At 36.0% G+C, this 144,179-nt stretch overlaps 2 protein-coding genes across 3 annotated transcripts; one reads left to right on the top strand and one right to left on the bottom strand.

Annotated features, from left to right (window-relative positions):
* Positions 41,995–134,024, bottom strand: PTEN (phosphatase and tensin homolog). Of its 2 annotated transcripts, NM_001143696.1 has the most exon segments (9): positions 41,995–42,469; positions 45,839–46,063; positions 48,517–48,683; positions 54,064–54,205; positions 68,985–69,223; positions 71,223–71,266; positions 80,865–80,909; positions 108,344–108,428; positions 133,242–133,558. In NM_001143696.1, coding segments are annotated over 9 exon segments (1,212 nt in total). In that variant the 5' UTR covers positions 133,321–133,558; the 3' UTR covers positions 41,995–42,283.
* Positions 134,727–139,618, top strand: KLLN (killin, p53-regulated DNA replication inhibitor). Its single transcript, XM_021073704.1, is given in 3 exon segments — positions 134,727–134,810; positions 135,180–135,368; positions 135,371–139,618. Coding segments are annotated over 3 exon segments (846 nt in total). The 3' UTR covers positions 135,944–139,618.

Here is a 144,179-nt window from a genome sequence, read left to right as displayed (position 1 = left end):
GTAGGCTGGCGGCTACAGCTCCAATTAGACCCCTAGCCTAGGAACCTCCATATGCCGTGGGAGCAGCCCTAGAAAAGGCCAAAAAAAAAAAAAAAAAAAAAAAAGAGGGAAGTTTTATGATTTCCCAGAGGAAGTATTACAACATTCATTTTTCTATACCTTTAAACAGTCCATTTGCAGCTTGGCCCTTAATCAGACAGTGAGTCTTCCTGATAAAGAGCAGATTATAACCTTCCCTTTATGGTATGGCTGTAATGCAGTGCACAAGAGCTAAACTAAACAAACAAAAAAAGTTATGGGTAAAGGGAGTAAAAAGGAGCCTAGATGTGGTTAGAAGGTTGGCCTTGGCCTTCAACTGACATGGGTTTGAATCCCAGATCTGCTCTTATTTATTTTATTATAAGTCACTTAACCTCTGCGTGGCAGAGATATTAGCTAGATAATTCACTGAAATCATTACTTCTTCCTCCTGGGCATATAACAAGATAGTACAGCCCAGCCCCCTTGTATTTATTTATTTATTTATTTAGTCTTTTTAGGGCCGAACCCATGGCATATGGCACTTCCAGCCTACACCAGATCCGAGCCATGTCTGAAAACTATACCAAAGCTCATGGCAACACCAGATCCTTTAACCCACTGAGTGAGGCCAGGGATTGAACCCTCGTCCTCATGGACGCTGAGCCACAATGGGAACCACCCTCCCCCCTTGCATTTAGATGGAAACATGTAATTGATTTCTGGCCAATGGATTTTGAGCACAAGAGATAAACCATTTCTAGGCCTGGTATCAAAGCCCTTCTATTTGATCCTTCATATGCTCGCTCCTTTCTCTTATCCATTGCCACCAGCTTCAAAGGATGTAAGAGAGGATTCTGACACCTCAGAGGATGGTGGCACCTCCATATGCAAGCAGCCTGAATTCCTGAATGACTGTGTGGAGTAGACACTCTTGGCCACCAAACTACATGAACAGTCACCTGAACAAAACATCAGGCTTTGCATGTGTCAGCAGCTTTCCCACTGGGTTTAATACATGCAGTGTTCACCTATGGCAGAGATTAAATTAGTTACTTCAAAGGAATTAGCACAATGCCTGCCACATAGTAAATACTAAGTAAGTAGTGACTATGTTATTATTGTTGTTGATATTGTCGCTGTTCTTGCTGAGACCAAGAATGCAGATATAGAATTCTAACACACAAGAGGTTTTTTGCAGGGTATGGTATAGAGAAGTAAAACCTCTATAAATATCAATTGGTACAGAATGTATTTAAAATGAAATTTGAACAATCACATATTTAGAGACTGAGAATAATCTGCAAATAGTAATAAAGATCCTGAAACAGAGAAGTAAAGGATTCTGAGCAGGCACAGTAGGTCAAGGACAGAGTCAGACCCCAGAGGTCAGCAGGAGCTGGGAGAAGAGGAATCTGGATCAGGCCAGAACAGAAACTGCTCCCCTGAGCTACACAGGGTGAAGTCATTCAGCAGTTCCTCAGGGAAGAAGAAGTGGCCATCATCATTAAAATTCTACCCCCGGAATAATAATGGTCAGGTTAATATAGAATAATAGTTCTTTTAATAGCATGATTCTTGTCATCCTCATTTGATTCCTGCATTATTTCCATGACATCCTCAAGTAGCAGACCCTTCCAGGCACTGCTGGGTAGGCACACCCCCATGTGCAGTTTGGAATCAGTTCTGATAAGGAAAGCAGCTCCTCCTGGACAAACACAGCTTTGATGAGCTTTATTTCTAGCTGTGTGCACAACTCATTCTACCGGCGTTTGAGACTTCCCCCAATCTTGTCCTTTGCTCATTCACTCATTCATTCTGGGAACATTGATTGAGCACCTACTATGTGGCAGGCTCTGTGTCAGCTACAAGCAATTGCAAAACAAATACATGCCTAATTACATACGTAGAAAAAGTGCTCTGAATGTGAAAAACGGAGGAAAAAGGAAATCATGATATTCCAAGGGGAAAAAAATGAGAGGGACTCCATGTAGAGAGATGACCTAGGAAAACCTGCCTGAGGAGATGATAATTAAATCCTTTTGGTACATGTGCCCTGTCTCCTCCGTAGACTGTAAACACCCTCAAGAGAGGGATTCCCACAGCACTTGGTCATGTCCCTGTACACAGTAGGTGCTCATTAACTGTATAAAGGAGCCTTTTCCTCTTCCAGAGAACATCAGCCCAAATCCGAGTCCTGACCTTCTCTCCACTCCTCTCTTCTGCCCATCTGTTCATCAGCAGAGCCAGCTTCAAGGAGACACCCATATTTGTCCAAGGTCTTCTGCTTTCGTAAAGATTTGCCCCTAGGGCCTCTCAGGCAAGCATCATCTTTGTGGCCTCCATAAAGCTGGGGATGCTGGGTATAGTCTTGATAATTGCCATTTCTCAGACACCAGTCTTGTACAAAGGCTCAGACACCCCAGGGTGGTTTTTCAGTGTTGTCTTCTCCTTAGGGGCACTGTCTATGCTCAGTCTCTTCTTATCCACTCACTTAAAACAGAAATACAACTGTCAGAGTCCTGATTAAAGGGAAAAATCAAGCCTAATAAATGCTCCAGGGATACCAAGAGTATTACGAAAAGGAAGTGTTTAAGTGGAAAATACTCAGCTTTGGAAATAAAACGGCAGGCATTTGAACTTTAAGTATGAAACCCTGTTAAAGGATGTAAGAAGTGGCAAGAGGCTCTTGTGCCATGGAGTCAAGTCTCTGGCAAGTGATCTTTGATGAATCCAAATTTGCACTGGGATTTGGAACTTTCCATGCTCTTGTATTTCATCAGCTGCTTTGAGTTACTTTTAAAGAAACACGTTTTTAATGAGAAATTTTTGACAGAGAATGCGGTGCAGATGTAATTCTTTGGAACAATTATATCCTTTGTTGATGTTTTTTCTCCTACAGTACCCTCTTGCAATTAAATGAAACAGTCATTAAAACTCTAAATGCACTCAGAATTACTCTCCGGTCAGTCATCTTCAGAGATCCTTCAAATGTCATTGTGGGAAATGTCTTATCAGAAATGCCGTGTGTCAATACAGAAGGCCTTTTTCTAATTTGGACTCGTAAATTGATAATATACAGGAAACTTTTAAGTGACTTGAAAATTATCACAAAGAAATAAAAATCTAAGGCTATAGAATATCAGATAGCTTAACTCTCTTGGGGAAAAAAAATGTTTTTTAATTACAAACACATTGAGGAATTTAGTGACATATATTTTATAGACATAGACCAACACCAATGCAGCAATGAAACATTCAGTCTAATTTAGCCACAACAGACATGTATCTTTCAGAGTCTTTTCCTAAGACCATGTGTGTGGTTTAAAACTGATATTAACTCATTGATTCAGTCTTTGAAGCTTCTTAGGGTGATTTAAGAATGGCCTTTGCTCCCCATTATTTCCTCCTCTTCCCCATCTCCTGCCCCTCCTCTAGCATTCCCCACTTTCCTAAAAGGCACCATCATCCTTTCAACAAAACACACAAGCAACTTCCAAGAGCATCTCAAACTGCTTCTTTTCATGGCCCATTTAAGCGATTGGTCTATAATTTTTCTCTCATCTGCTTCCCTCTGGTTCTCTTTTTATTAAATGCACATTATTCTCTTATTATCATTCAGCAGGTCTCCTAACTTCCCCTTCTTCCTCATTCCAATTTTTACCACACTTTGCTTCTGTCAATATTCCTATGGGCAGCTGACAAATGACTCTCCTGTTAATAAAACTCGGATGCCTGTCCAGGACATAATGCACGATTTAATGTCCATTTACCTTTCCGATGTAACGTGCATCTTCCCCTTTTATGTACTCTTAGCACCCCAGGTGAATTGTGTTGTCCTTAATTTCCTATGTACATAGCATACTTGACCCTTTCCATATCTTCAATCACTCTATTTTCTCCAAAAAATGGCATTTGTCCACATGTTCAAATCCTACCCACCTTTCAAGTCCCAATTTAAGAAAAACTGCTCCATGAATTGGGTCTTGAAGGATAACTGCAGTCTCCATAAGAACTAGGTGTTCAGAAAATTCCTGGCACTGACTTCTTTCACATTCAAGCCTTCTCTTTCTCCACTAAGCTAAAATTACAATTATGTTCCTAATATACCCACTGCATACAATTAGTTCTCATCTTTCAGTTCAGCCTGCACCAAGAAATTCATTCCTCAATCCTTCAGGTTTCCTGGGGGTGGGCAAATTAGGAGCAATTATTTAAGTATAGAGTTTTAAAGGTTCTACTGCCTGGCTAAATGTTGGCTTCCCATCTCATCAGTGTTTCAGGCCAGGTCTTTTGATTGCAAGAATCCTGTAGCTAATGCCTTTAAAGGATATATATTATGAGAATACATAGGGATCTCACAGAAACAGGAAACTATATAGCAAGACCTGGTGCCTCATGAGAAGTAGAGCTGGAAAACATCAGGAACCAAAGTCACTTTATTTCTTGGGATTTACCTGCTTTCTTAGCACATCTGTTCTTTGCTTTTCTTTTTGTCATCCATTGCCCTCTGTTTCCTGAGTTTTTCCTCCCTCTTAATTTTAACTTGTACTTGACTTCTTAAGATCTCTCTTGCCCCAACTTGATCGTCCTATCTCTTCCTTACTTGGCTCATTTTCTCAGTGCCCCAATTCCACCTTACTTAGAGGGCAAGGTGACTCATCCAAAACCACTTTGAGCAAGGTCATTGCCTGGCTTAAGTCACGTGCCACCAGCCTGAAATGTTGTGTGATGGGGCAGTGGTAATAATAGAAAGCTGGTACCACTTCCTGTGAGAAACTTCTCCTCTTAGAAAGGAGCTATGACTAAAGCAAGCAGTGAGACCCTGCCATTGGTAAAGGGGCTGCAGTCTAAGGATCATATTAAAGTTTCTGTGATCTCCCTTCATTAAGCATATTTTTTGGGAGAGAGAATATCCTGAATATGCTTCCACAATTTGGGAACCTAGTCCATAGGCTTAGCACTAGGGTCTTAAGATAATTTAGCCTGTTGTTTTACCTTATAGTTAAATACTAAGAAAGCCCTTTACAATCACACACTCATGGAAAGATGGGTCACTTTCCATGACTCTGTGGAATATTTTTTAAAAACCTCCCACATGCATAATTCATTAGCCTTGTATTTAGTTAGAAATTTCCAGGATGTGCCTTGTGGAAATAATTGTGAGCATAGGTGATAATTGGGTACATTTGCCAAATGGTGTTCACAAGAAAAGCATTTACCCATACACATGGTAAATCCTGAGATTTAGGTCTAAAAGTTTAGCATTAACAAAAATTGTCAAATATGAAGTATTTCAGAATCAAATCCCCTACTCAGAAAACAAACAAGATGGGTATGGGGAACAGAAGCTACAATGGAGCGAATCCTAATGAATTCGGCCCCTGCATCCCCTTTTGACATGCTGACCAACAAGGAGAAAACCTGTGACGTCTGTGTCTGGCTATTTAGTTGGTAAAGAGCCAGGGTCATGATTTCTATCCTGTTCCCCAATTGGCTTCATCCTGTTCAATGGCTACAGCAGGTTCCTGGCACCTTGGCCAGGAAGCTGACTCTGCAGGCCCATGTTCTTTGGGGGGAGGGGGTTGAAATAGTGATTAGAATTTATTGCCATGACTGAAAAAAAAAAAAAAAAAAAAAAAAAACATGAAAAGCACTCTTCAATCCATCCATCTTGCCATCATCACGGGCTGGAGACCCCCCTTCACTTGTTAGGGTCTTACTCTTCATCTTGTTCTGCAATGACAGCAGGAGAACAATGAAAGAAAATTAAGGACAAAACAATGACAGTGGCCTCCCTCAGTTATGAAAGGTACTTTTTTCATCAAGTCAAAAGGGAAATAATTGACCTTCTGAATAGGTCAAAAGGAATCTGATAAAAATTCAACATTGATACCTAATTTTTTCCAATTGCTTAGTTAATCTGGAAATAGAAGAAAGAAAAAGATAAAACCCAAAGAGAGTAATGAATATCGATGTACAACCAACAGCAAATAAATTCACAATGAGAGATTGAGTCCCGTTAACACCACAGATAAGATAACGATGTCCTCTCTCACCGTGAGTATTGAACATGGTCTGGAATTTCTAGTTGGTGAAAGAAAACAATGAAAAGTAACATGCAGCTTCTGGTAAGGAGATAAAATTGCTATTTGCATATAATATTATTGTTTGAAAAATTCAAAACGATAAACAAAACCACTATCAACCTGGAAAAGAGAATGTAATGGGGTCAAAAGTTACAAAATAAACATACTTTTCTTCCTTAAATACAGCAGCAACTATATTAGAATTGGATCAAGAACACAGAAGAGGAGTTCCCGTCATGGCGCAGTGGTTAACGAATCCGACTAGGAACCATGAGGTGGCGGGTTCGGTCCCTGCCTTTGCTCAGTGAGTTAACGATCCGGCATTTCCGTGAGCTGTGGTGTAGGTTGCAGACGCGGCTTGGATCGCGCGTTGCTGTGGCTCTGGCGTAGGCTGGTGGCTACAGCTCCGATTCGACTCCTAGCCTGGGAATCTCCATATGCCACGAGAGCGGCCGAAGAAATAAGAAAAAGACAAAAAAAAAAAAACAAAACACGGAAGACTATTGATCCTCCCACCTGCTTTTTTTTTTTTTTTTTTTTTTGTCTTTTTGCCATTTCTTGGGCCGCTCCCGCGGCATATGGAGGTTCCCAGGCTAGGGGTCGAATTGGAGCTGTAGCCACCAGCCTACGCCAGAGCCACAGCAACGCAGGATCCGAGCCGCGTCTGCAACCTACACCACAGCTCCCGGCAACGCCGGATCGTTAACCCACTGAGCAAGGGCAGGGATCGAACCCGCCACCTCATGGTTCCTAGTCGGATTCGTTAACCACTGCGCCAAGACGGGAACTCCTGCATTTTTTTTTTAATATAACAAGGATAAACCCTATGACCACTGAAAAAATAGGGGCAACTAATCAGTGACTAGAGAAACTAATTCTTTGTAACTAGGGACAAAATACTAATAGGATAAAATACTATTAATATAGAGTAGAACAGAACACATGGACCTCAACTCAGATTGAATAAACACAAATTGCAGAGGGGGCCTTGGAGCAACCAATAAGTGATTAACAATTGATAGACAAATTTCACTTGTGAGCTGATACAAAGAAAGTATCTGAAAATTGAATCCAGCAGAATATTAATAGAATAATTTGTTATGACCAAGTAGAACTGATTCTATATTCTATATAGAATATATTCATGAAATTCTCTATAGATCTCAGGGAAAAACTACATGTGTTTTAAAAGACTTTAAAAAGCATTTGGTAAATTTCAATACATATTCCAATTTAAAAAGGAAAAAACACCTTAGAAAAAGAATAAAATGAAATTCATTTGACTTAAAGTTTAGAAGAATATATAGCAGAAGCCTGTAGAAAGCACCACGTTGATGCAGAAACATTGAAATAATTCCCATCAAATCAAAAAGTCCAGAAAATATGCTATCACTGCAATTTTTAAAATATTTTTTATTGTTTAAATATTTTAAATATTTAAAATATTCACTATTTTATTAGCAGTATTAAAAATTAAGTAAGATAGAAGAAATTTTAAAAAGAAATATAATATGGAAAAAGAAAAGAAATATAATCATCATTTGCAAATAATTGTCCACACAAAACCCAAGGGAATAAACTAAGAAATTTCCAGAACATATATGAGAGTAGATGTGGCTATCACAAGATAAGCACACAAAATTTAGCAGAATCTCTCCAATAATCTGTAATAATCAGTTAGTTAAAAGAAAAAACACACTGTTCCTAACAGCAACACACACTGGAAAGCCCAACGAGAAATATTCAAGAACCCTATAAGATAAAAGAAAACCTAAATAGAGACATACCATTGTTTTAAATGCAAATACACAATTATTTTAATTAAAACTCCAATGAAAACTTCCAAAAATTAAAAAAAAGAATGAGATAAGCCAAGATATTTTTTAAATAAAAGTAAGGGATAAAGTGGCAAATACTAGAAAGCTGAGGTAAGATATGCTAGTATTAGCTAAAGAATAGAGGGGTGGATCACTGAAGCAAAATATTCAAAAATGCCATGCATGTAGTAATTTAAAATAATAGCATAAAAATGCCAAAAGACATTCAACAAGCTGAGAGACCATATAAACAACAATGAATTACTACTCAAAATTCAGAAAAAGCAATTACAAATGAAGAAGAGACAACTTACTTAAAAATAAGCAAAAGATTAGAAAAAGCAGTTATATAAGAAGAAATACAAAGGGCAATAAAAATATGCAATCTGCTCAACCACACTAACTGTCGCAATGATGAAACTTAAATAATTATTTTCCCTCAGATAGAATCTAAAAGATTAATAACATCCAATATCAGCAAAACTATAAAGAAACATTATTATTTAAAGTAAATTTTGGAGTTCCCGTCATGGCTCAGCAGTTATTGGGGAACACAACTAGTATCCCTGAGGACGCGGGTCCAATCCCTGGCCTTGCTCAGTGGGTTAACGATCCAGCGTTGCCATGAGCTGTGGTGTAGGTCGAAGACTCGGCTCAGATTCCGAGTTGCTGTGGCTGTGGTGTAGGCCGGCAGCTATAGCTCCTATTCGACCCCTAGCCTGGAAACCTCCATATGCCGTGAGTATAGCCCTTAAAAAAAAAAAAAAAGGCCCCCTAAAAAATTAAATAAATAAGCAAAATTTAAAAACCATGACAAATGAATAAATAAACAAATAAATACTGTGACAAAATCCTTTTGCAGAGCAATTTGGAAACATGTGATTAGCATTTCCACAACTGGTAAAAACACAAAGAAGCTTGAATAAAGACATTAATTGAAGTACTTTTTTAATTGTAGTATATCAGTTCAGTAGACTCAAGCCTGCTGACTTCAGAGGCACTGTTCTTGTCTGTTCTTCACTGCTAAAAATGGATGGAGTTCATCCCAGGCCAGAAAGTTGATTTTTCAGCTTCTGTTTCAGAGTCCAGGGTCTAAGAGGCACAAAAAACAGGAAGGAGCAGAATTCACCACCTGCCCCATTGCCCAGACTCAATAGCAATTTAAATATTCCAAGGGTCAGATCCGAGAGCCTGTGCCAACCAGAGAGCCTCAACATAAACTCTGCTATGACCAGGTGGTTCTGTCAATCCTACTTGCAGGGGATGGAAAGAAACTGGAGAGTGAAAATCTGCACTGTCTGATGAAAGTCCTGGTTACAGGTCAACTCAGTTTGACAAGCATTTACCTAGACCCTAAATGGGGTTAGGTGCTGGGGACACATGGATAAAACATCATTTGTGACCTCTTGGAATTTATATCTTTGTTTTCTACTCCAGATTTTTTTTTCTTTTTGTTTTTAGGGACGCGCCCATGGCATGTGAAAGTTTCCAGGCTAGGGGTCCAATCGGAGTTACAGCTACCGGCCTACAACATAGCCACAGCAATGCCGGATCCAAGACACATCTGCAACCTACACCACAGCTTGTGGCAACATCAGATCCTTAACCCGCTACTCCAGATTTTTAGTTATAATTATGATTCCCTGGGCAAAAGCTAGTGACTCTAAACCAGTAGCATCAGCATCTCCTAGCAACTTGTTAGAAATGCAGATTCTCATGCCCCACTCCAAACCTAACAAATCAAAATTTCTGGGGGTGGATGTCCTTCTAATGATTCATGTGTACGCTAAAGTTTGAGAACCATTGCTCAACATTAAGAGCTAAACGATGCTCAGATTCTTTTCATTGTAAAAATTTTGCTTAAGATCACTAGTGAATATAAAAGCAACCACTCTATAATTTGTATATGATATTTGATTATAAAATGGTGGTACATATTTTGCACATATGACTCCTAGAAACATCCCCTTATCATAGAATTATCCTATGCAGAATGTCCCTGTAATGGAAACATACATTCATTTACCACTAGATTAACACATGATTATTTCTTGAGCTCCTGTTATTTATCTGATGCTACAAATAATGTTGCAATGGACAACCATGCATATAGCTTTTTTTCCTCATTAATGCCAGGGGATAATTTTCCAGCATGGGATAAGTGTGTGGGGAAAAAAGAATAGGAACATCTTTATAGTTCTGGGTGCATGTTGCCATGCTGCTTTCCAAATGGGTTTGTCCTCAAATGATGCCAGCTGTCCTATGAACATATTTCATCACCAACTTCCCCACACAGGGTATAATCATTCCATTTTTATGTGTTTGAAACATTGCCTCAAGGCTGCTCTCTTCTACTTTCTTTATTTTCTAATGAGATCGTAGATTTTTCCCATGTGTTGCTTTAATATTCACATTGCCTCCTGTGTGACTCATCTGTGGATGATTTCTTGGTTATCAGACATATCATTTTAATAAACACTCGCTTAAGAAATTCCTACTAGACTTAGGAAACAGACTTGTGTTTCAGGTACATTCCAGTTGTATGAGGGTGTGGAATTAAATATCTAAAGGGAAGGACCCCCTCCTTATTCTATCCCTCATCTGAGCCATGGGTAGAGCTTCTATAGAAATATCTTTTTGAGCTTTTTCAGGGCTGTTATTACCATATGGCGTCTGTGTACATTAGAAGAAAAAAGATGTCTCTTCTTGGGGTTGCAGTCTACCCCCTGCCCCGGGCATGAGGTTTAATGAACTGAGAGTTTCAGTCTCTGCTGACTCCCTTGCTCAGGCACACTTGAACAGTGAGCCATCTTTTGACCTTATCCAGCCGCCCTGAGCCTGTCACTTTGAGTTCCTGTGTGAAACCCTTCTTTTTCTGAAAACCAGAATAAAACAAGAAGGATCCTGCCATTTCCTCATTTCCATGGCTTAAGCTTCTTCTTAGTGGCTTCAGGTTTGAGAAGTGGCCTGACCACTGCTAGTTGTCTTTTCTGTGGTTTGGAAGGAAGCTCTTTGTTCAAGTAGGTTGAACTTGTGCATAGAGTTTCCATTGCAGCTCTTATTTATTTATTTATTTATTTATGTCTTTTTTTTAGGGCCACACCCATGGCATATGGAAATTCCCAGGCTAGGGGTTGAATCGGAGCTACAGCTGTTGGCCTATGCCACAGCCACAGCAATGCAGGATCCAAGCCTTATCTGCCTACATCACAGCTCATGGCAATGCCGGATCCCTGACCCACTGAGTAAGGCCAGGAATCAAATCTGTATCCTCATGGATACCAGTCAGATTCATTACCACTGAGCCATGAAGGGAACTCCAAACACCTCTTTTTTAAAAACCAAAATCTCTTCTCCAAAACCTGCTCCTCTCCCGGTGTGTTCTATCATCATAAATGTCACCATTGTCACAAGTCCAGGAATCATGTTGGGCCTTTTCTCCATCTCACTCACTAAGCCCACGACTTTCCAGGTCCTGTTTGCTCCATATCCTAAATACCTATTTATTATCACCCCATCCCCCTTCCCTATCCCCTGTTCTAGGTTGTGACTTTCATTTTCTCATGACAGATTTTTATCTTACTCTGTATTATTAGCATAGGCTAAACTATGATCATAGACACAAATACACAATGATTCAACATCATAGTGTTTATTTCTGGTTCCTAGGACCATCCAAGGTGTGTTTCAAGATAGTAGGAAGGCTTACGAGATGGCAGCACCAGTATCTACATGACTTGGTTTCCAAGGTCTCAACCCAGTCAGCCAGTACGAAGAAAATCATAAAATCCAGCATATGTGAGGTTTTAATGGGCCTGACCAAGATGTAGCATAATTCATTTTTGCACACATTCCACAGACTGGAATAAGGACACACAGCCACACCTAACCACAAGAGCAACTGAGAAATGTGGCCAGCCTCTGTATCCAGGCAGAAGAAGTACATTTGGGAAAACAGCTCTTCTTCTTTGCCAAATATCTTTTATTTTTTCATCCTTCACATTGCAACCAGAGTGCTCCAGCACAGAACTTGGATATTTGTTGAGTGAGTGAGTAGGGCATGAGTGAACAAGAAGCAATTAAGAAGCTATGAAGATTCTCCTCAAAATTCTCCAATGGTTTCCCATGCATTACAGGGTAAAAAAGGTACTTTATCATTGCATCAAGGCCCCTACGGCTCTGCCTCTCATTACTTTCCCAGCCTTATTTCAAGTCATTCACTCCTTCTCACACTAGTATTCATCCAGATTGGACCATTTGCCACTGCCCAAATTAGCCATGTTCTCACATATGTCATGTGCACGTTTCTTCTCTCTTTTCCACCCACAAAATTCCCACTCATCCCTCAAGCCTCAGTTGAAGAGCTATTTCCACTTGGACGCTTTCACTAACATCCCACCTCCACTTCCACATCAAGCATATTTTGAAGCTAGCTCCCCCTTCAGCTCTTTAGCACCTGACAGTGACCTCTATTCAGTCATCGCTTTACATTGCTATTCTGTGCCTGCATAACCTGTCTCTTCTCTAGGGCATGAGCTGGCTACGGGGTAAGCAGTGGGTCTACCTACTCTTTCCCTGTCACTGATCAACCAGCACATGTTTTTAACTTTCTCCATTTCAAATTCCACCACCTTGTAGAAGTTCATCCCCAAATTGGCATCAACATATAGAGACAATATCAGAAAGATAAATGCAGTTGCCTCACCCTGTTGGGTAAATGGCCCCATCACCATCACCCAAAGTTACCCATGCCAAATGTGTCTGTAATGTATATATGTACATATATATACACAGTCCAATGGGGGTTGCCTTATCTCCTCTCATCATTTATATTTAAATCACTAAATCCTATACATTCTATATCCTCAACATCCCCGGTTTCCCTTTGTCTCTGTGTGCTCCACCCTGGCAAGTTCAGCCCTTCTCCTCACTCTCTCGGTCTCCTAAAGGACCTCCATCTCTTCAACCTCTTTCTATACCACATTTTCACACTGGCATGGATCTGGACAGGAACTGCCAATGAACTTCTCACCAGTCCTAGCTAATGTTAACTCTTGAGGGGATATATACATCACCTCTAAATCAGGATCCTCCAAGCAGCATCCATGTATGCAACCACTGCTTAATAAATGTTCCTTTAAAGAATGAGTAGAGCTCTATTAAAATGTGTCTTAGTGATAGTCTTATTGCTTAGCCATATTGCAATAGCCATAGACCTATAATTCTATATATTAGAGAAAAAGGAATTTGATCCTAGATATTCCAATCAGACAGGCCAAGAAAGAAGGCTCCTATGTAGGAACCTCTACAGGAACAGGCAGAAAATTCTTCCAAACTGATGCTGACCCCTGGCCTTTTTCACTAAGTTCAACCAGTATTCCATTAAAAAGTTTTAGCCACAAAATGGGGCATTCCTTCCTTGTGATTCACATTACCCAGAAGCCTCTGGTTTCCCAGAATTTGTGTTAAGTAGTAGCTTCCAAAGATGATAATATTTGCCCACCATCCCTGGGGGCACTCACTTTATATTTTCCTCAAACAAAAAGGGGATTATTTTGATCATATTTCTCATTTCTACAGGTTTTGCATATATTATTTCTTCCTCCTCTGGTATTAAATAGCAATCTGTTCCCATTAAATCATGAAAATTACTTTATTGTCTTTTAAACATCAGTTGTCAATTAAGGTTGACAAACAAACTCCCTGACATTCTCAGGAACATCTTACTCAGCATGTGGGTACTAATTTCTCACTCATTTGGAGAAACACTGGTCACAGGCAGGCAGAAATAAATACTTGAGAACTTCATTTTTACCAGCTTCCCATAATCACCTATTCAATTCTATATGCCTGCATTGTCATCCCAAACAATAATTTTTGAAATTACATAGGGAAAAATGATGCTGTAATTATTGTGGATCTAATCAAATCAAATTACTCGCTGTTGACTTATCTTTCCTCTCTGGCCTTTTTTCATCCTTTTTTTTTTTCTATCCTAGAGTATGCTTTATCATACTTCCTTCTGACCACAGATTAGTATACTTAGATTCCAGCTTTCCTGTATCATTTCCAAATGCCAGCATCTCCTCGATGAAATTTCTGTAACGCTATCCTGCCCAACATAATCTTTCTGTCCTCAAAGTACTCCCTTCTCTAGTAACTGATACTGCATTTGTAGACATTACCATATATGTCTTAACTCTCCTTCTGTGCTGCAAGGTCCTTAAGAAGAAAAAAATACACATGTTCTTACTATGTTGTCTTTACAGGGCCTATCAGAGAATTGGGTTTATAAAAGACTTCATTAAGCATTTGATGAATGAATACATTTTTCCTGGATATAAATTGCTATTCTAGGTCAACTGTGGTTTAAACTTTTAATGAATAATCAGGACAGCTTTGGAACAAGGTTCTTAGAATTATTTGTACAGTATTTGATGTATGTAATGTGATCCAAGTTCATCTGTTGTTTGGCTCAGGGATTCACCTTCTTTGCTTAGAAAAACTCTTAGTTGTGATTTGAATGCAAGCTTCTTAAGGACAAAGATGACATCTCTATTGTTTCCCTTTATGTCCCCGGGCTGGGCATTGTAGTAAGTACTTAGTACCTAAATACCAAATTAATCCTTTGAGACTGATTCAGCTCAATTTTTTTCAAAAGCCTTTCCACCCAACTGTGGATTCATTTATGCTTGATGCTACACATATATGTGAATGTGTACGTTTATTCATAAGACAGACAGATACATGTATATGTGTATACATACATGTATATATGGCTTTTTCATAATTCAATATATGAATCATCCAAAGAAAGCATATTACCCCTTTTTATAGATGAGAAAATTCAGAGTCAGAGACCTTTAAATAACCAGGTAACAAAATTCAAAAAGACTTTGAAGTCCAATCTAAATCTGCCTATTTCCACATGGTTCTTTTTACTACACCACAGTGTCTCTTATCATTTCATGAGGCTTGAAATTTCCTTCACTTTCCAAAATCAATAGCAGAGTAATATAATCCTTCCAGGGTTAGCATTAATTTTAATATCTATATTACTTTGAGATCTATTTCTCTTTCTGTTCTTTACTTTGTGGTACACACTGCTTGGGAAAGAGTTCTATGATAAGAGCTTCCATTCAAGTTTTGTACTTCAAATTCTGTGGCTTCCTTTTCCATATATGAACAGTAATGCCTTTTTCTTAGATTTCTCTCAATTCTTGTAGTTTAATAAAGCTTCCCAAAATACACTAAAGTTTTTCTTTTTTTTTCCCCTCTCCCCTAGTCACACTTTCCCCCTCCTATGGATCACCTCCTTGTTATGGTCCATCTCTTTTCTAATAATATATATTTCATTTTATCATAAATTGACTAGCTCTCCCCCTCACTTTTTTTTTTTTTTTTTTTTTTTGTCTTTTTGCCTTTGCTAGGGCCGCTCCCGCAGCATATGGAGGTTCCCGGGCTAGGGGTCTAATCGGAGCTGTAGCCGCCAGACTACGCCAGAGCCACAGCAACGCGGGATCCGAGCCACGTCTGCAACCTACACCACAGCTCACGGCCACACTTGATCCTTAATCCACTGAGCAAGGCTAGGGATTGAACCCCCAACTTCATGGTTTCTAGTCGGATTAGTTAACCACTGCGCCACGATGGGAACTCCGTCCTTCACTTTTTTAATCATGCAAGAAATACATCCTTATTGCAGAAATGCTAGAAAATACATACAAATAAAAGAAATAATATTAATAATTAGAAATCCCACCACCCAGAGAAAAATACAATTACTACTGTCGTCTTCATCATGCTCTATTTTTATCTATATAAATAAATATATTTGTGTAAATATCTTTATACATATTTTAAAATTTAAATTATATATACATATTTACATCTTTTTAGAGCCACACCCAGGGCATATGGAAGTTCCCAGGCTAGGGGTCGAATAGGAGCTGCAGCTGCCAGCCTACACCACAGCCACAACAATGCCAGATCTGAGTTGTGTCTGCAAACGACACCACAGTTCACGGCAATGCCATATACTTAACCCACTGAGCAAGGCCAGGGATTGAACCCATGTCCTCATGGATACTAGTTGGTTTGTTACTGCTGAGCCTCAACGGGAATGCCAACATGAGTATTGTTAATTAAAAATTCATCACAGTGTTCCATGGACAATAAAAATAAGGGACTTTTTGGGCAAAGAATAAGTTTTGTATATTATTTATATAAGTATTATTAATATATATTATTCAATTTTTTTTTTTTTTTTTTTTTTTTTTTTTTTTTTGGTCTTTTCTAGGGCCGGAGCTGCGGCATATGGAGGTTCCCAGGCTAGGAGTCAAATCAGAGCTGTAGCTGCCGGCCTATGCTACGGCCACAGCAACATGGGATCCGAGGCACATCTGCGACCTACACCACAGTTCACGGTAATGCCGGATCCTTAACCCACTGAGCAAAGGCAGGGATCCAACCCGCAGCCTCATGGTTCCTAGTCGGATTCGTTAACCACTGCGCCACGACGAGAACTCCTATTATTCAATTTTTATTTGTTTTTTTATGATCATATATACTTGTTTCTTTCATTAGATGAAGACTCAAAGGAATATGCTAATATTTCCCTGCATTATTTTTTTGATCCTTTTCTTCAAACATTACAAATAGATTTAACATTAGGTATTTTGTTGTTATGTTGTTCAACGCACATAATTTTACCACAGTTAAGTATTTATTGATGTTTTGTATGTGTCAACAGTATAACAATAATCTCTTTTGTCCTATTTGTTGATTTTTTATAAGAATATAAAAACCAGGAGTTCCCGTCGTGACGCAGTGGTTAATGAATCCGACTAGGAACCATGAGGTTGCGAGTTCAGTCCCTGCCCTTGCTCAGTGGGTTAACGATCCGGCGTTGCCGTGAGCTGTGGTGTAGGTTGCAGACGTGGCTCGGATCCTGCGTTGCTGTGGCTCTGGCGTAGGCTGGTGGCTACAGCTCCAATTCGACCCCTAGCCTGGGAACCTCCATATGCCGCGGGAGCGGCCCAAGAAATAGCAAAAAGACAAAAAAAAAAAAAAAAAAGAATATAAAAACTTTCTATGTTAAAATTGGGAATCCTGCTTTTTGTGTGTGTATGGTATTTGTACGACGTATTTTTGCTAATTCTTACATTTTGAATCCAGTATTCAGAGTAGTTCCTGGCACATGGTAGGCAATCAATAATTTGATCTGATGATTGGCTGAATCAGTAAAGGCTGATTAACCTCTGATACCTCATCTTAGATGTCTCATCTAGATAGAACTTTTTTCATTTTGTTTTTTGACCCAACTTAATATCTTTTACTTTAATTTGTAACTTTATCCCATTTATATTTATGTTTAAATTATATGTATTTGGATTTGTTTATATCATTTTGTATGTTTTTAAATGTTTCATTACAGTTTTCTAACTTTTATCTGATGTTCCAATATTTATCCCTCTAAAAGAAATTTGGAATATTTTAGTTCTACCAGTGGTTATATATTTTTTTTAAATCTACTTAAATCTATGTTTCTTTTCTACATTTTCAAATGTCTTTGTTCACAAATGAATGGTATCCATGATGACTCCTATAAAACATATGGAAAATGGTTTATATAAACCCTCTTATCACCTCCCTTCTAACCCTCATTTAGCCAGTTTGAAGGGGTGGTAAGATTTGGGATTTTTGTCCCAGTATGTTATTTTTTGTGTTTTTTATCTCCCATATCTATTATATTTCTTCTAATTTCTATTCACTTTGTCCTTTTCCTCTGTGTTCTTAAAGAGTTTCTTACACTCATCTTTCATTTAACTGATTTGATCCTCAGCAGTATTGATTCTGCTCTTCATTGCTTCTAATGCCATCATAATTTCTATTATACCCTTACTTGTTCCCTTACATTGTAGTCTCACATTTCCCTTATATTCTCATCTTGTTGTCTCACCATAACATCTTTTATAGCTTATTCAAAGAATTCGCAATTCTTTTAAGTACCCAGAAAATGTTAAGCAAATACTCCTTAAAATTTAATTGTCCTTCCTAAAGTATGCTCATCCAGTGGTTTTGAAATACTATGGTAATAATCCTCTAATTTATGTGAATAATAATCCTCTAATTTATGTGACAGAATTTTTTCATATTTCTCACCTCTGTTTTATTTCATTGCCATTTAATTATTTTTGAAACCATTCATTTAATTGAAAATGTATTAATTGAAGATCACCACAGGCCTGGCACTGGAAGGATAATGGTGAAAATAAAAATTTAAAAAAAAAATCCTAGCACTAACTAGCTTATAGTTTCATCCTCCAGGGTGAAAGACAGACTTTAAGCAAGTAAGATAATAAATATCCAGTATGAATTGGGGCAAGTTATCAAAGAAAAAGAAGGCAATTCTATGAGAGAAAACCCTGGGGGAACCTACCATAGATTAGGTGACTCCGTAGACTTCTTGAGAAGCAACATTTAAGATGAGATTTGGAGGATGGAAATGAGTGATCTGTATGAAGAAAGTGTGTGAGAGTGAACAAGGTAAAAGGAAAAGCACATGCAGAAGTCCTGAGGTCAGACACATCTCACTCTTCTCTACCCTAATGACTCTGCAGGAGATAAGGTAAAAGAGGTTGGTGAAAACCAGGTCATCCCCTGTCTTGTACAAGCTTGGATATTCTTGGAAATGCTATGAGAAGTTACTATGATCTTTAAGGAAAAGTAGTGCATGACCTGATAGATATTTCGAATTCACTATGGATGATGTCTGAAGCATGGGGCGGAAAGACAAGATTAGAAGCAGAGGACCAGTAGGAGACTAGGTCACTAATCCAAATGAGAAATTACAGTAGTTTGGATTGTGGCAGAAGGATTAAAATATATTTTGGAATTAGAAATTTGGATTAAATGGACTGGATTAAAAGTGGTGAGGAGGGGGTTTAACAACAAGGGAAGAAATGACAAGGCTTTAGGCTTGAGCAACCGGCTGGGCAATGCTGCTATTTACTGAGACATGAAAGACTAGTGGAAGAACAGGTTTGAGGCTGAAAATAAGGAGTTTGGAACATGTTGAGCTTGTGATGCATCTGGAAAATAGACAAGATTGAAACTCTAAAGAGAGATCTGGGATGGAAATGTAAATTTGGGAGTTAGGATGCTGGGGTATTTTATATCATATAAGGAGATTCGAGGGAACTGGGTAATATACCCTCTTGTTTCTCACTGATCTTGAGCAGCCCTTACACCTCCTCTTGAATCCAACTGGAAGGCTGATGATGTGTGTTCTCATAACCATTTCAAAAGAAGTTTATAGAAGCCTGGAGAGAACTGAGGCCAGAGCCTGCCCCCATCAGATTCGGGTAGGGGAATTTGTCTTTGTGGCTTGACTTCCATATTTCATTCTCTTGTCACAGGAAGGCAGTTTTCCAAGCCTACTGTATTGTTTAGCTTGGTAGCCACTCTTGGTAGATCCACTCATTTGGAACAGTGTCCCATACTCTTGATGAGAAAGTAGACATTGCCATCACACATGATCAGGAAAGTCCTAATCTGCCTGTTTGTGAAGCCCTACATTACTGAGAAGATGGGTGGAAGAAAATTCCCAACTTGCTCTTGTATCATGTTCTTATTTTAGCCACATCTCCCACCCACACTATTAACCTTGTACGTTTTAAATTTAGGAGTGACAGTAGGGTTTCCTTCCAGTCCCACTGCATCATACCTAATATAAATTCTTTGAGTTTTGTGGAATGTGATTGGCACTATGCCTTGGTTTCAAAACAAATTAGTTGGGGGTATTTGGTTTTGTTTCTTTAATGTTTCTTAGCCATTTCTAATTCCAAGAAAATCTTCAGAATTTTATGTATAAGCTACCATCTTTCCCAGAAGTCTGTGGCAACTGGCAAGGTTTCTTGATTCTTCTAAATGAGTTTAACTCATATCTAAATATTTTTGTAAAATATATTAAAAGTAGACCTTTATAAATTCACACCCTAAAAAGGAGTTATGTTTCAATGTATACTACATCCCATCACTAGTCTTATATTGATTCAATTATTCATTGTTAACAAGGATGTTTAAAATTCTAATGCATTCCTACACTCTTGGTAAGAATGTAAATTTGTACAACCATTATGGAGAACAGTATGAAGCTGCCTTAAAAGAAAAACTAAAAATGCAACTACCATATGATCGAGTAATCCTACTCCTGAAAAAATAATACTAATAATAATTTGAAAAGATACCCGCACCCCAATGTTGGGTTTTTGTTTAGTTGTTATTGTTGTTGTTGTTGTTTATCACCTGTGGCATATGGAAGTTCCCAAGCCAGGGACTGAATCCAAGCGCCAGAGCTGTGACCTACACCACAGCTGTGGCAATGCCAGATGCTTAGACTACTGCGCCAGGCCAGGGATTGAACCCGTACCTCAGCAGCCACCTGAGCTGCCAGAGACAACATCAGATCCTTAACCAGCTGCACCACAGCAGGAACTCCAACCCCAATGTTCAATGCAGCACTATTTACAATAGCCAAAACATGGAAGCAACTGAAATGTCCATTGACAGAAGAATGAATAAAGAAGATGTGGTACATATACACAATGGAATATTGCTCAGCCATGAAAAAAGAATGAAATAATGTCATTTACAACAACATGGATGGACCTAGAAGTTATCATACTAAGTGAAGTAAGTCAGACAATGATAAATATAATATCACTTATATGTGTAATGTTAAAAAATGATAATAAAGTTATTTACAAAACAGAAACAGACTCACAGACTTCAAAGACAGACCAAAAGGGAAAGGTTGTGGGGGAGGGATAAATTGGGAAATTGGTATTAACTTATATAATTACTACATATAAAATAGTCAACAAAGACCTACTGTATAGCACAGGGAATACTACTCAATATTCTGTAATAACCCATATATGGAAAAGAATCTGAAAAAGAATGGATATATGTATATAACGGAATCACTTTGCTGTACACCTGACATTAACACCACATGGTAAGTCAAGTGTACTCCAATATAAAATAAAATTAAAATTAAAACAAAATTCTAATGCAAATGGAAGGTGCTATATATCCATGCAATGGAATATTATGCAATCATAAAAGTAATGAGGTACAACATGGATAAAACTTGAAAGAAGCCAGCTATAAAAGGCCATATATTGTGTGATTTAATTTACATGAAATATCCAAACTAGACAAATTTATAGAGACCTAAAGTAATTTATTGTTTGCCAAGAGATGTAGAAAAAGGAAATGGGAATGATGCTAATAGATGTAAGTGATGAAAATATTTTGGAATTAAAAACTGGTGATGTTTGCACAACTTTCTGAATATACTAAAACTACTGAAGTATACATTTTAAAAGTGCGAATTTTATGGTATGTGAATTATATCTCAATAAAAAACTTTTTCTTGCAATCTCCCTGGGGGCTTGAGACCTGTTGAAAAATTTCAAGCTATAGCATTCACAATTGAATACACACACACAAAAAAATAAAATAAAACACAGAACTATGGAGAAAATGGCAAACCCTAAATTACTTAAGGTAGAGTTTTATGTACCAATAACATAATCAAAAATATTACTAAATGTTAAATCAAAATGGAATTTCTGAAATATATATGAAGTGCTACTATTTCTATAAAAAAGAAAATAAAGGATATATAAATGTTTTTATATATGCATAAAACACCTTTTGGCCACATGTAAAAATTGGTTACAGTGACTGCCTCCAAAAAGAACTGGCTAAGGAATGTATAATAAAGTGGTGAGACTTTTCACTATATACTTTATACTACATACACTATATACTTTTTAAACCATGTGAATAGAATAATAATTCAAAGTAAATTAAAATTATTTTGCTGAATCATGGTTTACCTTATGTTTATAAATGTAGTTTCCAACTATAATTGCGGATTTGTCTGCTTCTCCCATCATTTGTATTAGCTTTTGTTTCATATATTTGAAGCTCTGTTATTAGATGTAAACACATTTAAAGGAGTTATGGCTTCTTGGTGAGCTGACCCCTTTTACATTAAGAAATGTCCTCTCTAACATTTGTAATATTCCTTATTCTTAAGTTTACATTGTCTGATATTAATATAGCCACTCCAGCTTACTTTTTATTAGTATTTGCACAGTATATATTTCCCTATTCTTTCATTTTTTAACCTGTCTTTATATTAAAAATAAGTTATCCAATTTGACAATCATGTTTTCTTTTACATCCTTTAATATAACATTTATAATAACTTTTTCTTTTGGTCCTTTTAGGGCCACACCTGCCGCATATGGAGGTTCCCAGGCTAGGGGTCAAATAGGAGCTAGAGCTGCAGGAGTTTTACAGCTTTACAATCTTCCTTTAGATGTCTGATCTACTTTGAGTTAATTTTTATGAAGGGTGTAAGATCTGCTATGCTAAGGATTTGGGCTTTTACATGGTAGAAGTACCCAAACTTGTTTGTATGGTGATGAGAACGATCAAGTACAAAAGAATCACCGATGAAAAGAGATGAGATGATTACAGAAAAAAAGTTTTGAAGTGACTAAAAGAGATAGAAATCAGGCCAATATGAAGAGCTTGGTCTTTGAAATGAGCAAAAATTTCCCTTTTGTTGTAATAAGAAGAAAGTTGCAAAGCATGGAGGCTGATTCTAACAGGTTTTAGATTCTGTTAGGAGATCTGAGTGTTGGTATGTGGTTATTTAAATGATTAGAAAATATAAATTTAGGTCACTGATCAAGGTTTTAGAGGTTTTAAGAGTGAGAACGTGTGAAACAGTCATCTTAGAGAGTGAGAAAGTAAATTTACCAGGGGAAAAGAAAAGGACTGCAGGGGGAATTAATGCAAAATGAAACTAGTAAGCACAGGTGTGTGTTTTATTCTTCAATATTTAGCTGCTGAGGTGCAAGTATAAAGTACATGAATAACTTGGGATTTGCCAGATAAATGACAAGAAGTTGTCAAAGACCTTAAGAATGTGCTATAAGAGAATGATTATAATGATAAACAATAAAATAGGTATAAATATATGTAAGGATATGGGAGGGGGAATGAATGATTTTAAAGGGGTAGGGCCAATAGTCCGGAAATCTTATGAGATTGAAAATATAGCAAAGGTACAAGAATACATGAATGAAAGTAAGGGAGTAATAGAGTAGGATGGTCAAAACTAGAGATTTGGAGGCATTTGATAATTGCAAATGACAATATCAAGCCTATGACAATAAGAGCTGATAGTTGAGGCGGAGGGAAAGAAAAGATGCATGGAAGCGATCAGGGCAGGAAACTGTAGGTCCAAAGTATTTGAGTTACAATCTACCAGGAATCATAAGATTAAGGGGTAGGTAGGAAAACAGAAAGCAAGATAACTAGAGTCATCAGTGAAGAAGAGCAGGTGACCAGGAAATTGCAACATGGAGGAGAATTGAATTGTAAAATCAAATAGTATAAACCTCAAGGCACTGTGTTTTGGGGTTTTTTTTGTTTGTTTGGCTATGCTTGCAGCATGTGGAAGTTCCTGGGTCAGGGATTAAACCCGTGCCACAGCAGGGACCCAAGCCACTGCCATGACAACATCAGATCCTTAACCTACTGCACCACAAGGGAACTCCCTTGTAACTTTTTTTTTTAGGATAAGAGAGGTGACAATGAGGAGCAAGGACCATGCCCGTTCTAACACCCCACCCCTGGCAAATCTTGAGCGATCTGAAATGTAAAGGTAAAATCAGCTTCCCCTTGAGGGGGGCACAGGGGAATCAGTGCCTTTAGAGGGAGGTCAGATATGAGTTGTGGATGACTAATGACAGTTACTGTCATGAAATAGAAGAAATTATCCAAGCAACCTGATGGTGTAGAAGAAGGAAAGATGGAGAGGGTCAGAACCCTGGAAAACATAGGCATCAAAATCTTATGCTTATTTTTAATTATTCTGTATCAAAATAACCTGTGTACATAATTTTAAACTTCAACTAATGCTAAAAAGTTTATCATGAAAAGGAGCAGATTCCTATCTCTACTTCTCTCCGTGCCCTGACACTACTCTCCAGAGGAAAGTCTAATTCCATTCTCAACTATTCTTATATTCCTTGGTATTTGCCCCCATTTATTTATTTATTTATTTAGTCTTTTTTTAGGGCCACACCCACGGCATATGGAGGTTCCCGGGCTAGGAGTCAAAACAGAGGTCTAGCTGCTGGCGTACACCACAGCCACAGCGATGCTGGGTCTAAACCGCATGTGCGACCTACACGACCGCTCACGGCCACGCGGGATCCTTCATGCACTGAGCAAGGCCAGGGATTGAACCTGCATCCTCGTGGATGCTAGTCAGATTCGTTTCCACTGAGCCATGATGGGAACTCCTGCCTCCATATATTTAACTAAACATTATGCTTTTGTCTCTTCATTCATCACTTTTAGGTTTTAGGCATTAACTATTGACTTTTCATTGTAGTGGATAGGGACTTAGCACTTTCATAACATCATCCTTCTCCCCATGCCACCACCCCACCCCAACCAACATCTGAGGAATTTTTGGTAAAGTCATTAATCAGTGTTTATATTATAATAAGGTAGAGTAATATGTCTGAGGAACCAAATAATATCTTCTGAGGAAACTTTGTAACCATACATTGTGTCCCGTTCAACCCTTCATTTTTCCAGAGATGATAGTTATCCCATCTTTTCATTTGTTTGATCTTCAATGTACCTCCAACACTTTTTTCCCAAAATGTTCCAATATTTCTGTCATCCACCTGTAATAATTTTTGCATACACTCAAACACATCACGTCCGTTTTTTCCGCTGGAGATCCTTCTCCCTGTAGTCTCCATGTTTCTGCTTCAATCCAGACTGGTTTTTCTCTAGGCTTGCTACACAGCTCTTATTTGTAGGACTTCTCTTTCCTGTTCTCCCTCCCCTTTTCCAGATCCCATCTCTTCCTCTTTCTTAGCTAACTTCTGCATTTCGGTGGAACATATTCTCCCATACCTTCCTAAGGAAAGTTGCATGGGGGATAAAGTTTCTGAATCCCCAAATACCTGAAAATTTGCAAATTCTACCTTTATACTTGATTGATAATTTGATGAGTCTATAATATTTCTAAATTGATATATTATTTCACATATACGATACTTAATGTGCATTTGTAACTAAATGAATACATTAAATGTTATAAACAGAGAAATGAGTGAATGAGATGTGAAGAAGTAGAGACGGGGTGGGTGTTTTTGAGCTTGCTTTTAAAAAGTGAGAGGAGAATGATAATGAAATAGAATGCAAGGTGCAAGAGAGAAAAGGCCTTTTTTTTCCCTCTCTGCACTAAAAAAGAATAGATTGAGGAATTTAAGAATTTTTACAGATTCCCCAAGAGTCTAAAATGTTGAAAATAAGAAGAGAAAGAGACAATCTGATAGATATATGATATATATCCACACGATATATATATATGATTTTTGTCCTGGGAAAGAGAGGAATAAGAGCACAGTAGAAAAGTTAGCCTTAAATAAGAGGGAAATATTTTTTACTCTAAAAGTAGAGGAAGGCAGATTGAGGGAGATACAGAGTTAGTTGACGATGGAGATAAGAAGGACAGGAAGTTGAAGCAGTCCTTGCAATACAATAGCCTTAAATTTCTCTGCTCAGTAGAAGGCATCATGGGTTCTGAGAGAAAAAAGTAGAACCCTTCTGCTCGGTAGAAGGCATCATGGGTTCTGAGAGAAAAAAGAAGAGACAGAAGGGATAGACTGAGCAGGGTGGAAAAGGTCTGGGGCTGAAAGCTGGACAGCAGAATATCATAGGATTGCCAAGTCATTCTGGGTTACAAAAGCAATTGCTACTCACCACCCTGCCCTAAACTTTAGAATCCTAAGGCCCAGATGGCATTTGTATGCGGTACACACTTTAAGTTCCCTCTCCATGCTGCCAGGACGGTCAGAATCAGCTATGGATGGGAAAAGCAGCAATAGAGAAGTCCTGGGATTTTTTTTGCACTGAACAGGTCTTTACCGAATGTGAAGTTCTCACTTTCCATAAATGACTCTCCTACAGCAAGATCAAGCTGCTAAGGGTGCCCAGGCAGTGGACAAATTTGCTTCAAAAACATGCTGCACAGGTGGTGACAGAGGCAAGGAAGTGAGAACATGTTTAACAACTTGTTTACAGGGTTTTTTGTTGTTATGTGTCGTTTCTCTTGCAAGAAGAGATTTATGCAATAGTATTGCCAAATATGTTTAGTCGCATGCCCTGTTTCCAGGGAGATCTATTGTACTCTTTTCAAAATTGTACATGCAAATGCTGCATCTTGTGAATGAAGAAACTGAGGCACAAAGTGGGCAAGTAAGGTCAGAGCTAAGCAGTGGCACTGAGAATCAAACTGGTGGCCTGCCCTGGTCCAAAGCCTGAACCCTAAACGCTCCCCATTTTATCTGAAATGTATACACAAATTTTGTACACTCATTTATTCACTCAATTAGTACATATTGAACAATTCTATGCATAGATGGAAGAAAGGAAAAGAGAAAGTCTCTCATGCCCACCCCTGACAAATTTTGGGAGCAGAGCTGGGAGAGTCCTAGTGTTCATCTGAGAATAGACTGAGAACACATTATAAACCAAATGGAGTCTTTGAGGTGCTCTTGTCAAAACTATGACCTCTGCTTATGTGTCTCAAAAGGTAAAGTTAAAATTGAAGTTCCCTTGTCGTGCAGCAGGTTAAGGATCTGGTGTTATTGCAGAGGCTAGTGTGGCTGCTGTAGCACAGATTCAATACCCAGCTTGGGAACGTCCATATGCCAGGGGTAGGGCAAAAAAAAAAAAAAAAAAAAAAAAAAAAGTAGAATTAAGTCCTTCAAATTATTATTCTTTTGTTGGAAACACTTAGCTATAAGGGCATTGTCAAGTAGAAATATAATGCAAGCCAAATATGTAATTTTAAGTTCTCTAGTATCCATATATTTTTTGCAGTACAAAAAAACAGCTGAAATTAATTGTAAATGTATTAATTTAGCCCAACATATCTGAATGTTCTTTTAACATGTAATCAATATCAAATCATTGAGGAGATATTTTACATTCTATTTCTCACACTACGTCTTCAAAATCTGAATTTGGACAAGTCTCATTTCAAGCGCTCAACAGGCACATGTGGCTAAATGGCTACAATATTGATCAGCACAGAGCTGAAGTTAATAATTGTGGGGCAAACTTGGCCTTCAAATATTCCATTTGTAATTCCTGGTTACACTCCATGGAGTGAGAGAATACAACTCATCCCTTTCGGGGGACTCAGCCTCCTCAGTATTACGGGTTCAGGATATAGATACAGAATTGAGGTAACGTGCCCCAGGCCATCCACTGAGTTGGTGGGGAAGCCAGGATGAGCATTCAGATGTTCTGACTCCCAGGGCTGTGCTCTTTCCAAAATACCATGCTACTTTCTGTTACAACACAGACTTCAAATATCTCACAACATTTGAAAATACCCTTGGGCTTCTGGCCTCAAAAAAAAATTCTTTCAGGAGTCCTCCATATGTGCCTCTCAGCCCTGCCCTTTGCCTAACTTAGTATTTTGCCTATAGCAGGTGCTCTGTCAATGGTTTTTAATCAAATGAAATGTGGGCACTGTACAAGCAGTACCTGTACAAATTATTTTTCCATTTTTTTTGGAGATATTCAAACATTTTCACATGTACACCATATAAAGCACAGTGTCAGATGATCACAAAGGAAAAATGAAATTTTAAGATGACCTACCTAGCTCTCATGACATCTGGTAATCGTGGAATTATTTTCTAGTGTTCATAAATTACCTGCTATAGAATATGATACAGTCTTTTTCTGGGAATCAGTGCTCAACACACTGGCCTTCATTACCCAGAATACATCCCTCTGGAGAGTTATGGCAATCTTTTCTCATTTCTGTGTGTCTGAACCCCCTCCCATTTCCCCTAACTTGTCATAGATTACTGCTAGTGATTCTGAGACCTCATTTTCAAGTTCCTCCAGCACTCTGAAAATGAATTTGTCTGGACCATTTAGGTAAATCTCTTACTTGCCTCTTCCCAGTCAAAGCTCTTACATCAGTGATCCTCCAAGTGTGGGCTGCAGCTCCTGTGGAATATTGAGATCCTTTCAGGAAAACAACTCACAGCGTTTGTTGTCAGTAATAAAATTCAAGCTTTTGAGTAAAACAATATTTTTTAAAACTTATATCTGCCACCGTGAATTGAACAGCTTCCCATAATTTAAAGACCTGTCTGATGAGCCCAGAGTAATATTAGCAAATGTGATTTTTACATTGTGTAATGAAATGTGTCAACATTTGGAAGATCTACACAACTCAGTGAACCAATATTTTCCAAATAACCCAGGCAGGATGTTACCAAATTATGCATGGATAAAAGATCCATTCAAATAACAAGATAAATGAATGTGGTTGCATTAAACAGAATACCAAAGATTCAGTGAAGGTTTCCAATTTCACATTGCAACTAACCTTAAAGAATATACAATTTGATGGATTTGGTAGTACGGAACAAAAATATCTACAGTTACCTGAAAGTGTTATCATACTTCCTTTTCTAACAAAGTACCTATGTGAGGCCATACTTTCTTTATATACTACAACCCCAAACCATATCAAAATGGATTAAATATATGCCGAGGCATGTATGAAGTCCAACTGTTTTCTATTAAGGCAAGTAATAAAAAGAAATGAAAAGTTTTTTTCTTTGCTTTTTCTAGGGCCACTCCCATGGCATATGGAGGTTCCCAGGTTAGGGGTCTAATCGGAGCTGTACCCACCGGCCTACGCCAGAGCCACAACAACGTGGGATCTGAGCCACGTCTGCGACCTACACCACAGCTCACGGCAACGCTGGATTCTTAACCCACTGAGCAAGGCCAGGGATCGAACCTGTGTCCTCATGAATACTAGTCAGATTCACTAACCACTGCGCCATGACAGGAACTCCTGAGAATGTTTTTTAAAAAGCCACCTTTATCACTACATTTTTGTTTTGGAAAAGGTAGTCATCTTCATTAAAAATGTCAGAGTTCCGGTCGTGGCTCAGTGGTTAGCGAATCCAATTAGGAACCATGAGGTTGCGGGTTTGATACCTGGCCTTGCTCAGTGGGTTAAGGATCCGGCGTTGCTTTGAGCTGTGGTGTAGGTTGCAGACACGGCTCGGATTTCATGTTGCTGTTGCTGTGGCTGTGGCCTCCGCCGGAGGCTGTAGCTCTGATTAGACCCCTAGTCTGGGAACTTCCATATGCCGTGGGTGCAGCCCTAGAAAAGACCAAAAAAAAAAAAAAAAACTTTCTTTTTTCGTTGAAGTGTAAATGACCTACAACACCACCTTAGTTCCAGATTTTGGAACACTACATATTTGCAGTGATAATCTCCTCTGTATCATCCCAGTTTTAGTATGTGTGCTGCCAAAGCTAGTACTCACTTTTAGTTTCTAATACGGTAATATCGATAAGTGTAACCCGCACAAGCAAAAGCTCTTAGAGATCCTCAATAAATTTTTAGAGTGTAAAGGAAGTTTGAAACCAAAAAGGTTAAAAAGTTCCCCTTATACCACTCTTCTGCCCATCCCAGTTTGAAAACTATTCTCTCTTAAAGAAAATAAAATGTTTCATTAAGTTGTTATAGAAAATAACATGCATAACTTGGTAGTTAATGCCCTGGGTTTGACAATTAGATTGACTTGGATTTAAGACCTGGCTCTACTTACTACTTACTAGTTTTGCTATATTCAAGTTACTGAACCTACCTGTACCTCAATTCCTCATGTATGTGATGGACATAATCATGCGTCCTACCGTATGAGGATTAAATGGCAAAATTTGCTACACTCTTTAATCCACTCTTTAACTATCATTGCAATCACAAAAATTTATACCACTCTTTGGGAGTAATATGGTGCTAACATAACAATGGGAGGTATTCTAAAGCCCTGAAATTCTTTTCCTCTGTCAGGAAGTCGTTTCTCCAAACGAACTGCAACACCAGTTTTTCTCCAAACCAGCCTAGAAATGTCTGGGTACTCACAGCACTACACATAGAATAGTTTTCTGTTGTAAAATTAAAAAGCCTTCACGATAGGTCAATTTTCTTAGGACATCTCTGTAATAACATCCATGTTTGGGAAAAGGCCCAATTGCAAAGGATGCATCAAAGAGTTAACATGAGCAGGTAAGTAAAACAATTACCAAGCACTGACTCTGAGGATGAGCCAAGCAATTATGTACTGATGACTTTCCCATGTTTCAAATTTGCTTTTACTGCAGGTATACAATGTAAGAGACCAATCAGAAAATTTTTATCAATGCCTCTTTGAACATTGTAAGGGATAGACAGAGTATGTTAAGCCTGTAATAAAGGCTGGAATAGAAAATTCACATAATCATCATGGTTGGACTTAAGATAATGTTAGTATGCCTTACTCAACGTAATTGACAAACAGCAGGAACTACATATATACCTGAGGGAACCCCATGTGTGTACTTGGATCAACACCTTATTAAGGGACATGTAGCTAATTACAGTCAGATACATTTTTGCTTTTCAACTCATCCACCTTAGACTTTAAAGAAATCATTAAAACTGGACATTTATTAATTCATCTTCAAGCTTGCTGACACCTATCATTTCCATTTTTCTATTACCCATTTGGTGGTTTTTATTTTTAATATTAGATGGTATACTTTTTGCTGTAAAATTTCCTTGTGGTTCTTTTTATAATTTCTGTTTCTCTGATGAGAACTTTTATCTTTCCATTCAGTTCAAGTGTGTTTATCTCATGGAGCATAATTATAATAGCTGCATTTACATCTGATAATTCTAACATTTGGGTTATCTGGAGGCTGGCATCTCTTCTTTTTTTTTTTTTTCCTTAAAAATTAGTCATATTTTCCTGGTTTTTCCTGGTTAAGTAATTTTGGATATTGGATTATACCAACTCTGGGTCTTATTGGAATTTGGGGGGAAATACTTGTTTTTGTTTAATTAAGCAGGAATAAGCCCAATTAGGCTTATACTGCAAATTCTGTCTTACCCTTTTTTTTTCTTTTCCTTTTTTTAGGGCTGCACCCATGACATATGGAGTTTCCCTGGCTAGGGGTCCAATTGAATCAGAGCTACAGCTGCCGGCCACAGCCACAGCCACACCAGATCTGAGCTGCTCTGCAACCTATACCACGGCTCGCGGCAACACCGGATCCTTAACCCACTGAACAAGGCCGGGGATCAAACCTGCATCCTCATGGTTCCTAGCTGGATTCATTTCTGCTGTGTCACAATGGGAACTCCCCATCTCAACTTTTTTTGAGTGGTGGTTCCCATCTCAGTTCCATTTTCCAGGACTTTGCCGTGGTTTCTTGGGTTCGTCCTGTGTGTGCCAGCTCAGGACATGGAATTCCATACACAGAATTAGAGGATCCCCTTTTCCAAATCTCAGGATTTTCCTCAGGACCTTTTCAAGATTTTCCCACTCTCCCCCAACCCCATGCTCTCTGGCCCAAAGGGGACTTTTTCTGGTTCCTCTGGCCAGAAATCTGGATTTCTCTGAGTTTTAGCTACTCATGTCTCCAACGCTGTGCAGCTCCACAAGTGGGGCCCATCTTAAGGCAAAGCTGTAAGAGAGGGAAAAAATGCCAGACATCCTCATATAGGTTGCTTTTCTAAGTTTTGACTCTCCTTCACCATCTGCCTGTGTCTGTTTACTTTTCTGAGTTCTTAGGCACTTTCTTTTCACATTTGCTCCAGATGTTCTTAGTTGTAATTAGCAAGGAAGATGGACTTGAGTGGTTTTAGTCCACCCCAGCTGGAACCAGAAATTCCCCTGCCTGCTTCTCCAAATGCTGTCTTCCACCACTCTCCCGTGACTTACTCTACTCCAGACTTTCTCTTCTGTTTCCCAAATGGCCACTTGTGCCTACAACAAGCCATGGCACTTGTTCTTCCCAGTGTGTAAAATGTTGCCCCACTCTAAAATGTAAACTCTGAACTTTTCTTCTACACCACCATAATTCCACTAGGCATGGAAAGCATGCAACACATACTTGTTGGATGGCTGGTTGGCCTACTTAACAGAGAACCAATTACTTTGAACAGTCCAGGTATTCTACTTCAAGCAAAAGTAATGTACCAGTTTATTCAATCAATGTAATACTAAACTAGAAAATAAAAGAGCTCTCCTTTTGAGTCTTTATATAAAAATGTGTGCCAACATCTTATCATCTTACCTGTCAAGAACTATGCAAGATTCATAGAATTGCTTTCTCTCTTATGGCTCAAATAACTATTAAATATTTCTATTTGCCATTCATTTTGCAGGAGGTATACCTTGTACTGAAGTTTGCTTTTCTTCTGTCAGTAATAAAAAATATTGGCATGACCCCATTGTCCATTTGCTGTTTAGGGTCTGGGGTTTTGTTCACTTTGTGAATTTGATTCTGTTTAACAGGTAGCAGACTGCCTTGTTCCAAACCAGTTCTGCTTACCAGTTGTTACACCTGAGAAATTTAAGTCCTCTGACTTTGTTTTTGTGCAGAAAATAAGATACAACTACCTAAACTTGAAGGGTGTGTAAAGCATGTAAAATACTTACCACAGTGTCTGGCATATACTGCAGGGTCAAAATAATATTTTCCTATCTCTGAACCAGCTTTCCAGTACTGAGTTAATTTGAGCTTCCCTATGCTTTTCTTACTGCTTTCCCTTCTTTTCTTACTTTGGCTTCCTCTCTTTTTTCTGGGCTCTTTTATTTTGATTTCTAGGTAGCTGACTTATCACAGAATTCTCATGAGTTTTATTTATGTGTCTTCAGGTTTTCTGAGGTGGAACTATGTTTAATTTTCTTGAGAAAGGTTCAAGTTGCTTGAGGTCTTCAACTAATTCCCAGTCAAAAATCTACCTCAGTCAATCATGTTCATAGTGATATTTTTGTTTTAACCTTACTGGAGTTTTTATAGAAACAATGGCTTCAGTCTTCTCCAAGGACAGCTAAACATTAAATGATGTCTCTTGAGTCTGGCAAAAGGGAAATTTTACCATATGCCTAACCCTTTACCAAAGACTAAAACTTATTTTCCTTTTCAAACATTCATTTAATATATAGCAATAATAATAACAAACCCACGAATCGTGATGGCTGTACACAGGAAAAAAAGTATTAGATAGCTAATTACTTAAAGAACATTTGTAGTTCCCTTGTTGAGGATAACTATGTAAAATGTTAGACTTTCCTGACAAAGATATCTTCATGGAAATACCAAATAAACCTAAGAAGTTTGTTAATTTTCACATCGGTGCAATTTATTTTATTTTTATTTTTTTGTCTTTTTGCCTTTTCTAGGGCCGCTCCTGAGGCCTATGAAGGTTCCCAGGCTAGGGGTCGAATCAGAGCTGTAGCTGCCGGCCTATGCCAGAGCCACAGCAACACGGGATCTGAGCCGCGTCTGTGACCTACACCACAGCTCATGGCAACGCCGGATCCTTAACACACTGAGCAAGGCCAGGGATTGAACCCAAAACCTCATGGTTCCTAGTTGGATTCGTTAACCACTGCGCCACGACGGGAACTCCACATCTGTGCAATTTAAATACATTTTTCTTCCTTATAGACAACAAGGATTAGAATACCAGGAAATCTCTAATTTCAAAAACATGATTATAATTAGAAAAGGAAGAATAAACATAAGCATAAATAGTATTATCACAGTGAATGTTCTTAGATATTTTAGTGTTTCACAATATCTTCAGGTCACATTTACATATACATATAAATAGAAAAATATAACTAAATTTACCCAAAATTTAAATTCAGATATCTCAAGAAGAGTAAACATCACAGTAAAAACGTGGCTTATATCCTTGAAAATTAGGTTGGAGGTTTACTTATCAATGTTTAAAAGAGAAATTCACAATACTATTGGAATGTAGGGACTTTTGAATTCCAATGAGGTAGGTTCAGGAGATATTCCCAGTATGTGAAGTTTAACCCTTAGGCCAAGATCAATGGATATATGCAGTATTGTTTTTTCAAAATTTACTTGACATTCTTTTCTCATATCGGGGAAACCCATTCAGATACCTCAAATTCTTCTAAAGCCAAGTAAAATGTATTTTTTAAAAAAAGCCTTAGACTCAGGTAAAAACAATGAAAAACTGCCAAGGAAATGTCTTTAAAAACACCTTTTAAAATCCTATTTTTTTAAAAAGAAAAGCTAATAGCATTTTCTTTCAGCATTTTATGTCCAATTATATGTATCATTGCAAATTTCTACCATATCAAATTAATTTAAATATGCCATTTTTCCTCAATCACAAAGTTAAACTTCTTGGATCTCGAAAAGGGATAGAAGCGGGGGCGGGGGGGGGGTCCCTCTTTGTGAAAAAACATCTTTTACCTTTAGATATTTACAAATTTCCAGAGGTTTTTGCTTATGTGTTAAGAATATATAGCACTAGGCCATAAATTTCAATTTTGCTTTTTGTGTAACTGAAAATTTACAACTTGTTTCCCATTAATATATCATAAGTGACATTTCCTTTTAGCTTTACAGAAGTATTTAAGGCCATAACAGAACTTTTAACTTCTACTGGAAAGTGATAGCAAATATTTCTAAAATGCACACACACATTTAGTAAGATCGTAAAAAGAATTTTAAATGAACTCAACTGAGAATAGAGAGAAATGGATTGTTTACATAAATTTTGCCAAACCAATTTAGAAAACAAAATAACTCAGAACATTATGACTATTTTGAGTGGTAGTCTTTATAAAAATTCTCCCTAGATATACCAAATAATAATCTTAAAAACTTAGAATGTAGTTGTACAAGGCCAGAATAAATTTTTACAGAGGATGAGTGCATCTTGTTGATTAAAAGCATGAAAAATTCTAACTACTATTTCAGGGCTCTGTTAAATTCTCAGCTTCCCGGTGAGACCTATTCTGGACTTAACCTATTCAATGCTGCAATCTCTCTATTTCTGCATACCTGGTCTTCTTTACCGACTCCACATTTTCCCCACACAGCACTTATTAACTTATATATGGTATGTTTATTATCCCTCGTTAGAATGTAAGATCCATGAAGATGGGCATCTATTGTTCATCCATTTGTATCCCAAGTACCTAGAACAGTGCTTGACTCATATTAAGTGTTCAGTAACTATTGGGTGACTCACAATTCAGTTTTATTGCATCATGTTTTAAAGTGTCACTTTGCGTTTTGCTTCATTCTCAACTTCCTCTTCCTTGCTCAAGAAAGCCTTCCCTGACCCTTCCAAAGCATTAGTCATAATATAATTAATTACGCTACGGTAAAAAATTGTCCCCAAATCTCAGTGTAAATTAATATCTTGTTTCTTGCTTATGTTAATATCGAACACATTTGATGTTGGAGAATTTGAGGAAGTTCTGCTTCATAGAGTACTTCAAGATCCAGGCTGACAGAGTTGCACCATTTGGAACATGTCATGTCCTCGGTCACTGTAGTAGAGAGAAGCTGAAAGATTGTACAATGGATTTTATTTTCAATGTCGTTCCTTGGAAGTGTCACATCACTTTCACTCCTATTTCATTGGAACAAACTAGTTACAGTGGCCCATCTAACCTCAAGGGGGTGGAATTTAGCAGAGCATATGGAATATTTAGTTATCATAATATCACATATAATTATTTTAATGAAGTCTATTTCCTCTACCAGAGTGGAAACTCCTCAAAAGCAAGAGAGGGTGTCGTTTTGATCTCTAATATATTCCAAACATCTGTTATATAAAGCAGGGATGTGATAAATAATTGTCAAAGTTTAAAATCAGTTATTAAAAATAATTAACTTCTTTAATTTTTTAAGGAAGAAATACTCTCCATAGGAAAGCATTTCTATTTTTTACGTCCATCAGTAGCCAAATGGTATGTGATATAAACATTTCCAATATATCAACTTTGGTTAAATGTGCAACTTAGAAAATAACCCATTAATGCACACAGCAAGATGCTACCAACAAATTCATTAATATGCAAGATTCATTACTGTAGTCAAAGGTCATCCAGGGCTAACATTATTTTCATTATAATGAGTTATAATACTCCACTGAGAACTGTTTGCCTAAATTCAGCTATTTAATCTCTATAATTGGAGTCTAGCACTTTCAAACATCTAATTCACCCACACACCCACAACCTCCCTACACACACAGATGTGTGTGCACACACTTATAAACGGCCCATTAGGGCATTACAATGGAAAAAGAAAATAGAAACTGAAAGGGCATTTGTAAATGTGGGATATCATTTAGACAACTATAGAGAGTAAGCAGAAAATCCTAAAAATATACATAAAACAAAAGCTAGAGTTTGATAAGCTACAGAAACCAGTTTGAAGAATTTTACTACAGTAAACAGATTTGACAAAACTGAAACACTAGAGCCAGAACTACAAGCCTTACTTCACTCCAACACAAACAAAATCTCTAACCATTTTAAGCACAGTGAGAATCCACATGCAACAAAGGTGATATAAATTTTAATTAAAAAATGAAAAATATAAATCCTTCTTAAACACTTCATTAAAAAATATGCAGCTTTATTTTAAAATGTGGTAATGCTCAAAGATGGCAGTTGACTTCACTCATATAGGTAAAAATGTTCTTAAAATATCAATACATTTGTTTATATGTACTGTCCTCCAATTTTTTTTTCCAATTCTCAAGTAACTGTCAAGAGTTGTAGGTTCTAAGCACACCATTATACTATACATGATTAAGTTCCAGAGCCAAAGGCAAACCATTCATGAAATAGTTTTTTGATGTAAGTCTCATGAGTACACAGATTTAAAGTGATAAACCAGCAGTAGCTTTTTTTCTTTTTTGCAAGTGTTAAACTAATTCGCTTTAAATTGAGCCACTGTTCGGGAATCCTAAAAAGTGAAAAGCTCATCCTTTTCCAACCTATAAGGGGAAACAGAAAGGTGATGATAAAATTAACCACCAACATAGTGTTTAACACATTCTGCTTAACACATAACTCCAAAATGCAAATGTTTGAAATGGTTTTTGAAGAGAAACAGCTACGTTAAGCCTGTCTATACTAAATGAATGTAACTGTTCTATTTACTTAGACATGTACCATTCTGACGCCAACAATATTTAAATGTCCATGATTGATCCACTGATTTGGAAAGGGCTCTTAATAGCTGCACATAGTCTGCACCTGTAGCATTAGAATCCAACCACTGTTCATTTTCTGATATAATTTAACATTCTACAAATCCATGATGGAAGTACTAAGCTTAAAGGCTTTGAGAGGATGCACAGTACAGAATTCATTTCTTAAAGAAAACATACACATGAATATTCAAACAAAATATGTGTATAATCACTAGAGTATTAATAATGGCTATGTTTCCAGGTAGTGGGATTATGAATGATGATTTCTTGTTGTTGCTGTGGAAAAGTATTCTCAAAATAGCTAACTTAAGAACCAAAGGTTATCACCACCAAGGAAACTATTTTGTTCTTCACTGACTTCACATTACAAACGTTTAAAGCTACCAACAAATATAAATTTGTCAGAGTGGCTACATACACTCTGATATACTCGTAAGGAAGATCTTTTAAAAGCTGGAAAAATAGCAAGATCATGGTCATAAAAGAATAGATTGCTCTAAAATTAAAAACAGCTGATAAGCAATTTAATCATTAGGCTTCTTATAGTTACATAATTCTATAGGAAAATCAGTCTCTAACAGCTCATCTTTATAAATTTTAAAATATTTTTCTCTATTGTCTCTTTTGCTAGTTTTTTAGGTACTGTCCTCATGCCAGTTTGGACCGAGTATTTATTACTCAGATATTTCTTCTGCACTAGTATTGGCACTGCTAACCAAAACTTAGGCCATTTAAGACTAAGTTTTAAATCTGTGGCTAATTATCTGGAAAGAATAAAAGAATAAAAAGAGTTTCACATTAGCAGCAAATTAATTAAAGGGTCTTGATTTTTTTCGTAAGCCTTTGGAAGCCTGCATGTTAAACACTGGTGATTTTAAAATTCTCAGTGGAAATGGTGATGGCATTCACTTAACCAAGGCAGCTCAAATTAAGTGTAGTGAGAACATGCAATGAAAACAAAATTTTCAGTAAATTCCTATTTTTCAGACATCACCAAGATCATCCTATAAATCAGGATAATCTTAAACTCCAGTATAGTTTTCAATCATACTTAAGATACCTAAAAAGAAAAAATGTGTGTACACACAATTTTCATACTTCTTTATATTGTTCACATTTACTTTTAAAAAGTCACATGGAGAAAATGTAAACTTGAAATAACATTAAATTCTATTACATAAATGATCTGCTTTATTTTCAAAACATTTGTACAAGCTACACTTTCACTTATTACCTTAAACAATGCTTTGTTGACAGGATATGCCTTAGTCTTTAAGCTTTTAAGAATATTAGAAATAACAAGCTTAAGTTCAAGTACACAAAGTCTGTAAGACTATCCTGGAATATCAATTTTTAAACTGCACAAGTCACACTGAAGAGATGAACTTTTCCTTATGTTGATGGGATACCATAGAATCATATAGAATGGAAAAGCCACAAAACTGAAATTGGAGATACCGAATCCATTCTTGGGAATTATCTTCAGACATCTGACTTAGAAAAGAAAAAAAAAATATATATATATATATATGCACAATTTTTCAAGGATCATGAACTTTTTAAGGATTAGCATAGTATTTAATGTGCTAGAAGCAATTTATTAGTGTTGACCAAGGCCCTAAAAGAGTTAAGTGCCTCTCTCAAACATGAGTAGACTGATATTCTACTCCCAAACTGAGAAGGGCTCATATTTTTATATAATTATAGTCTTTGAAGGACAGCAGGAAAAAAAAAAAAAAAACCTTACAGAAAACTTACTAATCGCACTTGGCTGCCCATTATTTAAAATGTCAATGAATCTAAGCAATTTAAATTATAAATATTCTCATTTAATAAAACACCCACACAATGACAAGAATGAGACTTTAATCAGTTTTAAGTGGAGTTTATAACACTAAGAGATAAAGGGTTGTTAACAAACACAATAACAAATGGACATCTGATTGGTATGAGGCATTATCCTGTACACATCATATTTTGTGTATCCTCAGTGCATAGCATTTACACACAGAGCCACTGCTGCACAGCACAAGAGTATCTGAAGAGGCTGAGAGTAAGGCTGTTTAACAGACTGAAATTTTTTAGCATATATATTTTATATGAAAACAGATTGAACTTTTGAACTGGCAGGGTAGAAGGCAACTCTGCCAAACACTGCAGTTAAAGCCCCCACTTTAGTGCACAGTTCCACCCCTTCCATCTGCATGCATGACACATTAACAGTATTTAAAGGTAAACGAGGCACTTTGTGGCAACCACAGCCATCGTTATGAACATATTGCACAAATTTTCTAGAACTAAACAGTAACTTGTACCCTACTTTTATTTTTTAAAGCTGAAACATTTGATGCTGCCGGTAAACTCCACTTAAGTTTATAACCTGTGCCACAGCAAAGAATGGTGATGCTATTTATTCAACTACCCTTAATAAGTATGGCAAAAAATGTCCAAGAGGAGCTACAGAGATCTTGGGATGGTACAGGGCCCAATTGTAAGCTTTCTTAAAAGTGATGCCTTCAAGTAATTTCAGACGTGTAAGCGGCTGCACATCCAAAAAGTCTAAGAAAACATTCCAGAAACTCAAAGAGATTACCTACAGAATGCATTTCAGGCTAATCATGAATACTGTCATAAATAAAGTTTTAATTAGGACTCGAAAACCTTTCAGTCATAGCAATTCTTGTCAAATTCTATGGGGATGGTAACTGAAATAAAGGAGAGTAGTATGTATAATATATATTTATATATATATAATATATATATATATAATGCCATTTTTCCATTTCCAATGACTACACCATAAAAATGTAAGCAAGGCTTCTCAAAAACATTGAAACATTCAAAATCAAAACCCTCATTCAGACCTTCACATTCCAAAGGAAAAATAATAACAGTGCAAAAGCCCATTATAATGTCATTATTTATGACCTGGCCCTCCACGTTACATATTGGAACAATACAAGTTATGTTTTAATATACTGTGCCCAAAACTGTAACAAATAACAGTATTAATAACTATCTTCAAAACATGAATAGTTGATTTTCATTTTAGTCAACAGTTTTCAGCTCTTATGAAAGACAAGGTGGCATATAAATTTCAATGATGAGATCTTAGGAATAGATGTCTCTAACTTTACCGATTTAAACTTATGAGCAGTCAATCAATTCTCTATATATCAATGTTTAAATATAAATGTGTAAATCCTAACAACTTTGTTAAAAATTTTAAAATTTTATTTGTTGAATGAAACTGATGAGGTATGGAAAACATGTCAACATTGTTTACTAAGAATATTTTAGATGAAGTTCTGCCTAATCTATTTTCCATCAAACTCTATAAATGCTGCTCTAATAGGTCCTATGCAATCTGTATTTGTAAATTAACAAGGTCAGACCACAGCTAGTGAACAATTTCAGCACCAGTAAGTTATTGAAAATGAGATTTTTACACCATTAAGAAATAAACTGTCTGGATATTCAAATGTTTCAAGGTCAAGGTATAATTTGAAAGATACCAAATTTCTGGGGAAAAAATTCTTTTTAATAATATCTTCATATTAACTTTATAATACTAGTTGTACTCTGCTTAAAATCATATGCAGTCTGGGCATATCAAATATATGATATTTAAGAAGTGAAACTGAAGCCCTAGTCCTAACTCTAGACTAATGAAGAAATGATTCAACACTGCACATTAAAAAAAAAAAATCTGTTCTTTCAATAGCAAATTGATAAAAGCGTTATGTGGGACAATTTCTACTGAAAAATGCCTTATTTGTGCAGTGCTGAAAATTTACTGCAACTCTAATTTCCTTTTAAACACAAATAACGTCCTTTTAAATATAAACATTATATGTATTCAGTATTCAAGTAAAATTCCCTAACAGTTAATGACATTTAAAAATGTGCAAAACTGCAAAACTCATTGTAATAGAATGTGTAAGGTCAAAAGGGTAGAACGGCTGACATCTATTGGATTGAATAAGTGCATCATAAATCTTTAAAGAAAAAAACGCTTACTGTAGAATCTCAAATTGAAATTTCCTGTGCAGCATTACAAAATATTTTATATTTAATGAGAAAAAAAGAAGCTTGTAGGCAGCACATGAAGCATCCACAGCAGGTATATGATTGAAAACTAATAAAATAAGAGTAAGTTGTTGACTGATGTAGGTACTAATAGCATTTGACTTTTAGCACTGGCCTTGATTACACAGGAGATGGAGCAGTCATTACAATTGAGAAAACATATTTAATAACTCATTGTCAATTTTTATGTTTCAAGCCCATTCTTTGTTGATAGCCTCCACATTTATATGGTTAAGTCATTGTTGCTGTGTTTCTTATCTATTACCACATTATTTTTATATCCCTTCATTTGTGGATTCTTAAGATGTTGTGGAAGGTTCATTCCTGCACCCCAATACAGATTCACTCCCTCTAGCTGCCTTTTCTAGCACCAATATGCTTTAAAAAAATAAAATGCACAAATAACAAGCAGTGACAGCGGCCAATTCCTCAAATATCCAGATTAATAACTGTAGCATGCTAAAGAAAGGTGCGTGTAAATAGCTGGAGATGGTGTATGGTCCAGAGTCCAGCATAAAACATATTCCTTTCTGAGCATTCCTTCCATTCCCCTAACCCGAATACATGCATTAGAATGTAGCAAAACCCTTTAGAAACTCCTCTTAGCCAACTGCAAACTTATCTGTTGCCACAAGTGCAAAGGGGTAGGATGTGAACCTGTATTTCACAAAGCTCTTTAGCCACTTCAGTTGGTGACAGAACACAAAATGAAAAATTCCTACGTATACACATCAGTCTGTCTCCACTTTTTATAAAACTGGAATAAAATGGGAAAGTGCCATCTTTATTTATCCTAATTGAATTTTAAATGTCCTTTTGACACAAAAAGGTATATACATGACACAGCTACACAACCTTTTTTCAACTGGACAACAAGTGTCAAAACCCTGTGGATGTATAGGGTAAAACAAGATTGGTCAGGAAAAGAGAATTGTTCCTATAACTGGTAATCTGACACAATGTCCTATTGCCATTTAAAAAAAAGGTCCATTTTCAGTTTATTCAAGTTTGTTTCTTATGATGTTTTATCCCTCTTGATAAAAAAAAAAAAATCAGACTTTTGTAATTTGTGTATGCTGATCTTCATCAAAAGGTTCATTTTCTGGATCAGAGTCAGTGGTGTCAGAATATCTATAATGATCAGGTTCATTGTCACTAACATCTGGTGTTACAGAAGTTGAACTGCTAGCCTCTGGATTTGATGGCTCCTCTACTGTTTTTGTGAAGTACAGCTTCACCTAGGGAAAGAAGAGAAAGTTTAAATAGAAAATCCTAAGTCTATTAAATTACTTAAAGATATATTTTTTTAGCAGATTCTTTTTTTTTTTTTTTTTTTGTCTTTTTGCTATTTCTTTGGGCCGCTCCCGCGGCATATGGAGGTTCCCAGGCTAGGGGTCGAATCGGAGCTGTAGCCTCCGGCCTATGCCAGAGCCACAGCAACGCGGGATCTGAGCCACGTCTGCAAGCTACACCACAGCTCACGGCAACGCCGGATGGTTAACCCACTGAGCAAGGGCAGGGACCAAACCCGCAACCTCATGGTTCCTAGTCGGATTCGTTAACCACTGCACCACGACAGGAACTCCCAGATTCATTTTTAAGTATCATGATACATATGATCTTTAAAAGCAGCTGCCTTTTTTTTTTTTTTTGGCCTTTTCTAGGGCTGCTCCTGTGGCATATGGAGGTTCCCAGGCTAGGGGTCCAATCAGAGCTGTAGCCGCTGGCCTTCACCACAGCCATAGCAATCCAGATCTGAGCTGCGTCTGTGACCTATACCACAGCTCACGGCAACGCCAGATCCTTAACCCACTGAGCGAGGCCAGGGATCAAACCTTTAACCTCACGGTTCCTAGTCGGATTCATTAACCACTGAGCCACGGCCGGAACTCCCTAAAAGCAGCTGCCTTTTAAGTGACCCTCTTCTTAAGATTTCCTACATGGTCTTTCTTGATAATATAGTGAAAAGAAATTGGGATATTAACATATATTTTAATAAGAACAAACTGCAAGCCTTAACTAAATAATTTTACAAAAGTACAGACTTTGACAGTCCACATAATATATTTTCAATTCAATTCACAAAGAGATGAGTTCCAAAAGAATGTTTCATTTACTACCTGTCTGAAACTCAATGTATTTTCTGTATATAAACAATATTAGATACATACAAATACTATACTATGTAAAATGTATTTTCTGTATATAAACAATATTAGATACATACAAATACTATACTATGTAAAATGCTGATTAACAATGATGTTCAGGATTCCAGTTCCCCTTAAAACTTCACTGAAAGGGAGGAAGAACAAAATGCACTTCACACAGTGGTCTAAACAGTGAACCAAGGGCCCTTCAGGCAAGAGCTGAAATAATTTCAAAACAACTCTACGAGGCAGATATCTCCACTGTAAAAGAGAGACAACTATAGCTCAGAAAGGTTAGGCAACTTGTTAAGGGCCACATATCTGGCAGATAGTGGATTGGGATTTCAATTAGCTTCAAATCCTTTTCTCATTCTGTTATATCTATAGCTGCCCTTACCGTGATGGAAGAGTCACTGTCAATTCTCCTCTTCAATCCAATATCCACTCTGTCAGTAAATTCTTTTAGTTCTACTTTCAACTAGTCTCCCAGCTTTCATTCTTGCCCCTCTCCAGTAAATATTTTAAAGGAGAAGCAGAGTAAAAATTTCAAGACAAAATTCAGATTATATCCCCCCTGCACAGAAAACACTCTCATGTCTTCACTCTTGGACTGAAGTGTGTTAGTCAAAATGACATCTGTATTGCTCCTCAAATACACCAAGTTCACCCCTGACTCAGGGCTTTTGCAACTGCTCTTTCTTCTTTTCCCAAATTATTTGTATAGCTCACTCATTTCATTCAGGCCTCTAATTGAATGTCACTTGCTTAGAGAGGCCTTCTCTAACCATCCCACTAAAAAATACATGAAGATCATGCTCTATCCTATCTCTGCTTTGTTTTTTCATAGCACTCACCATTAGATGATATTAGATTTACAGATAATTGAAAGTTTTAATCTGTAATCACAAATATAAAACCTCTGGTAGTATTAAAACAGAAAATAATAAAAGTAGAGGAAGTCATTTTAAAAGCCACTTAACTGAGGAAAATGCAGGCAGAGAAAAGAAGGTAAATGGAAACCTATGAGTTCTAAAAGACACTTCTAAACACAAATATAAGATCTAAAGGCACTTAATATTGGATCTATTTTCACTTAAAACAGGTAGCCTGGGAGTTCCCACCATGGCTTAGTGGTAACAAACCTGACTAGGATCCATGAAGACACGGGTTTGATCCATGGCCTCGCTCAGTGTGTTAAGAATCTGGCATTGCCATGAGCTGTGGTGCAGGTCACAGACACAGCTCGGATCCCACATTGTTGTGGCTGTGGTGCAGGCCTGCAGCTATAGCTCAACCCCTAGCCTGGGAACTTCCACATGATGAAGGTACAGTCCTAAAAAGCAAAAAAAAAAAAAAAAAAGCCCCTCCTTTATTTTTATTATTACTAGCAATATTCTTAAAGCTATGACTAGATTTGTTACGTTACAAAAATGGAATGAAGAGAGAATTTAAAGAGAGAAGGGAAGCAGCAATGATGAAAGGAAGATGGAAAAATCAAGTAGAATAAGAAATAGGAAAGGGGAAATAAAAAATGGCAAACCATCATTTGAAAATGTTTACAAGTCAGATATTTAATGCAGAGAATTCTTATCCAGAAATATAAATAGAAATATACATACAAATATCACATATAGATAAAAGTAAAATGAATCAAAGAATTCTATAATAAGAGCAAGTAGACAGAGTTTTAAAAAGGGAAGAAGAGGGGAGGATGATCAGAAAAGCCTTTCAGAGCATATAAGACTGAAGCTGAAGTTAAAAATGTGAGATGGACAGCCATGTGAAGAGCAGGAAAAGGCTTGAGGGTGAAGAGGTCTGAGGAAAAGGAAAAGAATTAGAAAGATCTGAGGCAGAAGAGCTTATGAACATTTTGAAGAACTGAAGAGACCAGTCTGGGTGGATCACAGGAAGAGAATGTGACTAGAACTGATGTAGAAGGTAGTATTGTGCTAAATTATACAGGTCCTTGCAGGTCACATCAAAAAAATCAAAGGCCTTTAAAAGTATAAACAGGAATGACACAATCAAGTCATCTTTAAGATCACTCTGATGAGTTGAAAATAAATTGGAGGGGAAGCAGTGTAGAAGCAGTAACAACATTCCATACAAATCATTCCCAAAGGGCTCAGTTCCTTTTTACTCCTTTCCTCACCCATTCCTACTTCATATCCCCTCCCCAGATTCTGCCCCAGATATCATCAAATAAGAAAGAATAGGGTAAAGAAAATGCAGCCTTTTGACTCTGTGCATCCTAGATTTAATTAGAAACTTTCAAGTTATTGCTACTTAAATATTGCTTCTGAATATACTTAATTTAAAAATTAGTCAAGCAAGTTTTTCACCAGCATAGTGAAATTAGTCAAGCAAGTTTTTCACTGAGATTAAAACACACACACACGCACGCACGCACACACACATGCACCCACCCACCAATTCCTCAAAATGTTTTTAACTGACCTTAAAATTTGGAGAAAAGTATCGGTTGGCCTTGTCTTTATTTGCTTTGTCGAGATCATTTTTTGTTAAAGTGAGTACTAGATATTCCTTGTCATTATCTGCACGTTCTATACTGCAAATACTATCAATTTCTTGATCACACAGACTTCCATTTTCTACTTTTTCTGAGGTTTCCTCTGGTCCTGGTATGAAGAATGTATTTACCCAAAAGTGAAACATTTTGTCCTAAAAGAAAATAGACAAATTTTTCATTAAAAAAGACAATATTACATGTATTTAACATTTATCTCAAGAAATGAACTAATATGTGAGTCGTTTGATATTTTGAATATCATTTTGATCTTTTGATATTCAAAAGACTAATAGTTGGTTGGCAATCTGTGGGTTATCTATCGCATCTAATTCACATATGACTTTTCTTTTATTCAAATTTGGTACAAAAATACAATTCCACAAGCTCTAAAATGAACTTACTCGAACACCTTAAGTTAAATATCTCCTTTTCTAATCTTAGCATTAAAAAAGGTTGAATTTATATGTAAATATTTTAACAATTCAGAAATGGTTTAATTTTCTCTATCTTTCAACAGCTATTACAAAATTTACTTTAACAAAAGTTCTTGAAATGTCAGTACAACTTCCCAAAGAGTCATTTTTACTTCTACAGCAATACAAACATTAAATGGCTCCAGTTTCCTGCATGACAATATGTTTGAAAACTTTCACATGGGAATATAAGCATCTCAACTTTTTATAAAATGTCTCATTTTTAAAACATAACTTCTTACTAATAACAGGTCTTAAAAATCAAAAACCACATCAGGAGTTCATTACTTCAAATCTTTCCTGACCAACGTAGAAAATGTTCTCCCTTAATTAGTAGAATTTAGCCTGTATGCATCATTGGACAATTAATGATGTACAACCCTGTGACATCTGGTGCCTTAAACTGCTATTGAAATCTTTTATTCTAATTTATCTTCAAGTTTATTTTCCCAGGAAGATAGTAAAACTCTTATATACCTTATGTCTTAAACGTCTTTCTTGTTTTTAATAGTATCTAACATAGCAATTTTATATGTAGTTTAAGTCTTTTAAAAATATTTTGTTAATTTCAACTATTTCAGCAAAGTCATTGAGTTAGTAACTGTGTACATATTTTAGAGTCGGAAGAAAATAAGCTAGTAAAATTTAAATTTCAAAAAATGTGGATTCTGCTAATGTACTGATTGTAGTAAAACTATACATTAAAAACTACAGAGCAAACATTTTTAACAGGCAGGGAAAAAAATCACACAAAATGGAAATAAATGTTAAGTAATTCAAGATATACAAATTATTATAAATATTTAATTTAATCTTCAATTTTACATGTGTTAATGTAATGTACAGGTGATAAGAACTGGAAGAATAAGAATTAGCACACTCCTAAAAGTACAAGGAAACAGTGATACAGGTACCTATTTTTAAGAGCAATATATAAAATCTTATGTGTGCCAGTCTTACAATGAGTAAAAGAAAACAAAAAAACTTCTTAGCTTAGTTTTAAAACATTTGTTAAAACTTCTTGGATTATGAAAAAATAAATTTTCAAAGTTACTGAGATATACTTAACTTTTATTTATACAGATGCAGGAAATGGGTTTCTGGTGAAAAAATCAGTTTTATATTTTGTGATTTTTTTTTCCAGCTACTTGGATTCTGGATAAAGGAAATCGTATTTCTTCTGATAAGTCACAATAGAGTTAAAAAATTTTATAATAAATGAAGCTTCCTCTTATTTTCTCTCTCTCTCTCAAAAAAGCTAAAAATCAGGAAAATGAAATCAATCCTATTATGGAGACTGTCTAAAGATCAGCAATACACTATCAGTGATAATATACAAAGCTAATGTTTTCATTCATTACTACCTAAAAATTTTGCCCTGTAGCTCTCCTTAACTGTTCGCACTTACTATTTTAAATAAAAAAATAGTTTGTTTTAAAATGAGCTCTTGCATTCTTTAAATATAGCTTAGTGAGATGCAAACTTCACTAACTTTCTAAACCTGCATATTTAAATACCACATTTTTCATTCTTTATTACTTCCTCTTCATACTTACTTCTCTCCTAGCTAAAAATCAAAATACTCAGTAAATTTGAGGAAGCTAAATATAAAATGACCCAGTCTCAACAAACATTAGCCAAAATGGGGTAAAAATGGTCTGTGTCATTACACAAGACCACAAAACGGATTTTATTTATACATACAGACCAAATTTCTTTTTCAAATTCATGGTTCCATGCTAACTTCTCAGTTAATTAATTACTCTTTCTAAAAGGACTATAACTAACTGAATGGGGTATGTATGCAATCTTTAATATTTTTATAAAATTTATTTGCATAACCCAAGTTAAAGAAAATTCATCTCAGATTACAATGCCACATAGCCTTTTCCTTCTAATAGGGCTATTTACCATTACAGCGGCTCACCAATGCCATGGTAAACAAAGCATGTGTAGATCTAACAGAAAACCATTTGACCCATTAGATGTCAGTCATAAAACAAAACACATCTTTTAATCTCTCCTCACAGAATGATTTCTCTCTAACCAAATGCTTTAAGCAAACGATCTTAGGGTATTATTCAAGGTATAGATATCTTGGTTATTTTTCCCAGTAAAAGTAAAGTGCAAACCTTTTTTAGCATCTTGTTCTGTTTGTGGAAGAACTCTACTTTGATGTCACCACACACAGGCAATGGCTGAGGGAACTCAAAGTACATGAACTTGTCTTCCCGTCGTGTGGGTCCTGAATTGGAGGAATATATCTTCACCTTTAGCTGGCAGACCACAAACTGAGGATCTGCATGGTCAAATACACACTAGTATCATTTCACAGGAAATGCCTTTAACTGTCAAAAGCTAGTTGATGATTAATATTAGTAATATAAACAAAGTAGTAATTCTGCATCTATAACCCCTGATCTGAAACAAATCAATGGAGAGAAAATAATAAGCCAATAAACAAATAAATCAGTGGAAATAAAGTAGGTCAAAATATAATCACTGTTAAGATTTTCCCTAATTTAAACCTTCAACATAAGGTTCTATTACTGGTATTAAAGTCAATTCTACTTCATAAATAGTATGTCTCAAAATTGGACTTCTAGAACTTTATAGTAACATCAAAACTTCAACTTCGCAATGTTAAAAATCTAATATAAATTATTTTAAGAATTAAAATGAAATGCATAAAAGGTAACTTTTAAAACAGATAATTGCTGCAGTATTTTAAAGTAAAAACCACAAAACACCAATCATTACCTGTTCACATGAAAAAAGAGAATATAATCTACAACAAAGATATATTCCATAGACACAAGTTTCAATATTTAAAAAGTATTAACCATAATTCATTTCACCTATAATTTGTTTTATTTTTAAAGGTATATAAAGCCACCACTATGAGAAATACAAGGAAAGAGATCTGAAACGAATGCAAAGAAATGCAACAGACATTAAGTACAAATTATAACATAACCACCCTCTCTCCAAAACACACTCCATTTTCATTAACAAGAATGTGGGCTTTGGCCTGTGTTAGTTTTAAGATAACTGGTAAAATATGACCTCTCAAAATGTATCATGCTTATTATATTACCAATGTAACTAAAAGGTAGTTAGTATGAAAAAAGGAAGGGTTAGGCATTTTATTTTTAAAATTCACTCATAAATACATTTATACCTCATGACATTACTGATAGAATTTAAAGTCATAAACATTAAGATGCTAGAACTTTAAATTACCAAAATAATTTGATAAAGTGTAATTCATTGGTAGTACACAATGAGTTGTGTACAAGTTCAAAAACAAGAGTTCATTAGAAAGAAAATAATTAACCTGAGGAGGTAAGAAGTGAGTCTTGCAATTTCAAAATATACCAAGATAATCAATAAATAAAAACATAAGCTTGCATAAAGTACATGAGAAATAGCATATAAAGTTCTCGTACCAACAGGCACCATCCTTAAAGGTGATTTTAAAAAAGTATCATATTCTTTATCAATGTGAGTACAAGGCAAAAAGCTTATTCAAGCTAATAAATAAGTTTTCCAGTGCAATAAACACCTACTAATTCAACTATACAAAATAATACTACTTTAGGTATTATCACATAATAAATAGCAGGTTTGACAAAAAGCATGAGGGATTAATCCAATTTATGAGACATTTATCATGAGAAAAAGGAACTCTAAAAATAGGAAACATTACACTAACAATCTGTCAATAATTTTCACTTTCTTGACTAAAGATTCAAAGTACAAAAAGCCATTTTGCAAAACTCATACTGAAAATTTCACTGGGAAGCCTAGCTTGAAGAAGCAAATAAAAGAGGTAAGATATCAAAGCAGTGATAAAAATCAACAAGGATGAAAATGCCTTGTAATCTTATTAATTCAAACTCCACTAATTCAGAATTTGATAACCTTGAACTTGGGACCTTAAAAAGTAAATTAACTGTGTAAGCCAGATTTCAATTAAACTACATCTAAAATGTGTAATTTCAGAGTTCCCGTCGTGGCTCAGTGATTAACGAGTCTGACTAGGAACCATGAAGTTGTGGGTTCGATCCCTGGCCTTGCTCAGTGGGTTAAGGATCTGGCATTGCTATGAGCTGTGGTGTAGGTTGTAGACACGGCTCGGATCTGGTGTTGCTGTGGCTCTGGTGTAGGCCGGCAGCTACAGCTCGGATTAGACCCCTAGCCTGGGAACCTCCATATGCCGCGGGAGCGGCCCTAGGAAAGGCAAAAAGACAAAAAAACAAACAAACAAATAAATACTTTCAAGAATTTTAAAATTATATAAACAATTGATAATCTAATTATAAACCAATGTTACTTAATTTCCTCACAAAACTAAGATGAAAAGTTTTAATAAAAATAAGTGGAAAAGGACTTCCCTTCGTGGCACAGTGGAAGCGAATCTGACTAGGAACCGTGAGGCTGCAGGTTCAATCCCTGGCCTTGCTCACCTCACTCAGTGGCTTAAGCATCCGGCGTTGCCATGAGCTGTGGTGTATGTCGCAGACGCGGCTTGGATCTGGCGTTGCTGTGGTTGTGGTGTAGGCTGGCAGCTGTAGCTCTGATTAGACCCCTAGCCTGGGAATCTCCATATGCCATGGGTGTAGCCCTAAAAAGCAAAAAAAAGAAAAGAAGGGGGGGGTTTCCTCAAATAACTAAAGAAAATAATTTTCCTTCACATTTTAGATAGATAAGACCCAATTTAACAGAAGTCCAAACATTAGTATGGTTCTGTTGATTTCTAAGACACAATTCTGGTATACATATTTTGATATAATTGACTGTGTTTAAAAAAATGAAAAGACTGATGATACCTAGTAAACAAAAATCAGAATTAAATTTTCTTGGGATATATGCATTTTGATACAATATGAGAGAAAAATCATACTGATTATCTTTTATTAACTTTTTTAAACCCTTTTAGATATACAGAATATAGTAATTTTTTCTTTATTTAGAAATACTAAGACAACAATCAAATAAGGAAAAAATTGTTAACCCCTGACAACTTTGCAGAAGATAACTTCATTTTCATATGTTTTGTTTTCTTCACTGACTCTTTTTCCTCCTGAACCCAAACTGTTACAAATCCTATTTGTCTCAGTCCTCACCCTGCTTCCCTCTGAGTTTTCCCATCTTCTAGGGCAATACCATATTTATATGAAAGGCTTAACTATTATGTCTCTTTCCCAATGCTGTCCAAAATATCAGATATATCTCCTCACCTAAGTTCAAATCCATACTTTCAAGTACCTACTGAATATCTTCACATAAAGGCTCACCTTTACCTGATTTAAAACATGTTTAAAAGCAAAATATCAACACTCATGTGTCCAAGTCTCAGTCAGATTCACTTTTCTTCCCTTTTCTGTGAATTATTCCCAACCAGAATCAAAACTTTGACATATTTAGATACAAATGGCAAAAGAAAAGCTAACCGCATCCCATTTGACTGTTCCAGCAAAGCACATCTGACCTATGCAAGTTACATAAATGCTTTCCTTTCTACCATTTTTTTCCTTCTTATAATTATTACTTTCTATACAACTATATCTAAAATACAGCTTAAGCCTCTAGTATGATCACTGACACAAAAATATTTATCAAATCAAGTCTGACATGCCCATTTAGAGTCCTCTAACAGTAGCCACATACTCCATTCCTATTCTATTCTCCATCTCTACATTTCATGTCCAGCTCATTTCCTTCTGCTGTGCTTCAATTCGAGCTATTCAAGCTATTTCCTATTACCTGTAATACTTTCTTTGGTTTTTAAGGCCAATCTAAACTGTGTTTTCTCCAATGTTCAATAAAGAGCTGGACTTCCTTAATGAAACTATTTGACAATCCCCCCAACTTGCTTTTTCTGAACATACAACGTATAATTTATATATACACTCTCCCATTTAATTACATATACTTATAATATAGCTTTACCAAATAATATTAAATCACAGTGCATAAACAAAGAACTAGCAAATTAGTAAAGATTAAAAAGATTTCAGTAGTTAGTAAGTTGAGAAGTTTAAATGTAATACTGACAGATCAAACATACACACACATACAATGTTTAAATGTAAGCAGACAGAGCAGAACTGATAGGTGTTTGCTAGAGAGACCAGTATGAAAAAAATTACAGTAGATAAGATTACTGAACGAAACATTCTCTCTCCCTTCTTATTTCTCTAATATTTTATACCTTACCATTTGGCTCTTACACTGACATCTCACACTATAGAAAGAGCATGGGTTTTTTCCATCCTTTTCCCTTCTCCACTATAAATCTAAGTTCCTGTGTCACCTTTGACAATCTAGTGCCTTTCACTCAATAGCTTTTTAAATTGCACTAAGATGACAAAAGCATCAGTGAGGTCTCCTAGAAGCCTTTAACATGCTATATTAATAGATCTGTAGTCTCTGATAAAGTTACTTGCTCTAACAATACAGGAAAGATCTCAGGAAGATGATCACACCTATCTGACAAAGATAAACAACACCAAGAAATTAATTCCCTAGGTATAAAAAATTTATGGATAGAAAAATTTTCAATTACATAAATATTGTCAAGAAGCAAACAAAGCTGAAAACCAAAACCATCAACGAATTGCAAAATATCACTGAAATATTAGAGATATTAAAAAATAATAGTGATATCTAGAAACAACAAAACTGAACTCTAAATAAATAAAACATAGTTCTCAAACATGAAAACATGACTGATCACTTCCACGGTAGAAACTAATATAAAAACCTCTAACAAAAAAGCTGCAATAGTCTGGTCTTTTATAGGGCTGGACAATACTTTCTTCTTTGTGTTTTTCCTTGACTACCTTCTTTGGGTCAAGGTAGATTAATCCTATCAGTCTAGGTAAGAACCCTGGAGAAGAACAGCAGAGAAGCAGAATAGGACCAGAATGACTGAGGCAAGCTTACTGAGGTTAGGGTAAAAGAGAAGTAAATTAGAGGCAGATATCAATGGCATGATCTTTATTTAGTACTTCTCTAGGAAGTTCCACATTTCAAAATATTTTCATATTATTGATAAGCAAAGATAAAGAGAGGTAGATGTGTGCTCTGGGTTAAACAGCACCCAGATCTACCCATAATCAACCCTGACAAACCTAGCTCTAGAACTCAGATCTAAATTCAGATTTTCTCTACTATTCCACACACAAGGAATCAACCCTATTCACTCAAATATCCTTCAGCTTATTGCCATGTCTTATCATTGTCTTCCTTTCCTTTTTAATTGTCCCTATCACCATCGCTATTCATATCTAGCCTTCCCAAGATATGAAGGAATTGGCCCCTACCCTAACACCAGTAAAGTGATGAATGCCATTGCTACTCTCATGCCAAATCTCTGATGGGACAGGTTTTTTAGTCATCCAGGTGGAATACAGGCTGCAATCGGTAGTTGTAGAACAGAATACTTCTTTCATAAATACGATCTGGCTTCAACAACATTAACACCCATTCGTCTTGGCTTCCTTAGCCCAATGGGCTAAATGACTGAGCTAATCAATTAGTTTGGATGCTTTCAAAATATACAAACCTGCATAAATTTTAAGTGTGGTAAATTTCTTTCTAGATGGTTATATAAATCTGTAGATATGCTAAGTGTTCCAGTACAGGGAAGGATGAGAATTTAGAGCACTTACTGCAAGTTCCGCCACTGAACATTGGAATAGTTTCAAACATCATCTTGTGAAACAACAGTGCCACTGGTCTATAATCCAGATGATTCTTTAACAGGTAGCTATAATAATACACATAGCGCCTCTGACTGGGAATAGTTACTCCCTGGTGGATAGAAAAAAAAAAAAGAAAAGCCAAATTCAAAAGAAAAGTTCCATTACAGTTATTTCACTAAATTTCTAAGGTAAATTGGGTTGTACCCATTGAAGAACATATAGAAGAAATTTAACCTTAAGTGATTTAATATTTAAATCCAGCTCAGTAATAAAGTAAATCAAAGCAACATCAATACAAAGGAAATATCAGAGTAACTTTTCTCTCTTAAAATACAATTATCATAACACTGTCATTTATTCAATGGTCACAACAATCTCTGACCCATGTACCCAATAAGCAAAGGCCACTGTATATATAAAATAACTGTCAAAGGCCTCTGCACTGCAGCTGTGCTCTTTACACAGAGGGTTCCCCAAGAGGATTTATGGATTCTTATTAAACACAGAATTTCTCACAAACCTGGATACTTATTTTCCAGGCAAAAGCATATCAGAATCAGCAAACTAGATAAAGGCATACTGCCTTTAGGAGGCAAAAATATCAGCAGCAATAAGTGATGTTGCTTATTGCTGAATAAGGATATGCAGCTGACATAATGAATGCAAGAGTCTGATAAAAATATTTAGAGATATCTCTGAGTTACATACATCTTTTTGTTGAAGAAGCCAGGAAATATGTAATATTTTAGAAAAGTTAAGTATTACAAATGCTAATAACATATATAATTCCTGTGGTATTTAAAGGAGAACCCTGACTTATCTCAAGGAAAAAAATCTAATATGTGCAGTAATGTAATCACCAATGATACTGAATAAATGAGGTATCAGGGCACTTATCTAAGGTTTCTTTTCCTACTGCACAATATTACTTCAGAAAAATTCAAACATTTAACTTAAAATTTGCAATATTTCTCTTTAACTTATTACTGGCATCTAAATTTCCTGAAGTATTAAAAACTCTGAACATAAATACTTTTGTTCCCCCAGTAAAGAGTAGAAAATACATTTATGTGAGTTTAAAGACAAGTATGTTGAACAGTAAGTATATAGGTATTCGTTTCAGTGTTCCCAGTACTTTTCTGAAGGTTAGCATGACTTTATTACGGTTTTAAAAGTACATAAACGGGGAGTTCTCATGTGACACAGCGGGTTAAAGATCTGGCATTGTCATTGCAGCAGTTCAGGTTGCTGCTGTAGCGTGTGTTCTATCTCTGGCCTGGGAACTTCCCTGTGCCATGGGCGTGGCCAAAAAATACATAAAATGTCAAATAATGGATAAAAGCCATTTCAAATCAGGGCAAACGATCCAAGATTTTAGCTACAGTGCAATGACTACACAGTCAGAAGACTTAGATTTGAATGCTGATAGTCAAAACACAAACTGTTCAGGAAAATAAAGAAAATAATACCATCTTCACAGGAGTCTCATGAGATGATTAAACACTAAATGCAGTTTCCCAAGAGCATACTAAAACAACGAAGTATTACAGAAATCCTAATCAGTAGTTTTAGAAATTGTACCTGTATTTAAGGCTTAATTTTGGAATTGTGGAATTTTTAGTTCTATATACTTTCATAAAGAAATAGTAGCAGTGTTACCTTGAGAAACTGCTACAAAAACTAATGTTAAAATTATTAAAGTTTAAAAAGTGTTTAAACTTAAAATTATTTTTATATCACATTATTTAATGCCACTTCAACAAAAAGTCATTCATATTTATCAAGATAAATTACAGAATTGCAAAGCAAGTTGCAGGAAAGAGCAGATAGAAGATGGATGGGTGGGAGTAAATCTTTTTGAACAATGTGATTTATCATATAGTCTAAAAATAAATAAGATTTTTAAAAAATTAAATAAATGGAAGTCTATATAAAATGACCAAATTGTCAAGTTATTTGTTGAGGTTTAGTGGAATGATAGATATTTTTTCCTTTATCTCTATTCTTGGTATAAGTTTGCATGAAATTTCCAAAGCTTTATTTTTTCTCAAGTATATATTGATAGCATATCTATAAAGCAGGTGTTTATACACTCAGTTAATCCTTAACAAAAAGGTAAATGCATAGAGAAAGAATGTTATGAATCTATTAGCTGTCACCAGTGGATGAATAACTAATGTGTCAATACAAGATAAACCAAAACTACTGACCCAATTCAAAGAAAAATGCTGAAAAACTTAATTGTAAGTTTATTATTTTACTACCAAATTACATATAATTAGTCTTCTGTATCTTATTTTTGCAATTCTTATCTACCTGTCAGCTTACCAGCATCTCAAATCAAATGTGTCCAAATTAACAGAAATTTAAAAGTTGGAAGGCCCAAATATGTATAGACCATAGGCTTTAATGTGTCCTCCTCACTGTATACTCATATCTTATAACCATGATATACTTACTAAAATTTAATTAATAATACAATGAATCAATGTAATCTAGAATCAGAAATGAGTAAAACTTCCACACTAAATTGACAATGCAATTTATAACACTTCAAATATCATATTTCCTGAATGCATAAAATGAAAATAATGATTCATAGGCATCCTGAATAGTACATTTAAATTTAAACATATGTATCTTATTAAAAAATCTAAAAAATGAACTTTTTACTTTTCCTCAAACATTTCATACATATGAAAAGAGGGTTGAACTTTAAAGCTCTTGAAGATTAAAAATTACCACATTTTCAAATTTTTTCATTTAAATTAAGACTAATAAAAATCAAATTTATTCTTGAACCAAGAATTTTTAAGCTAAGCTGGTCTGTAACTATCTCCAAGGTATAGTTTTATTCTCAACTATAAATTACTCTCCTTTTCTACTTTGTGAAGAAAATTACTTATATTCTTAACTTTTTTTCCTCAGGTAAAACTTTCAAAACATTCTAATTTTAGCTAAACTTAGCATTCTTTAAGTTGACTTAGGATCACATTCCTGGCCATCGTCTCAAAAGGCAGCCACTGCTTCTTCAATTTCCTTATGTTCACAGATCAGGAGGATATTTGGTGTCCCTCCCACTATTCCTTCCAGCCCTGCTTTGACCACTGCTTTTACTCAGTCTTGTCGATTCCAAATCTATATCATTAAATAACTTTCTTTCATATGCACTTATTAACACCTGACTACAATGATTTTAGCATTTTGTTCACCCCACCTCTCTTTCCATCCTGTCCCAAATATTATCCTCAAGGAACTAATACCACGTTACTGGGAACCCAATGTAAGCAACTCTCAAAATTCTTTTACCCCATCTTAAAATCTTTTTTAGTCCTGACACTTTATAAAATTGTCTCTTCATGTTCACCTTAGTTCCATTTTCTGCAAGTAGTCTATTAATTATCTCCTCTCTGGCATTTGCCTTTATTCTCTTCACCTATCTCCTAATAAAAAGCTTGGGGAACCCTTATCCTTTACCCAAAACAAGCAAACAAGTCAAAGACCAAAACCCTACATTCTCCCCAGATTTTGTATCTCAACCTATATCATCTTCCTTCTCTACATAAACTAATGAGGAAAAGCCTCTACTCCTTAACTCTTGGAAATTTGTAATTATGAGGCTAATTTCTTTTTTTCTTTCTTTCTTTCTTTTTTTTTTGCCTTTTTGCCATTTTCTTGGGCCACTCTGGCGGCATATGGAAGTTCCCAGGCTAGGGGTCGAATTGGAGCTGCAGCCGCCAGCCTATGCCAGAGCCACAGCAACACGGGACCTGAGCCGCGTCTGCAACCTACACCGCAGCTCATGGCCACGCCTGATCCTTAACCCACTGAGCAAGGCCAGGGATCGAACCCGAACCTGCAACCTCATGGTTCCCAGTCAGATTCGTTAACCACTGAGCCACAACGGGAACTCCCTTTTTTTTCTCTTTCAGAGAACAGTAATATTTTATTTACTTCACACAATTTACAGACAATGCCCAGGAAATACTTTGTCTTATTAAGTAGTAAATATTCAAGAAAATATAGGCTGAACAGAGCTTTAAAAAAAAAAAAAAAAAAAAAAAAAGGCTGTTTTAAGTCAAATTCTATGAATCATTATTTCTCGTTGGTCAGGTGGTCATCAATGTGTTTTACCTTCTTGGTTCTATGCATTCACTCCATGTCCAAGGTATGTGTAGGTAAAGCTAAACCTTATTGAAGTACAGTTTGTGAGGCTGATTTCTTAACGGTCATTTCCTACTGTTTCCCTACTATCATGGCTCATTTCTTTGGCTGCCATTTTGAAAATTCCCTGCTTCTGTCCTCTATCCTCATTGGCTGTCTCTTCTCTTCTTGCCCCTAAATGCAGGCATATCTCAAAAATTTGATCTCAGCTATCCCCTAATTACGTCAATTCTATCTACTCTGATAATTTAATTATCAATCTTACACATTAACTTCAAAACCTGTGTCCCCCAGTATGACTTTATTCCCAACTTCCAGTCCACAATTTCTTACACTTGGCCGGACATTTCTAGCTGGGTATCTCAGAAATACTCAAAATACAGCAAATCCCTTAATTGAAGCTTTCATAGTCTTGCATGGACCAACTCTGTTATTTGTCATTATACTCAATGCACTATTTTCTCCAGCATCTGAGCCCCAAACCTCCTCTAACAGCTTCACCACCTTAGAGTGAAGGAAACAATCAGAGACATCAGTGGTACACACAGGGTTACAGTAAAGAGAAGTGAGGGAACTTCATCACTGTAGCAAAGGTCCAGGCAGCAGAGTGGAGGCAGAGATTGGTATATCAGTCAACACATCAACTACCTAGCACATACACACACATATAGACATGCGCGCACACACACACACACACAGTCCACAAAAAAATGTAAGGTAAGACAGACGTTAAGCTCATCTAGAACACTCATATTTGATTCTTACACATCTATTCAGATGCCAAAATCCAGATTTTGACTTTGAAATGTCTCCGAAAATACAAGTTCTGGTTTTCTGTGGCCATTCTAGTTCAGTCACCTTCTGCAATTCTGCAATATCCAACTGATTATCAGACTTTGATTTACATATTCTCCAATTTGCTTGTTATGCCACTTTTAGATTAATCTCACAAAAATAAGATTAATTACAATACCACATAATTCAAAATATGTTAAATGGTTTCCCACTGTCTACCCAATTAAAAACAAATCTATCATGCACAATAATTCCTTACCAATATAAAAATATAGCCCAATACCTTTTCCCACCCTTAACCCTCACAACTCCCTTCCATGCACTCTTACTTTTGACTAAACTATGTAATTTCCCCCATATTAAAATTTCTGGTTTTAAAATATGTTATTGTTATTACACTGAGCTAAAAGGGCTATGCAAGAATCATTTGGGAAGTTTTATCTATTTTTTAACACCTGGACCAATTTAGATAATATAGATTTGATACTTCCAGGTCTGATAGCAGCCACCTAAAATGCAATTCACATCAGATACTTCTTGAAGGCTCCAACACATTTTCATTCTTTGATTGTCTATTCAGATTTTGTATTTCATCTTGACACATTTATGATAACATGGTCATTGAAAACTGCCCATTTCCCAGTGAAATTTTCAAATTCATTAACCTAGACCTGAGTATGATTTTTAATATCACTTCCACACTGTAGTTTTATCTCCTTTCTCAAACTTAGCATTTCATTTTTGTTTTCCTTCTCTTTTCTTTTGATTGGCTGTAAAAGAGATGAATTGATTTTACTGGTATTTTCATACAGTGTTTGAATTTTTTAGTTCAAATGGCTTAATGTTTGCTTTCATAAATTTGTTTTCATCTTTATTAATCATCTCTATTTGTTATCTTAATAATATCCAATATGAATTTGTATTTCTTCAATGACCAAAAATTAAATGATTTTAAATTCCCAAATGATTAAGTTTGATTCAATTTTTTAACAAAATCTCCTGTTCTATTTGAATTGTAACCAAGGAATGGGGTTTACATATTTCTATTTGGAGGTGAGATTTTATGGTTGCCCTAATGAACTGTTACTAATGATAACTGTTTTGTGGACGATAAAAAAAGAAACACATTTTATGGGCTACCTTGTGTTACATTATTCAAGCCATCTATGTATTTTTGCATTTTGTAACTCTTGGTTCTTAAGGTATATTCAAAAGGATTCCTAACATTGCAATATATTTTGGCATTATGTTTAGCACTTAAAGAGTCCATAACTGTGAAGTCTTCATTGTGGAGTACATCCCGTGTTAATATAAAATGACATTCTTGATCCAGTTTTATACATTTGCTATAAATGTACTCTGATACTGCTTCTGAAATTTACATTTGTCTGATCTATCTTAATGAGCCATTTATTTTTTAACCTGAGTTGTTTTATATAAATCTCTTGTATATGATTAATCTCTTAAAAAACAAAGATTCAAAAATATAGGTTATACACATCTTTCAAACTCAGAATACTGACATAATACTACCAGACCAGAAACCACCTAGGTACAAGATATGTAATATTTTAATCATATTCTGTACAACAATACTCTCAAATCACCTTCTTCAGGATGAATTCACAATCTAGATTCTTCAGTTGAGAAAGTAATTTTCTACCTTAGTAAACTTTCTACTGGCATTTCTAAACTCAAAAATAATGCAGATGTTTTAACATGATAGTGTGTGCTTGAAGCTTGGAAATACATGTTTCGAAATGATCACAATAAGATTATACAGGCAAGTAATTCAACAAAGAAAGAAACATGGCTCTTAGGAATGGCAATTATTACAATGACAACATATAACAGTAGTTATTGTATATTGTATATTAAGCCACATATTAGACAATTTACATATATCCCTAACACTACCACCACTTTACAAGATAGATACGATCTCCTCTATTTTAAGGATAAGAAAACAGTGCTGGTGCACATAATAACCTTGTTCAAAATCAATATTTGAACCTAAATGCAGGTCTGATTCCAAATTTTTTTTTTTTGTCTTTTTGCCATTTCTTGGGCCGCTCCCGCGGCATATGGAGGTTACCAAGCTAGGGGTTGAATCGGAGCTGTAGCCACTGGCCTACGCCAGAGCCACAGCAACATGGGATCCCAGCCGCATCTGCAACCTACACCACAGCTCACGGCAACGCCAGATCGTTAACCCACTGAGCAAGGGCAGGGATCGAACCCGCAACTTCATGGTTCCTAGTCGGATTTGTTAACCACTGTGCCACGACGGGAACTCCCTGACTCCAAATTTTTTTACTCCCATGTCCTGGCTTTTTTAACAGCATGCATACCATCTGTAGCCTGAAAGAAGTCACAATCTCTTTGGGCTCTTATTTTTCCCATCTATGAAAAATCTCCAAATTTTAAGGTACGAACAGTGATTCAGTTCTATGAAACTAATTATAAGCGGTGTATGGACCACAGAATCTTTGAGAATAATATGAAGCAGAAAACTCAGGTTTTTCTGTGTAGTTTTTCTTCTTTGGGAAGCTATCTCTTTCTCTGTGGTTTAGGTTGAGAATTGGGCTCTATTCTTCAGCTTGAGATATATGCCCCAAGCCAATGGACAGAATGTTTGGTTCAGGGATGGGTACATGACCTGATCCAGGTAAACCAGAACCTAATCTAGGAATTTTTGTTCAAACTGTAGCTCTCTTCCCATTGCAGTTTCTAAAGTGGACAGCATGTAAGCCTGGAGCTACTACCTTGCCATTACTTGCAGAGGGTTTGCCTAAAAATAAAGTATATAAAGCTGAAAGATGAGAGTTTGCGAGAGAGAGATTTCTGACATCTGTTAAGCATCTAGATTCAGGCCAGAGCTTTTAGGGTTATATAAGCCAATACATATCTCCTTATGTTTAAACTATTTTGAGTTGGGTGTCTGTGATTTGGAACTGAAAAGAGTTCCAGTATATTATAATATAGCTGCTTTTTTTTTTTTCCCTTTTTAAGTTTCTATTTCTACTTTGTGATCAAAATAATAAAGAAAAATAATTTGGACTGAACATATAGTACAGTAGAAAGAATACTGGATTTAAGGCTAGGAGACATGATTTTGAGTTATTACACAGAGAGATTAAATGACCCAGAACAGACTAATCTTTGAAGATCTGTTTTATCATTTATATTAAAATGGGTCTGAACTAAATAATTGCTAAGGTCCTTCAAGGTATAAAAACCTTACAATTTTATGAACATATAGATTGAATAACAGACTTAAAAATGTATTAGTGAAACACAGGTTAGTCCAGGAGAATTAATGTGTTAGAAAAAATAAGAATGTTATATTAGGAGTTTTTTTTAAAAAGTCAACATAGAGGATAATTACAGCTTTACTTTGTTTTAAATGAAGAGAAAATTTCATCATATTACCATAGGGGAAATTTTGTAAACAGACTAGAAACAAAATGACCTGATTATATTAAGACATAAATTCATTCCTCAGAGAAACTAGAAAATTTCCTCTTCTTGGTATCATTCAGAATAAAGTTACTATTTACAACTTCTAGAAGGTTTAAGTGTTCATTAAAGATAAGCTAATGAACTCACATACAGAGATTATACTATATAAGAACTTTAATAACTACCTTTAAAACAAACTAAAAAAAAAAAAAGAAAATAAAAAACCTCAAATTTTTTTTTCCTGAAAGTTTAATCAAAGAAAGTAAGTATGAATGCTTACTTTACCTGCCACCATTCCAGAAGAGGGAAGGCAAAGCAAAGGGAGAGGAGGAACAGGGATTCTAGCTAGGTCTATCATGTAACAGAAGTTTGTCTCTTTAAATTCAGAAATTTGGGGGATCTTTCCAAAATATACACTTATTAGCATTGGTAGGATGTTTTAACTCTTAGTTTATAATAAATATTGTGAGTTTTCTACTTTAATTTTGAAACATGAGCATAATTGCAGACAGTGTGAGGCATAGACTAGAAGGGAAGCGACCATAGGAGCCACTGACGGCTCAATTCAGAATAATTTTCCATATGCTCATAAAGCCAAAGGATCAAATATGCAAGAAAATGATACCTAGAGAAGTATAACATAATTGCCCTCTTGTAAATTATTGAATAAAAGATAGAAGGAGTCATCCCTCAAAAGCAGTTGTCCCACTCTCAGAAAACTTTTTTTTAATAGGAGGTATCGGATGTACGCTGACTTCTCTACAACATTCAAACCCTCAAGTACAGCCTGGATGTTATTAACACAACTGCACATTTTATGGTTAGCTGACACTCACCACTCTGCCATCTAATCTGCACCAAGTCTGCTGAGAATACTGTCAAGACTCTGCACCAGACTAATTTGAGGAGAGCCTCTGTAAGTCTATTTATTCTTCACAACTGGCTCCACTTTCCTTAAAACAAGGGGGAGGAGGGGCTGGGGGAGGAGGAGGGTAAGGAGAGAGAGGAAGAAAAAGAGGGTGGGGGACAGAAAAGAGAAGAGGGAAGAGAAGAGGAAACATTCTGATCCTATAAAAAGTCATCATAACACAATCTTCTTCAGCTTCTTAGTGTTTCTCTATAATTAAAATTAAGGATACAAGCAAAACAACATTAAAGATAGTTCTAATAAAATTAATCCTACACAAACTGAAAAACTGATAAAATGTATATAACTCCTGTAATAGTGGTTCACAATTACAAAAATGCAAATTCACAGATTCAACCTAAAAGAAAGCACTGGCAAGAAAATATTATCTCTTAGCAGGTGTTTCAGAATAATCAAAAATATATCATAAGACACTTATTTCACTGGAAGATTTCTACAGTTGTATAACAAAAGCTTTACCATGCTCAGATTTCTTATGAGGAGATTAATTAAAAGTTAAAAATATACTGGAGTTCCCTGGTGGCCTAGCAGTTAAAGATCTGGTGTTGTCACTGCTCTAATATGGGTTCAATCCCTGGCCTGGGAACTTCTGCATGCCGTGAGCATGGGCAAAATAATAATAATATATTATTTATTAATATATAATTTAACATGTAAGTTATTTGAAAGTTTTAAGACAAATTCCAAAGATTTAAAGGAAGCCTGCAGCATTACATTTACAAGACCAGTAGCCTCAGCTATCCTTAATTTCTACTTAAATCAGAGGTCTTTAAAATGCTCCAGCATGTTTAAAGTATAAACCAGAGAGTCTTGTCAAAAAAGGCCAATTTCATCATCATTATATGACCTTTCAGGAGAGCTTGACTCTATACAGAGATTAATTCTCAACAGTTTCAAAATTCTTTTACAATTCCAGGATTTATGGACTTGATAGTGTAGAAAGAAGTTTACCAGTATGTCAGGGGATTCAGATTTTACTCTGCTGTCATTAATTGTTTGGATAATCTTGTTCATCTTTCTGGGCCTCAGTTTTACCATCTACAAAATGAAAAAATACTCCTGCAAAAAAACCTCATAATCTTACAACTTTTATCTACTATGTCTTGCTTTCTAGTGCTGTTTCAACCTAAAACAGAAATGATACCATTTAGTAAAATACAGCTTTGTCAACAACATCTGCTCATAAATGTCTTTTTGCCTTTTTAAATATACACAGGGAAAAAGGTAGGAGTACATTAGGCTACTCCTTTAGAGCCTGTGAATAATTCACCCAAAAAATGGTCTAGGTATATCAATTAATCATGAGTTAATGAAATAAGCAAAGCAGAGCACAATGATTTATTTTGACTCCAAGATGCTAAAGGGATCTATTTTGGCCAAATTACTTAATTCCAAATCTTGATATCATGTAACAGCCAAACATAATTTTACTGAGTCCTTAATATGTACAGAACTCCATTTTCTTTTTTTTCTTTTTCTGTAGTCTTTCTAGGGCATGCTCATGGCACATGGAGGTTCCCAGGCTAGGGGTCGAATGAGAGCTGTAACTGCCAGCCCACACCACAGCCACAGTAACGCGAGATCTGAGCTGCATCAGTGACCTACACCACAGCTCACAGCAATGCTAGATTCTTAACCCACTGAGCGAGGACAGGGATTGAACCCGCATCCTCATGGATACTAGTCAGGTTTGTTAACCACTGAGCCACGATGGGAACTCCCCAGAACTCCATTTTCTATTAGTCCATCACCTTTCACTTGGATGAGATTCCAACCTATAAGAGGATGGAGAAAACGCTGTGCCTGGAGCATATCATCTGCTGATGATGTAGCTATTATATTCTACCATACAACAATACAGGCTTTACATTTTATTTTCATAAATACTTCTTTTGCTGTCTTCTTACTATGGCTCCTATTTCACATCAGTATATCAGGGGGCTTGTCATTTCATCAAATATCCTCTCCTCACTTCTACAGAGAAAGAACTGACAATCACTATTACCAGACTGTGATGACTAAAATACCTTACCACTGACAAATTACAATATGTCCTCAACTTGTTGATTATGGAGACTTCTCTTGGATCTAACTTAAACAGGAAACAGAGAAAATAGAATATAATAAAGTTTAAATATTCTTGGGTTTTATTTTTATTCTTGAACACGATGGGATGGAATATCCCAAGTTCTCACAATCAGAAGTATTCAGCCAACTATCCTAAAGAAGTACCTACATCAGGACATGTATCCATATGTGTGGGGGTGGGTATCCATAAGAGGGTGAGAGAGAGGGAAGGGCAGCAGGGGTGGCGGGAGGCGGGTGTGTGTGCTCTAAGAACACAAAAGTACAGCTTAGAAAAGTCAGGCTGTTACCATTTTGCCCTATTACCAAATAAACCCTTACTGCCCCCCAACTCAAAATCCTTGATTAAAATACCCTAACAAGGGTAATGGCTGTAATGCCAAATTAACAACAACAACAACAACAACAAAATTCACACAGCAAATGTGGTAAAGGCAAATACCTTAGAAATGGTCAAACATAGTTTGCCACAGAAAAGTAAGCTTGTTGTAATACCTCTGTCAAAGAATTTCATCCATTCCAAAAAAACTGACTTTTTTTCTATACTATGAAGCAGTCATGAAAGGAATGGAAATACCACTTCTCTTCAGCATATGAATTCTCAGGTTAGCCAGCTACTAGTTTTCATTACATACATGCATGGCAACACAAAGAATAATTCCTATTTGGAGTCCCCTTTGGAAATTTCAGGGGATATTAACATTTTCATAATAGTGAAGTTTCTTTGCCCCCAGAAAAGTCTCCTGCAGAAACCTCAGTGTACTGTAGACATTAAGTACACCTTCATGCCTGGCAAAACATCTGGTTTTCCTGCTTTGGTAAAGACAGAAGCTTTACATGTCACTGTGACCCCATTCTTTGTTCATCAGTATACACCGATGTGTAAGATTCCACCATCAATCTTGAGAGAAGTCTTATCTACTGTTATAATTACAAGTATTCTACCGCTTCATGAGTGTCAAGTTTTGAATCACAGACTGTGTAAGGGTAAATACCCTTGAAAAATCTACTGGTGTGAAAGTTGCCAAATCCATGAAAGACAAGACTTTTCAATCAAGGACTTCTCAAGAGGTTTTCTCAAGTAGGAGCAATTATGAAATTCTTTGCTACACATAAGTTCACTGGGTTTAAGGAAGGCAAATTCTATATCTAGAATTGCATCTGCAAAAAATACAAACTTATGAACAGTTTAATTCTTCAACAATAAAAGTAAAATGTGGAGTCATAATCCATTCCTTCCTAACATAGCATTATGCCAGAATCTTGCCAAAAATGACTCAATAACTAGAAGATAAAGAAAATGATGCAACATGAATTTACCTAAAGAGTCAGAGAATTCTTATTCTTTGCTCTTTCATTCTTTCATGAGATAGGGTTTTGAGCAGTTATTTTCACCAAAAACAAAATCAAAACTGATTGGATATAAAAAATGACATAAAAGACAATGGATAGTTTCAACATGTTATTTAAAAGCTAAATAATACCAGCCCTTTCATTAAAACTTACTGTTGAGTAAAATTAAAGCTTAATTTTAGTTAATTTGTACCACTTAGATTTTTTTCATCACTCTTAAATAGTAGCCACTGATTTTGGCATTAAAAAAAGAAAATGAGACATAATTCTTAAGAAGTTTTCTTTTATATTCTTTGTAAAAAAATTTAATTGGGGAGCTCCCATTGTGGCTCAGTGGTAACAAACCCGACTAGTAACTATGAGGATGTGGGTTTGATAGCTGGCCTTGTTCAGTGGGTTAAGGATCCAGTGTTGCCATGAGCTGTGGTGTATGTCACAGATGCGACTCGGATCCTGTGTTGCTGTGGCTATGCTGTAGGTTGGCAGCTGCAGCTCTGATTAGACCCCTAGCCTGGGAACTTCCATATACCACAGGTACTCCCTCCCTCCCCCCAAAAAAGAGGAAAAAAAATTGAAATTAAAAACTATAAGCAAAACTTTATGTTTAAGTATACCATGCACATTTTTTGTGGGAAAGTATTTATAGCTTTAATCACGTTTTAAAAGGTATATAGCATAAAAGGAGTCCCTAAATTAAATCTAGTCTGGCTCCACATTACACTTTACTATTTTTATTTTAAATTCTCTTTACTTTACTTCTTTTCCACTACCAAAATGTCTGCTGATCATCAATCCTGTTTTAAATTTCTATTACAGCTTCTGTGACTGTATTTTAATTTGACCTACCTCTCTATGGTTTTCTCCCCAGTATCTTTTCTCTGTGCTGCCTACATTTATCCACTTAAGTATAAAACAATTTACCTTCTATATTTTTAATCAGTAAAAGCAATTGTTTCCCTCCAAATGAAAAAAGGATGAACCAAAGTAAGCATCTTCAGGTCCTCTTTTCTGGAGAGGACAGAATGTGCTCTCAAATTTATTCTAATGCTATTATTCCAGGGTATACACAGTATACAGAAATGTACGGCAAGCTGTTAAAATCAACATTTACCAAAATCATGCATTAATAATAAGATACAATTTTGTAAAGGATCACCAATAAACAGTACTTTGGCATCCTAGATAAAATTCAAAAAAGTAACAAAGACAAATAATAAGGAATGAGGAAGGAGTAAAGGAACCAAGAATCAATGCAACTACCCAGCTGAAAATGACAGCTACGATCACTTATATCTGTTTTGAAGCTGAGTTAAAAAAAAATTAGCTTAAACTGGAAGAGAACCTTCCTCGTTGTAAAAATTATTAAAACCAGGATAAATTTTTCATATAAAGTTAGGATGTCTTCCTCAGTAGAGCTCTCTAAATAAGTTTCTCCATCTATCTGGAATAGTTTGGAGTTTTTTTTCTTCTTGGAGGGAGAGAAATGAACAAAGTCCCTTTGTAAGAAATGTAAACATATTTTGCCATACTCGCTACCCAAAGAAATAAATCACTTGAAAATTACTATAAAAATTCTCCAATAGTTCACCTTTTGCTTCAAATATACTACACAAATTTGTTATTGATTTTAGCACAGTCTTTAGTCTTCTAAATAAGGGAAGAACCTTTAACTAATATTAATTATCATTACACATTTATAAATATTCATATCAAAGAATAATCTTTATGTATTATAAAAGTAAAGATCACACTTTATTAGGTAATAGCATCCAAGTCGTTATCCAAAGATACTTTATTCTCAAGCAAACTTCAGGAATATCAAGCTTACTTTTAATCAATGAGCTTTTTAAAATGTTTCACAAAGATTTCACTAGACCAAAAATGGAATACAGTTAATGGGTAAGATTTGCTAGCATCATATGAAAATACTAGTATGAACAAAAAGCTGAATGAATCAGTAATTTGCTCATATGAAAGTTAAGGTAGTACACTGATTTCAATGTTTAGAGGAAAGAAACAAGGGTTACCAACTAGCTTTCTGTTTTCTAGTAAATTCTCAGACCTAAGAAGAAGGATGAAAAAAAAACCAAATATAACTTACCTTTTTGTCTCTGGTCCTTACTTCCCCATAGAAATCTAGGGCCTCTTGTGCCTTTAAAAATTTACCCCGATGTAACAAATATGCACAAATCATTACACCAGTTCGTCCCTTTCCAGCTTTACAGTGAATTGCTGCAACATGATTGTCATCTTCACTTAGCCATTGGTCAAGATCTTCACAAAAAGGTTTGATAAGTTCTAGCTGTGGTGGATTATGGTCTTCGAAAGGATACTGTGCAACTGTGGAAAAAGATAACCTCAGAATAAAAAAATCTCTCCTGAGTTGCTAATTAAAAGTAGGTTAACTTTTGAAATCTTGCATATAAATTCAATAGAGATTTTAAATAAAAACTGAACTCCAGGGAAAAATTGTCTGATAATTTTCAAATAGAAAATAGAAATAATCTCCTGTTAACTCAAATTTCCCCATTAGATAGGGAGGCCAAGTATCATTTTCCCCACTTTATGAAGGAGGAAACTTTGCAATAGAGTAGCAATGTATCAGAGGTCACAACGTATCAGAAATGGAGGTAAACTCAAAATGAAATGTCACATGAGCCCTTCTTATCAGGGCTTACCATATATTTTCTAACAAAAGGAGTTGCAGTACTTATAATATTGGATCATTACAAAATGTATGTTTCAAAGAAAGTATAGTTCACTAATAAATCAACAATGGAAAAGATAGCAATTTGTGCTTCATACAATAAAAATGCCAAGCATGTTATTTTAAAGATGGTCTTGCTAATAGTGCTGTATACACATGACTTTAAAAGTATTTACAAAAGAAACTGGGGAAAAAAAAAACCTATTTAAAAAATGTATAAAATCATAGTAAAGTTTATTAAAGGAAGTTTCAGGTTTTTTCACATGAGTTATAAGAACCCCAAACTTCTCTGTTCCCTATAATTGGAGTAGAGGGTTTTTGCTTGTTTGTTTAATTCTCCAAAAATAGGACTTTAAATATATCACTATTAAATTTTATCTATTGGTCTCTGCCTAGATTCCACTCTATAAAGTCCCGACATTCATGTACTTAATTATCCTCTGCATCATCTAAATATGTAAAAAATATGTCTTTTATATCAAGCAAGTCATTTACAATGTGGTACAAGGTACGCTCAATTAAGCCTTTGGTGTGACAGAACAGTTCTTCACAGAGTCATCAGGACAGCTTTTACTTAGTCATCTGCCTACCATCTTTGGTTCCCCAATGGCATACAAAAACATCCAGGTAAACCTGTTAAACATCTATTTAAAGCTAGCTAAATCTCTATTAAAAGACTATTTGATTATTATGCAGTAGCCTAAATTCACTAAAAATGAAACATTCTATCCTGGCTCTCAGCTAAAGCACTTCTTAATTCTCAAAACAAGTGCTGGAATGTCCATTCTAGTTATTTAAGAAGGATCAATGACAAATATATCAATCGGTAGCTCATGGTACCCAATTCTCTTTTTGACTTCATTGGCACCCTGTCCAAGCTTTTCGATTCTCTGGGTCTTTCATGGTGCAAAGGGTCCCCACAAATACAAATGAAAGTTGTTGTGGGCTCTGAGACAGAATTTACTATACCTGGAGAAGAACTCATTTAAAGCAGCTCCTTCTCTCATCTATCGGGCTCCTCTTATCCATATTTTATTACACCCTTTTCCACCATTTAGGTCATGTTCCTCAATAGAGTTAAGTTTTTCTGCTTTCTTTCTACCTGTAATCTCTTACTATTTACACCAAATGCCTCAAACTATAGATATAACCCTCTCCTTATTCTACTGTTGGTCTAAGAACTTCTCCCTATTTTCAGTCTACTCTAAATTTTAGTCTTCCTTGTACTACTACCAGCAGGTTTATATGATATTTGTTTCCAAAACCACAACAGTAAAATTTTTCAAATTTTCTAGGACTATCTTTAAAAAAAGTTTATTTGTTACTTTACAGCCAAACCTGAGGCATATCGAAGTTCCTGGGCCAGGAATTGAATCTGAGCTGCAGCTGTGACCTACACCAGATGCTTTAACCCACTGCACTGGGCTGGGGACTGAACCCACACCTAGGCAGTGACCCAAGATGCTGCAATTAGATTCTTAACCCACTGTGCCACAGCAGGAACTCCCTCTAAGACCATCTTTAAGATAAATATCTCACTTGATAATTGAGATTATTCATTATTGCAATGACAGCAAGATTGAGACTACTGGCCTCAAGTTATCTAACATAAAAGAGTGTATTTATACCTACCTCTGCAGTTAAATTTGGCGGTATCATAATGTCTTTCAGCACATCTAAAAGAAAAGTTTAAATGGGATATAAAGTTATTTTCTTCACTTGAGGAAAAAAAAGGTATAACAGTAACAAACATTTTATGGACCTTTATAGAATACTGGGCATTATGTTAAACGTCTTATTTCTTTTAATTCTAAGAATCCTTAGAAAGTAGGTAAGTAGGTACTGTTATTATCCACATTTTACAATTAAGGAAATAGAAGCTTAAAATGTTAAATGTAAGCAATCATAGTTTATACGTTTGCTCACAAAAGTGTGATGTCACTAATACATAACACTGCAAATTCAGCTATATCTTTACTTTCACATTTCTTTATGAAAACTGTACATGCTAATGAACTTTTTGATTTCACAAGTATGTGTAAACAACTAGTTTCAATTTTATCTTTGCTTCATAACTGAGCATATACAGTTTTATCAAACTATTATTTTATTTATTTTAATATTTATTTATTTATTTCGCTTTTTAGGGCCGCACCCACGGTATATGGAGGTTCCCAGGCTAGGGGTCAAATCAGAGCTACAGCTGCCAGCCTACGCCACAGCCATGGAAACACAGGATCCAAGCCGTGTCTGTGACCTACACCACAGCTCAGAGCAACACCAGATCCTTAACCCACGAGCAAGGCCAGGGATCAAACCTGCAACCTCATGGTACCTAGTTGATTCTTTTCGATGCACCATGACGGGTACTCCATCAAACTATTATTTTAAAAGACATCTGTTAAAGATAGTAAAATTACAAAGGCAAAGGAGAAGTAAAGAAACTAAATGGTGCTAATCTACTCAAACACAACACCTACTAAAAATTTTTAAGCCAGATCTTTCTCTCTTTAGAAAGCTAAAGGTTTTCAATAATCTCTCAGGTTATACGTTTTAATTAAAGTCTGAGCATAATGAAAGAGTAATAAGTAAAATAAATGCAGAATAGAAACACACCGATTTAGCATTACTTACAGCCTACTAAAATTTGGCGTTTTAGTAGTAGCCACACATTTATTACTATGTACTGGCTGACTCATGATTAATAAGCCACACTGACAAACATTAATAGGCTCAGAAAGGGATCCCATACATTAGTTTGTGGTCAGCAGCATCCTGGTAACTCCAACTAATAACCAAACCAGATATTTTTTAAATTATTTAAAATAAAAACTTAGCATTTTTAAACAAAGGCCACAGTCTTTTAATCCGCCATTTCAAAATCCCTAAATTCTGAAACATCTAAGATTTTCTCTTAACTTTATGGCAAACTCAAATGCAGCAGAACTTGATCTGAGTTTGAGAATGCATGTAGTCCTTATTGAAGAGGAATACACTTAAAGTCAACAGTTAAACATTTATTTTAGGTACAATTCCAAAACCCACTTGAGTGTTATGTAATTAAAAAATATATATGCATTGATGAATATAGATGCAAAAATTCTCAACAAAATCTTAGCCAACCGAATCCAACAACATACCAAAAAAATTATACACCATGACCAGGTTGGGTTCATCCCAGGTTCACAAGGATGGTTCAACATACGCAAATCAATCAGCATCATACACCACATTAACAAAAAAAAAGTCAAAAATCATATGATCATCTCAATAGACGCAGAAAAAGCATCTGACAAAGTTCAACATCCATTCATGATCAAGACCCTCGCCAAAGTGGGTATAGAGGGAACGTTCCTGAATATAATCAAAGCCATTTATGATAAACCCACAGCAAATATAATCCTCAATGGGGAAAAACTGAAAGCCTTCTCACTCAAATCTGGAACAAGACAGGGATGCCCACTCTCACCACTGCTCTTCAACATAGTTTTGGAAGTCCTAGCCACAGCAATTAGACAAACAAAAGAAATAAAAGGCATCCATATAGGAAGAGAAGAGATCAAACTGTCACTGTATGCAGATGACATGATACTATACCTAGAAAACCCTAAGGACTCAACCCCAAAACTCCTTGAACTGATTAATAAATTCAGCAAAGTGGCAGGATATAAGATTAACATTCAGAAGTCAGTTGCATTTCTGTACACCAGCAATGAAACATTAGAAAAGGAATACAAAAATACGATACCTTTTAAAATTGTACCTCACAAAATCAAATACCTCGGAATACACCTGACCAAAGAGGTAAAGGACCTATATACCGAGAACTATAAAACTTTAATCAAAGAAATCAAAGAAGATGTAAAGAAATGGAAAGATATTCAATGTTCCTGGATTGGGAAAATCAATATTGTAAAAATGGCCATACTACCCAAAGCAATCTATAGATTCAATGCAATCCCTATCAAATTACCCATGACATTTTTCACAGAACTAGAACAAACAATCCAAACATTTATATGGAACAACAAAAGACCCAGAATCGCCAAAGCAATCCTGAGAAACAAAAACCAAGCAGGAGACATAACTCTCCCAGACTTCAAGAAATACTACAAAGCCACAGTCATCAAAACAGTGTGGTACTGGTATCAAAACAGACAGACAGACCAATGGAACAGAATAGAGAACCCGGAAATCAACCCTGACACCTATGGTCAATTAATCTTTGACAAGGGAGGCAAGAACATAAAATGGGAAAAAAGAAAGTCTATTCAGCAAGCATTGCTGGGAAACCTGGACAGCAACATGCAAAGCAATGAAACTAGAACACACCCTCACACCATGCACAAAAATAAACTCCAAATGGCTGAAAGACTTAAATATACAACAGGACACCATCAAACTCCTAGAAGAAAACATAGGCAAAACACTCTCTGACATCAACATCATGAATATTTTCTCAGGGCAGTCTCCCAAAGCAATAGAAATTAGAGCAAAAATAAACCCATGGGACCTCATCAAACTGAAAAGCTTTTGCACAGCAAAGGAAACCAAAAAGAAAACAAAAAGACAACTTACAGAATGGGAGAAAATAGTTTCAAATGATGCAACTGACAAGGGCTTAATCTCTAGAATATATAAGCAACTTATACAACTCAACAGCAAAAAAACCAATCAATCAATGGAAAAATGGGCAAAAACCTGAATAGACATTTCTCCAAAGAAGATATACAGATGGCCAACAAACACATGAAAAAATGCTCAACATCGCTGATTATAAGAGAAATGCAAATCAAAACTACCATGAGATACCACCTCACACCAGTCAGAATGGCCATCATTAATAAATCCACAAATAACAAGTGCTGGAGGGGCTGTGGAGAAAAGGGAACCCTCCTGCACTGCTGGTGGGAATGTAAACTGGTACAGCCACTCTGGAGAACAGTTTGGAGATACCTTAGAAATCTATACATAGAACTTCCATATGACCCTACAATCCCACTCTTGGGCATCTATCCGGACAAGGCTCTACTTAAAAGAGACACTTGCACCCGCATGTTCATTGCAGCACTATTCACAATAGCCAGGACATGGAAACAACCCAAATGTCCATCGACAGATGATTGGATTAGGAAGATGTGGTACATATACACAATGGAATACTACTCAGCCATAAAAAAGGATGACATAATGCCATTTGCAGCAACATGGATGTAACTAGAGAATCTCATACTGAGTGAAATGAGCCAGAAAGACAAAGACAAATACCATATGATATCACTTATAACTGGAATCTAATATCCAGCACAAATGAACATCTCCTCAGAAAAGAAAATCATGGACTTGGAGAAGAGACTTGTGGTTGCCTGAGGGGAGGGGGAGGGAGTGGGAGGGATCGGGAGCTTGGGTTTATCAGACACAACCTAGAATAGATTCACAAGGAGATCCTGCTGAATAGCATTGAGAACTATGTCTAGATACTCATGTTGCAACAGAAGAAAGGGTGGGGGAAAAACTGTAATTGCAATGTATACATGTAAGGATAACCTGACCCCCTTGCTGTACACTGGGAAAATTAAAAAAAATAAAAAAATATAAAAAAAAATATATATATATGCTTCCATGTCACCTTTCTGAAAACTGAAAAATTCTGAATGCTGAAGTACTACTACCCCAGAGTTTCACAGAAGCAATTATGGGCCTTTATTTTACATTTAGAAATCCTAAAAATATCTGTAGAGTTCCTCTATTTTAAATAGTTTTTTGACTCAAATCCTCATGGTTGAACTAGTAAACTGTAATCCACTAATTTCTAACAGCAAAGACCTGAAACAAATCAATTCTCATAATACTGCTGAAAACAAAGCTTTTCCATTTTAGTATTTAGTATATACTAAATATTTAATAAATATTAATTTAATATTAATAGTAAATACTATTTACTATTTAATTTAGTAAATAGTATATATTTATTATATAATTTAGTACACTGAGTTTTTCTAGAAAGAAAATTTAATAATGACATGTGCATATATTTGTATCCTTACTAAATATACTCACTAAAATTAAAAGGAAAAAAAAAGAAAAAAAAAAAAAAAGGAGTTCCCATCATGGTTCAACAGTTAACAAGCCCAACTAATATCCATGAGGACAGGGGTTTGACCCCTAGCCTCGCTTAGTGGGTTAAGGATCCACCGTTGCTGTAATCTGTGGTGTAGGTCACAGACAAGGCTCGGATCCTGCATTGCTGTGGCTATGGTATAGGCCAGCAGCTACAGGTCTGATCAACCCCTAGCCTGGGTACCTCCATATGCCATGGGAGTGGCCCAAAAAAGATGAAAAAAAAAAGAGAGAGACAGGTAGGAAGATGAGAACTGACCAAGAAAATAGTCATATTTTATACTTTCTTTGGTACAGATTAAAGAAGAGATATGGTCAGTAGTGAAGAATCCATAACAGAGTATTTTATAAGGAATCATGTAATGGTAAGGCTTAAAAGGTGATGGGGAGGCATATGCTAGGAAACAATTCTAAGAAACTGGTCTCATGACAGCACAACGAAAACAAACATATTGAATTTCATGAAGCTTCATTCTCTAATATCCCCATACTTTTTCAGCAGCTCAAAATGTTTGGCTTGATGAACACTGCTTAAGACTACCTTCATACATTGACTCTCAAATATTATTAAGAGGAAAAGATGCAGGGAAAGTGAAAATAATGAGCTACTAATTGTATACTAGATGTACACACCTTACAAAGAAGATTCCATATTTTTAAATTAACCTGAATAACTACATAATAGTTAATATTTCCTCCATTTTATATATGAGAAAGCTAAAATTTAGAAGAGTACTACAAAACTCACCCCAACTACAATATAAATGTAAGAGCAAGGACTCAAGCCAGTTTGACTTTGATTACAAAAGTCAAACTTTTTCCAGTGTTGTTCCACACTTTCACTTAAAACAAAAACAAAAAACTGTTTTAAAAACAAAACAATAACAAATTTTAGTGAAAGTCAGGCTTCCTACAAGAGCAGTATTCAGCATAAAAGATAGAACCAACAAACAATGATAATGGAAATGTAAAAAAAGCTGTGAAATTGACAAGTATGGATAAGGAGTATGTGAGAGCATATACTGGGCCTAGTACTGATGAAAGTGATCTGAGGAGCAGTTGGTAGTGTAAGAAAGGAGACTCTTAATTAAAACCTCCTCCAAGGAGTTCCTGTCGTGGCTCAGCTGTTAAGGAACCTGACTGGCATCCATGAAGATGCAGGTTCAATCCCTGGCCTTGCTCGTGGGTTAAGGATCTGGCCTTGCTGTGAGCTGTGGTGTAGGTCACAGACACGGCTCGGATCCTGTGTTGCTATGGCTGTGGCATAGGCTGGCGGCTACAGCTCCAATTAGACCCCTAACCTGAGAACCTACATATGCTGCAGGTGTGGCCCTAAAAAAGAAAGACCCAAAAAAAGAAAAAAAAAAAAAACCAAGAAAACAAACCTCCAATAAATGTACCTAAACACACACACACACACACACACACACACACACACACACACAGTTCCCCATAAATTTTTTGTGGTATGTTGTGATAAGACAAGTCTCTCAACAAACCAAAACTGAAGATACATGAATGGCACATGGGATCTGACTAAGACAAGTGTTAGGTAGATCTAACCATTTATACTACTTATAACTAAAACTCAAAAGATATTTTTTTTTATTACCATCTCATATTGGCTTATATGAGACAAGAGAAATGAAGATGCACTGTACGAGAGCTTTTATGAAGCAGAAGGCAGAAAGTGAAGAAAAGGATAAGATTTGTAGGAAGAGCTTCCAGAGAAGTGAGACTTGACATAGAATCAGCTAAGCAAGTAGGTCTCTTCTTTTTTCTCTTCAAGGGGGCTATCTCTACCTCACAAAAGAAAATAACAAATTAAAAATAACAACAGTTACAGGTTTACCACAAAATGATAGAGTTGTATGTATAATAAAATACACAACGAAATACAGTAAATCTTGTATTTTATTTTTTATTTTTTTGGCCTTACCCAAGACATGTGGCAGTTTCGGGGCAAGAACTGAACTTACATCACAACAGATCCTTAACCTGCTGAGCCACTGGGGAACTCATTTTTTCCCTTTTTTTTGAAGTAATTTTTTTTTAATTAAGATCCTCAAAAGCAAGAACTATATTATGTTTCTATACCCTATCTCCACAATCCTTCCCTAACCTCCACAAAAAGATTATAGAGGAACATACAAAAATGAAATACACACACTTGCACAAAAACTGATTAATGCACTAAGTAATTTATCAAGTATACCTGAGTTTGGTTAATGACATGAAGCTAATGGTGTCCTTTCTTAAAATAATTAACTGAATGCCTGATAATATAGCAATATAAACAGACACAGCCAATCATCAGAAGGTCCACATTAAGAATGCTTCTTCATCCACATGTCAGTGTTGCCATAAAAAGTTTAATATGCTATTAAATACAGGTATGTCTAGTGCAAATATTTTAAGATCTTTCCATTTATATCTGTTTGCAAAGACAAACATCACATGTAATTAATATCCTAAAAATAAAATAGAAACATCTGGAGTTCCCTGGTGGCCTAGTGGTTAAGGACCTGGCATTGTCACTGCTGTGGTGCAGGTTCCATCGCTGCCCGGGGAACTTACACATGCCACAGGTACAGCCAAAAAAAAGGGAAACATTTGCTATTCATCAGACTCACTTACCCAGAGCCAGAAATATAAACAAGGGTAGAAAGGTAAAGAAGACTCAAGAGTGACATCAGAAACAACATGCTATAACTTGGTAGTTCTAAATCTTCCGAGGTAAGTAAAAATTGGGGAGGTTAAAACAAACAAGCAAACAAAAAACCAGAAGGGAATACTGGCATCAACAGTGGATGGTCTGCTACCACATGTACCTGTGTGACCTTGTTCAACTCACTTAACTTCTCTAGGCCTCGAATTCCCCATCTGTAAAATGAGAGGACTGGACTAAATGATCTGTCTGGTATTTCCAGTTCTGAAAGTCTATGATTCCATTAAGTGGATGGGTGTATAAGGGAGTTAAAAATATGTGCACCAAATAATAATGAAATAATTCATCAACTTGGGAGTCCAATGTTTGCACATACAAAAACAAAACAGGCAATCAACTTTCCAGGCTAGATCCCAGTGCCAACTTTAACCATAATAACACAAGTGACCAGCAACACTGACAGTACAAACCTAAGTCCTAAATTCTGGGAGCAGGAAGCCACTGAATACAGGAATGAAAAGAATTTCCTTTCCTTTCATTGGTTATAATGTTAAACTCAAATAAAGTTTTGAAAAAGGCAAAATCTGTCTTTAATATCTTGCTACCTTCCTTCTGGGACTCTCTAAATGCCCAATCCTGAGTCTAACCCTGAAGTGACTCATTTATAGTAGACTCTAGTTTTTGACAGTTCATGTCCTGTTTTGCTTTTTAACTTCTGAATCCATTTGTTCAAAATTACAAAACTTTGTGGTTTTTATTTTCCTCCACAGGAGCATTTTGGCACCTGAAATAAGGGTACCAGAAAAGAGGAAGAAAGATGATTTGTAAACTGGGCCCCACCTAAATTTAAATTTCTGCAGCACCTTTTACTTTCTTTCATCTTGTTACATATTACCACTACACTCTCCATACACACCATAATCTGACCATAATGGATTATTTGCTATATTCTAAACACTACTATGCCAACAAGCTTCTCACATACCATTCTCTCTGCCTGCAATGCCATTTCGCTTCCTCCTAAGCCTGCAGGTCAACCTCTACAGCTGTTTTTCACCCCAGCTCAAACATGATTTTCTTTAGAAACCTTTCCTATAGAGGACAATCACTATTTTCACTGTTTGCTAAAGCTCTCTTCTATACAACAGCTATTCTATAATACTTTGTCTACCTTTCACATTAGACTATAATCACCTGAGGGCTGAAACTATATCTTCTTCACCTCTACACTAACAAAATGTTTTAGAATGTCTAACATGTAGCAAGCACTCAATAAATGTTTTGCTTCTTCATGATTCTAGGTAATCAGTGACAAGTCACTAGGAGAAACAATACTAATATCTACTTCACTCCGAGGTCTTATCAGAGCAGAAAGATCACTAAATTAAAGACTAAAAAGCAACATCCCATGAGTTCCCACTATGGCACGGTGGGTTAAGAATTTGACTGTAGTAGCTAGGGTCACTTTGGAGAAGTGGGATTGATCCCTGCCTGGCATAGTGGGTTAAGGGATCCCATGTGTCGCATCAGTGGCTCAGATTCAATCCCTGGCCCAGGAACTTCCATGTGCTGTGAGTGCGGCTTTAAAAAAAAAAAAAAAAAAAAAAAAAAAGGCAACATCTCATGAGCCAATAAAACACAGAGAATCTTTCATCCTTTTTGGTGAAAATGTGAAAGCCCACTAAAGACAGAATCTTGTTCTTACATTTGATAAATAAACTTTACAAAACTGTAACAGTGAATTAGTATACATAACTTTAGATTAAAATTTTTCCTGTTGCATAACTGATACTATCTAATAAAAGCCATATAGAGACATATTTCATGTATCATTTTTTAAAATTAGAAAATAGTCAATATTTTGGGAAGCAAAAAATGGTCAAGAGCAAAATGGTAAGATATTCTCTTTACATTTTTCTTTCCTTTAAAAAAAAAAACTCTCATAAAGTCAAAAGAAAAAAAGGAAAGGTTAAAGATAAAGTTAGAGAGCTGTATCAAGCAGCAATCCTCACATCTCTGCCCCACCCAATTCAACAATTTTAGGTAACTTATTTATGTTACATACAGTTAGAGAATACCTTAATAGCTATTTCAATCAATTGACCTAGAGACACAGAATAAACAAAATTATATCCACTCTAGACACATCCCTCCATGGAAGATAGCATTAATGCTTTAACAGAAGCTCTTCTGTGAATTACACTTCAAGTTACCACATGGTTATGGCCTCAAAGATGGGCTAGATGCCAAGTCATTTAAAGCAGATCAAGTAACATGAATCTGTGCCAACACTGTTTTACCTCATCACTACACTTTCGAAACGACCTAACAATGCTCTCAATCAAACTTCTTGAACTAATTGTTTTAGGAATACAATTCTATTAAAATATACCTTTAACTTTACCTCATTCTAACAAGAAAATAACTTTCACTTATAGTTATTTTAGAAGAAATTTGTAAGCATACAAATAAGAAAACATACTTACAGATTGTATATCTTGTAATGGTTTTTATGCTTTGAATCCAAAAACCTTAAAACAAAACAAACAAAAAGCCACCATTAACAAAAATAAGCTAACGCTTAAAATTACATTAATACTACTGAGAAAACGAAAAGACATTCTATTTTTCCCAACCTCAAATATCATTTAAGAAAAATAAATAGACTCCAATAAATATTCCCTCCATGGGTTTAAACTCGTTATCAGTTCTTTCTTAAATAATTATTACATTACACAGACTTATACAATCTGAAGTAAAGCAATAGGTTTTCATAAAATGAATATTTTCATAATCTTCTCTTTTCAGCCTAACATAATGGGTTGAGTATTAAGAAATAACTTCTTTAAAAAGCAGCATTAGCATTTAGCTTAAGTTTACCTAGCTTGCACAGTTTTGTGAGAGCCACATGTAATCAAGTAATCTTAAAAATAACTGAAATTTCAGCCATCACTTTCTTTCAAATTAAAAGATACTAGATATCTGAAAGATGCAAGTAATAACTATTAGCTCTACACAAAGTTTACCAACATTTTCACATCCATATTCTCATTTGATACTTGCAAACATCTGAAAGGTAGAGCTTATTTACATTTTTCAGATGATGGAAGTAAGTATCAAAGAAATTATAGGACTTGCCTAAGGTCATACAGCTAATATGTCAAAGAATTAAGACCAAAGACCTCTGCCTCAACAATTATTCAAGAAACTAAACAACAACAATTATAGCCAACACTTACTATATGCCAGACACTATTTTAAGTACTTTATGCATATAAATTTGTTTAATCCTGTGAGGTAGGTAATAAAGGAGTTAGAAAAGTATAAGGCTGAATGAATAGAATAGATTTTTTTAAAAAGGAAAACAGAAGAGAAGATTTTAAAAGGTCTAAAGTCTCGGACATTCAACATATGAACAGGCATTCTAGAAAAAACAGAAAATGCAGGAAAAGAAATCCACGACATTAATTCAAGAAAAATATCCAACTGAAGGTCATGAATTTCCAAACTCAAATGAGTATTCAGTAAAAATTATTAAAACAGACCCAAATAAATGCATACATATCTTAGTGAATATTACAGAGATAAATATAAGACCCTAAAGAGGCTGAGAGGAAAGGAGTTTCATAAAAAACATCTGCAATCAGCAGCATCATCCTTTTTAAAGGCAACACTAGCAGCTAGAAAACAATTGAGCAAAACCTTCTGACTTAGAAGGAAAATTATCCCCAGCTTAGAATTCCATACCATGAGAGACTATAAAACAAATGTGGATATATAATAAAGGCATTTTTAAATAAGCACAGTCTTATAATTTTGCTTCCCATATATTCTCTTCAGAAGTCACTCATATATTATCTCAGGAAGTATTCTATCAAAGCAAGGGTGGGAAACCATGAAAAAAGATGACAAGTTCCAGAAACTGGAGAATCCCCAGAATGAACAGTGAAGGAACATCTTGAGTAGACAGTCATATAGCAAGCCTACAGAAAAACTAATCCAGATTAGGGCAGATCAGAAGGTTCCTGGAGAAGATGAAGCTGATGTAATACCAAATGTACTCAAACATGTCCAAAGATTATACAACTAGTGGCAAGTTTAGGGATGAATTAAAGTTAAGAACATAGAAAACAAGTGAGAGAAAACTGTAAATTCAGGGAAAACAAAATGTGCAGGAAAAACTAATTATAATATACTACGTCATTTAACTATGAATGCATTTATCTAGTTATAACGACAAAAATCCAATACTGGGGAGTTTCCATTGTGGCTCAGTGGTAACAAACCCAACTAGCATCCATGAGGATGCAGGTTTGATTCCTGGCCTCACTCAGTGGGTTAAGGGACCCAGCATTGCTGTGAGCTGTGGTAGGTTGCAGATGTAGCTTGGATACCGCATTTCTGTGGCGTAGGCGGGCAACTGTAGCTCCGATCTACCCCTAGCTTGGGAACTTCTATATGCCACAGGTGTAGCCCTAAAAAGGAAAAAAAAAAAAGGAAAAAAAAGTCCAATATTGATATAACCAAAATTATAACATACTACTTGGGAGAATAAAATATGTGTGTGGTTGGTCTGGTGGGGGAGGAGTCCATAGAGTTGAATATGAAAAATGTTACACAGCATATAAGAAGTTTCATAACTTTATCACTAATTGTCACACTATAGTGTTGAAGATATCAAATATTATTTACAATCAACAAAGCAAGGAGTTCCCGTCGTGGCGCAGTGGTTAACGAATCTGAGGTTGCGGGTTTGATCCCTGCCCTTGCTCAGTAGGTTAACGATCCGGCGTTGCCGTGGGCTGTGGTGTAGGTCGCAGAGGAGGCTCGGATCCCGCGTTGCTGTGGCTCTGGCATAGGCTGGCAGCTCCAGTTAGATCCCTAGCCTGGGAACCTCCATATGCCGCGGGAGCAGCCCAAGAAACGGCAAAAAGACAAAAAAAAACAAAAACAAACAAAAAAGCAAAATTAACAGTCATTAGACCTGCCAATAGGTTTTATTTAATGTGTTAATAACTATCATTACATAGATGTTTTAAAATATTTTATAACAATTACAATAAAAATTAATTTAATAGGCATATTTATAATCTTATAAATCTTATTTTATGGATTTAAAATCATTCTAAGGGTTCATAGGAGTTCCCTTGTGGTGCAGCAGGTTAAGGGTCTGACATTGTCATTGAAGTGGCCCAGGTCGCTGATATGGCACAGGTTTGATCCCTGGCCCAAGAATTTCTACATGCTGAAGGCATAGGCAAAAAAAAAAAAAAAGAAAGGGTTAATAAGCTTCACCAGATTGTCAAAAATGTACATGGCATAAAAATAAGAAGTCTTGCCATGGGGCAGAGGGAAACAAAAATAATCTTTTTTTTAAATTGTGGTAGGGGTTGTTGTTAAACCGTATAGAACTATTTGGTTTAATATTTCATGTGTACAACTATTTAAAGTAAATGTTTAAGGTATGTGTAACTTTTCATAATTCTTTGTTTTAACCCACTACTCCAACCAACCCAAGAAACACTAATTATGCCAATAAGACTTCTATTGAACTATGAATATTACAGGAAAAAGTGGTATGTTATAGACCCTTACAGTCCTGCCTCTTTTATCTTCATTTTCTATATTTCTGTACCTTTCTAAATTTGTAGTTTTAGATTTTTCCTTAAATTCAGTTAAAATTTACATACAGTGAAATACACAGATTTAGGAGTACAATTCTGTGAGTTTTGTAATAACCACTCCAAACAAGATAGATTATACTTTTACCACTCCAGAAAATTCCCTCATGCCCATCTGCAGTCAAGCCCTACCAAGCTCTCAGGCAGTTTCTCCCATTACCATATATTAGTTTGGCCTTGTTCTTTAACTTCATAGAAATGTGATCATGCAATAGCCTTTTTTTTTTTTTTTTGGTTTTTTTAGGGCAGCAGGTGTGACATATGGAAGTTCCCAGGCTAGGGGGCGAATCGGGAGCTGTAGCTGCCAGCCTACATCACAGCCACAGCAATGGGGTATTCAGGCCATATCTTCAACCAATGCCACAGCTCACAGCAACACCAGATCTTCAGCCCACTGAGCGAGGGCAGGGATCAAACCAGTGTCCTCATGGACACCAGTCAGGTTTGTTACGCTGAGCCACGAGGGGAACGCCTAGGCATTCTTTTTTAACTACCTTCTTTCATGCATTTTATAGGAGTCTTCTATATATTCTGGGTACAAGTCCTTTGTCAGATATTTGCTCCTTATGTACGACTTGCCTTTTCATTTCCTTAATAATCTTCTTTGATAATCAAAACTTCAAATTTTGATAAAATCTATCAAAAAGTTCCTTTGTTTAAAACTTTGTATCCTCCCTGAATACTTTTCTCTACACTTAAAAGAGTTCTTAAAGAGCTCACAAAGACATTCTCTGTATTTTCTTCTAGAAGCTTTACACATATTTTTAACTTTTCTCTGTTTCTGTTTTAATTTGGTTGGAAGTTTAAATAAATGCCAGGGGTACTAGAATAACCAAATATGGACAGCTGATTTGAAGGAGAGTGGCTACAAAATTTAGTAAACAACAACTCACTGCTACCTGCCCTATCTTCCACTACAGCTTTCTTTTGAGATCAAATGAATAAGAAAAAATGATCTACATGAGTTCCCTGGTGGCCTAATGGGTTAAGTATTCAGCATTATCACTAATTGTGAGTCAGGTCACTACTATGGCATGGGTTTGATCCCTGGCCCAGGGATTTCCACATGCCATACGTGTGGCCAAATTAAAAAAAAAAAAAAAATCTACACATACAATTTTCTCATAGAGAGCCTACAGTTAAAGTGTTAGCAAGGGGGAAAAAAACGTGTTTTGAAGGACTCACAGTTCATTTTTAGTTCATTCTGAGTCTGGTAACTTTGTTTTGGATCCAAATACATAAACCAATACTATATTAACCCCACTGCCCATCGCCAGGGAACCTTATTCACATGTGGCAGCCCTGTGTACACTTAGAGTCTAAAGGATTGATAAGTATGTGTATGTGGTTACACATACCTATCAATGGTCACAGTGGTTATCTTGGGTTTTCAGGGGGAAATGGAGGTTTTCATGATTTACTTTCAAGATTTTTAAAGTTTTGTTCTTAAAACATAAGCATATACTACTTTCAAAAGAAAAAAGTTTTGTCCTACTGTATTTTCCCAAAAAAAGATTTGATGAAGTTATATCACACTATGTTTTATCTCCAAAAAGTGGGGTTCATGAAAGTCCAAGTTCTTCAGAATAGTATTTTTTGTAGTTCTCATAAGGTTTATATATATAAATATATTTTCTTTTTAGGGCCTGGCCCGTGGCATATAAAGGTTCCCAGGCTAGGGGTCGAATTGAAGCTGTAGCCATTGGCCTACACCACAGTCACAGCAATGCCAGATCGAAGCCACGCCTGTGACCTACACCACAGCTCACAGCAACACTGGTTCCTTAACCAGTAGAGCGAGGCCAGGGATCGAATCTGTATCCTCATGGATGCTAGTCAGATTAGTTTCCACTGAGCCACAATGGAAACTCCAAGATTAATATTTTCATATACTATTTTTGAAGCACAAAAATCAAGGACCAAGTTTGTTTTTTTTTTTGTTTTTTGGTTTTTTTACTGTGACAACAGTCCTCCTTGAGAAGTAATTAATTTTAATTAGATTCATGCAATTCCTATTTATAACGACTCAGCTTTTCTTAATTATATTTTCATTCAAACTGAGCCTGTCCTGAGGACATATATATGTAAAGAGGCACACATTGTATGCCAAACTCACAAATCCGACATCAGTTGAGAAATCCTGATTGACCAACAAACAGAAACAATTCATTAAATTGCTGGTAATATCTTATCTTTCTAAATACCTCCTAGAGACTCCAGCCTTTCTGAAAAGTGTATTCTTTAATTTCATCAATACATTTCTTACATTACTTTAGCTAGGTGTCTATAACATACATGCAAAGTCAGCTTTTATTCTCTTTTAACTTTCAAGTACTATGTATTATGGACACAACTGCTAAGAATTTCTGCTTTCCAATCTTTTATTTTCCCACATTCCATTCAGGAAGTAATAAAGACTTAATAAATACCCTGATTTGACTTCCTATAACATGCATTTAAAAACAAAAACACTTTGGTTCTAGAAAAGAAAACTGTCTAATAGGATAACCATTAAATATTCCACAAAATAATACTGATTGAGCTAGTAAAACAGAAATACATTAGAGATGGTAAACAGGGATCAAACTGATGGTGGCTTGTTGAGGCGCAATATTAATGCTATTAAAACAATGTCCATGGAGGAGTTCCCGTCGTGGCGCAGTGGTTAACGAATCCGACTAGGAACCATGAGGTTGCGGGTTCGGTCCCTGCCCTTGCTCAGTGGGTTAACGATCCGGCGTTGCCGGGAGCTGTGGTGTAGGTTGCAGACGCGGCTCGGATCCCACGTTGCTGTGCCTCTGGCGTAGGCCGGTGGCTACAGCTCCGATTCGACCCCTAGCCTGGGAACCTCCATATGCCGCGGGAGCGGCCCAAGAAAAAGCAACAACAACAACAACAAAAGACCAAAAGACAAAAAAAAAAAAAAAAAAAAAAAAAAACAATGTCCAGGTTGAACACATGGAAAGAATATCATGATTGATTGATTACCAATGCCTGCCATTAGTAAGAGAGAGAGACAGAATAAAAATTTTCCACTCTATTTGCAGAATATTAATACAAATTTATGGGAAAAATTCAGTAAAAAGCAAAATTTGAACATTATAAATTATTATATAGTAGCAATGTTATTATAATCAGATTAAAGTTCTATTTTGAATAGGCCTTAAATAACTTGTCTTAAAAACCTTTTTTTATAGTGACATACAATATAAAGGGGCCCTTCTCTTAAAAATTTTTCTGACACTGTCATGTATATACTTTTGGCCATTATAGTGTAGTTATGTGATACAGTAGTTTTCTTCCTGCTGTAAACTGTAAAACTGGGCAAAATGTATAAGGGAACCATTCTTAAGCACTGAACAAAAGGCAGCATGAGCTGCCTTAAAAGAAATATGAGGTAGTCCCACAGCAGCTTTGTTTTCAGGAACAAGGGGTTCACTGAGGTAAACAGGTGGAGATTGGGGTTCTGGGTGGTAAAGCAATTAGTTTGTGGAATAGGTTAGTAGAAAAAGAAGGAGGAACAGGTGGAGGGTCTTTAAAGTCTGCACTGAAATCCACCTTAAGTCCTTGGCCAGGAGTTGGGCTACATATGTGCAGTATTTGCAAGTAAAATGAAGGTGACACCAAAAGATAACACAGCACTTGGAGAGGAGTTCTGGTTGAGCCAGAGTGGAGAGACCTCACTAAGGACCCCAGGCATTCAGCTGAAACCTCAGAAAGGCCTTAAGAGTAAGGACCATGACCTTGAAGCAAGAGACAAAACTGAAATAGGCCCACTTTAACCAAGAACACCAAGCCTAGCAATACCAGATTAACCATTAATTTAAATGGTTGGCAAAATGAAACTCAGCACACTTAAAATAACAATTCAGATTCCCTACAACTTATCACCTATAACATTCACCACACAATTAAACTTACTAGACAAAAAAGCAGGAAAAAAATGACCTATGACCAAGGGAAAAGAAAAGAAAAGCAGTCAATAGAAACCAACTCCAAGATGAACAGAGATGTGGGAATTAGCAGACACGGACCTCCCCCCCAATCCCCGCCCCCAGAGGCAGACTTTAAAAGCAGCTGTTGTAAACACGTATGAGAATGTCAAGGCGAATTATTATAGTAAGGAAAAAGATGAAAAATCTCGGCAAAGACACAGAAACTATAAAAGACAGAAATTCTAGGTTTTAAAAGTACAATATCTGAAAAAAAAATTTACTTGCATGGTCTTAACAGAAGACTGGGGACAACAGAAGAAAGATGCACCAGATTATATTTTGTAAGAATGACTACATCTCCCATCCCACAGGCCCTTGATCCAACATAACTGTAACACTGCTCCCATCAAGGGTGGAATATATCGTCCATCCCCCTTGATCCTGGGGCACACCTTTGTGATTGCCTCAACCAAAAGAACATAGATAGAAGTGACATTAAGCTGTTTTTAATGCTAGATCATAAAAATGCCATCCACTTCCACCTTAGGATTCTGGATATTCACTCTTGGCAACAAATTGCTGTGCCATGAGGAAGCTCAAACTAGCTCACAGGGAAAGAGCAAAGGGCTCCGGCCAACAGCCCAACTGAAGACACGATAACAGACAGTATTTACTAGAGATGTAAGTGAAAATACGTTCATATGATTCAGCCCCCAACTTGCCAACTCATCTCCAGTCACTGAGTCTTCCCAACTAAGAAAGACAGACATTGTGAAGCAGAAACAAGCCATCTCCACCATGCCTTGTCTGAATTCCTGACTCAGTCTGTGAGTATAAAATAAACAAATGTTCTATGCTATTTATATTTAAAGGTGGTTTGCTATGCATAAATGTTAACTGGAACATAAACATATGAATTTGACAAAAGATTAGTAGTAATAATCTAACCTGAAGAATAAAGAAATTGGAATAATTTTTAAAAATTGACAAAAGATTAGAAGTAAATAAGATGAAGAATAGAAAAAATTGAAAAAAATTTTTTGAAAGAAATCAAGGCCAGAAATTTCCCACCCATGATGTAAAAAACCATCATAGAGATACTAGAAGCTTGGAGTTCCCATCGTGGCTCAGTGGTTAACGAATCCGACTAGGAACCATGAGGTTGCAGGTTCGAGCCTTGACCTTGCTCAGTGGGTTAAGGATCCAGTGTTGCCATGAGCTGTGGTATAGGTTCCAGACGTGGCTCGGATCCCAAGTTGCTGTGGCTCTGGTGTAGGCACGCAGCTATAGCCTTGATTAGACCCCTAGCCTAGGAATCTCCATATGCTGCCGGAGCGGCCCCAGAAAAAGGCAAAAAGACGAGAAAAAAAAAAAAAAAAAAAAAAAAAGAGCGAGAGATACTAGAAGCTCAATAAACTCCAAGCAAGACAAATTTAAAAAGAATCTCTAAGCATATAATCATAACCACTGAAAACCAAAAGACAAAGGGGAAGAAAACAAAAGGAGTCAAAGAAAAAGACACATTTTATATATATAAGTGAATACCAGTATGAATGATGGCTAACTTCTGATCATATCTAATGAAATGCCATATTTAAAATGCTGAAAAGAAAGAAGTCATCCCAAAAGTCTACATCCAGCTAAACACCCTTCAAAAACAATTAACAAAAGCTAAAAGAATCTGTAGTCAGCAGACTTGCCCTCAGGCTGAAGGGAACTATTTCCAGATGAAAACTTTGAATCTACAGAAAGTAATAAAGGACATCAGAAATAGTAAATATAGGAATAAATATAAAAAGATCTCTTTTTCTTCTCTGATTTCACTGAAACAACTGACTGTTTAAAGCAAATAAAATAACACTGTATTCTGGGATTTATTTATACATAGATATAAAATATATGACAAAAATCACACAAAAGAAATGGAGGAAAACAATTTTATTGCTGTGGGGTTCTTATATTTTAATGCTTACAATATTAACTTTAAAAGAACTGTAATAAAGTATGCATTCTACAATCCTTAGAACAAACTCTAAAATATATGTGTGTGTACATATATCTAAAGAGGTACAGCTAAAAAAAAAAAAAAAGAAAAATTAAAATGGAATATCTAAAAATCTTCTATTAACCCCAAAGAGGACAGGAAAAGAGAAATGAGAAAGAATGAGTGTACTGGAATAAATGACTTTCAGACAACTAGACACAAATAGAAAGATATTATACTTAAATAAAACAGATTAAACATTATATTAAATTAGAATGGACTAAACATCCCAATTAAGAAAGTCAGTGATGATAAAGTTCAAAATTGATGTTCATATTTCTTTATGAAATACAGTACATATAAATATACATTTACATGTACTTATTATACAAGAAAATTAATATAGTATGCAATGTTCAACTCTGAAGAAGACAAAACTATATAAATCAAATATAAAACTCAATCTAGATACTCCATATATTAACATTATGCTACTGAATTCATTTCAGTAGAGGAGAAAAAAATATAGGTTGCAAGATAAAACTTTATATTGACTCAGAAGACATCAGAAATTCAGTTACTACTTTGGAGAAGTTACTGGTGGTGGAGGGTCTGATCCTCTACCTTTCAGGGTTAGCATACCGATCCTGACAGCATGTTTAGTGGTGGGGTTTTTTTCCAGGGACAATTCAAACCCGTATCATATAACTGATGGTATAAATATAATAATGACCATAATGGCAATATACCAATTTACCTGAAAAACCCAACTGCCATAAGAACTAAATTTTTCATTTACTTATGACTGCATCTCACCATAAGCAGGCCTAAGAAGTGAAATCAGAATGTTGCTGAGTAAATGTGGAATCAAGCAAGACAAGTTAGTTATGAAGCAATTTTTAAATAGACTAAGATATTCTAATGTTTCCAACACCACAAAAAGAATGGTCTTGCCAAAAGCATCTGAAGTTCACTGGCTAAAACCTTCCTTTCCCTTGGTGGTGCTTTTTCCATGTTTCAATAGCTAATCAATCCATTTCTCAATAAAAGGCTTTATGTAGACAGACTAAATATATTCCACTGAATTAAATTCAAGTCTTTCTGTAAGGCCAGAGAGTCATTCTGGTTGTTTTTTGTTTGGCTGGTTGGTTTTTTTGGACTGCGGAATGGAGCTGCTTGATGTGGAATCTCAGTTCCCAGACCAGGGACTGAAGCCCAGACTCCAGTGGTGAAAGCACCAAATCCTAACCACTAGAGCAATAGGGAACTCTCATTATTTTGTTTCTTAAAGGTGAACTGGTATATCTCTGCTTGGTGTCAGCACTTATTGATACTAAAGTCTAGATTATTAGAGCATTTTATCATTTTCAAGTGCTTGGGGAACTGATAAAAACTCACCCAACAAATATTCATTGAATACCTGCAATGTGACAAGAATTACAGTAGATATACTGGTAACAAAACTCCAAGTACTAACAACCACAATCATAAATAACAATTGTTCCTAGCAGTGTGAGAGAAAGCTAGCGGCAAATCCCTTTTCAAATTATTCCATTATAAAAACAGCCTAAGAACACTAGACGCTCCTACTAATCCAGAAATGGGTTAAAAAGAAAAATAATTACTTATTTGCTACATTTTTCTGTAGGTAAGCCACTATTTGGTAATCACATTTATTTCCTCCGCTGTAGCCATATCCAATCAACACTTGCCCTTAGAACCCTAAGATATCCATAATTGCTACTATTACTATCAAAACATGAAATTAGGTTGCCGTCTTTCTTTTTAACACATAAATCATCTCTGCCTTAATCCCATTAACAGAGGCAAGCTCCAAATAGTCTAGTGCTAAACTATTTTCCCACTCTCTGGGAGAAAATTCAGGTTGTCAGAATTAAAATCAGTAATATATCCAATACAAGAAAAGTGTCCTGTTGAAAATGTTATTTTAAATCTTGCCTGCACAGCACTACTTTTTCCTTCATTACCTCAAGTTAAAAAGAAAAGCAAAAATAAGATCTTCATATTAAATTCTGCTCAAAGATAGTAATTCCTAGAACTAAAGAAAATTTATCTAAAGAGGTATGAAACTAGGAGGAACAAAAAATTGAGCAGTGTAGGAACTGACCCATAACCTACTGAAAAAAAATTCAGAAGGCTATTAAAAATAATGTGTCAAACATTTCTCTAAAGTTGTATCATTTTGTACTTTTACCAAAACAGATGAGAGTTCCAACTGATACAGCCTTGCCAACCCATTAGCCCTTTAAGTTTTAGCCGTCCAAGTAAATATGAAATAGCATCTCACTGCATTTTCATTTTCCTGATGACTGATTTTGAATTTTTCATATGCTTATTGATCATTTATATATCTTTTTTTGTAAAGCTTCTGTTCAGATCTTTTTGCCTTTTACAGGATTGTTCTCATGAATTTGTAAGAGCATCTTTATACTGTGTTGAATTCAAGTCCTTTATTAGATATATGCTTTGCAAATATTTTTCCAAGATGGTGGCTGCATTTTCATTTTACTAATAGTGTCTTTCAAAGAACAGAAGTTTTTTTTTGTTCTTCGAATTTTTTTTTTTTTTTTTGCTTTTTAGGGCCGTACCCGTGGCATATAGAGGTTCCCAGGTTAGGGGTCTAATCAGAGCTGTGGCTGCCGGCCTGCACCACAGGCACATCAATGCGGGATCTGAGCTACGTCTGCAAGCTACACTACAGCTCACGGCAACGCCAGATCCTTAACCCATTGAGCAAGGCCAGGGATTGAACCCGCAACCTCATGGTTACTAGTCAGATTCGTTTCCGCTGTGCCACAATGGGAACTCCGAGAACAGAAGTTTTTAGTTTTGATAAAGTTCACTTTGTCAATTTTTTCTTGTACAATTAATTTTGTATGTATTTTCTAAGAATTTTTTTAACTAAAACAAAGGTCACAAAGATTTTTTTCTTCTGTATTTTTATCTAGAAGCTTTATTTATAGTTTTACATTTTATTTTTATGTTTCTATCTATAATCCATTTTAAGTTAATTTTTGTGTATAAGCATAACTCAGAGATATTGTGGCTTTGGCTCCAGACTACTGCAATAAAGTGGATGCAGCAATAAAGCAAGTCACATGAAATTTCTGATTTCTCAATGCATCTAAATGTTACTATACTATAACTATAACCAAGTGTGCAACAGTATGTCTAAAAAAACAACATACATCCCTTATTTTAAAAATATCTTATTGCTAAAAAAAAATGCAGGGCTGCCATAAACCTTCAATTTGTAAAAAATGTAGTATCTGTGAAGTGCAATAAAGTGAGGCACAATAAAACGAGATATGCCTGTGTTATGAAAAAGGTTCATTTTATTTTTCATACTGACTTCTAGTTGTTCCAGCATCATTTTGTTAATAAGAGTATCCTTTCCCCAGTGAATTATCTTGGTAGCTCTGTCAATAAATATTGAGTTATTCTGGAATCTCTATTTTGTTCCATTGATCTATATGACATCATCTGGCAATTCTACTCAAACGTATTTAGCCAACAGACATGAAAACATATGTCCATTAAAGTCTTATACATGAACACTCAAAATAGCTCTATTCATAATAGACACAAACTGAAAACAACCCAAATGTCCATCATAGGTCAATGTATAAATGAATTATATCATATCCATAAAATGGAATACTATTCAGCAATAAAAAGGACAAAATTACTGATAAAAGCAGCAGGAATGAATTTCAAAAATATTATGCTAAAACAAAGAAGCCAGACATGAAAGAGTACATATGACATGATTGCATTTATATAAAATTCTAGTACAGGTAAAACTTACATACAGTGAAAGAAAACTAATAAATTTAGAGATTGCCTGGAACCAGGATCAGGGACTAATTGCAAAGGGCATTAAGAAACTTTTTATGGTAATATAAATGTTCTGAATCTTGATTGTGAGAATGTTTACATGATGTATGTATGTCAAAACTCACTGAACACTTAAAATAGGTACATGTTGCATATAAATTATACCTTAATAATTTTTTTTTTTTGGTCTTTTTGCCTTTTTCTAGGGCTGCTCCCACAGCATATGGAGGTTCCCAGGCTAGGGGTTTAATCAGAGCTGTAGCCACCAGCCTACACCACAGCTCACAGCAACGCCGGATCCTTAACCCACCAAGCAAGGCCGGGGATCGAATCCACAACTTCGTAGTTCCTAATGGGATTTGATAACCACTGAGCCACAACAGGAACTCCTAATAAAGTTGATTTTTAAGAGTATATTATAACTATTAATTTGTACAATGCAACCTATCTCAAAAAATCTCAAATTTATTTCAGTAGTAGAGATAACAATAGAAGGAATACGTCATCATCAGGCATTAGAACTTTTTATAGTGAAAAGCAAAATGGACCTGTCTAGAACTATATTGTTCAACAGAACTTTCCACAATAATGAAAATGTTCTAAATCCATGCTGTCCAATACAATAGCCACCAACCACAGGTAGCTGCTGAGCACCTGAAATGTGACTCGCACAAATGAAAATGAACGAGTAAATTTACTTCATTTCACTCAACGTAAATTTAATCAAAATAGCTACATGTGGCTAGTGGCTACCAGCCATTGAATGGCCTAAGAGATATACACCTGTGCAAAAATCCACTGGAACCCAATGCACATGCCTATTAGTAAGGAAGCAGAAATGCGTGTACGTTTTGAATAGTGCATAAAATTAAAAAGACAGGACTTCACAACTGTCAAAATACCTACTGAAAAATATTTTCGACAATATGAAATTTTCTATCAAATTCTAGATATGCTTGATTGATTTTCTTTTATCAGTAGACTAATAAAATAAAAGGAACTACAACTTTGGACATATTTCTAACCAAGAATGAGGAACAAGTTTGAGTGGAAATGCCAGGAAACAGGGAGAAAGTGTTCTTATAATTTTAGAGTTCACGTCAGACAAGGAAGGAAATACTGGCATAGTTAGATATGATACAGATCAGTACAAAAGATTTCAAAAGCTTCATTTAAATAACTGGCTATGAATTCATAATTCAAAATCTAAAGGAAAGACTTTAGAGGCTTTAAAAACTAAAATTCTATATAAACAATTACAAATGACCCTAGTTTAAAAAAGACAAAAGAGGAAAAACAAATTATCTAAGAAGACCAATCAACACAGCTAAGAGAACATACCCACAAAGTTCAGATTTAAGATACATACATACATACATTTAAAAAATTCTAGGATAAAAAAGGGAAATAATTACAGATGAATATAAGAGTAGCATATATAAAGGAACATAAAAATGATAAAGACAAAAGAAAATGTTTGTGGGGGGGGGATGTTTAGACTCAAAAGAACAATAAGTAAGGTAGAAATCCATGAGTTAGAAGTTATATAATGCTAGAGGTAGAAAAAAAGTAGAAACTCCTAAATGCCCCTTTTATTTCTATCTTCTCTGTCCAAGAGAATATTGCTCTGATAGCAATAGCTCAAGAGTAGTGGGTTCATGACACTTTTCTGGATTAAAATCATTTTTAATTTGCTATTTAAACAAGGCTATTACAGAATATTTTTTAACAAAAAACTATCAACAAAAATCTTTGATAGTCTATGATTATATGTTTTAGTAAAGCAGATAATTTAATCAATAATTCAAAACAATTCAAAAAAATTAAATAAATTCAAAAATAATTTAAAATATAATAAATTATTTAAAATATAATGAAGTATTTAAAATAATTTATTAATAATCAAAAGTAATTCAAAAAAACAAAGCAATTAATAACTCCAAACTGAGATAATCCACCAAGCTGCTTTATCACTGCTTCGTCTGAATCCTGTAGTTATAAAATTCAAATGGCAAGAGCTGCACAGCATTACAAAAACTTTCTGAAGAAACAGTACCACTAATTTCCTATTTTTCAAAGAGTTTGTAAAAATCACTATTAAAAAAACTTAAAGTCAGTATACAGACGAACCAAGGAAAAAATATGTAAGACCAATAAAGATCACCAAGTTACTTAAACTCGCAAAAAAATTGCAAAAAGTCTGTTTATAATACTCAGTTTGCCAAGGGAGTTTCCTGGTGGCCGAGTAGGTTAAGGATCCAGTGTTTCTCATTGCTGTGGCATGAGTTCAGTCCCTGGCCCTCGGAACTTCCACATGCCATGGGGACTACAAAAAGTAAATACATAAATGAGTAAACACGGAGTCGCTGCTTTAAAAAAAAAAACAAAACTCAGTTTGTCAAGACTGAGAGGGTAAAGACTTACTTGTGTTGGTGAGAATATAAAATACCATTTTTTCGTTTAAACCAGAAACCAATGAACCCACTGCTAAGAATTTACCTTAAAGTTACATGTACTTGGAAAAGGACATCAAGATAAATGTGGGAAATTTTTCATTAGAGCACTGTTTTCAAAAACAATAACTGGAAATATCCTAAATGTGTATCTAAGAGGGCTATTTATTATGATATGATCATAAAATGGAATAAAGACAGCCAATAAAAGAATCGATTATATCTCCACACCAATATGGGAAATTCCTAAGTACGTTAAATGAAAAAAAGCAAGATGCCGAAGAATATGTGCAGTAAATTCTCATTTGTATTTCTTTCTTTTTCTTTTCTTTTTTTTTTTTTTAGGGTCACACCTACAACATATGAAGTTCCCAGGCTAGGGGTCAAATCAGAGCTGCAGCTGCCAGCCTACACCACACCACCACATACCAAGGCAATGCCAGATCACTAATCCACTGAGGGAGGACAGGGATTGAACCTGCATCCTCATGGATACTAATCAGGTTCATAACCCGCTGAACGACAAGAGGAACAACTCACTCATTTGTATTTCTTAAAAAGTGAGTATAACAACTATTTATTTATCTATTCATTTATTTTTGGCTGTACCTGCAGCACATGGAAATTCTGGGCCAAGGATCTAATTCAAGCCACAGCTGCAACCTAAGCCACTGTAGAAACAACAGCAGAAACTTAACCCACTGTGCCATAGTGGGAACTCTGAAAACAATTTTCAAAGAAACTTTTTTCTTTTAATTTATCTGCTTTTTAGGGCCACACCCGTGGAAATATGGAGGTTCCCAGGCTAGGGGTCTAATCGGAGCTGTAGCTGCCAGCCTACACCACAGCCACAGCAATGAGGGATCCAACCAATGTCTGAGAACTACACCACAGCTCATGGCAACGCCAGATCCTTAACCCACTAAACAGCGAGGCCAGGGATTGAACCTGAATCATCATGGTTCCTAGTTGGATTCATTTCCACTGCACCACGATGGGAACTGTAGAAACTTTTTTTCTCTTTTCCTTTTTAGGGCCGCACCTGCAACAGATGGAGGTTCCCAGGCTAGTGGTTCAATCAGAGCTGCAGCTGCCAGCTTATTACACCTTAGCCACAGCAACGCTGGATCCTTAACCCACTGAGCTGGGCTAGGGATCCAACCCATATCCTATCCTCATGGATATTAGTGGGGTTTGCTGCTGCTGAGCCACAACAGGAACTCCAGTTTTTTAAAGAAACTTTTAATTGTAGATATCTTTAAGAAGAGGGTCTTAGACAGGAGGTGTAAAATGGCAGAACTTTGTAGGGATATTTGGCATCCTTAAGCTGCTTAGCATCCAAAACCACTCCAAATTAGAATCTCAAGATGAAAAGCTCCCCTTCCTTATCTTTTTCTCATCACATGTGCAAGGCCTAAGACAATTAGGTCCTCATGCTCCAGACACTGAATCCCAGGTAGTGGAGCAAGGTGCAGAGGAGTCTGAGATTATATTCAGATCTCCAGAGGAGCTGAAAGTTTATGAGCACGGTCACCAACATCCAGTCACAGTGGCAGTACCCAGGACAGCAAATATCTAAGCAGCAATGTCCTAAGCAGAGGATGATCTTACTATACCCTCTTGATCACACCTTGCTTCTCTTGGCCTCTGCAAATCTTCCAAGCCTGATTCTCTACCTATAAGCTATCTAATATTTCTCTTCTAATTAGGTTAGAGTTACTTTTTGGCATATGCAACCAAGAACCTAGACTTCTTTCTTTAGAGTATTCTCCTACAGCTTTTTGGTTTTGGTTGTTTATTTGTTTGTTTTTTTGAGTGAGGATTGGTGAAATCATACTTTTTTGTGTGCTCCCTTTAATATCTGAACTTTAATTTCTTATCTAGCACTCTGGGCAACAGTGAGACTGGCAGGAGAATAAACAATCTATTTTAAAAGAAAATATCACGGCATTTTTTTAAAGGAGGGAGGGTAACTTCTCTCAAAGAACTTGAATATTACTTAGGGAAACATTCAGCATAACTGCCCCTCCCACTTCCTCCTCTCTCCTCCCAAGGATTTAATGCCCACAACTGGCTCATTGCCTTATACGTTTGATACAATGGAAAGGCGGAAAAAAGCAAGAAAACAGCACTTTCCAAAGGGAAATGAGAAAATTTAGCCGTGGATACTTGGAAAGTTGAGACTAAGATCTTAGACAGATGAGAGGTAACACCCTCCAAACTTAAAAAATCTAAAATACAAATGTTTCTAATTTCTATAACCTTATTTCAAATAATTTGAATGTATAGAAATCTGAATTCATTAAAAACAATTGTGAGAATAAACAGTCTTTATTCGTTTAAGTCTTTACTTTCCTCAAAGAATTCTTATGACATAGTTCTAAATAAGGTTCCAATATGCATTTTAAAATGAGCTTTGTCAAAATAACCTAAAAGCATATACATTCCAAAAGATATAAAAAGTCTGTAATAATAAAATTCTTGAGGAAAGATGGCAGAGTAGGAAGCACCAAGAATTCATCTCTCCACCTAGACAAAAACTGTACTGGCATAATCTGTCTGATGTAACTATTTTGGAACTCTGGATTCTGTTCAAAAGCTTGCAGCTTCCAGGGAAAGGCCTGGACGGTAAATCACAATTAATTTCAATTTTAACTCCAAGTGTGGTAGCAGCTACACAACCCTATCCCCCACCACCTCCAGCAGAAAGCTATTCACGTATTTCTAGGGCAGACTGATGTAGCTTGTAGGACTCTGTCCTCCAAATATCAGAGATCTGTGTTTTGGTCCTTGACTGGTGCTTCTGATTACGGATGTGCAGACACAGAAGCAGGATGCCATTGCTGCAATCCCCATCAACTAAAATGGCTTCTAGGGATTTAAAAATCTAGAGCATTTTTTTTTTTCTTTTCCTCTTTTAGGAGCCAGACATTTAAGAAATATGACATCCATGTACAGGAATGAACATCAGTCTTCCTCTGTGAACATCAGTCTTCAACTCCATTGCTTAAATAGCCAAAGGGGTGCACTGTTTGACTGTACGGAGTGTGTTTAGTTTTGTAAGAAACCACCGACTGTCTTGCCAAAGTAGCTGTATCATACTGTGTGCTGTGGATTTTTCATATACTGCCATACTGAAAAGGAGCAGAGTTTTTGCATGCTACATATTGCTTCGCATGCTACATATTGCTTCATATGCTACATGATTTTAACATTCTGGAAAAGTCAAAACTATGGACACTGTAAAAACATCATTGGTTGTTAGGTGCTGGGGAGAGAGCGGGATGAATAGGGAGAACACAGACCACTTTTAGGGCAGTGAAAGTATTCTGTGTGATACTGTAATAGTGGACATATGTCATTATAAACTTGTCCAAACCCACAGAATACAAAATATAAAGAGTGAGCCCTAACGTAAACTGTGAACTTTGGGTGATAAAATATGTCCATGTAGGTTCATCAATTTTAAAATACGCACCACTCTGGCTGGGGACATTTAAAATGAGGAAGTTATGCATGAAGAGTAGGGAGTAAATGGGAAATCTCCGTGTCTTCTGCTCAGTACAGCTGTTAATGTAATAGCGCTTTAAAAAATAGTCTATTAAAAAGAAAAAGCTCTCCACAACTAACAGGATATGCTATGGTAAAAGGCAAAGTTTTTCCTCTAAGGTAAATAACAAGGCAGGAGGCCTGCTTTCACCACTTCTATGCAAACACAGTACTGAATGTTCAAGCTAGAGCAATTAGTCAAGAAGGGGAAAAAAGCATCCAAACAGGAAAGAAAGAAGTAAAATTATCTGTTTGCAGATGACATGCTCTTATATATAGACAACTTTTAAGATGCCATACACACAAAAAACTATTAGAATTCAAACATTCGGCAAAGGAGCAGCATACAAAATAAATATGCGAGTCAGTAGTATTTCTACATAGTAACAATGACCAACACAAAAAGGAAAATGAAGCAAATTCTATTTACAATAATATTAAAAAGAATAAAATATCTAGGAACTAACTTAACCAAGGAGGCAACATACTATACACAGGTTAACTACAAAACATTACTGAAAGAAATTAAAGACCTAAATAATAAAAACAACACCTCACATTCATGGATTAGAAGACTTAATATTGCTAAGATTTCAATACCACTCTATGCAATGCACAGATTAATGCAATTCTTATCAAAAATCTCAACTTTTTCTTGCAGAAATAGAAAATTCCATCCTAGGAGGTCCCATCGTGGTGCAGTGGTTAACGAATCCGACTAGGAACCATGTGGTTGCGGGTTCGGTCCCTGCCCTTGCTCAGTGGGTTAGGGATCCAGCGTTGCCGTGAGCTGTGGTGTAGGTTGCAGATGCGACTTGGATCCTGCATTGCTGTGGCTCTGGTGTAGGCCAGGGGCTACAGCTCTGATTGGACCCCTAGCCTGGGAACCTCCATATGCCTCAGGAGCGGCTCAAGAAATAGCAAAAAGACAAAAAAAAAAAAAAAAAAAGAAAAAAGAAAATTCCATCCTAAAATTCATATGGGCTTCCATAAAACCCTGAATGGCCAAAACGATCTTGAAAAAGAAAAACATTTGAGGTCTCATAATTCCTTATTTCAAAATTAACTTTGCACAAAGCTACAATGTGTGGTATTAACATAAAGACAGACATACACCAATGGAATAGACAGCCCAGAAACAAACCCTTGTATATATGGTCAAATGACTTTTGACGAGTGTGCTTAAAACCATTCAATTCAAACAATGCAGGAAATGTGGATATCGACACACATGTTGGACCTTTATCTTACATCAAATACAAAAATTAACTCAAAGTAGATAAAAGATGTAAACCAAAGACCTAAAATTATAAAACTATTAAAAAGAAACCAAAGACCTAAAACTATAAAACTATTAAAAGAAAGACTGAAGGGAGTTCCCGTCGTGGCACAGTGGTGAACGAATCCGACAAGGAACCATGAGGTTGTGGGTTCGGTCCCTGCCCTTGCTCAGTGGGTTAACGATCGGCGTTGCTGTGAGCTGTGGTGTAGGTTGAAGACGCGGCTCGGATCCCGCATTGCTGTGGCTCTGGAGTAGGCCGGTGGCTACAGCTCCGATTAGACCCCTAGCCTGGGAACCTCCATGTGCTGCAGGTGTGGCCCTAGAAAAGGCAAAAAAAAAAAGACAGAGGAAGAGCTCATGACATTGGATTTAGCAATGGTTTCTTGGATGTGACATCAAAAGCATATGCAACAAAAACAGATAACACTGAACTGAAACAAAATTTACGTATCAAAGCATAATACGAACATAGTAAAAAGACAACCTCATAATTCCTGATTTCAAAATTAAATCAGATGGAAGAAATTATTTCCAAATCACATATCTAATAAAGGATTGATATATAAAGTTTAGAAAGAAGACTAAAACTCAATAATAACCATTCAGTTTATAAACAGGCAAAGGGCTTAAAAAGACATTATCTCCAAAGAAGACACACAAATCATCTATAAGCACATGAAAAGATGCTTGACATCACTTATCATTAGGGAAATACAAATCAAAACCATAATGAGATACTACTTTACACCCATTAGGATGGCTATTCTATTATCCAAAACAAACACACAAACAAATAAACAAAAGCCCAGAAAATACCAAGCGTTGGCAGTGAGTATGTGGAGAAATTGTAACACTTGTGCACTGCTGGTGAGAACATAAAATGATAAAGCCACTGTAGAAAACAATATGGTAATTCCTTTAAAAAAGTAAGCATAGAATGACCATTTGATTCAGCAATTTCACTTCTGGGTATACACGTCGACAAAGTGTAAGCAGAGATTCAACCCTGTACATTCATACCAGCAACAGTTATGGTACAACAGTCAACTCAAGCGTCCATTAACACATGAATAAAGATGTGCTCTATACATACAATGGAAAGAAATTCTGATACATGCCACAACATGGGTGGAATTCTGAAGACATTACACTAAATGAAATAAGTCACAGCAAAATAAATACTTTATGACTGCATTTATAAGGTAGCTAGAACAGTCTAATACATAGAGACAGAAAATAGAAGAGTGGTTTCCACGGGCTGGGAATAGGGGAAATGAGGAGTTACTATTTAATGAGTACAACTTTTCAGTATGGGATGATAAAAAAGTTTTAGAGATGAATAGTGGTGACAGTGGCACAACAATGTGAATATATTTAATGCTACTGAACTGTTCACTTAAAAATGGTTAAAGTAGCAACTTACCTTATATAAATTTTATTACAATGAAAAAAAAAATTACTCATCTTCAGCTCTCTTGACCCTCAAACCCATATTTCCCCCTCTCCCCAAAGCAACTACCCTTAAGTACTAGGATTCTTTTTCCTGGTATTTAATTCAGCATTTCTATATATATATATCTTCTTGTATGTATCAATTACCTACATATGTTCTGCCACAGTAGAGGAGGCTTACAAAACCAGCAGTACTCTCAACACGTTTTACTTCTCTTAATCCCCCTGAGACGGTAACATCACAATTTGTTGTTAAATCATTCAAAACCAAATGTTAAAATTGCCTCCTGTTTCTAATTCACCTAATTGCCTAAAGACCTACTGCATTTCCCCCCAAATATTTCAGTATCTACTTGTAAGTTCATTTTTTCCCACCCTGAAGCCCTTTGTCCTAATCAGCCCTTTGGTCTAATCAGATTGGTTGTTCTTCAGCTTTGTGTCACTACTGTCATCTTGGGAACTTCCTTGTTGCTTCTTAGTTACTCTGTTTATTGAAGCCCTTTTCTCATGGTTTACTCCTTTGTTTTGCTAGGGCACATCTTCTGGTAATCACCTAAGAAATGTTATAAGGACATCTTTAATTCTACTGCTGAGAAGTTAGATGCCACTGATATTCCCAATCCTTTTTAAATGACCCTGAAAGCTTTTGAGAAATTCTTACTACTCTTGGTATTCTTTAAAATTTTTCATAAAAATTCACCAGGTACTGACCTGTTTTCATTTATTTTGCTTGATACCATATAGGTCTTTCAATCTATAAACTACAATCCTAAAGAAATGTGCTGGTATAATACCAGAAAAGACCTTCCTTGATGATTCCTCACACTATGTGGGGACCAACACTGTATTAGGCCAAACAAAGGACATCAACAAGTTAGGTGAGCCCAACAGTTTCCAGTTTCTGTCCTCTGACATACGGGATTTTAGTTATTAAGGAAATCAGCTTTGGATTCTGACAGACCTAGACTAAATCCTCAGCCTCAGTACTTACCAGCTATGGCACTTGGGGAAGTTAGCTTCTTTTAAATCATCTATGAAATGGAGATAGGTTTACTGTAGCAATTTAATAAGATGACACAAGCAAACTGGTTATACAACAGTAACATGTGTATATAAATAAAAGCACAATAAATGCTGCCTATTATTAAAATATCAAAAATTGGATTTGTGCAGATAATGTAAATACTGTCAAATCTATCATGGCTCTGCCATTTGTAAAGAATAAGACTAACAAAAGAAGTAGAAGGCACCCAATGGGGATGGGTTTTTCTTCAAGGTGATAAAAATGTTTTGGAACTTAATAGAGGTCATGGTTCCAAAACTCTGTGGGGAGTTGCCATCATGGCTAGGCAGAAAGGAATCTGACTAGCATCCATGAGGACGCAGGTTCAATCCCTGGCCTTGCTCAGTGACTTAAGCATCCAGCACTGCTGTGATCTGTGGTGTAGGTCTCAGACAAGACCTGGATCCTGCGTAGCTGTGGCTGTGGTGTAGGCCAGCGGCTACAGCTCTGATTTGCCCCTTAGCCTGGGAACCTCCATGTGCCACAGGTCCGGCCATAAAAAGATAAAAAAAAAAAAAAAAAAAAAAAAAATTTGTGAAAGTACTAAATGCTACTAAAATTACCCTTTAAAGTGGTTAATTTTATGTTATGTGATTTACACCTCAATAAAGAAGAAAAAAAGGAAGCAGGAAATAGGCAATGTGAGGGAAGAAGTCAAAAGTTGTTAGAAAAGGAGAAGGGGATTGATATCCTTTCCTCCAAATAATCTTTTTCTTTCTTTTTTTTTTTTTTGTTGAAATTTTTCATTAAAGAAAAGTGATTTCTAAATAATCTCTTTTCAACTCTTTTTAACTGAATAACCAATAATGCTAATGTTGAGATGACAAACACTTCCTTTTTTTATTCAAAATCAACATACAATTAAGGTTGATTGAGAGATCAGCATATAATTAAGTGAAGAATAGCTGAAAAGTTTCTTCAGAAAGAAAATGTATAAAACAGGAAAGGGTAAAACGGACTTTTGAATCTGTAATACAGTTACCCATATATAAGTTAAAAAAAGCTAAGACAATGAATAAAATCTTTTTTTTTTCCCAAAAATCACTGTGTATCAGAAGACTGAGTTCTAAGCATTTCCTCATAATATGGAAATATTCCCTTATCTAAAATCTTTCCAATAAAAGAGGAAGAAATAAATTACTTCCTGCTGACAGATTAGAGTAAAATATTGTTATATGCATCTTTTTTTATTTTCAATAATTCTCAATGCTCTATGGAACACTGTTTACAGAGATGTTATTTAACATACTACAGAAGAAAAGAAAGAGAAGGAGGAAGGGAGAGGGGGAAGAGAAAGGGAAAGAAAAGAAAGAAGAAAAGGAAAGCAACATATTTAATTTCATTCTTGGGAGATTTATAACGCATAATAGCACATTAAAGGTTCTGCAGTTAAAAAGCCAGTTAACTCTATTAAACTTATACTTTCCTGATTTATAAGGTACAGAACAGCTCTCAAGCTATGTCTATTAAACCATATGGAGCATCAATTTGTTAAAGATTGGCTTAGATTTGTATCAGAAGATAACATATAAATTAGATAACTTCAATATTAGCCTGAGGGATAAGACTGACATTCATATCAAAGAATAATCAATTCATCTGAATATAACATTGTTTCATATTACCAACTGGTCAGAGCAAGAGTTTAGTGGCAAGAAAATTGGGAAAAAAGTAGTAATAAGAGGAAAAGAAGAAAAAACAATCCAGGAAGAGTTAGTTCTTCAGTTTCCCTTCTATGAAATGACCCTATCCAGCCCTGTCAATTCTTGCTGCTTATTAAACAAAACATTTGTAGTTAAGAGAGCAAAAAATTTCAACTTGGTTCACTTTCCCTCTTCTCCCTTTTTATTTTTTACATTAATTTCCAATTCCAGGAGGTAACCTTGAAAGAAGTTAAATATTTGTCACAAAGGTATTTTGAGTACCTCAAGTATAAAATTTCACACTGCTATAACAAACTACATACCCAAACAGTTAAATAATACTGGGCAATTTAAGCATGAAGGTTTTTGTAATTTGAGTTTATTTTACTCAAATCAATGATGTATAGTAACAACAAAATCTAAACTCTGCACATTATCTCCTTTTTGGGAGGAAATCACATTAAAATACGGAATTAGAGGTATTTAAAGATAATTTTAAATATTCTTTAGACATCTGATCTAGGTCTCAATGCTTTTTGTTGACAGTAAAAGTAATAATAATAAAAACATTTTTCACTGAGATGTTATCATCTTTGAACCAAAAAGGAATCACTACTGATTATTACTAGTGTCTCCAATATAGTGTAAACCTCAAGGAAATTAATTATTTAGGTACTAGAGACAGCCATTCCCATAGAGAGGTTACTCCTAACATGTAAACTGCTTAGGAATTATTTATGTTCATTTTAGTTTACAGGAAAAACTGTATCTCCCTTCCTGGTCACTGTTCATAAAAGAAGGGTGTGGGGTGAATAACCAAAGCCAACAAAGCTTTGCTGTCCATTTATCACTCAATCCAAAAAAAGGAAAAAGCACATAAGACAAAACAAGCACAGCATAGCTATTATATTTGGTTGATAATTCTTCACTTTTATGTGCTATTACCATTACCACTGGGATGACAAGATCAACTGGTTAAAGCAACCAGTGGCTAAATAACAATCCATACATATAAACATTTTTATAAGAGTAACCTTTGAAAAAGTCAAAAACCAGATAAAATAAACTAGATACATTAAAGGAGAGAATAAACTTCAAATTCCACTCCTGATTACAAACTAAATGTGTGACTCTTAATTCAGAGGCACAAAGGCAGAGGTTATGAAGTCAGATGACAGATCAAAATACTTTTCAGCACTGTATTTTCTTAATGAAGTTATTATAACCTAAAGTCTGATAATCATACATATAGAATCAGAAATTAGACTTTATCAGAAATCTAAAAGATGATCAATCAGCCTCAGTGACTAATTCACATTAAGAGCCTACTCCACATTCAGAAGGCAATACCGTAAAAATTAGCACACCAGATTAATTTACCACAAAGCTATCCTCTCACTGATCAAAAAACTTCTTCTCTACTCAGAGAATTCATACTTTTTCAATATGAGTATTAATCTAACTTGGTTGAATACAGAATTATAGTAATGTGAAGTAGATCAACTTCAGAGATGTTTCATGTAGGCCATAAAGAGACCTGATAAACACTCCTGCACCACAGCAGAGAATACATGTCTGATGACTGCACTGCTCATTTCCTAGATTCTCCTCTCTTGATTCAAAATTTATTTCTCTCATTCTTTTTCTGTGGATTCTTTATTGCACTTTCTGTGGCTGGGTATTATCACTGACTAAGCCATATCAAGATGTTGCTCCCATGTATCTATGATGTTAAACATCCTTCCACCATGTCCTGCCTAATTAAAGAAGGCTAATTCATTTCCTATTTTTAAGTTCTTAAATATGCATCTGACAGTCTTGCGTACCATCTAAAATTGTAATAGAAACTACAAAGTAGTTTTTTTTTTTTTTTGTAGTTACTGAAATTTAATTCTGAACACAACATAAACACTACAAAAATCCAACTGGATACAACTCAATACTGCAAAAATGTAAATATACTTTGGTTCAAAGCAAACTGTTACAAGTTAATGACTCAGAAAAACAACTATGGCTAGCTCACATAAGCGTATAGACAAGTTTACATACTAAGACAACTATTTTAAAAAGCTTCTAGGAGTTCCTACTAGGGCGCAACAGGATCGGCGGCATCTCTGCAGTGCCAGGGTACAGGTTTTTTCCCTAGCCTGGGAACTCATATGCCACAGGGCAGCTGAAATAGGAAGAAGAAAAAAAAGGATTCTACATATGCATAATGCTTTACAAAGTGTTTTCCTGCTCATTATAACATTTAATTCTCATAACCACCAAATACTTAAATTGAAAGTCTCCAAGAGAGATACTCCTGAGAGTACCGGGAATAATCCAAAATTTTAACTTTTAAAAGCCAGTTGAAGTTCCTACTGACATTTTACAGTGAATTTATTTATACACATATTTTTGCTCTGAAATTACAAAATATATTGACTATTTACATAACAAACACAAACCTCTTCTAGAATAAAATATATTATGTACTCTTAGGTCACAAATGTATTTAAAATTACTTAAATGAGCCTTAAGAACTATTGCTCAGAACTGATATTATTACACTTAGAAAATTATGCAAAATTATAAAGCAGACAGTTAGGCTTTGGTATGTCAAGCAATTCCTTTCCAGATCCCTTGTACCAAATACTTCTTCATGTCCTTGGTACATTTATGCCCATTATAAACTGCTCTATGTAAAATTACATGGTATCAGTCATCTACTTTAGCATAAATAAATTTAAGTGAATAAATCCACGTGAGGATTTTAAAGCTAACAGCCAACTGTGAAATAAAAGACAAAAACCATAGTGTAATGGAATCCAGACATTAAACTGGGGGGGGGGCATTTTATGGAGTCCACGAAATCATATCACATACACCTGGTTATGTAAAACCAATGAGTTTTATCCCATTGAGGCCCAGTAGGCACATGAAGCAAAATAAAGCAGTTACAAATCACCAACATAATAAAGTTTACATCACAAAATACATCTTTTTCTGTGGTTTAGAAATCTTTTCTAAATAAAAATACATGAACACATCAATATTTGAAACAGAAAATTAAGAGTTCTTACCTTACTACATCATCAATATTGTTCCTGTATACGCCTTCAAGTCTTTCTGCAGGAAACCCCATAGCAATAATGTTTGGATAAATATCTGAGTACTCAAGTTAAGGAAATTATCTGAAATATGAACAAGGCAAACTACATGTACATGTTTTAAAACTCTAGCTGATTATAAAAAGCTTCCCCCCACTACAAGCTTGTCAAATATATTTATTTATAAGCCATCACGTGTAATTAAGAAATAGAGGTAAAGACAACGACCCCCCAAAAAAGATCCTCAAAACAATTAGGTGACAAAGTAATTTTCAAATCTTCCTACTCAATATATATACAATGTACCTAAGGTAAATAATAACTTCTAAAAGAAAAAAAAAACAAGAAAAAAAAAGGTAAATAATAACCTCTATATTTACAGTACTTAAATATAAGGACAAAAACCCAAAAATCAAAATAAAAACAAAACACAACTTCTCATTTTTCATAGCTGTAAAAGGTACAACAGTATAGATAAAAGTAGATACAATTAAGAGGAAGTCAGAATTAAGAACTGGCTATGCCTCTAACCAGTTGTATAAATTGGATTAAGTCAACTTTTTAGACTTGATTTCCTATTCTACATGATGATTAGGTTGAGAAAAACCACTATGAGCTCTTCTAACCCTGGGCAATTACAACCTGCTAATTCTAAAGTGAGGTAGAAACTTAGTCTCATTTCCAAACAAGGTAATCAATATTTATTTAGCAGGCCCATTCTATTCACTCATATTATATGATACAGTTGCATAAAAACAAACTTCTACACTCAAGAATTTATATCAAGCTAAAAAACACCAATCATCTACATTTCTAAGTATTTTGTCCATTATACCAGCTCTCATTTCTTAAACTCTATCAATCCCCTCTAATCTCATGATTTTCTGACACAGACCTTGCAAACCAGCCAAGCTAATCTGTCCAAGCATCTCTATATCTCTCTGCCCACCTACTTCTGGACCCATTCATCTTCATAATACAATTCAAAATTCACCAAATCCAGTGCCCTTTTATTAGATCTTTTTATTTCTGCTGCATTCACATTATTAATCTTATTTCAGTATTATTTTCAATCCAAAAGTAATTATTAAATTACTAAAGACTTTCATTTTGATACTATAATTTAAGAAAAGATTGCATATGTACTGTATGTTCTATCTTTATGATTACTAGTACTACCTAGACAGATTTACAGAATATTTTAAGAAAAAATGTGCACAACAGGGTATACAGTATGCTACCTTTTGTATAAAAGAAATAGTATTTTATAAAAGAATATTCACACATATGTCTGCTTGAACCTGAACCCTCCAAGACACAGATACACATACACACAAAGGAATAATAACTGAGAAACTAATAAAAATGGTTGCTTCAGGGTGAAAGGAAGGGAAAGGGGAGAGGCACACACTGAAAATAGCCAGAAACAAATAAACCTGATTAACTATCAAATTGGTAAAGGAGAAAATATTTCAAAAAAAATTAGACACTGTAATCTTCCTGAATTTCTTGTCAAGAAGTAGTCTATGAAAAAAAAAAAAAAACTACAAAGGACTTTCAAATTTCTTCTGACAATTTATTTTTAGTAATATCAGTATTGATATGTTTAAATTTTTTACACTGTAGGAAAAAGCAATGAAGCTTTGTGAATGACTTGAAAACTCATGACTGTGACTGTAAGAGAAATGAGATATTATAAAATCAAGGAGTCAAGTAATAAATGAAAATATTAATATGAATTCATGTTTGGACAAGTCTGTATTTTTTAGGTTTGTTCAAAGAAATGGCCTAAAAGTATGTATGTCTTATTAGCAGTAGTAAACACTTCTAGAACCCCCTTCTCCCCCCAACTCCCCTGGTTTCATTTCTAATACCATAATAAACTAAAAGGAACCAACTCCTTGGAAAAACAGCTGATGTCAGATCTGGGGAGGAGAAGGTACAAGGTGAGCCTGGGATATCCTTCTGTGCCAGAGAGCAAGAAAGGCATACAGAGAGTAATGCTCTATGGCAGACAGACAGACATACGAGTTAGCATGAAGGACATCCCAACGACCTCAAATTGTGACAATCTATGTATCAAATAAAAAATTCAAATGGTAGTAAATTAAAGGACCTTGAATGTAAATCTCTAAGTCTATAATGATGCTCAAAAGAGAAAAAGTTAGAACAAAAAATTATTTTTTTAATTTATCACCTCTGATAAAAGTGACTACTGGAATAGTTCTTAAAAATTGGTAAAGGGGAAGATTAATGATTTATCTTGCTTTTCCTATAGGAGCTCCAATTCATAAAATAAACTCAACAGAAAACACCAGTTAATAAACATAAAAAGACAGAATTAGAAAAATCAAACCTTTCAAGCCCTAATAAAATTCACTTAGGCAAGGATCATCAAATGGTGCTAAAGAATGATGAAGAATTGAACTTTCTTCCAGAGACAAAGTAACAATGCACAAAATACTTTCTAGTATAAGACAAACTAAACAATAAGCAGAAAAGACTGTGACAACCCAATTTTAATGGTCAATCTCAGCATCACCAAGAAACTTAAGCACAGGTCACATGAATTTTGACGTGACACAATATGAAGGATACAGCATCATTTATGACAGCCAAATTATTTTTGGCCTGAGAATGCACCAAGCATTTAGATATAAATTTTAACTTACAAATGCTATATGACAGAACAAGCTAAATGGCATTATGAGTGTAAACTGAACAAATTCAAAAGGTCTGTAGGACATAACACACTCCTTCAAATTATCTTTTTAAAAAGTTAAATTTCATTTTAAAAGGTGGAGAGAAGGATGGGTAGCTATCCCAATTTAGAAAGATTCAAAGTTTCTAACAGCCAAGTTCACAGGTATAATCCATTCTGTACACTGTTTTAGACAAACTAGTCATTAAAGACATTTTTGAGCCAACTAGAGAAATTTTAATATGATCTGAGGATTGGATGAGATGAAAATTTATAGTAGTAGAAAAGTAGACAATATTTAAAAAAGGGTTTCAAGGGAAAAGGTATAGTGTGAAACCATTTTGGTAAAAGAAAACATGTAAAATATACCCATATACTTAACTAAATTAAAATATATAGACAAAAAGATTACAAACTAAAGTACTAAAAGTAATAACCTCTGGTAGTAAGAATATGCATTTATTTCCCACTTTCTTATAATCTCTAAGGGGTAGGACATATATTTTTTCTTATTTTTCTATTTTTGGTATGATGAACTTGCACTGTTTAACAAGTTATAAAAATTACATATGCTCCAAATCTATTTACTAACTGTCAAGACACAACACCACCTTTCCCTATATGACTTACACTATGTGTAGTTTTCACAAATACTGAATTTCCATCAAAAAAAAAAAGTGTAATAATAAAAGTATCTAAGACTTAAACAGCATTTATTATAGGCCAGGAACAATTTTTCTCACTTTAAAAATACATAATTCACCCTCAATCTCAAAGCGTTCTTCTACTATAAGGACTCCAAAAGAAAACCATTTTAGGATTATCATTTTTAACATCATAAGCTATCTATTATTCTCACATAAGAAAATAGCTCCATCTAAAAATGTAGCTTGTATTCGATTAACGAAATGTTTTAGGGTTTCATGTTTCCATTCATGAAAAATATTTTTTAAAAAGAAGAGACTAGAGACTCAAATCAAGCCTAAAGCAGTATAAGTCCTGAAAGTGAATAATCTTTACTTTTTACTCTGTCTTGTAGAGAATATAAAAAAATGGGAAATCACAGTTAAAAAAAATGAGGCAGCCATAGGGAACCCAAAGTAGTGGCAGCTACCACCAATCAGGAATTCCTATCTAAAAAAAATTATAAACACATCTTAGCCAAAAATATAAACTGAAATAATGCCATGTTTTTCTAAGCAATGCAGTAGAAATTTTTTATTTAAAAAATAATTATTACTACTAAAAACCTGTCTAACTGATTAATTCTTCAGTAAGAATGCTAGTAAGATTCTAGCCCTATAGAGAAATCATAGAAATGGGGGAAGAACACAATGGAATACTACTCAGCCATAAAAAAGAATGACATAATGCCATTTGCAGCAACATGGATGGAACTAGAGAATCTCATACTGAGTGAAATGAGCCAGAAAGACAAAGACAAATACCATATGATATCACTTATAACTGGAATCTAATATCCAGCACAAATGAACATCTCCTCAGAAAAGAAAATCATGGACTTGGAGAAAAGACTTGTGGCGGCCTGATGGGAGGGGGAGGGAGTGGGAGGGATGGGGAGCTTGGGCTTATCAGACACAACTTAGAATAGATTTACAAGGAGATCCTGCTGAATAGCATTGAGAACTTTGTCTAGATACTCATGTTGCAACAGAACAAAGGGTGGGGAAAAAAAATGTAATTGTAACGTATACATGTAAGGATAACTTGATCCCCTTGCTGTACAGTGGGGAAAAAAAAAAAAGAAATGGGGGAAGGAATAAATTAGGAATTTGGGATTGACAGATACATACTACTATATATAAAATAGATAAACCACAAAGACCTACTGTATAGCACAGAGAATCACATTCAATACCTTGGATGACCTCTAATGGAAAAAATCCAAATCACTTTGTTATGCACCTGAAATACTGTAAATAAATACTCTTCAATTAAAAAAAAATACAAAGCCCCTTGAAATGCAGTCATTTTAACAGAACTATACTCAAATTTACTCTTGTATTATGAATACTAATTAAGTAAGGTTGCAAAGGGCTTGGTTAATTTAAGAAAACTATTTGTCAGTAACTATACATAAATGAGGGTGTTACGTACTCATTAAAGTGAATTCAGATACACCCCCCCCCGCTTTATTCACTTCATTACCCAAACACATAATGAACATTGTGCAAGGGGCACTGAGAACATAAGGCTAAGTAAACAAAGACTACTGCACTTGAGAGGTTCCTATTCTATTAGGGAAGACAGACATACAGATCTACAACTGTGCCAAAGGCCCCATTATACATAAGATCAAGATACTTTAAAAGCTAGAAAAAGGGATTAATTCTGTACAAGAAGAGATAAAGCTTTATAAAATAGGTAATACATTAGATAATCCTTAAAAAATAAGTCAGACATTAGTAAACAGAAGAAGAAACAAGGGCAATTACAACATTCCAAACAGAGGGTTAGAGAAGAAATAAAGGAACACATAAAATATTCAGAAAAAGCGAGTAGTCCAGCACAGCTCACACACGAAACTTTATGGAGAAGGTGGAGGGACTGATAGAGTAGCTCTAGTTTTAATGATGCTGTGGCAGGGAGCTTGGTCAACATGGGAGTTCCTATGGCCCTGCAATCTCTTATAGAGTAACAATCCAGTCCTTCCTATAAAGAAAAGCTAGGACTTCAGTCTTCTTAAGGTTTCAGGTTGCTCAGACTCTCATCTTTCTTATTCATACAGTTTTTCCCAAGACTTTGGCATCCCTCATAAGATTGAAAAACAGAAAGAACATGTCCCAGACAGTATGCCAAATGCATTCTCATTTAATCTTAACAATCCTATGAAGTAACATTACCACTTCATAGATGATGAAATTGAGGGTCAAAAAGATTGGGTAATTTGCCAAAGGTCCTAAAGCCAGTTAAGTAGTTTGTTATGATTCAAACTCATGTACCTAACTCCAAAGCCCAAGCTTTTTACACCATTCAGTCTCACAAAAGATTAAGTTTTTCCATGTTTCAAATCAATAAAATATAAAATTTTCAAAGGAAGCAGTTTCAAATGAAAGTAATTTGAAATAACGTTAAAATTAAAAAACTTCTGAAACACAATATAAAAATCTACTGGTATTTCCAAAACTAACGTCAGCAGCTATTGAGTGCTCAAACTTGAGGCAAATATTTCTTATGCCAAGAATTATATCAATAAACAAAATCTTTTTAATATATGGCTTTTTGCTTCCCTATGCTAAAACGTTTCTTACAAAAAAATTTTAGATATTTTGCTCTGAATAATAAAATACTATCATAATACTATTAAAACACTATCATATAATAGCACTGTCATAAGGATTAAATGATGTAATATATGAACAATGCCTAAAACAGTGATGTTTGTCTCTCAGTTGAACAAATGGTACAACTCTGGATTAGAAGAGCCCACCAGAACTATTTGGTTGTTCTTCAATGACACTGACTTACTGAATAATCTAACCCTTCTAAAGAGCATCTAAGCTTAACTGAAATTTTAAACTCTTTAAAAACTGTACTATATCAATTTGCCTTTTTATTTAAGAACATATGTAAAACGTAACTCCAGAAAGAAAAAAAGCCTTTTTTCCCCACATCATTGGCTACTACACATGCAACAGAGAGGTGAGAAATGCATATATGGTACTTTCTATTTTGCCCAAGTTGGAATGCCATCATAGCTATAGGAGATGAGACACAATAGACAGTCTTTCCCCACTCCCCTACCTTCAAGCAAATGTGCTAAATTTGTTTTGTTTAAACTGAAGTATAATTTACCTACAATTAAATACACAGATCTTAAGTTATTGGTTTATGAGTTCTGATAGTTATATATATCATGTTTGATTCAAGTGCTACAACAATCCCTTCTCACAACACTGAATACTGTTCCAAAGGAAAAAACTAATAAACATTAGTTATGTTTTAAAGTCTGTCTACAGAAGTTGATTTAACCCACAGTATAACTGACCTATTATAAAATAATGTGGCTTCATAAGAGCTAAATAATTTTATTGGATATTCTACGCAGCCAATCATAACTTAAAACACTAAAAATATTTTCCTAATTGCCTATAATTAACAAATTATCTTTTAGAAAACACCTTGTGAGTTGTGATCTCATGAGTCTACTGTATTTCAGAATTTTTAATTAATGCAGTTTATGCTATAAATTTACCTTGAATTTTCAAATAGAGGGTAACAACCAAAAATAGCTCCCTAACATATTTTGTTTTACTACTTTCCATTATGTTGCATTTTTTTCAAAATGACAAGGGATAAAAACAGTGCTCCCTAAGCCTTATTTTACAATAATATGTTCCTGACATATAGACTGAATCTTATTTTAAGTATAATAATTACTAACAGTAGAGCAGTTCTGAGAAGTTTCTCTGTAGTACTAGGTACAATGTGTAGATACGCTTATCCCTTAACAACTTATAAAGTACAGTGCTAGTATACAAATAACTATTTTTTTCTGCCATAATTATTTTAAGGAATTATTTAAATAATTAAATAATTTCCTTATTTCCAAAGATCACATATAAGCTATTTTTAGAATTCCAGCTAACTGTAAGATGTAACAATATGAAGTAATAGCATATACAGAACATGACAGGTCTAAAAAAATGACATACAGATAGTCACTGTAGAGGTAGCTATCAAAAAGTATCAAAAGCAAATTTGATAGGAACACTGAGCTACACTGGCAGCATAAGTAAAGGAATAAAGTCAGACTAACAAGAGAAGACAAGAATCAAAGCAAGTTAGCAAATGCAGCCACTTCACCATTTAATTTTATTTTCCACTAATTTCTGGAGCATTTTCCCTGCTTTCGATGCTGTCTAACCACAGACACCTAAGGCTCAGGTGAGAGGAAAAGAAATTCAGTCATTGGTTCATAAGCTACATCAGCTTTACACTTCTTTCAACAAATTTTAACAAGTTTAAATTTAACAAACACTTTCCAAGTATGTCACAGTTATATCCATATTATCAACTTCTAAAATCAAATTGTGCTCATGGACTTCTATGGCTTTCTCATTTAATAAAAATTTTGTATTTCTTGGAGTTCCTGTCATGGCGCAGTGGTTAACGAATCCGACTAGGAACCACGAGGTTGCAGGTTCGATCCCTGGCCTTGCTCAGTGGGTTAAGGATCCGGCGTTGTCGTGCACTGTGGTGTAGGTCGCAGACGTGGCTCGGATCTGGCGTTGCTATGGCTCTGGTGTAGGCCAGCAGCTACAGCTCCAATTCAACCCCTAGCCTGGGAACCTCCATATGCTGCGGGAGTGGCCCTAGAAAAGGCAAAAAAAAAAAAACCCAAAAATATAAAAAAGAATTAACAAGCAAATAAAGATGAAAATAAAGATCAGAAACCATAAAAAAAATTTTGTATAATCTTACTAGATTTTGTTTTTCCCTATTAAGTGTGTTAAATATTTGGATTCATATTGGGAGGAAACAGAAATAGGAATTCCTTAAATTTTTCAGTTGACAAAGTGCTAATTGTTCATTATCTAAGATCATTTGCCCTAATATATGTCATATAATGATCCCTGTTCAGACCAAATTAATGAAGCCTAAAATCTTATTTTCTAAAGTGAAAAGGGTACATAGGTACAAAAGAAATATTAAGAGGAAGACTGCTCAAAAAAGATGGGAATTTTAAGAATAAAGAAGACATGTCCAGAAACAACACAGGACACAGGAACACTGAAATATTTACTAGGGGCCTGGCCCTGTACTAAGTACTTGATGCATACTGTCATTTAACATAGAAGACCAGAATTCCATTCTTAGGTTTGCAACTTAAAAGCCTAGACTTCAGATTAAGTTATTTCAATCTCTGGGCCTCAAATATTCTTGCTTTTCTGTAAAATAGTGATTATAACACTTGTAACATCATTGCTGGTTGTTTCAAAGATCACATAGGATATCTGGAAATATCTCTATAAAACTACAAAGAGATCTACAATTGTAAAAAGGGGTTATTATTATTTGAAGTTGTATAAATTAGAAATGTCCTGCTATTTATTTTTAGGTTAAATGTCTCACTGCAAGGCAACTTAGTGTTTTTGTAAACAAATTGTAAAAAAAGGAATTCCAATATATTAACCCAAGTTCGTTCACTTTAGCATAAATTTTAGGTTCCCTTTAACACTTTTTAATTATCTGCTAGCAGTGCCACATCAGAAAGGAAAAGTGACTACCAAATAATATATGAACTCTACTAAAGTTTTCTACTTCTCCAACTTGAATCTTAACAACTTTCTTGCATGTTTTTATATAATTCCAACTCTTACTGACTGAAAAGCATATATTTTTGCTTTGAAATTTAAGTTTATATCTCTCTTTCCAAATGAAAATATCACATTCTTCAAAGGTGTATCAGGAATTACTAAAAATTCCTCCTCTTAGGAACAATACTATAATTGGTTCATTTGGCAAAAAATCTGCAACCTGTAATATAGAGCTATGAAACTGCTGTACCTTTTATTCCAGTAATCCCACTCTAACAATACAAGAAAACAATCCAAGAAAAAATAAACTATACAAAGATGTTTATAATAGTAAATATTGTTTAGCAAACTATATTTAAGCCTGATGAATTATTACCTGTATAACTTTTAAAATAAGTACTTGACACAAGTTCCTATGTCAGCAGGTTAAGAATCTGATTAGTATCCATGAGGTTGCAGGTTCGATCCCTGGGCTTGCTCAGTGGGTTAAGGATCTGATGTTGCTGCAAGCTGCAGCACAGGTCGCAGATGGGCTGGGATCTGGTATTGCTGTGGCTGTGCCATAGGCTGGTAGCTGCAGCTCCGATTCAGTCCCTAACCTTGGAACTTCCATATGCCACAGGTGTGGCCCTAAAAAGAAAAAAGAAAAAAAAAAAGTACTTGACAGATAAAAATGTATGTTAAAAGAGATCACAGAATAGTATGAAAACACTGACTGCAAGGACCTAATTATGTTCATACGTACGTTAATAGGGAAAGATAATTTATAAATATCTGAAATAGAAGTAAATTTTTTTCTTCTGAGTTATTTCAGAATCATTTTGAAAACATTTCAAGCCAGATATATTAACATTACATTTAGTTTAAAAAAATTTTTAAAGGAATAATCAAGGCACTCTGAACTTTATTTAAATTTAAGCAAATTAGAACCAGAGAAAAGTATCTTATCAAATCACTGATAATGCTAGGAATATTCTAAAATTCTAAGTATAAGTTTTTAGTGTATTAGCTGAGGGAAAATTAGTACCTTCAACTAACTGAATCAACTCTTCTCCAGAGTAGTTGTTAATTATGAAATAATGCATCCACAACTGTTTGAGCCTACATCTGTGAATCTCTAAAAATTTAAGTTGCCCAACTAACTGGTTTTAACGAGTACACCAAACAATTACCTCCTTCCTAGGTCTCTGGATGAATACGATAAGACTGATTTCCTGTTTCAGAACTCTGTTGCTGTTAAAAAATACACACACACACACACACACACACACACCTCCCTGCAGTTTTGCTCCCACTAAAAACCATCTAAGATTGACTACAAATGATAAATCGAACAAAATATGGCTGTGACTTAACCTAACTTTCAAAAAGATTATCAGTTTAACAACACGCCTTAGACATACCTGTCAACATTATACACTTGAACTAAGCCAAATGCTAGTCCTAATGAATTTTCTACCACAAAATCTTAATAAGGCATATTAAAGATTGTAAAAGTTAAAATTACATCAACACATTGGTTACTCTAAAGTACAGAGAGGGTGTCTTTTATGCTCTAATCTTTATATTCAATGTTAGATTATAAATTACTTTTGTAACAGCATTCTCATATCATTTAGTTTACCAGAAGTGACTACCTAAAACATTAGTTTTGGCTACTCTATAGTTATGCAAAAAGATGAAAGGCCATTAACTGTTACAGGAAAAAAAAAATTTCAAAGAGTTCAGGTACAAAATATGCCACGGGATTTGTCAGTAGTTTGACAACAAAAGACTAATAATATTTAGTGCCAATTCACCCAATATTAACAAACTGCAGTTTTTTTGGGGGGAAAAGGAAAGATCCCAAGATTTCTAAATGTATTGATTTTTTAGATACAATCATGACCAAATTTTGAACATTCAAAAGCTATCACACACACAAGGTACAAATGAATCTCTGGCAAGCAGATATTTCTTTTTCCTATTACTTCAGCCCAAACTGCAAAATTTTTAAATTTACTTCTCTTAACAAATTTATCTTTTAAAGAAAGCCCTGTTAATTTGAACCATTTTAAAGCAAAAAAGCTCCAAACAAATGTGTATTAACTGCTTCATTTTATATCTGGCTTTAATATTTTAAATCAAGCCTCTCTATTCCATACCTTAAGCCAGAAAATAACTTGAAAATGACTTTTTTTCCCAATTGTGGCAAAAATAGTTTTTGTCTAAGTACAGTATTTTAATCTGGATAAGAACAATATTAACTAGAAATACATGTAGATTTTAAAAGATTGAGGGTACACATATTGGCATTCATCATTCTATTCGTAAGAATCATATTACTGATTTTATGACAAGTGCCTATGACAAATACTATAAAATATGATTCATATTCCCAGTGATGGTATTTTAGTCATTACATCAATTTATCATTTCTTGAATAAGTATGTTATCCAAAAGACCTATAATTACATATACTAAAATACTACTCAAAATTCAGACCTTAGGATTTAATAATATGCAATTTTAAAATATACTATGCTATAAGATTAGGTTTACACTGCTTGCTTTAAATAGATAACATTCTTAATTTTAGATAGTGTGTTCCTGAAGGGATACCATTTTAGAATAAATCCAATTACTGCAACTGGAGGAAGACACAATTACTAACCATGATTAGTTGTGGAATCTTCATATTCTAAGAGAACATACTAAAAATCTTGGAAATTAAACTGAAACATTAAAGAAAAAACTAACCTAGAGCTAGCAGTCAACTTTTTCAACCAGTAAATAAACTTAAAAATATAAAGTTTAACATACAGAAAGACAAAAATACCACTAGAGAGACTGAAGAGTAGAAATGAAAAGAAAGGAAAGGAGCTCAACACTTAACACTGTTTAAATACTATTAAGTAAATAAAACAGATAAAGCCTTGTAAACTTCTAATATTTGGATAAAAATCTCACATATGTACCTCACTTCATGTAAAAGATGTAATTTCTGTCTATCTAAAAAGGTTCAAAAAAGCATTCTTTTCATGGCCTACAATTCAGGCCTGAACAAATTCTATAAACTAAACCTAGTAAAACCATCTACTTTCATCAGACATTAATTTGAAATTGGCAAGATGTTTCTAACATAGAAAACAGAAATCTGAGACACAAAGTTGCATGTGAGAACATAAATTCAAAATCCCATCTAAACTGAAATATTATATCTAATCATATTATTCATTTGGCATAATAACAAATTCTCAATAAAAAACAATGTCAACATAAGAAATAATACAAAGTAGATTAAAATTAATCAGATCCTATTAAGCTCAGTATGCAATTTTAAAGACTTATATGCAACTAGCAAGACTAAGTTCCTGCAGATGAAAAGAAATTAAGTTATGGAAACAATTACTATAGTGGTCCAAAATGTACTTGCAAAATTTTAGGGGAAACTCATTTACAAGGATACAGACAAGAATTGAGTTATAGAAGACAGCAGAGAACTTGAAAAATACTTAAGTGAATCTTTAAGCAATACTCATTAAATCAGATCTCTATTAAGTTCTGTAATAATGAATTCCCATATGCCAGCTCTTAACAAAATTAGTTTAAAAATATCAAAATCTGGTATAACTTAACATCACATTAAACTTTTTTTTTGTCTTTCTCTCTTTTTAGGGCCGCACCCGAGGCATGTGGAGGTTCCCAGGCTAGGGGTCCGACTGAAGCTGTAGCCACCAGCCTACGCCAGGGCCACAGCAATGCGGGATCCCAGCCACGTCTGCTACATACACCACAGTTCACAGCCACACCAGATCCTTAACCCTCTAAGCGAGGCCAGGAATCGAACCTGTGTCCTCTTGGATGCTAGTCAGGTTCGTTAACTGCTGAGCCATGACGGGAACTCCTAAAACATAATGTTTTGACTTAAATATCCAAATAAATTTGTAAAAGTAAATGCCTAAAAGCCACACTTTTCTTATATAATCTTTAGTTCTCAACCAGTACCTTTGTATTTTAGCAGAAAACTATCAACACTGGCATAACCATTAAGTTTAATTTCTGCAAGCTTAAAATTAATACTAACCTTTAAAAATTGTAATTAATTTGATTCCAAAAACACAAGTGCCCAAATCACTTATATCACTAGATTATCTTAACTTTTTCCTATATTTTTGTAACAGATGGCAAGCCTTACTTCTTGGACACCACACAACAATCACAATCTGTGTGACCTTTTCAGTATCAAAAAGAATCCAAATAGCCTTAATAACCAGAACCTCAGCATATTTTACGGTACTACATATAACCTTGATCATACTGGACAGAACCTAGACGTGTAAAATTGTATACTTTCAATGTAGTAAGTTATTTTACACAGATTTCCTACAATTAGTTCATGAAAACTATTCAGATACTAAACTGCCTCTTGAGTTGCAAAAAACCAAACACACATACACGCACACGCACAAAGAAAACAATTTTGCTTTCACTCTGTTTTCAATAACACCAAAAAGGTATATATCACACCTAGATGAAAATTTTCTTAGGTTTAAGAATTGAAACGATTTTATCTCATTTAGGAAAAAGTTACTCTAACAAGTAATTTTGTTTAAAAAAGCAAAGTTTGTTTCTTCCTCAATATTTTTTGTTCTAACTACATGAATAAATTCATAGAGAAGCATAATTTAACTAACAAGGTTAAAACTATTTCCATATTTTAATAACTGATAACTTGAAAATAAAATCTGATATAAAGTAACAAATGTAATTTTTTACCATAAAAAATTAATATTGATTATAAATAGGGAGATTCCTTTCTGGCTCAGTGGATTATGAACTGGACTAATATCCTTGGGGATGTGGGTTCAAATCCTGGCCCAGTGGGTTAAGGATCTGGTATAGCCATGAACTATGGTGTAGGCTGCAGACACCACTCGGATACCACGTTGCTGTGGCTGTGGTATAGGCCAGCAACTGCAGCTCCAATTCAACCTCTAGCCTGGAACCTTCCAAATGCCACAGGGGAGGCCCTAAAAAGCAAATATAGACAGACAGACAGACAGACAGACAGATAGATAGATAGATAGATAGGATAGATAGACAGATAGATAGGATAGACAGACAGACAGACAGTAAGTGTGAATGCCTGGCAAATTTTCACCAATTACTAGCACTGAGTAAACTAAGCAAATATAAACTGTATCATTGGAAGCATGCTCCAGGGAATAGTAACATCATGACAAGTCATAATTTTTCTGATTAAAGAAAGGAAAGCAACAGGGTTATAACGACTTTAGTATAAAACGATGTGAGGAATTCCCGTCTGTGGCCCAGCGGAAATGAATCTGACTAGGAACCATGAGGTTGCGGGTTTGATCCCTAGCCTCGCTCAGTGGGTTAAGGATCTGGCATTGCCATGAGCTGTGGTGTAGGTCACTGACAAGGTTCAGATCTGGCGTTGCTATGGCTCTGGCGTAGGCTGGCAGCTACAGCTCTGATTGGACCCCTAGCCTGGGAACCTCCATATGCCGCAGGTGTGGCTCTAAAAAGACAAAAAAATTAATTAATTTATTAAAATAAAATGATGTGATAGTTTATTCAAATTATTTCTATATCCACTGTAAGTTACTATTCCTACAATATAAAAACTATAAAAAAGAAATGTGACAGATCAAAAGTGTTTAAATGTTATTTTGCCTCACTTTTATTTATTTATTTATTTTATTTTTTGTCTTTCTGTCTTTTTAGGGCCGAACCTGCGGCATATGGAGGTTTCCAGGCTAGGGGTCTAATCCAAGCCACATCCGTCAGCCTACACCACAGCCACAGCAACACAGGATCCTTAACCCACTGAGCGAGGCCAGGGGTCAAACCCGCGTCCTCATGGACACTAGTCGGGTTCATTAACCACTGAGCCACAGTGGGAACTCCTATTTTGCCTCAATTTTAAACAATTAAAATGTTTAAAATTTTAAATATGCAAAAGCTGTCCTGCAAGTAAATAAGGGGAAGAAAAGCTTCAATACTCCAGCTGTTTTTCATGTACTAGATTATGATTTTATAAATCAAAATCATGAAAGCTTTTCCTAATATTTAGTCACCTTAAATCTAAAGAAAATCAGAAAACAGCAGGAAATACTATCAGTCAAATATTGGAAGCATGTTTAATGTATAACTACAGAGAAATAATTAAATACTTCTGATAACTTCACTATTTAAAATAAAGCAATTATGAGGTGCTTTGGAAATTGTTAAAACACACAAACACCTTTAAGTTCACTATGGTGGATTGTATTAAACACTATAGGAAATAATGGCATAGAGATAGGCCTTATCTAATTAAATTACAGCAATAAATGCTATTTATTTTTCTTAACAAATGTGAAGCTATCATATGATTAGCAGTCTTAGTTTTAAAATATTTATCACTATCTCTATCTCTTATAATTTCACAAAGAATCATAACAGGCAAAACTTAAATTTCACAAGGAATTTTAAAATAGGCCTTCAATATTTCACTCTGTCTGTGCAAAGTTTAAAGGCAAAGTGGATTGTAAAATCAAGTGAACATAAAAAAATCATAGCAAACAATCTATTCCTAGAACATTCCCGTAATTATATTTGTCTGCCCTAAAATCAAAACAAAATTCAGAATCCACTAAGCTACTCCCTTGGCATCTTCTCGTATCTGGACTAATCTAAAACTCCATCCCAATTTTTTCTAAAAACTTCACACATTAATGCAAGTTTTCAATGTAGATAAATAAGCACTTTCAACAGGCTCACATAACAAATTTAGGGTCCAGAAAAGAATGTAACACATGCATCAGAAAACCTCACAGTCGGCCTTACTTTCTTCATCTGGAAAGATAAGAGAAGTTTTTATAACTTGTCATAAATTTGCCATTTTACATCAGCAGATTTAACTTCATCACATCTGACTATAACAAAAGCAGCTTTAGAATAAAAAAGTAAGACTAAAGAGTGTATTAAACAGCACAAAACAATTATCCTGTGAGCAAAGTATATCCTAACTACATAATTAAAGGAAGCAGCTAAGAATTACTTTTAAAACTACTGGCAATTTAAAAATGGAAAAAAAAAGTGCTCTTATAATAAAGCACATCCATCCTGTTAGAGAAGTTCTAGGTAATATCCTTTTGAATACTTCATATAGTACACTATATTTACACGTTTATTGAAAACACCCCCAGCTTTTCCTAACAGTAGTTCAAATGAGCACTTTCACAATCAGCCACGTAACACACAAGCCTTCTTCAAATAAACCTTTTTATTATTGTTGTTGTTATCAGGAGTATCTTTGTGGACAAAGGTCTCTCGTTACAAAGAATATTAGCCTAGCAGCAATCAGAAAACATATATATTAAAAGCCTAGCTCTATCATTTATTAGTAATTTGATTTTCTTAAATACCACAACCTAAGGGCAACTTTAATCAAATACTATACTTACTATATACCAGACACCTTATATCTCTAAACTAGTTTCTCAACATTAGCAGTGTTGACAATTTGGGCCAGACAATTTTTTTGCTGTGGATGAGACTGCCCTATGCATTGCAGAATGTTTAGCAGCATCTCTGGCCTCTATCCCCCAAGATGGATGACAATATCATCCCCACCTTTGACCCTCAAGCTGTGACCACCAAAAATAACTCCAGACATTGTCAAATACTCAGACACGGTACCATACTCCCAGTCGGTAACCAATATTCTGAAAATAAATTCTAACAAATCTTTAAAAAGCACCCTATGGGAGTTTCCTTGTGGCAAGAGTTAAGGATCTACTGTTGTCACCTCAGTGGCTGAGCTTGCTATTGTGGCATGGATTCAATCCCTAGTCCTAGAACTTCCATGTGTGCCATGCCTACAGAGGGAAAAAAAAAAAAAAAAGCACCCTACAAGTTAAGGGTTTTTAATCACCATGTTAAAGATGTGGAAACTATAGAGTTCACTAAAGTTAAGTAGTTTACCCTTTTATTATAAGACTGATAAAGTAGACGAACAAGGATTTAAGCTAGACTTTAAGTCTAGCTGACACCCAAATCTATGCTCCTTCCATTCCCCTATGCTGTCTTTCTAAACTCATTGCCTTGTCCACAAAAACCAGGATAACATTTGCCATGCTGGACTATCTGGAGTTTACAGATCAAATGATATAATGTATATGTAAATTCTATCAAACAAAAGGAGATAATATATTAAGGATTTGCTTGACAGGAGATAATATAACACAGTAGTCCACAAAGTTTGATTCCCCATGTACCATCTGGGAACTTACTAGAAATACAAATTCTCAGGCCCCAACCCAGACCTGATGAGTCAGAAACTCTGGAGGTGGGGCAAGCACTATGACTTAACAAGCCTTGCAAGTTATTTGGATGCCATCTAACATTTGAGAATCACCTGTAACAACAGGAAAAATACTGTACCAGGTGCCTAAAAACCCTAACATCTTTCTTTGGACTCAATCTTCTGGTAGCCTTTACAAGTTACTCTTTTTTATAAGTAGAAAAAAGATTTCAATTCTATTTTTTGAATTTCCAATAAATAGTTCTAGAGTAACGAGAACACTCAAAAAGAAGAGTCTCACTAAATTCATGACAGCAAAAGAATTTTAAATGGAAAAAAAAATTGCATACATTTAAAAAATTCCAAATCTCTCTGGAAATCAAGTGCTTCACCACCGAGGGAACCGTGACATGTACAGTTTGAACTGTGACATGTTCAAACAGGGAGCTTTGAACATGTATTCTGTATTTATAAATCACTTTAAGAATACATTTGATTTGGAGTTCCCGTTGTGGCACAGTGGTTAATGAACCCAACTAGGAACCATGAGGTTGCGGGTTCGATCCCTGGCCTTGCTCAGTGGGTTAAGGATCCAGCGTTGCCGTGAGTTGTGGTGTAGGTCACAGATGCAGCTTGGATCCCGTGTTGCTGTGGCACTGGTGTAGGCCAGCAGCTACAGCTCCAATTCGACCCCTAGCCTGGGAACTTCCATATGCCAAGGCCCTAGAAATGGCAAAAAGACCAAAACAAAACAAAACAAAAAAAGAATACATTTGATTTAAAGAACACCTGATCCAAATCACAGGGCATTTCATTATACCTTAAATAACTACATCCTCTTTAAAATATCAAAAATATCAAACTTATAAAATTAGAAGAATGCAATCCCTGAAATTACTACTAAAGAATAGAGACCTTACTATATTTTAGCGTGAAAATCTACAAAAATTCAAAGAAATAAAAGTGAAAATTATTCTGAAGGTCTTTAACAGCACTAAATCAACTATAAGTTTTGGATAGCGATATAAAGCAAAATATCGGTGCATGTAGCATTGGAGAGAAAGAGAGAGAAAGTAAGAGAGAATTTTAGATAACTAAATTTTCCTAGAAGTCAAAATGCACAGTTCAATTATACAAACTAGACTTGCACCAAAAATATACTAGCTTATACAACATATAACAAAATATGTAAAAATCACATAATCAAATAGTCATATATACAATTAGAGCACGATTCATTCTGCAATGCAAAACAAACAAGCAAATCTCACTGGAAATCAAGTGCTTCACTACTGAGGGAACTGTGACACTGCTGGGAGACCAGCACTAGGAAAGGAAAAAAAGATTGATCCCTATGCACAAGTAATGGCCTTTACCAAGCACACCTCAAGCTCATTCCATCCTTCCCCATACCTGTTAAAAATAAATGAAGAAGAAAGTCCATTAGCTCTATCTTCCCATTTCTAGGACCTAAAATTATATTGAAACTACTGATCAAATGAGAAAACAGGAGATAATAATATATAAGTTTAACCTAAATAAAATTCCTATATTAATGCATTGCCAGATTATATTAAGTGTAAATGGTATTGTTAATAAATGTTAACCTGGCATTCAAAGTTGCATGACTCCTCCAAAAATGTGAACTTTAAAGAAACGCTAAGATATCTTTATTGACAGACAGTTTACGTAACTGCTGTTATCATATTAAATTTTTCTTTTGAGATGGATGAAGATTACTCTTTGTGAATAAAAATATATTTTAGTTCACCTATCTTTAACACTAAAGAAAATCTAATATTATAGTAACTTTTTATTTTCAAATTTCTACCTCATTATGCCATAATAGAGGAAGTTTTCATCCTACTTTAGTATTTAAAGCAAAAACTCTTTGATTAGCATGATTAACTTTTTTTTTGGTCAAACAGTATGAGAGAACAGAGCTTTAAACTATTTGTGATGAAACAGCAAAATCACAGACACATTACACTCAGAGCTCCTAAAGGAATACCCCTATTTTAAAAATTATTCATAGCCTGAACCAATTAGCATGCTAACATATCCAAAACTGAGGAAATTCAGTTAAAATCACTGCTCTTCCCATAAATGAAAATATAATTTCTCATACATGGGAAATCAGAAATTATAATTTTTAAGAGCAGCAGTTACCATGTTAGTATTTACAATGTGGCAGGTGCTATACTAAGTAAATTACTTATATATTGTATTTATTCTTCAAAATAAATTTTGTGAGTGGGAACCATTATCCTCATTTTGCGGGTAAAATAGAATGAGAAAAGTTAAGTAAGCTATACAAAGTCATCCAGCTACTAAGAGGCAGAGCCAGGATTCCAACACAGACAGTGTTGGTTCCAGAGTCTACACAGCCACCCTAAAATCTAACATGAAACAATGTACACACAATGTGTCAATAAAACCAAAACTGGATATTTTAAAGTAATTTAAAATAGATTTAACTTCATTTGAAAATTATAAAAACTTATTCACAAGGTGATCTCTTCTTTAAGGATGTATTCATTTTTTAGATATAGGACTATACTGCTAACCTTGTATTCATTTACATAAATACACATAAAGTACTCAAACACTTAGAGATTCACTGTTCATATTTGAAGTGATGACTACTGATGATAATTACGTATATAGTCACTTATAATACACAGTCTTCTTTTCCACACCGTGTACAGGTAAAAAATATTATTTGCTAGAAGGTGCAGCCAAGTATCCAAATCTGTCAATATTCTGAACACTATTAACAAGTGTATACCTAATACAACAAGTGTATACCTAATACTGAAGATCACCCATCTCTTAATGCAAACTATTACAAAAGAATCTGCCCTAACTATACTGAACTAAATTAAAACTCCCCATCCAAAATTAATTTGCCCCTAAATTATGTTTATTCTTCCTATATTAATATTTTTCCAACATTAATTTTTCCAAAATTTTTTATTCCAATGCAAATTCTTTTAAAAGGACCTAACTGCTAATAGCTTTTCTGTTACCAATAAAAAAAATTCAAAAAATTAGGGGATTGGTAAACACTCAAATCCAATATACTAAATTCGCCTTTCCTAACAAACGAAAAGTATTTTACACTACTAAGTACATACATATATTCAACGCTCAGAAAGAGAATCACAGACCAAAACACTTTTGACCAGTAAGAATGCATGTGGCAGTAATATGAATTAAGGACATCGGTTTGCTCAGCAAATCTTTACCAGCCTAGGGTTGTTCAGTCTGATATTATTTCTGACAGCAAGTGCATTAACTTCAAAACTACCAAGTAGAAAGCAACTGTAAAATAGAATATTAATACTGTAAAACTGAGTATTTACTGAAATCAATTCAGACCCCAATCACCCAAGCTGATTCAAATGTCTTGAATCACTATCCTTAGGACAAATCCTAACACCTTTCCTTCATAAATTCAGGCCACAGAGAATTCTTCAATACTAACTTTACTTAAAATTAAGTTACCATCAGAAAAAGAGACAGGAGAAAAAGAATCGGTTATATGACATAGAAATAAAACCTCAGAACTAAAGGTCTCTACAGGAAGAAAAAAAAAAGTATCAGGAAATTTCTTATTCTATCATTAATAATATATTTTCTGGAAGCTAAATTCTTATAGTACAGCCAAGGCCTAACATTTCAAGTAAGTGAAAAACTCATATGCATGCAAATTTCTGAATTTCTCTTTACAAACTCCAATTTCACATAAAATTTTTAAAAAAATTCCTGTACTGCTATCTTCCTAAAAAGGCTAAGATAAAAATTTTAAAGTGGAATGTTTATTGAGAGTCAATTAAATGTAGAAACTCTGTGAACTGATTTTCTCATAATAAATACTCCTATGACACTAATCACTAAATGATTACTTCTTAAGTGGCTTAAAAATTATTAAAAAGAATTAAGCTATCACCAAATGAACAAATAGCAAATGGGGCAAATTTCAAAATGAGGACATCTGAAAATCAGTACTAGAGTTCTCTTGTGGTGCAGTGAGGAGGTAAGAATCCAGCATTGTCACTGCAGTGGCTTGGGCCACTGCTGTGTCAAGGGTTCGATCCCTACCCTGGGAACTTTTACATGCCCCAAGTGCGGCCAAAAAATAAAATAAAATATATATTTAAAAATAAATTTAAAAAATAAAAATCAGTACTGAAGACTTCCAAAAAGTAAGGAATTTTGTAACATTAAGAGAATCGTATATTTTTGTGTGTGTATGGTTAAAAGGAAAAAGATGTTATACTGTTCCACATAAGAATTAAAATATCACCAGCTATCTTGAATGTTGTTAAAATAAAATTCTAAAAAGTGATATACACAAATGCATTATTTCTCTTTTTTAAACTAAATTTAAAATTAAGGTGGTTATATCTTACCATATTTTATGATATTTATTTAATATATCATAGCAATGTTAACTCTGCACTGAGGACTGTACTACTGTGCTAACTTTTACAATGAACAGCCAGCTTATATTAAGCCGTAGAAGCTGTAAATTCCTCTCAGGTGCTCTCTATTCTTGAATAAGCTTTATGAAAATGTAAATTATCACAGACCAATTAGGTGGCCCAGGCACATTCCACAGGAAAGAAACACAACTTAGGAAATATAAAACAGTGTAAAATAAAAATTGTGAATAATAACTTTTAAAAAAAAAACTCACAATATGGTTATGTCAGTAACCACTGATCTTAAAAGATAATACAGCTAAATAGTTACTGTACTCCCTACAAATTAACAATAGTCCCTATGAAGGTTAATATTTGAAGACACAAACTTATCAAACAATAAAAATACAAGAAAAGCCTAAAGTTTCCCTGAAATCTGAAGACAATGAATTATTGTCTCATGTTCAGTGCTACTTTCAGACTACCATTAAGGATAAAACTCTACCAACAAATTACTTTTAGAATAATTCAATTTTGCAAAAAAAATATTGTCTTCAATTTTCTTGAGAAATCATTTCATTATTAATCTTTATCAGATAAAAATACTCCAATCACTACGCTCATGAAAGAACTTAACTTTGAACAGGCTGGCTTCTGAAATTGAGCAACCTGCTAGAGACAAAGCCTTCAATGGCCATTTTAATTTTTCCCCCTACAATAAAAACAAAACACTAAAGTGAAACCAAGCAAACCAAAGTGCTTTGGTATATCAAAATTATTGGAAGTGTAACTATCAAAAGAGCAAGCCCAGTTACTGACTTTCCTAAGTGATTTTTTTATATATATCATCATTTGGCTCAATAAAACCACAACTCTAGAAACTAAATGTTATTAGTCATTTGATGCAATATATGATACTGCTTTCTATGCATACCATAACTAAGAGGACAGTTTTAGAGAAAGTTATAAGTCATAAATTTCAGACATAGAGGCACACATTTTCTGAAATCAGAGGAGAAATGGCCAATCAACTTACTGCTCATATATAAGAATCTGGTAGGAAAATGTTAGTCTTATAACTCTGATACGTTTAAATCAAATGGGTATAGCAAAAGTAGCATAAACATACTGTGAATATTAAAAACAATCTAATAAACAGCATTCTGGAAAATTTTTTGAATGGAGGCTTATTTTAAAAAGTTAAACAGTTAATTAATGTGTTCCTATATATTCAGATGACTGTCAGTTTACGCCAACAGTAGACTATTTTTGAAGTAAGTTACAAATCAGAAGAGTTTTTCCGTAATTAACTTCTGGGTAAGCGGGTCAAGTTCAGTCTCAGTAAAGTTTTCAATTAATGCAACTTTAAAATTTCCAAATATTCTTTTTAAACATTCTTTTTTAACTTAACAGAAAACGGTTACCTTGTGTGCGTGGTAAAGCTATTTCTTCAGTAATTTTATCTTCATTTCAAAACAAATACTTCGAGTAAATTAGCTGTGCACACTATGTGCACATACATAACCCGAAGGAATAAAATCTCTCCAGATATACAACGTTTGATTCAAAAAAACTCCCCCACAATTTTTAGCTGTACATATATAAACACTTTAGTCTCACTTTACCTTTAGGAGAGATGTTTACTGACAGTTGCTAAGAAACCACTTTTATTAAAGAATATTAACACTTATAAAACTACATAGTTTTAACTAAATATTGTCAACTAGTAAAATTCATACCACCAAATTTCTTATCTTAATAGAGGCTTAAAAAAATGCTTCAGTCACCTCAGACCAGTAACTTAATCCTGTCTCATGTCTATACACTGGCCTTTCGTAACTCTCAATTTCTGATACTTTTCATTCTGCAAAAAAGGGCTCCATTCCCATCCTTGATCAAAGCCAGCTTATTATACCTGAAACTGCAAAGATTAATGCCTTTTGATAACCAGCATCTTTTGAAGTACAAGGGCCTGTTAGACAACCAATACTATACACTATTGAAATTCTTGGGTTTCTATCTTATTCAACAAGCTGACTCAGTAAATTTAAGACACCGTATGGAAAAAGCGGAACACACCTACAATCTGAAGCTGGAGTAATCCACTCTTGCCAGTCTGATTATTAGCTGATAAATTGTACTTGACATTCTACACAAGTCAGAGTAAGATTAACGGATACCCAAAGGTGTCAGAGGACATGATACCTAAATAAGGTGAGCAGCAATTCTGGCATCACAATAATACTTAAATTTCAAGTGAAACTGAAGTTTAATCTCTGCAATCACCATTTGCTACACACTATACCCTTCAACCTATACAACCTTATCATCTGGGATCAAAAACCACTCAATCTCCATTCTACTACTTGTCACAAGAGCACTGAATATAAAATGCTACTGAATTGCAAATTTCATATCCTATCCCATATCACCCCAATGGGGGGAGGGGAGCAAATTTAACAAAGATCTAATAAGAACGATTTATGAGATATACCACGGCACTATTGATTTCAAGCTACAAAACTTCCACATGCAGTTCAAAGTTGTAATTAACTTTGTTTTAACACACAAACCTACTTTTGCCTTCAAATGAGCACCATATATGCTAAAATGATTCTCTCTAAAGTTATGCAAATCAGTTCACAACTCACATTTTAAAAGAATCTATCAATGCAACCCAGGAAACTCAAAACAATCACTGCAAGATTCTGATGCAATATGCGTACGTGCAACACTAATTTTCATTTTAATCTGATCTATACCCTTGATCTAGGGCCTAAAGCCAAGATTTAATCGAAATATGCTCAACCTCAAAGCATCTACTTTTCTGTTCATTTAATAGACCGGATTACCGAGCTCACTAATCCACTAACACTGTACTGTATTCTGTATTAACGGACAATAGCCCTTAGGAAGAGACCCCGTAGACAGACTAAGAAACCCATGGGCGCCTTGACACTTGCAACCAAGCAAGAGTTCTGTCTAGATGAACACACCCTAGGCTGAATGCATTCAAAAGCAGCACAAAATATACATGATCTAGAAATCTGATTAGGGTTAAATGTTATAGTCACCCAAACTATGGACATTTTTCGCATCCGTCTACTCCCACGTTATAAGAGCGAGTGACAGAAAAGCAAAGAGGAGCAGCAGCCACAGAAATGGATACAGGTCAAGTCTAAGTCGAATCCATCCTCTTGATATCTCCTTTTGTTTCTGCTAACGATCTCTTTGATGATGGCTGTCATGTCTGGGAGTCTGTGGCTGAAGAAAAAGGAGGAGAGAGATGGCAGAAGCTGCTGGTGGCGGGGCTTCTTCTGCAGGATGGAAATGGCTCTGGACTTGGCGGTAGCTGATGCCCCTCGCTCTGCTGCCGCTTGGCTCTGGACCGCAGCCGGGTAATGGCTGCTGCGGCGGCTGCTGGATGGTTGCAGCGACTGGGCCTGCTTCTCCTCAGCAGCCAGAGATCTGGCAGCGGCGGCAGCGGAATGGGGAGAAGACGAATAATCCTCGGAAAGGCTGCCTCCTCCGGCGGCCTCTGGAGCCCGGGCCAGGGGGGGTGCGGCGGCGGCGGAGGGGAGGTTTAAAACCGGCCCGGGTCCCTGGATGTGCCGCCGCCGCCGCCGCCGTGTTGGAGGCAGTAAGAGGGGAGAGACCAACTCTCCGGCGTTCCCAGCCCTGGAAATGATGACAGGCGACTCCGACCCCCTCCCCGGAGCTGCAGCCGCCGCCGCCGCCGCCGCCGCCGCTTCTCCCCCCCGCTCCAGGAGCGGGAGGTGCCGCCGCCGCTCCTCAGCCGGCTCCCGCCCGAGCCCACGGCTTCCACCGTCCCTTTCAGAAGAAGCCGAGGAAGAGGCTGCACGGTTAGAAAAGAGGACGAAGAGGAGGCGAGAAACGCCGCCGCTGCCGCCGCCGCCGGCCGGCCGGCTCCCCGAGGGCGCTGCCCCCGCGGCTGCTCACAGGCGTTGAGAGGGGCTCTGGGCCGCGGCCGCCGCCGTCTCTCATCTCCTTCGCCTGAGCCCGGTCTCGCCTCACAGCGGCCCAACTCTCAAACTTCCATCATGGCTGCAGCTTCCGAGAGGAGAGAACTGAGCGCAGCCGCGTCCCGGCTCCGAACGGGTATCCTGCCGCAGTGCACAAAGAGTCCCGCCACATCACCGCCCGCCAGCCTGCCCGCCCCCTCCGCCGCCGCGCTAGGGGCAGGGGCGCCTGGGAGCCCGAGGGGAGGCGGGAGGCGGGAGGCGGGCCGGACCGCGCCAGGGGAGAGACGCGCAGGGCAGGGCTGGGGTTTTAGGGAGGGGGCAGAAGCGGCAGCTCTGGTGCGAGCGCCGAGTCCCCAACCTGCTGGCGCCACTGAGCATGCCCAGTATGACTGCCCGGGGCTCGCTCGGGCTTGTTCCGAGGCCCCCTCCTGAAGCTGCACTTGCTGCGGCTGCTTCTGCAGCAACGCAGGGTGGGGGGACGAGCTGAACCATAGCCTGTGCCCAGCAACGCAACCCGAGGCAGAATAGGCTGTTGCGAGCGAGACAGGGGGGTTAAGGTGAAGGCTGAGGCAGGTTCTTTGAGCAGTGTCACTGACGCGAGTCTGAGGTTACCTGTGCACAGGTGGGAAAGACCAGGTGACTGCGCTGGTAGTGTACCGGGAAGCGCAAGGATGGTCCCTACAGCGAGGACACCTCTCCCCTTGCCCCCAGATTTCCCTGGCACGGCCTGCAACCCCCCGTCCTTTTGCACCGCTGTCGGATCACAATCGTTCGCAGGGATTTGACTGCAGCAGCCTCTGCCAAAAAATCCACCTATCCCCCACCCCCACCCGTGTCCTCAAGGTGTCAGTCTTAATACAAAGAATCCCCTATTGTGTCTCTAGTGTGTATCACCTCATCCGGCTCCCTTGCATCGCCCCACCTCCCGCTTCCCCGGCAACCTGGTTCATTTGCCCTAAAATTGAAAGGTCCAGCAGAGCGTGCTGAATATGAACACATCGCCCCTGAATTTCTAGATCCCAAAGGACAAATGTCCAGGTGAAATGAAAGCTGATACCCGACGCTGGGATGCACCCCAGCCCCCTGGAGAGCAGAGAGCATCTCTCCCCTCGGGGTTCCAGTAGGGTTCACCGCGTCGAACTGAGCCAAAGACTCCTCGCCCCGCCCCCTTTTGGGCCGCTGTGAAAACCTGGCTGGCTGGATCGCCCCGGGGCCCGGTTCCGCGCTCCACCACCCGGGCGGAGACTCGGGTTGCTGGGCCGGAGAGTGAAGTACGCGACGGTAGGAAGCTGCAGCCCCGGCGAGTGGGCGGAGCCGAGGAGACCGAGGAGGGTTCAAAAAGAGGTGGAGGGATATACGGGCCACAGTCGGAACTACTTTCAGGGGGAGGTCACGTGTGATCCTAGTTGGGGAACTTTCCAAATTCCCACTCCCATTTGATAACTCCAGAGGCAAGTGTTTCGCTTCTTTTGCCCAGAGGGCTCCCGCCTTTCAGAAGCAGAGGGACCCCAGAGCCTCCTGGGTCTTGGTGGAAAGACAGGTTCAGACGAGCCTCCCGCTGAAGCGCTGTCGGGACTGGAGCCTGAGGAGCTGGTTACACAAGCACCCACATCCAAGCACGTGCCCCCGCCTCCCCTCGCCTTGGTCGCTGCCGTTGATTCTTGCAAATCTTAGAGCGAGACTTCCCAAACTGGTCGCACCCTTCGCCTGCTACCCCCAGAGCAAGCTAGAGGCCGGAAAACTGAGACTCCGCGTTCTAGATTCCCTAGCACCGCGACTTCTCAAACCCTGGGGGTCTGGAGCTAGTACACTACCCCTTAGGGCGAAACTTTCAGGTACTGTATTCTTGGGGCAAAAGGGTATCTCCGGGCAGCAGCCCGCTGCGTGAATTTAACGATGTTGCAACAAACTTTGTCACTGCCTCTGAGCTGGTGAGCGTGCCCCACCTACTGTAGACTCAGCCAAGTGACTTATCTGGTCGGAGAACCTAGTCAATGGCCTTCAGCCCAGAACAAACTTGTCAAGTCTGCTTACTTGGGACTGATAGACCTATCCCGTGAGGGAGCTGATTCAGAAAGGCTGACAACCAGAGCGCATTGACCAGCTGCAAAGTGAATTGTCCACCTTCGTTTGGAGAGGGTGGGCAGCAATACCAACCTAGAATTCCTTCTTTCTATCCCCTAGGAAGTAGAATTCAAGTAGAATTCGAGTCCAAAAGTATTTAAGTTGATAGGTTGAGGTACTAATAGTCTTTTAGATCTGAGAGAATGGAATCAGTTTGCATTTGTATTGCTGTAATTTTGAGTAGGTGCCTAGGAAGGTCTAAAGAGGATTTATTCAGTGTAAGAGAAAGAATATGGTATATGAGCACATTACAGTTGCAGGCAGCCCCTGAAGACTAGAAACCCCAAGAGAGCTAGTTTAGAAGCCACAGACCATTACCTAATTCCAGGACTACTAATTAAACCAGGGATATTTACACTATTCTTAGAGATCTCTGAGGTTCCATAAAACTTTAAATTTACATGCAACCTCCTTTTAAGACAGCGCTTCAAGAGTTAGCCACCTGCTGAATCTTCAGTGTTGGTAATTATTGGAGACTGGTTTTGTGTATGGTCCTGGTCAGCCTAGGGGAAGAAGAGGCCACGAATGGAAAAAGAAATAGAGAGCAGCCTAGAAAGAGTAGAAGAAAGGCCTCTAATTGGTTTCCAAAGATGAAAATCTTGGAGTTCCCGTGGCTTACCAGGTTAAGGATCCAGTGTTGTCACTGCAGCTGCTGTGGCATGGGTTCGATCCCTGGCCTGGGAACTTCCACATGCTGTGGGCATGGCAAAAAAAAGAAAGAAAGAAAATGAAAATCCTGTCCATGCAGCCTAGTGTAAGCTAGAGATTTCTTTATTTTATAAATCACCAAGAATAAGAACTTCCTGATTTCTAGGTGTTCCAAGAGATTGAATGATAAGAACCTGAGAGCTATGTTCAAATGCTTAAGGAGGAAAGAGAAAATGAAGATAAAGTTAAATGAAGTGAAGTGATTAGGGAGGGTTAAAACATCCCATGTTTTTTTCTCAGGTTACTGATCTTGTCCCCAAGAGTTCCTGTTATTAGCACTGCCCTACTTTGCCCAGACCCCTCTGCCCCGCCTATGTGAAGATTAGTCTCACAGTATCTGAGACTAATACTGTCTCAGAACTGAAATCCACTTCCTGGGAAGAAAATGGATTCATTCCTGCCCTGTTGGAGTTAGACATGAGGAGAGAGAATCCTTTCCAATTCTCGTGGCTCAAGTTACTCTGGTGCAGAGAGGGTGGGCATCACCAGCATTAAAGTGCTGGATTATGAGACTGGACTACAAGCACTTCAATCTGCTGAAGGAAGAAAATGGGAAATAAGTTTTGCTGCTATTCTAAACATCAAGTCCCTCTACTTCTCTCTAGTGGTGAGTGAAAGGACCACCAATGTTGGCAGATAACTGGCCAGCCTTACAGCAATATCAGGTGGTTATTAGAAGTTAATGAATAAAAATGTCCTCCGTTTCCTAGTGTCAAGTGGGTTCCTGTATGAAATCCTTTTTTCAAATTTTGTTTTTCTTCACTGTCTCCTACCCAAGAGATCTCTTTACTCAGGTGGTAGAGCTGAAACCTCTAAATAGCTGACCCCATTTATTGTATAGAAAGTTTAAAAAACATTTTTTTTTTCATTTTCAATTGCAAGTATCTGCTTGGCTGTACAGATATTACAGGACATTGGTTCCCAGACACTTCAGTTCTTTACCTGTCTGGATTCACATTGTCCTAGAGAGAAACAGAGGCTTGTAACAAAGAAAGAATTATATAAAGCTTCAGGGAGACTAACTATATAGAACAATTAGTGAACAAGATAATCCAGCTTTAATTATAGTTGCTAACAGCTGATTCCAAAACTGTTTTGTTACTGCACTCAAAGAGTATCCAAAGAAAATTCCTTTCTTATTTTCTTTGATAATTGAAATGACCAGCAACTTGATGGGGGTGATATAAATAGTTTATGTGCTCTTTGTAGGTCCTGCTGCTAAAATGTCGTTGTTGAACATTCTGATTGCTATAGTGCCTTTCTCATCTCCCACACACTGACCTTTCAAATAGAGATCTAAATCAATGGCTTTAATTTTTAAGCAATCTTCTCTATTTTTATCTGCTTAACCACTGTTTTCTAAATAACAGAGAATAAAAAAATATATAATAATTATAGGTTTTAGTGTAAACCATCCATTCTTCCAATGATGTGAAGGCTTTTCCCTTATTTCATTTATCCTAATTACAAATATTGCTGTTCTTTTAAATAAAGATATTTTGCTTATTTTTCTCTGGAAGGTACCAGGATGGATCATATAAGCAACCGTATTCTAAAAGAGAATTTTCCACTAAAGTTCTTTATTCCCTCATCTCCAGGAGCTATTTCAGATGGCTGTGTCTCCTTTCACATCTCAGTAGAGAAATGTGCTGTAAGAAATTATCACTCTCAGAGAAATAAGCGTTGGGCTGGGTGCTTCAGGGAGAACCATAGAGAATGGACGAGGCACTCACTGTGTCCAAGTGGCATTTCGAAATGCCAAGACAGACAGCTTTGACTGTTTTAACATCCAATCTAACACTGGCTATTAGATATTCCACTTTGGTTCCCTTAATACTAATTCTAGCCATATGGAACACATTTTTTGCCTTTTAGCTATCCCAATAGTAGAAAAAGCTAATTTTTTGTGTGTGTCACCAGCAGATACTGGGGCATTTATAGGTGCTTCACGGAGTAGCCCTCATTTGTCTAGGTGTAGGAGGGACATTCAGAAAGAGTCAAGGTTGGAGTTCCCACAGTGGCTCGGTGGTTAATGAACCCAATTAGAATCCACAAAGACGTGGGTTCCATCACTGGCCTCGCTCAGTAGGTTAAGGATCCAGCATTGCTTGGATCCCGAGTTACTATGCCCATGGTATATGCTGGGCAGCTGTAACTCTGATTGGATCCCTAGCCCGGGAACGTCCATATGCCAAGGGTGAGGCCCTAAAAAGACAAAAGACAAAAAAAAGAAAAGAAAAGAAAGAGTCAAGATTAACTATTGCCTTGGTCCTACAAACCTTTCCCTTTAAAACATCCTCTGGCTTCTGAGGTATCACTTTTTCAGATAATAAAAAAAAAAAAAAAAAACTTTTTGAAAGAAAAATGCATGGTAAAAACTGTTTAAGGTAGCTGTTTTGTCTGTGTTGACTGTATAGAGTCTTAATTCCATTCAGTCATTTAATAATTCAATCAACAAATATCTGGGACTTCTGTTCAGTTCCAATACTATGCTAAGCTCTGCAGACAGAGCAGTGACTATGGCATATAGGCTCCGGTCTTTATGGAATTTAGTCTCCTTGAAAACTTGGCTTCTTTAACTGACACTATTGCAACTTCTTCACAGCCCAGGAGTAAAGTTAAAGCTGTAGAAAATACCTAACATTTGATAACTGTTTCAATTATCTATTGCTGCATAAAAAAAACCACCATAAACTTGGTGGCTTAAAAGAGCAACCACAGAGTTCCTGCTATGGCGCAACCGGATCAGTGGCATCTTGGGAGCACTGGGACACAGGTTCAATCCCTGGTCCAGCACAGTGGGTTAAGAATCTGGCATTGCTACAGCTGCAGTTTAGGTCGCAACTATGGCTGGGATCTGATCCCTGGCCCAGGAACTCCATATACTGCAGGGCGGCCAAAGAAGGAAAGAAAAAAAAAGAAGGCGTTCCCGTCGTGATGCAGCAGAAACAAATCTGACTAGGAACTACAAGATTGCGGGTTCAATCCCTGGCCTCACTCAGTGGGTTAAGGATCCGGCGTTGCCATGAGCTGTGGTGTAGGTTGCAGACAGACATGGCTCAGATCCCATGTTGCTGTGGCTGTGGTGTAGGCAAGCAGCTGTACCTTTGATTAGACCCCTAGCCTGGGAACCTCCATATGCCACCAGTGCAGCCCTAAAAAGAAAAAAAAAAACAACAACAACGACAACCACCACCATTTATTATCTTGTAATTCCGCAATTTAGGAAGTTCACAGCTGGACAGTTCTTTGGCCTCTCCATGATGTCAGTTGGGTCAGACATGTGGTTACATTCAGTTATGAGTCTAGGGCTGGAATGTCCAAAATGACATTTCCCACATCTGGCATCTCAATTGGAGCACCTGAAATGTCTGGGGACCTCCCTCTCTCATGTGATCACTCATCATTCAGTGGTCTAGCCCAAGCATCTCTGCTCAGTGATTGGATCCCAAGAGAAGGAAAGCAGAAGCTTCAAGTCCTCTTAAAGCCATGGTTTAGAACTCCCAGAATACCACCTTCATTGTATTCTCTTGGTCAAAGCAAGTTACAAGGCCAGCCCAGATCCAAGGGGAGAGGAAAGAATCTCTACTTCTTCATGGAAAGAGTTCCGGGATGGGAGGAATTGTTGGCAGTCATATTTGGAAACATTATCATAATACACACTCTGGCCAAAACATACACACCCACATTCAAATATGCACAATACACTCACTTCCCTCCCCCAAATTACCATCCCATATAGCACTGACCCTAAAGTCCAGGATCTAGAAATATACACTAGGCCCAAATGTGGATGAGGCATTTTAGATGCTTCTCCTCTTCATCTGGAGATCTGTAAACAAAAAAGACAAGTTACTACATATAACATACATGCTGAAACATGATAGGATAACTGCAGTAGATACTTCTGTTCCAAAAGGGGGGTAATGGAAGGCACATAGCAGTCACTCACTAGTCTGCAGCAATTCTGAAAGCCAGCCAAGCACTGTCATCCTGACTCTGCGGATCTAGCTCCCCACTAGGGCCTGCTTCTTCTCCCTGGGAGTTGTTTCCTAATGCATTGTTTTTGGCTCCCTGCTCTGGGGTCCAGTTGACCCCTGAGTCAATCTTCCTTTTCCATAAGAAACTATCTGCCCTTTACTATTGAAGAGTTCTGTCAGCCTGTTTCCTACCTAGAAAGCTGGGGGCCCAGAGGCTTTTTTTTCATCTTGAAATGTCTCCGCTTCTTTAGTCCAAGCTCATGGTGCTTTCATCAATAAAATATTCTCTTTAAAATTGTGTGGGTTTTCTATGACTCTAATTGGAGTTCACTCTTTGACCACAAAGCAACATCTATAATTCTTTCAAAAACTAACCTCTGTCCGCTTTGGGCCTTGTCAAGGTACCTGCTGTTGGACCACCCTTAAGATTCTTAGAAGCACTTTTTTGTCTGGATGAAAGTGTCTATGAAGCAATGTCTTAACTTCTTAAAAAGTCTTAGCAGAGTTTTGATGAAATCTTTTCCTTGAGGTCGCATTTTACAGGCAGGCCCTGAGGCAATTTTTAAATTTGAGACCTTTTTGCTGACTATAAAGACTCTCCTAGGCCATGTATATTTCTTCTACATTCTGCTTAAAAACTGAATAGTTCTTTTTGTTGTTGTTGTTAACACATTTGTCTCCACCATACATCACTGAAAGAAGCCAAATGACCCTCTGAACATTCACAATGAAAATCTCCTTTGCCAGATCTATAAGTTTATTAGGTACATTTTCTATATTTTACTGCACATAACTGCAAATATTGCCAAACATTTTGCCACTATATAGCACCACCTTGCCAGCCTCTAACAGCAATTTTCTTACTACTCGTATAGCCTCCATTAAGAGCCCTCAACAAAATATTAGCAAATCAAATTCAAGAATTCATTAAAAGGATCAAACACCATGATGAAGTGGGACTTATTTCAGGGATGTAAGGATGGTTTAACACCTACAAATAAGTCAACATGATACATACACCACATTAAAAAAGTGAAGGATAAAAATCACATGATCATCTTAACATATGCAGTAAAAGCATTTGATGAAATTCAACATCCATTTATGATAAAAAAATCTCAAAAAGGGGTACAATGGGAACATAAATCACCATAATAAGGCCATATATGATAAGCCCACAGTTAACATCACATTCAGTAGCAAAAAGTTGAAAGTTTTTTTTCTACGATCAGGAATAAGACAAGGATGCCCACTCTCACCACTTTTGTTCAACATATTATTGGAAGTCCTAGCCAAAGCAATTAGGCAAGTAAAAGAAATAAAAGGCATCCAAATTAAAAAGGAAGAAGTAAAACTGTCACTAATGCAAATGAAATGAGATTATAAATTGAAATTCCTAAATGATCTACCAAAAAGCTGTTAGAATTAATAAACAAATTCATTAAAGTTGCAAGATACAAAATCAACATACAAAAACCAGGTGTATTTCTTACACTAACAATGAACTATTAGAGAAATAAAGAAAATAATTCCATTTACAATTGCATCAAGAAGAATAAAATACCTAGAAATAAATGTAACCAAGGAGGTGAAAGATCTGTACACTGAAAACTATAAGACATTGATGAAAGAAATTGGAGAAGATACAAATAAATGAAAAGATAGGCTATGCTTCTAGCAGAGTTAGAGGATTTAATATTAGAAGAATTAATATTTTTAAAATGTGCATACTACCTAAAGCAATCTACAGATTCAATACAATTTCTCTTAAAATTTCAGAGTATTTTTCAAAGAAATAGAATACACAATCTTAAATGTCTTTGGAACCACAAAAGACCCCAAACAGCCAAAGCATTCTCAAGAAAGAAGAACAAAGCTGGAAGCATCATGCTCCTTGATTTCAAACTGTATTTCAAAGCTATAGTAATTAAAACAGTATGATATCAGCATAAAAACAGACACATAGATAAGTGGGACAGAATAGAGAGCCTAGAAATGCATGCATATGTGGTCAATTCATTTACTACAAAAGAGGCAAAAATATACAGTGAGGGAAAGGACAATCTCTTCAACAAATATTGTTGGGAAAACTGAACAGCCACATGCAAAAGAATGAAACTAGACTATCTACACCATACGCAAAAATTAACTTGAAATGGATTAAAGACTTTATGTAAGATCTGAAACCATAAAAGTCCTAGCAGGAAACATAGGTGGTAAGCTCCTTGACACTGATCTTGGCAACAATTTTTTGCATCTGACTCTAAAAGCAAAGGCGACAAAAGCAAAAATAAACAAGTAGGACTATATCAAACTAAAAAAGCTTCTGAATGGTAAAGGCAATCATCAACAAAATGAAAAGGCAAGCTACTGAATGAGAGAAAATATTTACAAACCATGTATCTGATAAAAGGTTAATATCCAAAATATATAAAGAATTCTTTCAACTCAGAAGAAAAAAAAATTATCAAAATGGGCAGAAAATCTGAACAGACATTTTTCCAAAGCAGATATACAGATTGCCAACAGGCACATGAAAGATGCTCAACATCATTAATCATCAGAGAAATGAAAATCAAAGATATAATTGGATAAACCTCAAACCTGTTCAAATGGCTATTATAAAAAAGGGCAAGAAATAACAAAGTGTTGGCAAGAGGGTGGAGAAAAGGGAACCGTTTCTGCACTCTGTGAGAATATAAATTGGTACAGTCACTATGGAAAACAGTGTAGAGGTTCCCTCAAAATTAAAACTAGAACATCCATATGATTCAGCAATTCCACTTCTGGGTACTTACTCAAATAGAGCAAAAACACTAATTTGAAAAGATATATGCACCCCTATGTTCATTGCAGCATTATTTCCAATAGGCAAGATATGAAAACAACCTAAATGTCTACTGATGGATGAGTGGATAAAGAAGATGCAATATTTGTAGGTAGACACACACACACACACACACACACACACACACACACACACACACACACACACGATACTATTTAGTCAGAAAAAGGAAGGAAAAAAAAAAAGAAAGAAAAAGGAAGGAAATTGTACCATTGGCAACAATAGGAATGGACTTTAACAGCAATACATTAAGTGAAATAAAAGAAAAGCAAATACTGTATGACCTCACATGCAGAATCTAAAAGACAAAACAAACAATTAAAAAAAAAATCTGGAGTTCCCGTCGTGGCGCAGTGGTTGACGAATCCGACTAGGAACCATGAGGTTGCGGGTTCGGTCCCTGCCCTTGCTCAGTGGGTTAGGGATCCGGCGTTGCCGTGAGCTGTGGTGTAGGTTGCAGACGC

The sequence above is a fragment of the Sus scrofa genome, chromosome 14 (assembly GCF_000003025.6).
Source record: "Sus scrofa isolate TJ Tabasco breed Duroc chromosome 14, Sscrofa11.1, whole genome shotgun sequence".
In the NCBI taxonomy this organism is placed as follows: Eukaryota; Metazoa; Chordata; class Mammalia; order Artiodactyla; family Suidae; genus Sus; species Sus scrofa.
Note: the sequence above shows the minus strand (reverse complement) of the source record. Positions and strands in the feature narration are given on the sequence as shown.

Coding starts and splice junctions, on each gene's coding strand:
- PTEN (XM_021071996.1), bottom strand. CDS start 133,320: ATGACAGCCATCATCAAAGAGATCGTTAGCAGAAACAAAAGGAGATAT. Junction 108,429..133,241: donor ATTCGACTTAGACTTGACCT/GTATCCATTTCT, acceptor TTGAGTACTCAG/ATATTTATCCAAACATTATT. Junction 69,224..71,222: donor CGCCAAATTTAACTGCAGAG/GTAGGTATAAAT, acceptor CTTTTTCCACAG/TTGCACAGTATCCTTTCGAA.